Source organism: Salvelinus namaycush, chromosome 34 (genome assembly GCF_016432855.1).
Source record: "Salvelinus namaycush isolate Seneca chromosome 34, SaNama_1.0, whole genome shotgun sequence".
In the NCBI taxonomy this organism is placed as follows: Eukaryota; Metazoa; Chordata; class Actinopteri; order Salmoniformes; family Salmonidae; genus Salvelinus; species Salvelinus namaycush.
In genome coordinates, this window is record NC_052340.1 from 38,403,584 (window position 1) to 38,525,085 (window position 121,502).

Below are 121,502 nucleotides of genomic sequence, written 5' to 3' on the forward strand. Positions count from 1 at the left end.
AATCCCAGTTCCACAATAAATGTTTGTTTTGTTCGATAATGTCCATCATTTATGTCCAAATTCCTCCTTGTTGTTCGTGCTTTCAGTACACAATCTAAACTTTCGACGCGCGGGCAGGTCCAGGCAAAAGTTCAGACGAAAAGTCATATTACAGTCCGTAGAAACATGTCAAACAAAGTATAGAATCAATATTTAGGATGTTTTTAACATAAATCTTCAATAATGTTCCAACCGGAGAATTCATTTGTCTTCAGAAATGCAATGGAACTCAAGCTAACTCTCACATGAAAGCACATGTTCAGCGCATGGTCAGCTCATGGCAGACCTTACTCAATCCCCTCTCATTCGCCCCCACTTCACAGTAGAAGCATCAAACAAGGTTCTAAAGACTGTTGACATCTAGTGGAAGCCTTAGGAAGTGCAACATGACCCCATTTCCACTGTATCTTGGATAAGCAAAGAGTTGAAAAACTAAAAACCTCAGATTTTCCACTTCCTGGTTGGATTTTTTCTCAGGTTTTTGCCTGCCATATGAGTTATGTTATACTCACAGACATCCTTCAAACAGTTTGAGAAACTTCAGAGTGTTTTCTATCCAAATCTACTAATAATATACATATCCTAGCATCTGGGTCTGAGTAGCAGGCAGTTTACTCTGGGCATGCTTTTCATCCGGACGTGAAAATACTGCCCCCTACCCCAAAGAAGTTAAACAGTCTAAAATCACATTACATAATTTCACCAATAGTTTCATCTTTACTCATTCATTTTATACAACAATTAGATGTAAGCCTCATAACTGAGACTCTTGTATAAACAGGGTTATGGTAATGTGGCTGTATTGTCTCTCATGAGTTTCACAAAATTGTACCAAATGGACCAGTTTGTAGCTAGTTACTTCACCGATCTTTTATACATTCTCCAGAACATGAATGTTGTTCGGTTCTCCAGTTCTGTGAGCTGGAAGAAATTCCTTTGTTCTCTCTATGAACCTCACTCTCTCTCTATACTGTCTGGCCATGAGGAAGAATCTTCTCTAGGAATTTACAACTTCTCTGACCACAGCAGCCTGGGTGTAGGAGAGAGAGAGAGAGGTAGGGGGATGGTGCTCGCTGTATCCAAAGAGGGCAAAGTCATGACACTATTTATAGGCACAGTGAACTTAGTGTATGTAAACGTCTCACCCACTGGAAGTGTGAAACAGTGATTTGTAAGTGAAATAATCTGTCTGTAAACAATTGTTGGAAAATTGACTTGTAGATGTCCTAACAGACTTGCCAAAACTATAATTTGTTAACAAGAAATGTGTGGAGTTGTTAAAAAACTATTTTTAATGACTCCAACCTAAGTGTTTGTAAACTTCCGACTTCAACTGTGTATGAAAATGTTTATTATATTATTATAATACGTACTATGAATTACAATATCAATTGAACACATGCACTTCAATGTTATATCAATTCATATAAGAATAAAGCTTTTCTCCAACAACATGGAAGTGGTTCCACTCTGTAGGCTACTGCTAATCACATCATTTATCAGGTCAAATTAGATTTTAACACTCTAGATTTGAACAATCTCTCATAACATTGGAATATCTAAAGTGAACCTTTGTCATGTTAATAGTTACAATGATACCAATGATTACCTGCTAAATTGTTGGTCATCTCTGTCAGAGTAGTCCTACCTAACTGTATGATAAACCATATAACTGAACGTTACAATGTTTTTTCCCCTCAATCATATCTTAATAACCTATTTCATTGGATGTCTTCTCCATAAGGTGTTTCTTGGTGTTCTTCTCTGGCCTGAACAGAATAATGAAGCATTTAGGAACAAATAACAGAAAGAACAACCCAAAGCTAGAGGTGATGATGGCAAAGATCTCCACAGCTACAGTGAACTTCCCAGGAGAGCTGACATAAGCTGGGATAAAGGTGATCCAGACTGCACAGAATATGAGCATGCTGAAGGTGATGAATTTGGCCTCATTGAAGTTATCAGGCAGCTTCCGAGCCAGAAATGCCAGCACAAAGCACAAGAGAGCCAGGAGTCCTATATAGACCAACACAGCCCAGAAACCAATAGCTGAACCCACATCACACTCTAGAATGATCTTTTCCTTGTAGGTAGTGAGGTTTTTAATGGGGAAGGGAGGGGACAGGACCAACCACAGAGTGCATATCAAAGCCTGGACAAACGTGAAGGACACTACAGTCAATCTCTGCTGTGGAGGACCAAACCATTTCATGACATTACTGCCTGGAAGTGTAGCCCTGAAGGCCATCAACACCACTATTGTTTTCCCCAGAACACAAGAGATGCAGAGGACGAAGGTGATCCCAAACGCTGTGTGACGCAGCATACAGGACCACTCAGAGGGCCGACCAATGAAAGTAAGAGAACACAGAAAACACAGTGTCAAGGAGAAGAGCAGCAGGAAGCTCAACTCAGAGTTGTTGGCCCTGACGATGGCCGAAGTTCGGTGGCGGTAGAAGACAGCTGCCGTGGCGATGGCCAGACAAGCCCCGCCCACAGAGCAGGCGGTCAGGATGATTCCGAGGACCTCGTGGAAGGACAGGAACTCCACAGGCTTAAGGATACAGCGGTCTCTCTCAGCGTTGGGCCAGTACTCCTCGGGACAGATCAGACAGTCTGAAGAATCTGACCAGGACAATGCAACAGACTGTTAGAATGTTAGTAATAATAGATTCAGGTTTTATTTATTTACAAAGACATGTCCCACAATGCTGCACTTTGTCAGTTTACAATAACGAATGTTGAATTAATGTGCAGCTTACATGAGATAATAAGAACAGGAATATGATTGACAGACACTACCTTTGTAGTGCTGGTAATATGAATAAACCACTACTTAGTAAACCGTGATAGAAATTACTACACATGTTTGCCAACTATTCCTATAGTCCTACCTGTGTTATTACTTATTTCTCCCTCTGAACATTGGATACAGTCATAACAGCATACAGGCCTTCCTTTCTGTACAGCCTTACGAGTGCCTGGGGGACAGCTCTCACTGCACACTGACACAGGTACTTGTGTACTGTTCTTTACCCAGGTTATTTCCCTCTCGATGTGAAGCCTCTGGTCAGGAGGCAGGGACCCATCATAGAGCCCCACTGTCACAAACTCTATATTCCCACTCTCCCGTCTCTGCCAGTTGACCAGCTCATAGGTTGCCACTGGGTCCCCGTTGGCATCGAAAGACACCTGGTACCCGTTACGAGAGAAGTTCACCCTCCTCAATCTCTCCAGGACCTGGGGGTTGGAAGGTCAAGGGAGAGAGAGAGGGGACAAGAGAGAAGGAGAGAGGTGAAGAGAGATGGAGAGAAGGAAAGATAGATGGAGTGAGAGAGAGAGAAACAGAACATTAATTCAACTCATATATTTGTCAGATGCGTTACTTCAGAACAAGTTGTCAAGTATAATGAGAACCCATAGGCCTTCATACATGTAGTCTCAATAAACATATCAATCAGGACATTATCCTATTGTCTTGTCATTCACCTTTGTTGGCTTCACATTGAGATTTTTGTCACAGTTCACAGTGGAGTTTTCTCTCTCTTCACAAACAATGCTGTGGATGGCGTGTGCTATGGCGTAAACAGCTTTATACACCATGTTAGTGACACGCAGCTGTGATGTATCTGTGAAGGGTGTCTGTAGCTGCTGTATATCCTCACTGCCATCACACACCTTCTCTTCAACACCAACACCTGTAGTAGTCCCTACAGACAGACAGACAGACAGACATACAGAGAGAGAGAGAGAGAGAGAGAGAGAGAGAGAGAGACGGACGGACGGACGGACGGATAGAGATACAAATAGATTGATACATACTGTATATAAATAGATAGAAAGACAGACAGACAGACAGACAGACAGACAGACAGACAGACAGACAGACAGACAGACAGACAGACAGACAGACAGACAGACAGACAGACAGACAGACAGAGATACAAATAGATTGATACATACTGTATATAAATAGATAGAAAGATAGATAGATAAATAGACAGACAGACAGACAGACAGACAGACAGACAGACAGACAGACAGACAGACAGACAGACAGACAGACAGACAGACAGACAGACAGACAGACAGACAGACAGACAGACAGACAGACAGACAGACAGACAGACAGACAGACAGACAGACAGACAGACAGACAGACAGACAGACAGACAGAGATACAAATAGATTGATGCATACTGTATATAAATAGATAGAAAGATAGATAGATAAATAGACAGACAGACAGACAGACAGACAGACAGACAGACAGACAGATAGATAGATAGATAGATAGACAGACAGACAGACAGATAGACAGATAGATAGATAGATAGATAGATAGATAGATAGATAGATAGATAGATAGATAGATAGATAGATAGATAGATAGATAGATAGATAGATACCTATCCCCAGCCGACAGCCAAAGGCTCCCTCCCAGAACTCTGTGAGCAGGGGAGAGTTGGACACCTTCTGTGGGGAGAGGTCCAGGAGGAAATCCCTGAAACCGGGGATGACAGAGCGCTGGATGCCAAATCCGATGGCCCCGGCACACAGGCCGAAGCGCAGCATGTCTCGGTCAGTGACCCAGGACTCACTCCCGATCCACTGGCGGGGAGGAGAGGGCAGGCGTTCCATCTCCTCGAGCAGGATCCTCATTTCCACAACAGATGTGAATGCCACCACCACCCGGGCTGTGGAGCTGGGGAACATGATTATATCATAACACATGCTTATCATGTTTATCATTCATTGGAATGTCTCAGTGAAGTGAACATGAACATTAGTATTAATCAACACTTTTGACATGTTTAAGATATGCAAATCATGTTGTTCTCACAGATCAGCTTTGGGAAAAGAGAGAAATGAATATCAATAATTTTCTTTTAAATATGGTCTTGCATTTGTGTGAATGAAAAGTTCACAAGTAATCACGGATCACCTGCGGATCACGTCGGCCACCCGTTGCACTCTGCTGGGTGGGTTGGTACGGGAGAAGGCTTCAGAATATTCCACACAGATACCTTCCTCTTGTGCTGCCTGTAGGAAAGCCGCCATCCCGTTATTACCGTAGTCAGAGTCGGAACGGACCGCCCCAATCCAGGTCCAGCCGAAGTGCCTGATGAGGTGGGCCAGAGCGGCAGCCTGGAACTGATCACTGGGGATGGTTCTGAAGAAGGTTGGATACTGTTTCTTATCACTCAGACACGCACAGGTGGAAAAGTGGCTCACCTAGGTAGAAACAGACAGTCGAAAACATGAGAAAGAACATAATGTCGGCCAAACGAGTCTCAGTTATTGGCTACTTCCTGCTTTTTTTCTTTAGCTGTGTGGTATGATATTAGGGAGACATTAATAAGCCAATGTATTGTTTTTCATTAGGCCAGATTGAAAAGGATACATATTTCTACATATTTCTAACTTGGTCATTCTATTCATATTGAAAATAGTTTTATAAGGCAAACTGGTGCTGTGAAAAAAATAAGTTAAAGGTATGACAACAATCCCTGGTATCCCATAACAACCTAGCCTATGAAAGATAGTCCTCAGATCATGTTTAAATTCATCCAGACTCATAGTCCTCAGTCTATGTTCAAATGCCTATACAAGTTCTCCAGACTCATAATCCTCAGTCTTTGTTCAAATGCCTTTCTCCACATAATTTCACACAGAAATGTATATTCCTGAAAGAGAGGAGAATACAGTTGGACTACAGGAAGTTAAAAGAGGATTTCTTTCCTGAAAGAGAGGAGAATATATGATTTCTTTCCACAGGAGTTTACCTGAGGAATGCCGAAAGGGCCGATGATGCGCAACATGCTGATGGTAGGCGTGGAGCCAGACTCGCCCACGATAGCTGTCACTGTAGCCGACCCCGAGCACTGTTCTCCGGTATCAAACATTGGGTCCAGGCCGTTAGCCAGCTGGAAGGCCACATTCATGGCCATGGGGACCGAGGTGCACGAGTCATGCACTTGATAACCAAGTGTGACACCCGGTAGAAGGTCCGAACTGTTGTTTATCTCCTCAACTGCGAAGACCATGGCGCGCGAGAAGCGCAACTCACGGGAATCCAAACTGTAAATAGAAGATAGGTGAGTGAGCACCACTTGACTAAATGGTAAACTAGCATATAGAATACATGGTTATACGAGGCCAAACATCTTAAAATCTAGCCTTATTTTCCACACTGTCTACATGCCTACACTTTTGATATCGGTAGTTGAGGACATTGTAGGATAGCCTGCATTTTGAAAATGTGACACATTGTAACAGTAGGCTTTACCTACTCTCTCAGACACAAACACACTTTTTACTTAAAACACTGTTTATCTGTCTATAAACACACTGTCTCTGTAACTTTAAAACACAATTTATCTGTCTCCCCACACAGCCACAGTCCTGTCCCCCACTCCCTCTTGCGCTCACTGACCTCCCTGTGCACTGCAGGGGCTCAGGCATGCTGGTGTAGCTGTGTTCCAAAGTGTACATGTAGTTGTGGATGGAGAACACACCCCCGATGACAAAGTCCCCGTCCTGGGAGAACGCCGGAGGACGAGTGGTGCCTTGGAGCCTGCATCTGACAGACTCCAGCCCAGAAGCAGAGGAAGAGGCAGAGGCAGACGAGAGCAAGGCAAGCCCACCAGCCATCACAGCTAGATGTAGTAGAACCAGACTACCAGCCAGACTTGGATCCAGAGCAGGAGCCGGAGAGAGCCTCATTCCCCTGATGTCTAGAAGGTATGGCGTAATACAGTGCCACACAGACCCACATAGGTCAGGTTACCTCTCTACTCTGGTTTAAATACCCACTGTACCTCTGTGGGGATTCCTCTGGGGGCCACACTGTGGGTTTGGCCATGCCAAGGAGGGAGGGGTTAGAGGCTGCTCTGCTCACCCAGTCATGTCCGGATTCTTTCAGCTATAGAGAGTGTATGCACCAGCATCAGAACTACGTTGACTGTAATGATTTAGATAGACATAAACATACATTAGACACACAATAACCATAATCCTCTCTTATATTTCCCTGACTGTCTAGTCCTTTTGGCACGCTGGCTCTGCACAGTATTTCCCCTACTGTCTAGTCCATTTGGCACTTTGCCTCACTTATATTTCCTCTACAGTCTAGTCCTCTTGGCAAGCTGGCTCTACACAGTATTTACCCAGCAGTGTAGTCCTCTAGGCACGTTGGCTCTACACAGTATTTGCCCTACAGTCTAGTCCATTTGGCACTTTGCCTCATTATATTTCACCTACAGTCTATTCCTCTTGGCATGCTGGCTATTCACAGTGTTTCCTCTACAGCCTAGTCCTCTGGCATGTTGCCGCACTTATTTTTCCTCTACTGTCTAGTCCTCTTGACTACAGAGTATTTATTCCAAGTCTAGTCCTCTTGGCACGCTGCCTCACTACCAGTTGAAGTCGGAAGTTTACATTCACCTTAGCCAAATACATTTAAACTCAGTTTTTCAAATTTGCTGACATTTAATCCAACAAAAGATTCCCTGTTTTAGGTCAGTTAGGATCACCACTTTATTTTAGGAATGTGCAAAGTCAGAAAAATAGTAGAGCAAATTATTTATTTCAGCTTTTATTTCTTTCATCACGTTCCCAGTGGGTCATAAGTTTACATACACTCAATTAGTATTTGGTAGCTGATAAGGGAATTATATGCTTAATGTTAATGATTAAAATATTCCACCCTGAAACCATATAATTGTATGACATTTGTTAGAATCATAAATGTATAATCTAATGATGTGTGTAGTTTTAGTCAAAATTACAACAAGGATCTTTTGTTCCTTTTTAGTATGTAAGGGAACACCCCCCTGAAATGGAAAAAATTAATTGGACATTACCACTCAATTGGACGTTGTTTCTTTCAAAACTGATTGCAAATGCCATATGGCAAATGCCAAGTGTAACACTGCAAAAATCCAATAGATGGGAAGCGCGCTCCACCGTAAATTTTCATATTGCAAACGTAACACAAGTCTAGACCCAAGAGTAACATTTTTGAAAATTTGAAAAAAAAATCAAAAACTTATCTCCCTCTTAAAAAGGGCTTTCTGGACCGTTTTTCTAAATTTTTTCATTTTTTTTGTCAATTACACATTTATAAGAACTGTATGAATACACTTTTGTCAAATTTTCTTATCATAATTTTTTATTAAAAATGTTTACTTGTCCATAAGGCATTTCTTTTGTCCATTTGCAATATGATTTCATAGGAAGTTAACTTCTTATGGCTGCAAGGCAAAGTGTTGAGTAGCCAGTGAAATCGTGCCCATTTCAAACGGCCTCCTACTCAAATCTTGCTCGTACAATATGAATATTATTATTCTTTTTGGATAGAAAACATTTTCTAGTTTCTAAAACAGTTGGAATTATTTCTCTGAGTGAAACAGAAGTCCTTCTGCAGCACTTTTCCTGACCAGGAAGTGAAATGTCAGAAATCGATGCTCTTTTCAACTTGATGCCTATACATGGTCTTGACACTTAGGAGTCTACTTAGACTCTATACGCCTTCCTATTGGTGTAAAGAGGATGTCAGAGAAGAAATGTTTGTGCTCATCTTGTTCTGTGGTGGAAAAAAACCTATTTCTTTGACGTGACCGTCCACTTCCGGTACTCTGAAGGAAGTGGGATTGACTTCTGTTTTGCCTTCGTAACGAACGGCTAACATCTCCGGCTCGAATTTTTTTTGATACATGTGACCATATCATCGTAATGTATGTTTTTTCAATATAGTTTAATCAGATTATTGAAACTTTATTCGGGAGTTTTGCCGTGTTCCGTCCTCTGACTGTGTTTACGTTGGAGAAATTTATGCCACTCGGCTAGTGCCAATGCTAATTGAAGAGGGAAATTTGCCATTCTGAATCGAAACAACGACTCATCTGGACAGAGGACACCTTCTTCAACATTCTGATGAAAGATCAGCAAAAGTAAGACCCATTTTATGATGTTATTTCATATATCTGTCGTGCATGTGAACTGGCCGTGGGAGCCCAATTGTGTCTGTCTATTGTAGCTACGCTAATATAGCGATACATTTTGTTTTCGCTGTAAAACATTTAATAAATCGGAAATATTGTTTGGAATCACAAGATGCCTGTCTTTCAATTGCTGCAGACTATGTATTTTTCAGAAATGTTTTATGATGAGTAATTAGTTATTTGACGTTGGTGTCTGTAAATATTATGGCTGCTTTCGGTGCAATTTCGGATTGTAGCTGAAATGTAAATTATGGTTTATACATGAAATATGCAAATTTTTCGAACAAAACATATGCTATACAATAAATATGTTATCAGACTGTCATCTGATGAATTTGTTTCTTGGTTAGTGGCTATTTATATCTTTATTTGGTCGAATTTGTGATAGCACCTGATGGAGTAAGAATCTGATGGAGTTAGGAAAGTTGTGTCTTTTGCTAACGTGGTTAGCTAATAGATTTACATATTTTGTCTTCCCTGTAAAACATTTTAAAAATCGGACATGTTGGCTTGATTCACAAGATGTGCACCTTTCATCTGGTGTCTTGGACTTGTTAAGTCACTGACATGATCTTCCTGTCTGGGTTGGCGCCCCCCCTTGGGTTGTGCTGTGGCGGAGATCTTTGTGGGCTATACTCGGCCTTGTCTCAGGATGGTAAGTTGGTGGTTGAAAAAATCCCTCTAGTTGTGTGGGGGCTGTGCTATGGCAAAGTGGGTGGGGTTATATCCTTCCTGTTTGGCCCTGTCCGGGGGTATCATCGGATGGGGCCACAGTGTCTCCTGACCCCTCCTGTCTCAGCCTCCAGTATTTATGCTGCAGTAGTTTATGTGTCGGGGGCTAGGGTCAGTTTGTTATATCTGGAGGACTTCTCCTGTCTTATCCGGTGTCCTGTGTGAATTTAAGTGTGCTCTCTCTCTTTCTCTCTTTCTCCCTTTCTTTCTCTCTCTCGGAGGACCTGAGCCCTAGGACCATGCCTCAGGACGACCTGGCATGATGACTCCTTGCTGTCCCCAGTCCACCTGGCCGTGCTGCTGCTCCAGTTTCAACTGTTCTGCCTGCAGCTATGGAACCCTGACCTGTTCACCGGACGTGCTACCTGTCCCAGACCTGCTGTTTTCAACTCTCTAGAGACCGCAGGAGCGGTAGAGATTCTCTTAATGATCGGCTATGAAAAGACAACTGACATTTACTCCTGAGGTGCTGACTTGCTGCACCCTCAACAACTACTGTGATTATTATTATTTTACCATGCTGGTCATTTATGAACATTTGAACATCTTGGCCATGTTCTGTTATAATTTCCACCCGGCACAGCCAGAAGAGGACTGGCCACCCCTCATAGCCTGGTTCCTCTCTAGGTTTCTTCCTAGGTTTTGGCCTTTCTAGGGAGTTTTTCCTAGCCACCGTGCTTCTACACCTGCATTGCTTGCTGTTTGGGGTTTTAGGCTGGGTTTCTGTACAGCACTTTGAGATATCAGCTGATGTACGAAGGGCTATATAAATACATTTGACTTGATTTGATTTGGAGAGGAACCACTATCACTGCCCAGCCATCCTGAGTTCATCGGGCCATTCACTTTTGCGTTTCTGCAGTATTTTTGAGCATGTCAAATTCGTGATGGTAAATGCCCATTAAAACATATTGCAAATGGACAGCTGTGCACCTGGTGATTGGAATGTGTTACCAGAAGCACATTTTTAAAAGGGTTTTTAATGCCTTTAGGGGGGAGCAAGGGGTCTACGGTTGGGTAGGGAGCACCCCCCCACCCGTGCCCATCCAATAGGGGGAGCCCCTTGTCATTTTGGACGTTTTTTTTTTTAATCGTTATTTTTGAGATTTGACTTCCTATGAAATCAAATGGACAAAACATATGCCTTATGGACAAGTAAAAAAAATAATAATAATAATATGATAATCAAATATGACAAAAGTATGTTCGTACAGTTCTTATACATGTGTAATTGACAATTTTTTAAAAAAGAATTTCAAAAAATGGTCCAGAAAGCACGTTTTAAAGCGAGTGATAAGTATTTACTTATTTTTCAAATTTTCGACTTTTGACTTCCTATAAAATCATATTGCAAATGGGCAAGACATATGCCTTATTTATTTATTTATTTTATTTCACCTTTATTTAACCAGGTAGGCAAATTGAGAACACGTTCTCATTTACAATTGCGACCTGGCCAAGATAAAGCAAAGCAGTTCGACACATACAACAACACATAGTTACACATGGAGTAAAACAAACATACAGTCAATAATACAGTGAAAAATAAGTCTATATACAATATGAGCAAGTGAGGTGAGATAAGGGAGGTGAAGGCAAACAAAATATATATATAAATAAATAAAAATATAAAAAGGCCATGGTGGCGAAGTAAATACAATATAGCAAGTAAAAAAAGAAAAAAGTAGAGATAGTAGAGATAGAAAAAAGTAGAGATAGAAATAATGGGGTGCAAAGGAGCAAAATAAATAAATAAATAAATACAGTAGGTAAAGAGGTAGTTGTTTGGGCTAAATTATAGATGGGCTATGTACAGGTGCAGTAATCTATGAGCTGCTCTGACAGCTGGTGCTTAAAGTTAGTGAGGGAGATAAGTGTTTCCAGTTTCAGAGATTTTTGTAGTTCGTTCCAGTCATTGGCAGCAGAGAACTGGAAGGAGAGGCGGCCAAAGGAAGAATTGGTTTTGGGGGTGACCAGAGAGATATACCTGCTGGAGCGCGTGCTACAGGTAGGTGCTGCTATGGTGACCAGCGAGCTGAGATAAGGGGGGACTTTACCTAGCAGGGTCTTGTAGATGACCTGGAGCCAGTGGGTTTGGCGACGAGTATGAAGCGAGGGCCAGCCAACGAGAGTGTACAGGTCGCAGTGGTGGGTAGTATATGGGGCTTTGGTGACAAAACGGATGGCACTGTGATAGACTGCATCCAATTTATTGAGTAGGGTTTTGGAGGCTATTTTGTAAATGACATCACCGAAGTCGAGGATTGGTAGGATGGTCAGTTTTACAAGGGTATGTTTGGCAGCATGAGTGAAGGATGCTTTGTTGCGGAATAGGAAGCCAATTCTAGATTTAACTTTGGATTGGAGATGTTTGATGTGAGTCTGGAAGGAGAGTTTACAGTCTAACCAGACACCTAGGTATTTGTAGTTGTCCACATATTCTAAGTCAGAGCCGTCCAGAGTAGTGATGTTGGACAGGCGGGCAGGTGCAGGCAGCGATCGGTTGAAGAGCATGCATTTAGTTTTACTTGTATTTAAGAGCAAATGGAGGCCACGGAAGGAGAGTTGTATGGCATTGAAGCTCGCCTGGAGGGTTGTTAACACAGTGTCAAAAGAAGGGCCAGAAGTATACAGAATAGTGTCGTCTGCGTAGAGATGGACCAGAGAATCACCAGCAGCAAGAGCGACATCATTGATGTATACAGAGAAGAGAGTCGGTCCAAGAATTGAACCCTCTGGCACCCCCATAGAGACTGCCAGAGGCCCGGACAACAGACCCTCCGATTTGACACACTGAACTCGATCAGAGAAGTAGTTGGTGAACCAGGCGAGGCAATCATTAGAGAAACCAAGGCTGTCGAGTCTGCCGATGAGGATGTGGTGATTGACAGAGTCAAAAGCCTTGGCCAGGTCAATGAATACGGCTGCACAGTATTGTTTCCTATCGATGGCGGTTAAGATATCGTTTATGACCTTGAGCGTGGCTGAGGTGCACCCATGACCAGCTCTGAAACCAGATTGCATAGCGGAGAAGGTATGGTGGGATTCGAAATGGTCGGTAATCTGTTTGTTGACTTGGCTTTCGAAGACCTTAGAAAGGCAGGGTAGGATAGATATAGGTCTGTAGCTGTTAGGGTCAAGAGTGTCCCCCCCTTTGAAGAGGGGGATAACCGCAGCTGCTTTCCAATCTTTGGGAATCTCAGACGACACGAAAGAGAGGTTGAAAAGGCTAGTAATAGTGGTGGCAACAATTTCAGCAGATAGTTTTAGAAAGAAAGGGTCCAGATTATCTAGCCCGGCTGATTTGTAAGGGTCCAGAATTTGCAGCTCTTTCAGAACATCAGCTGACTGTATTTGGGAGAAAGAGAAATGGGGAAGGCTTGGGCGAGTAGCAGAGGGGAGGGCAGTGCTGTTGACCGGGGTAGGGGTAGCCAGGTGGAAAGCATGGCCAGCCGTAGAAAAATGCTTATTGAAATTCTCAATTATAGTGGATTTGTCGGTGGTGACAGTGTTTCCTATCTTCAGTGCAGTTGGAAGCTGGGAGGAGGTGTTCTTATTCTCCATGGACTTTACAGTGTCCCAGAACTTTTTTGAATTTGTGTTGCAGGAAGCAAATTTCTGCTTGAAAAAGCTAGCCTTGGCTTTTCTAACTGCCTGTGTATATTGGTTTCTAGCTTCCCTGAAAAGTTGCATATCACGGGGGCTGTTCGATGCTAATGCAGAACGCCATAGGATGTTTTTCTGTTGGTTAAGGGCAGTCAGGTCAGGAGAGAATTAAGGGCTATATCTGTTCCTGGTTCTAAATTTCTTGAATGGGGCATGCTTATTCAAGATGGTGAGGAAGGCATTTTTAAAAAATATCCAGGCATCCTCTACTGACGGGATGAGATCAATATCCTTCCAGGATACCTCGGCCAGGTCGATCAGAAAGGCCTGCTCGCTGAAGTGTTTCAGGGAGCGTTTGACAGTGATGAGTGGAGGTCGTTTGACCGCTGACCCATTACGGATGCAGGCAATGAGGCAGTGATCGCTGAGATCTTGGTTGAAAACAGCAGAGGTGTATTTGGAGGGCAAGTTGGTTAGGAGGACAATGGACAAGTAAAAAAAATAAAATGATGATAATAAATTATGACAAAAGTATGTTCATACAGTTCTTATACATGTGTAATTGACTAAAAAAATGAAAGAATATCGAAAAACTGGTCCAGGAAACACTTTTTTAACCTCTCTGGGATCGCGGGACGCTAGCGTCCCAACAGCCTGTTAAAATGTAGAGCGCCAGATTAAAAAAATATATATAAAATTAAACTTGATTAAATCACACATATAAGATACCAAATTAAAGCTACACTCGTTGTGAATCCAGCCAACATGTCAGATTTCAAAAAGGCTTTTCGGCGAAAGCATAAGATGCTATTATCTGATGATAGCCCAATGTAAACAAGAGAGTGTAGCCTATTTCAACCATGCTGGAGCTACTCAAAACGCAGAAATAAAATATAAAACATGCATTACCTTTGACGAGATTCTTTTGTTGGCACTCCAATATGACCCATAAACAACACAAATGGTCCTTTTGTTCGATTAATTCCGTCCATATATATCCAAATTGTCCATTTATTTGGCGCCGTTGTACCAGAAAAAGCATCGTCCAATTTGCACAGTCACGACAAAATATCTAAAAAAATTACCTCTAAACTTTGCCAAAACATTTCAAAGTACTTTTGTAATACAACTGTAGGTATTTGTAAACGTTAATAATCGATCAAATTGAAGACAGGTCAATCTGTTTTCAATACAGGATATCAACAAACTCACGGTACTTTTCAAGTCTTGCTCAACTCTCAAACATAAATACAAGACGTCACTCCACTTCCGGGTCAATATCTTTCTCGGTTCTCTAATGAAAAACCTTAACCTTTTTCCATACAATGGCGACATCCAGTGGAAGCAGTAGAACCTGCGTGGATAGTGATTAGAATTCTGGTTTGCCCATGAGAACCCATTGAACACACAATGACTTAAAAAAGAAAAAGGTTGGTCCTCAGGGTTTTGACTGCTATATAAGTTCTGTTATACTTACAGATATGATTCCAACACTTTTAGAAACTTCAGAGTGTTTTCTATCCAAATATACTAATTATATGCATATCTTATATTCTGGGGATAAGTAGAACGAAGTTGAAATTGTGCACGCTATTTTTCCATATGTGAAAACTCTGCACCCTATCCCCAAGAAGTTTTAATAAATCGGAAATATTGTTTGGAATCACAAGATGCCTGTCTTTCAATTGCTGCAGACTATGTATTTTTCAGAAATGTTTTATGATGAGTAATTAGCTATTTGACGTTGGTGTCTGTAAATATTATGGCTGCTTTCGGTGCAATTTCGGATTGTAGCTGAAATGTAAACTATGGTTTATACATGAAATATGCAAATTTTTCGAACAAAACATATGCTATACAATAAATATGTTATCAGACTGTCATCTGATGAATTTGTTTCTTGGTTAGTGGCTATTTATATCTTTATTTGGTCGAATTTGTGATAGCACCTGATGGAGTAAGAAACTGATGGAGTTAGAAAAGTTGTGTCTTTTGCTAACGTGGTTAGCTAATAGATTTACATATTTTGTCTTCCCTGTAAAACATTTTAAAAATCGGACATGTTGGCTTGATTCACAAGATGTGCACCTTTCATCTGGTGTCTTGGACTTGTTAATGTGTGAAAGTTAAATATTAAAAAAAAATAGATTTTGAATTTCGCGCCCTGCACTTTGAGCTGGATGTTGTCATAAGTGTACCGGTGTCGGCCTGCCCCCGTAAAAGGTTAAGAACTAGTGTATCTATCATTTCCTATACAACATGTATTTTTTTGTAATGTTTATGAATAGCTATTTGGTCAGAATAGGTGAGAGTCTAATAGAAATATCCGCACATTCTGGGAAAAAGAAGCTACGTTAGCATAATGGATAACCACTGATTTCAGCTCTAAATATGCACATTTTCGAACAAAACATAAGTGTATGTATAACCTGATGTTATAGGAGTGTCATCTGATGAAGCTTATCAAGGTCATTCAAAAATTATATATCTTTTGCTGGTTTGTTACGATCGCTAACCTTTGCTACTGGGGAATGGCTTGTGTTTCTGGCTATTGTGGTAAGCTAATATAATGCTATATTGTGTTTTTGCTGTAAAACACTTAATAAATTGGAAATATTGGCTGGAATCACAAGATGCCTGTCTTTCATTTGCTGTACACTATGTATTTTTCAGAAATGTTTTATGATGAGTATTTAGGTATTTGACGTTGGTGTCTGTAATTATTATGGCTGCTTTCGGTGCAATTTCTGATTGTAGCTGCAATATAAACTATGATTTAAACCTGAATTTATACCTGAAATATGCAAATTTTTCGAACTAAACATAGATTTATTGAATAACATGTCATAAGACTGTCATCTGATAGTAGTAATAATAGTATGTATAGTAATAATAGTAATAATAATATGCATATTGTACAATCTAAAATAGAGTACGAGGCCATTTAAATTGGGCACGATTTTATCCCAAAGTGAAAATAGCGCCCCCTATCCCAAAGAAGTTGGGATAGGGAATCCACTTTTTCTGGGCATTGCTACGGGGTCCTTGAATGAGCTATCAAACAGAAACGTTGGGGTCCGTCTCTATGGGCGTCTCTATGGGCCGAGGCGGTTTCAATGCACCTAGTCTTGTGACTCTGGGACTTTTCTAAATGTCGTCATTTTCGTCATTTTCGTAATGGTCAAAATTAATTGAAGTTATTGCAAATGTACAAGGCTGTTTCTCGGGCTGAGAAGCTTCTAGAGCCACATAACTCACCGTGCACTGTCGACTTGAGCTCTATAGCATGTTTCTAAAGTTTCAGAGCTCTAGGTCAAACAGTTCTTTGATAGTTCGAACAAAGGTAATTATTGCATTCGCTGTCTGTCTCTAAGCCCCACACGGAGTCACTCCATCCTTGCTGTGTGTGTGTTTGAGTTTTTCTTGGAAATCTGATGAATGGGATGAATGACTGATTTACAGTTCATGAGGGTTGCCTAATCACACATTTGAAGTTTTGGAAAGATCTGACTTTTTTAACCTGTTGAGGCTAGGGGGTGCTGTTGTCACTATTTATGTAAATCGTGTAATTTTTGAAACGGCTTCCTACTAAATTCTTGATCGTACAATATGCATATTATTATTATTATTGGATAGAAAACAGTCTCTAGTTTCTATAGCCGTTGAAATTTTGTCTCTGAGTGGAACAGAACTCATTCTACAGCAATTTCCCTGACATGGAGTCAGATTTCACACATTTTGGCCCCTGATCTGGAGTCAGTTTAAAGGCCACTGTTATTGCTATGAGCATACAGACACTGCTTACGTCTTCCCCTGGATGCCTTTACGTGATGACGATTTGAATGGTATCGATTGCGCAATCACAGCCCCTATAAAACAAAAACACGTGTAGGTAGGAATTCCTTTCCTGCTGCGTCAGGCGCGCGGAGGACACCGACCTGCACTTTTTCCAAGCACTAGTGAAGCCAGTTATATTTCTCCGGTCATGTTTCTACTCGTTATAGGAGTTAAAAACATCATAAGGTAGTTAATTTAAACCGTTTTATAGCAATTTATTTCCGTTTAGTGCGATTTTGGGACATTTATTTCTGAGACACTGTGAATCTCTGGGCACGGTTCCAGTTCATGCCGAACGCAATGGGCATTTCTACATGGCAAGAGGACAGCTTTCGACCAAAAGACGATTAGACCCAAGAAAGGATTCTTTGCCCAAGATTCTGATGGAAGAACAGCTCAAAGTAGGAACAATTTATTATGATAAATCGTGTTTCTGTCGAGAAATGTTAATCGCTTAGGACGCCATCTTGTTTGACGTAGCTTTGCTTGGCGCAAACTGTATTGAAAAGTAAGGATAATTTAAAAAATGTAAATCAGCGATTGTATTAAGAATTAAATTGTCTATCAATCGCTGTCCACCCTATATTTTTTAGTCACATTTATGAGTATTTATGTATACGGCTAGATCACTGTCTAATATGGCGCACGACATTGTCTGACCAGCTGGGCAACTTTTGTCATTGTCTAACCATGATTTTGGTGGCTAAATATGCACATTTTCGAACAAACTGTATATGGATTGTGTAATATGATGTTACAGGAGTGTCATCGGAAGAATTCTGAGAAGGTTAGTGAAAAAATTAATATATTTTGGCGATGTTTACGTTATCGCTCTCTTTGGCTAGAATCAATGCTCTGGTAACGTTTGCATATGTGGTATGCTAATATAACGATTTATTGTGTTTTCGCTGTAAGACACTTAGAAAATCTGAAATATTGTCTGTATTCACAGGATCTGTGTCTTTCGATTAGTGTATGCTGTGTATTTTTACGAAATGTTTGATGATTAGTAATTAGGTAAACACGTTGCTCTATATATTTATTCTAGTCCATTTGTGACGGTGGGTGCAATTGTAAACTATGACATCTACCTGAAATATGCACATTTTTCTAACAAAACCTATCCTATACCATAAATATGTTATCAGACTGTCATCTGATGAGTTTTTTTCTTGGTTAGTGGCTATCAATATCTTAGTTTAGCCGAATTGGTGATAGCTACTGGTGTTGGTGGACAAATAAAAGATGGTGTCTTATGCTAATGAGTTTAGCTAATAGATTTATATCTTTACATATTGTGTCTTCCCTGTAAAACATTTTAAAAATCGGACATGTTGGCTGGATTCACACGATCTGTGTCTTTCATTAGCTGTATTGGACTTTAATGTGTGAAAGTTAAATATTTAAAAAAAATATTTTTTTTGAATTTCGCGCTCTGCCTTTTCAGTGGAATGTGGGGGGGGTGTGCCGCTAGCGGCACCCCAGTCCTAGACAGGTTAACCTGTTGAGGCTAGGGGGTGCTGTTGTCACTATTTATGTAAATCGTGTAATTTTTTAAACGGTTTCCTACTAAATTCTTGATCGTACAATATGCATATTATTACTATTATTGGATAGAAAACAGTCTATAGTTTCTATAGGCGTTGGAATTTTGTCTCTGAGTGGAACAGAACTCATTCTACAGCAATTTCCCTGACATGGAGTCAGATTTCACACATTTTGGCCCCTGATCTGGAGTCAGTTAAAAGGCCACTGTTATAGCTATGAGCATACAGACACTGCTTACGTCTTCCCCTGGATGCCTTTACGTGATGACGATTTGAATGGTGTCGATTGCCCAATCACAGCCACTATAAATCAAAAAAACCTGTAGGTAGGAACTCTTTTCCAGCTGCGTCAGGCGCGCGGTGGCCACCGACCCGCACTTGTTCCAAGCATTAGTGTAGGGAGTAATATTTCTCCGGTCATGTTTCTTCTCGTTATAGGAGTTAAAAACATCATAAGGTAGTTAATTTAAACCGTTTTATAGCAATTTATACCCGTTTAGTGCGATTTTGGGACATTTATTTCTGAGACACTTTGAAGCGCCGGGCAGGTTTCCAGTTCATGCCGAACGCAGTGGGCATTTCCACATGGCAAGAGGACAGCTTTCGACCAAAAGACGATTAGACCCAAGAAAGGATTCTTTGACCAAGATTCTGATGGAAGAACAGCTCAAAGTAGGAACAATTTATTATGATAAATCGTGTTTCTGTCGAAAAATGTTAATGGCTTAGGACGCCATCTTGTTTGACGTAGCTTCGCTTGGCGCAAACTGTATTGAAAAGTAAGGATAATTTAAAAAATGTAATTCCGCGATTGTATTAAGAATTAAATTGTCTATCAATCGCTGTCCACCCTGTATTTTTTAGTCAAGTTTATGAGTATTTATGTATAAGACTAGATCACTGTCTAATATGGTGCAGGACATTTTCTGACCAGCTGAGCTACTTTTGTCATTGTCTAACCATGATTTTGGTGGCTAAATATGCACATTTTCGAACAAACTGTATATGGATTGTGTAATATGATGTTACAGGAGTGTCATCGGAAGAATTCTGAGAAGGTTAGTGAAAAAATTAATATATTTTGGCGATGTTTACGTTATCGCTCTCTTTGGCTAGAATCAATGCTCTGGTAACGTTTGCATATGTGGTATGCTAATATAACGATTTATTGTGTTTTCGCTGTAAGACACTTAGAAAATCTGAAATATTGTCTGTATTCACAGGATCTGTGTCTTTCGATTAGTGTATGCTGTGTATTTTTACGAAATGTTTGATGATTAGTAATTAGGTAAACACGTTGCTCTATGTAATTATTCTAGTCCATTTGTGACGGTGGGTGCAATTGTAAACTATGACATCTACCTGAAATATGCACATTTTTCTAACAAAACCTATCCTATACCATAAATATGTTATCAGACTGTCATCTGATGAGTTTTTTTCTTGGTTAGTGGCTATCAATATCTTAGTTTAGCCGAATTGGTGATAGCTACTGGTGTTGGTGGACAAAGAAAAGATGGTGGATTATGCTAATGTGTTTAGCTAATAGATTTACATCTTTACATATTGTGTCTTCCCTGTAAAACATTTTAAAAATCGGACATGTTGGCTGGATTCACAAGATCTGTGTCTTTCATTAGCTGTATTGGACTTTAATGTGTGAAAGTTAACTTCTTATGGCTGCAGGGTGAATATTGAAAAAACTGGAAAATATGTGCACATTTTCAAACGGCCTCTTAAGAAATTTTTGATCTTACAATATGCATATATTTACTACTATTGGATAGAAAACAGTCTCTCGTTTCTAAAAACGTTTGAATTATTTCTCTAAGTGGAACAGAACTATTTTTACAGCCGATTTCCTATCCGGAATTGAGATTTCCAAATGCGATGTCTCTCTTTAAGACCTTGTCTATAAAAGGTCATGTCACTTAGGACCGTAGAAACACGTCATACGCCTTCATCTGGGTGTAATGCGGAAGTGAGAGAAGAAAGCAGTTGAATATCTCTTCCAGGGGCTGAACACAACATCTTGTAGTGAGACCTGCGCACTTCAAAAAAATTTCTGGGCACGATTTAGAAAATGGACTCGGCTCATGGAAGACGCTCGGTAAAGGTGAATATGATCTCTGGCTACGATATTATTTGATACATGTCACAAAATCATCCTAAAGTATGTTTTTTCAATATACTTTAATTATATTATTGAAATTTATTCTGGACTTTAGACGTGATGTGACGCAAGAATTTTTTGAAGAAAGAGAGATTAGCGCCGCACGGCCATTGTGCTTGCTAATTCAAGATGGAAATATTTCGTTCTGGAACCCAACTAAAGACTGTACTGGACAATGGACCCCTTTACAACATTCTGATGGAATATCAACAAAGATAAGGACCCAATTTGGGATGCTTTTTCATATATCTGTCGAACTGTGCTATGCTAGCGTTTGACTAGAATCAATGCTGCCGTATGCTAGCTAATGTTGTAAGCTAATATAACGATATATTGTGTTTTCGCTGTAAAACACTTCAAAAATCGGAAATATTGGCTCTATTCACACGATCTTTGTCTTTCATTAGCTATCCACCATATGTTTTTCTGAAATGTTTTATGAGGTGTAATTAGTAGTTGACGTTGGTGTCTGTATTTTCTCTGGCTACTCCCGTGCGATTTCAGACTGTAGCTATGATGTAGCTATGATGGGAGCAGTAATGTAAAACTGATTTATAGCTAAAATATGCACATTTTATGAACAAAACATAGATTTATTGTGTAACATGTTATAGGACTGTCATCTGAGGTAGTTTTTTCTAGGTTGTTTAGGTTGGTTCTAGGTTAGTTAGGTTGGCTTGTGCATGCTACTTGAATCATACTTGTGCTGCTGCTACATGTCTGTCCACTTTTTTATTTGGTGGTGAGCTAACATAAATATATGTGGTGTTTTCTCTGTAAAACATTTAAAAAATCGGACATGTTGGCTGGATTGACAAGATGTTTATCTTTCAAATGCTGTATTGGACTTGTTAATGTGTGAAAGTTAAATATTTTTAAAAAATAGATTTTGAATTTCGCGCCCTGCAATAGAGCTGGATGTTGTCATAAGTGTACCGACATCGGGACAGCCCGCCTAACAGGTTAAATATTTAAAAAATATTTTTTTTTTGAATTTCGCGGCTCTGCCTTTTCAGTGGGGGTGGGGGGGGGGGTGCCGCTAGCGGCACCCCAGTCCTAGACAGGTTAACAGTTTTGGAAACTTTAGAGTGTTTTCTATCCAAATCTACCAGTTATATGCATATCACATCTTCTGGGCCCGAGAAACAGGCCGTTTAATTTGGGCATGCATTTCATCCAATATTCCTAGAGAAGTTAACGTAAAAAAATACCTAAAGTTGTATTACAAAAGTAGTTTTTGACAAAGTTTACAGGTAACGTTTGAGATATTTTGTCGTCACGTTTGAGCAAGTTGGAACCTGTGTTTTTCTGGATCAAACGCACCATATAAATGGACATTTTGGATATATATCGACGGAATTAATCAAACAAAAGGACCATTTTTGATGTTTATGGGACATATTGGAGTGCCATCAACAGAAACTCGTCAAAGGTAATTCATGAATTATACACTGCTCAAAAAAATAAAGGGAACACTTAACTTCTTGCGACTACAGGGGGTGCTGTTTTCTCATTAGCATAATTGCATTACAGATTAAACGGCTTCCTACTAAATTCTTGCTCGTACAATATGCATATTATTACTATTATTGGATAGAAAACACTCTCTAGTTTCTATAGGCGTTGGAATTTTGTCTCTGAGTGGAACAGAACTCATTCTACAGCAATTTCCCTGACATGGAGTCAGATTTCACACATTTTGGCCCCTGATCTGGAGTCAGTTTAAAGGCCACTGTGAACGCTATCAGGATACGGACACTGCTTACGTCTTCCCCTGGATGCCTTTACGTGATGACGATTTGAATGGTATCGATTGCGCAATCACAGCCCCTATAAAACAAAAACACGTGTAGGTAGGAACTCTTTTCCAGATGCGTCGGGCGCGCGGTGGACACCGACCTGCTCTTTTTCCAAGCATTAGTGTAGCCAGTTATATTTCTCCGGTCATGTTTCTACTCGTTATAGGAGTTAAAAACATCATAAGGTAGTTAATTTAAACCGTTTTATAGCAATTTATATCCGTTTAGTGCGATTTTGGGACATTTATTTCTGAGACACTGTGAATCTCTGGGCACGGTTCCAGTTCATGCCGAACGCAATGGGCATTTCTACATGGCAAGAGGACAGCTTTCGACCAAAAGACGATTAGACCCAAGAAAGGATTCTTTGCCCAAGATTCTGATGGAAGAACAGCTCAAAGTAGGAACAATTTATTATGATAAATCGTGTTTCTGTCGAAAAATGTTAATCGCTTATGACGCCATTTTGTTTGACGTAGCTTCGCTTGGCGCAAACTGTATTGAAAAGTAAGGATAATTTAAAAAATGTAAATCAGCGATTGTATTAAGAATTAAATTGTCTATCAATCGCTGTCCACCCTATATTTTTTAGTCACGTTTATGAGTATTTATGTATACGACTAGATCACTGTCTAATATGGCGCACGACATTGTCTGACCAGCTGGGCAACTTTTGTCATTGTCTAACCATGATTTTGGTGGCTAAATATGCACATTTTCGAACAAACTGTATATGTATGTTGTAATGTGATGTTACAGGAGTGTCATCTGAAGAATTCTGAGAAGGTTAGTGAAAAAATTAATATATTTTGGCGATGTTTACGTTATCGCTCTCTTTGGCTAGAATCAATAGTCTGGTAACGTTTGCATATGTGGTATGCTAATATAACGATTTATTGTGTTTTCGCTGTAAGACACTTAGAAAATCTGAAATATTGTCTGTATTCACAGGATCTGTGTCTTTCGATTAGTGTATGCTGTGTATTTTTACGAAATGTTTGATGATTAGTAATTAGGTAAACACGTTGCTCTATGTATTTATTCTAGTCCATTTGTGACGGTGGGTGCAATTGTAAACTATGATATCTACCTGAAATATGCACATTTTTCTAACAAAACCTATCCTATACCATAAATATGTTATCAGACTGTCATCTGATGAGTTTTTTTCTTGGTTAGTGGCTATCAATATCTTAGTTTAGCCGAATTGGTGATAGCACCTGATGGAGTAAGAAACTGATGGAGTTAGAAAAGTGGTGTCTTTTGCTAACGTGGTTAGCTAATAGATTTACATATTTTGTCTTCCCTGTAAAACATTTTAAAAATCTGAAATGGTGGCTTTATTCACAAGATCTGTATCTTTCATTAGGTGTCTTGGACTTGTGATTTAATGATATTTAGATGCTACTATTTAATTGTGACGCTATGCTAGGCTATGCTACTCAGTGTGGGGGGGGGTGGGGGGTGCTCCCGGACCCGGGGTAGATACTCGTGAAAGGTTAAACAACACAATGTAACTCCAAGTCAATCTCACTTCTGTGAAATCAAACTGTCCACTTAGGAAGCAACACTGATTGACAATAAATTTCAAATGCTGTTGTGCAAATGGAATAGACAAAAGGTGGAAATTATAGGCAATTAGCAAGACACCCCCAATAAAGGAATGGTTCTGCAGGTGGTGACCACAGACCACTTCTCAGTTCCTATGCTTCCTGGCTGATGTTTTGGTCACTTTTGAATGCTGGCGGTGCTTTCACTCTAGTGGTAGCATGAGACGGAGTCTACAACCCACACAAGTGGCTCAGGTAGTGCAGTTCATCCAGGATGGCACATCAATGCGAGCTCTGGCAAAAAGATTTGCTGTGTCTGTCAGCGTAGTGTCCAGAGCATGGCGGCGCTACCAGGAGACAGGCCAGTACATCAGGAGACGTGGAGGAGGCCGTAGGAGGGCAACAACCCAGCCGCAGGACCGCTACCTCCGCCTTTGTGCAAGGAGGTGCACTGCCAGAGCCCTGCAAAATGACCTCCAGCAGGCCACAAATGTGCATGTGTCAGCATATGGTCTCACAAGGGGTCTGAGGATCTCATCTCGGCACAGACTAGAGATTATGGTAATGCCATTGCAGGCTCTGAGTGTCTTTAAGCACCGCACTTTGTCACTCCATCCTTGCTGTGTGTGTGTGTGTGTGTGTGTGTGTGTGTGTGTGTGTGTGTGTGTGTGTGTGTGTGTGTGTGTGTGTGTGTGTGTGTGTGTGTGTGTGTGTGTGTGTGTGAGTGAGAGATATTTTCTTTGATATCTGTTGGGAGAAATGACTGATTTACAGTTCATGAGGGTTGCCTAATCACACATATGAAGTTTTGAAAAGATCTGACCTTTTTAACCCTTCGAAACAGTCCCTATGACACCATTTTAAGGCACTTCCGGTTGGCACAGGAAGCTATAAGTAAACACATATCCTGATTGGGGTATGCTTTTACAGAATCCTGAGTTTTAAGTCTTTACGTTAAGAACTGACTACTTTACACAGGGTTGAATGCACTATTCTTCACAAACTGCTGGTTGGGTATGGAAAAACACTTTTAGGGTGATTTTAACCACTTCCGGTTGCTCCAGGAAGCTTAGAATCAACACATGGTTGAATTTAGGGGAGCACACAATGTATTCCTATGGGGAGAGAAGTCATTGAAATCTGTTTGATGTAAACCCCTTCTTTTCACTGTTAAGGGTTAATGCCACATGGTCAAGATTAGGCTTGCACAGATCGGGAGGACCTCAGGAATGTTCCTGAGGTCGAATTGTGCCTCTAACCCTAACTGTTCTCCCGCTGTCACCCAAAAGCACCTGCAATTCAGGGCCAGGCTTCATTATGGGCCTACTTTTTTCATGGTCACTGAGCTCAGAGCAGGCTACGGTCAAGCGGGGCATCTCGTTGAACTCGGCACAGCCTAGAGATTATGGTAACGCCATTGCAGGCTCTGTGTGTCTTCATGCCCCGCACTGTGTCACTCCATCCTTGCTCTGTGTGTGTGTGTGTGTGTGTGTGTGTGTGTGTGTGTGTGTGTGTGTGTGTGTGTGTGTGTGTGTGTGTGTGTGTGTGTGTGTGTGTGTGTGTGTGTGTGAGAGAGAGCTTTTCTTTTACATCTGCTGGGAGAAATGACTGATTTACAGTTCATGAGGGTTGCCTAATGACACATGAAGTTTTGAAAAGATCGGATCTTTTTAACCCTTCAAAACAGCCACTTGACACCATTTTAAGGTACTTCCGGTTGACACAGGAAGCTGAAAGTGAACACATATCCTATGTTAAGAACTGACTTATTTATACACACACAAGGTTTTACTGTTAACCTATAAAGCGTTACATGGGCTTGCTCCTACCTATCTTTCCGAGTTGGTCCTGCCGTACATACCAATACGTACGCTACGGTCACAAGACGCAGTCCTCCTAATTGTCCCTAGAATTTCTAAGCAAACAGCGGGAGGCAGGGCTTTCTCCTATAGATCTCCATTTTTATGGAACAGTCTGCCTACCCATGTGAGAGACGCAGACTCGGTCTCAACCTTTAAGTCTTTACTGAAGACTTATCTCTTCAGTAGGTCATATGATTGAGTGTAGTCTGGCCCAGGAGTGTGAAGGTGAACGGAAAGGCTCTGGAGCAACGAACCGCCCTTGCTGTCTCTGCCAGGCCGGTTCCACTCTCTCCACTGGGATTCTCTGCCTCTAACCCTGTTACAGGGGCTGAGTCACTGGCTTGCTGGTGCTCTTTCATGCCGTCCCTAGGAGGGGTGCGTCACTTGAGTGGGTTGAGTTACTGACGTGATCTTCCTGTCTGGGTTGGCGCCCCCCCTTGGTTTGTGCTGTGGTGGAGACCTTTGTGGGCTATACTCGGCCTTGTCTCAGGATTGTAAGTTGGTGGTTGAGGATATCCCTCTAGTGGTGCGGGGGCTGTGCTTTGGCAAAGTGGGTGGGGTTATATCCTTCCTGTTTGGCCCTGTCCGGGGGTTTCTTCGGATGGGGCCACAGTGTCTCCTGACCGCCCCTGTCTCAGCCTCCAGTATTTATGCTGCAGTAGTTTATGTGTCGGGGGGCTAGGGTCAGTTTGTTATACCTGGAGTACTTCTCCTGTCTTATCCAGTGTCCTGTGTGAATTTAAGTATGCTCTCTCTAATTCTCTCGTTCTCTCTTTCTCTCTGAGAACCTGAGCCCTAGGACCATACGTCAGGACTACCGGGCATGCTGACACCTTGCTGTCCCCAGTCCGCCTGGCCTCGCTGCTATTCCAGTTTCAACTGTTCTGCCTGCGGTTACGAAACCCCTACCTGTCCCAGACCTGCTGTTTTCAACTCTTAATGATCGGCTTTGAAAAGCCAACTGAGATTTATTCCTGATTATTATTTGACCATGCTTGTCATTTATGAACATTTTGAAAATCTTGGCTCTCTCTAATTTTCTCCTTCTCTCTTTCTTTCTCTCGGAGGACCTGAGCCCTAGGACCATACGTCGGGACTACCGGCCGTGGTGACTCCTTGCTGTCCCCAGTCCGCCTGGCCTTGCTGCTATTCCAGTTTCAACTGTTCTGCCTGCGGTTATGGAACCCCTACCTGTCCCAGACCTGCTGTTTTCAACTCTTAATGATCGGCTATGAAAAGCCAACTGAGATTTATTCCTGATTATTATTTGACCATGCTTGTCATTTATGAACATTTTGAAAATCTTGGCTCTCTCTAATTTTCTCCTTCTCTCTTTCTTTCTCTCGGAGGACCTGGGCCCTAGGACCATGCGTCGGGACTGCCGCCCGTGGTGACTCCTTGCTGTCCCCAGTCCGCCTGGCCTTGCTGCTATTCCAGTTTCAGCTGTTCTGCCTGCGGTTATGGAACCGCCACCTGTCCCAGACCTGTTGTTTTTCAACTCTTAATGATCAGCTATGAAAAGCCAACTGAAAATTATTCATGATTATTATTTGACCATGCTTGTCACTTATGAACATTTTTGAACATCTTGGCATAGTTCTGTTATAATCTCCACCCGGCACAGCCAGAAGAGGACTGGCCACCCCTCATAGCCTGGTTCCTCTCTAGGTTTCTTCCTAGGTTTTGGCCTTTCTAGGGAGTTTTTCCTAGCCACTGTGCTTCTACACCTGCATTACTAGCTGTTTGGGGTTTTAGGCTGGGTTTCTGTACAGCACTTCGAGATATTAGCTGATGTACGAAGGGCTATATAAAATAAAATTGATTGATTGATTATTTACATAGGGTTGAATGAGTGTGTGCTATTTCAGAAAATCACAGAATTCTCGCAGAGCTCCGAAACCAACTTAAAAAATATTTGTCTTTTTTTTTAAAAACATCACCAATTGTACATTGTACGATTTCTCTTAAATTACGATAGATAAATGGCTGTTTCTTTTTTTCCCGACACCATAGGTTCATGTACTTTGACGTGAAGCGGTCAAATTAGCACTCTTATTTTGTTTTGACCTTTAATCCCAGAAAAATGGCCATAACTCAAAAAGACGTTGAGGCCTGGACGCCATATTGTTCAGGGCCAACTGCCCATTATGCCAAACCTATGCTCACCAAGTTTCGTCTTTGAAGTCTTTTCCATTTAGGAGAAAAGGCCACGTCGTGATTGGTGATGTTTTGTACATATGCAATATGATTCCATTCGCCCTCTGGTGGGACTTACCGGGACAGCGGAAAAATGAAAAAAATAAATAAATAAAAACGAAACCGAATGTCCGAGAGTGTAACGTCCTGACCAGGGTTCTTATGTGTTTTGCTTGTTTAGTGTTGGTCAGGACGTGAGCTGGGTGGGAATTCTATGTTGTGTGTCTAGTTCGTCTGTTTCTGTGTTCAGCCTAATATGGTTCTCAATCAGAGACAGCTGTCAATCGTTGTCCCTGATTGAGAATCATATATAGGTGGCTTGTTTTGTGTTGGGGATTGTGGGTGGTTGTTTCCTGTCTTTGTGTTTTGTCTGCACCAGCTAGGACTGTGACGGTTAGTTTGTTTTGTCATTTTGTATAGTATCTTGTTTTGTGTTAATTAAATCATGGAAAATTACCACGCTGCACAATGGTCCTCAGATCCTTCTCGCCTCTCCTCGTCCGAGGAGGAGGAATATGAAAGCCGTAACAGAAACACCCACCACCAAAGGACCAAGCGGAGTGGAGAAGGGCGGCAACAGCAGCGGAAAAAAACCCAGGACTTCTGGACTTGGGAAGAGATTCTGGACGGCAAAGGACCCTGGGCTCAGCCAGGGGAATATCGCCGTCCCAAGGCGGAGTTGGAGGCAGCGAAGGCAGAGAGGCGCTGGTATGAGGAGGCAGCGCGGCGACGCGGTTGGGAGCCCAAGAGTCAGACCCAAACATTTCTTGGGGGGGGGAACGCGGAGTGTGGCAAAGCCAGGTAGGAAACCTGCACCCTCTTCCCATGCTTACCGTGGAGAGCGGGAGTACGGGCAGACACCGTGTTATGCGGAAGAGCGCACGGTGTCTCCTGTACGTGTGCATAGCCCGGTGCGGGTTATTCCACCTCCCCGCACTGGCCGGGCTAGATTGAGCATTGAGCATTGAGCCAAGTGCCATGAAGCCGGCTCTATATATCTGGCTTTCAGTACGTCTCCTCGGGCCGGTGTACATGAAACCAACCTTACGCATGGTGTCCCCGGTTCGCCAACACAGCCCAGTGCGGGTTATTCCACCTCCCCGCACTGGACGGGCTACGGGGAGCATTCAACCAGGTAAGGTTGGGCAGGCTCGGTGCTCAAGTGAGCCAGTACGCCTGCACGGTCCGGTATCTCCGGCGCCACCTTCCCGCCCCAGCCCATTTCCTCCAGTTCCAGCACCCCGTACTCGCCTTATGGTGTGTGGCCCCAGCCCAGTACCACCAGTGCCTACACCACGCACCAGGCTTCCAGTGCGTCTCCAGAGGCCTGTTCCTCCTCCACGCACTCTCCCTATGGTGCGTTTCTCCAGCCCAGTACCTCCAGTTCCGGCACCACGCACCAAGCCTCCTGTGCGTCTTTAGAGCCCTGTACGCACTGTTCCTTCTCCCCGCACTCGCCCTGAGGTGCGTGCCCTCAGCCCGGTACCTCCAGTTCTGGTACCACGCACCAGGCCTATAGTGCGCCTCGAGAGTCCAGTGTGCCCTGTTCCTGTTCCCCGCACTAGCCTTGAGGTGCGTGTCTCCAGTCCGGTACCACCAGTTCCGGGCACCACGCACCAGGCCTACTGTGCGCCTCAGCAGGTCAGAGTCGGCCGTCTGCCCAACACCGCCTGCACTGCTCGTCTGCCCAGCGCCATCTGAGCCATCCGTCTGCCCAGCGCCATCTGAGTCATCGGTCTGCCCAGCGCCATCTGAGCCATCCGTCTGCCCAGCGCCATCTGAGCCATCCGTCTGCCCAGCGCCATCTGAGCCATCCGTCTGCCCAGCGCCATCTGAGCCAACCGTCTGCCCAGCGCCATCTGAGCCAGCCGTCTGCCACGAGCCTTCAGAGCCGCCCGTCTGTCCCGAGCCATTAGAGCCGTCCGCCAGTCAGGAGCCGCTAGAGCCGCCAGCCAGTCAGGAGCTGCCAGAGCCGCCAGCCAGTCAGGAGTGGCCAGAGCCGCCAGCCAGTCAGGAGCTGCCCTCCAGTCATGAGCTGCCTTCCAGTCATGAGCTGCCTTCCAGTCTTGAGCTGCCCTACAGTCATGAGCTGCCCTACAGTCATGAGCTGCCCTACAGTCATGAGCTGCCCTACAGTCATGAGCTGCCCTACAGCCAGTCAGGAGCTGCCAGAGCCGCCAGCCAGTCATGAGCTGCCAGAGCCGCCAGCCAGTCAGGAGCTACCAGAGCCGCCAGCCAGTCAGGAGCTGCCAGAGCCGCCAGCCAGTCAGGAGCTGCCAGAGCCGCCCTCCAGTCATGAGCTGCCCTCCAGTCATGAGCGGCCCTCCAGTCATGAGCTGCCCTACAGTCATGAGCTGCCCTACAGTCATGAGCTGCCCTACAGTCATGAGCTGCCTTCCAGTCATGAGCTGCCCTACAGTCATGAGCTGCCCTACAGTCACGAGCTGCCCTATAGTCATGAGCTGCCCTACAGTCATGAGCGGCCCTACAGTCATGAGCGGCCCTACAGTCATGAGCGGCCCTACAGTCATGAGCTGCCCTACAGTCATGAGCTGCCACTCTGTCCGGAGCTGCCATTTAGTCCGGAGCTGCCATTCAGTCCGGAGCTGCCATTCAGTCCGGAGCTGCCTCTCTGTCCGGAGTTGCCATTCAGTCTGGAGCTGCCATTCAGTCCGGAGCTGCCTCTCTGTCCGGAGTTGCCATTCAGTCCGGAGCTGCCTCTCTGTCCGGAGCTGCCATTAGTTCAGAGCTGCCTCTCTGTCCGGAGTTGCCCCTCTGTCTTGAGCTACCTCTCTGTCCTGAGCTACCTTTCTGTCCTGAGCTACCTCTCTGTCCTGAGCTACCTCTCTGTCCTGAGCTACCTCCTAAATCATGTGGGGGCCATGGGGAGGATTCTTAGGCCGTTGTCATGGGCGAGGGTCGCCACTCAAAGGACGCTAAGGAGGGGGACAAAGACAGTGGTGGAGTGGTGTCCTCGTCCTGCGCCGGAGCCGCCACCGTGGACAGATGCCAACCCAGGCCCTCCTCTTGAGTTTTAGGGGTGCGTTCGGAGTCCGCACCTCAGGAGGGGGGTACTGTAACGTCCTGACCAGAGTTCTTATGTGTTTTGCTTGTTTAGTGTTGGTCAGGACGTGAGCTGGGTGGGAATTCTATGTTGTGTGTCTAGTTCGTCTGTTTCTGTGTTCAGCCTAATATGGTTCTCAATCAGAGACAGCTGTCAATCGTTGTCCCTGATTGAGAATCATATATAGGTGGCTTGTTTTGTGTTGGGGATTGAGGGTGGTTGTTTCCTGTCTTTGTGTTTTGTCTGCACCAGCTAGGACTGTGACGGTTAGTTTGTTTTGTCATTTTGTATAGTGTCTTGTTTTGTGTTAATTAAATCATGGAAAATTACCACGCTGCACATTGGTCCTCAGATCCTTCTCGCCTCTCCTCGTCTGAGAAGGAGGACGACTTAGACTGCCGTTACAGAGAGACTTCATTCGATGACTTCCCGGAAGATCTGGCCCCCGTGCACGGCCCGCCGCCGAGTTTTACAAACATTCGCGGACATCTAGTAAGGGACCGTACATTTGCAATATGGAGTTACTCATCAACCATACAGCAACTGTCAAAATGTTCCCTTCAGGTATGTAAGCAGGGTGCAAGTGTGAAACAAATGATAAGAGGAGATATCGACAGACAAGTTGTACTACTGTGTTCCTCACAGGACATTCTGTCTCCACCCGTGGAGGGAAGAAACTGTTAGGCTTGCAGAAAATTATTAAACATGTTGCAGATTAAGCTACGCCTTGCTCAGACAGTCAGTGTTTTTCCACAACACAGATACATTGTTTCTTTAACCTGTTTGGGCTGCAGGGGCAGTATTGAGTAGCCAGATAAAAGGTGCCCATTTCAAACGGCCTCGTACTCAATTCTTGCTCGTACAATATGCATATTATTATTACTATTGGATAGAAAACACTCTCTAGTTTCTAAAACCGTTTGAATTATATCTGTGAGTCAAACAGAACTCATTTGGCACAAACTTCCTGACCAGGAAGTGGAAAGTCTGAAATCGAGGCTCTGTTCTACTTCCTGCCTATAAATGGGCATGATACGTATTAGTATACGTGCACTTCATAGACCTTCCCCTGGATGTCAAGAGGCGGTGAGAGAAGAAATTTAGTGTTTATCTTGGTCTGAAGTGGAATACAAGCTCTTTGTATGACGTGTCCCCCATTTCTTGTTTTCTGGAGAGCGCGAAGGGGGACCTGGATTTGCCTTCTGTTTAGCTGCCGTTATAGGCGACTAATATCTCCGGCTTTGATTTTATTTGATACATGTGACCATATCATCGTAAAGTATGTTTTTTTCAATATAGTTTCATCAGATTATTGAAAATTTTTCGGGAGTTTTGCCCTGTTCCGTTCTCTTCCGTTTGTTGACATGGAGAGATTCGCGCCACTTGGCCAGTGTGCTTGCTAATTCAAGAGGGAAAATGTACGTTCTAAGTCCAAGCAACGATTGTTCTTGACAAAGGACACCTTCTACAACATTCTGATGGAAGATATGCAAAAGTAGGAAACATTTTATGATGCTATTTCATGTATCTGTCGTGCATGTGAACTAGTCGTCGGCGCCCAACTTTGGGGTACTCTAGCTATACCGAAGCTGGATGTCGTAATAAAGTTATTTTTTAGAATTCTAACACTGCGATTTCACTAAGAACTAATGGATCTATCATTTCCTATACAACATGTATTTTTTAGTTATGTTTATGAATAGCTATTTGGTCAGAATATGTGTGTCAGAAAAAGTGTCAGAAAAATATCGTTGCTGTTTAAACGTTGTGGAAAAAGTAGCTACGATAGCAACATGTATAACCACTGATTTCAGCTCTAAATATGCCCATTTTCGAACAAAACATAAGTGTATGTATGACCTGATGTTATAGGACTGTCATCTGATGAAGAATATCAAGGTTAGTCAAAAATTATATATCTTTTACTGGTTTGTTACGATCGCTAACTTTTACTGCTGGGAAATGGCTTGTCTTTCTGGCTATTGTGGTAAGCTAATATAACGCTATATTGTGTTTTCGCTGTAAAACACTTAATAAATCGGAAATATTGGCTGGAATCACAAGATGCCTGTCTTTCATTTGCTGTACACTATGTATTTTTCAGAAATGTTTTATGATGAGTAATTAGGTATTTGACGTTGGTGTCTGTAATTATTATGGCTGCTTTCGGTGCAATATCTGATTGTAGCTGCAATGTAAACTATGATTTATACCTGAAATATGCACATTTTTCGAACAAAACATAGATTTATTGTTTAACATGTTACAAGACTGTCATCTGATGAAGTTGTTTGTTGGTTAGTTTGGTTGGTTCTTGGTTAGTTAGGTTGGCTTTGTGCATGCTACCTGTGCTGTGAAAAATTTCTGTCCTTTTTTTGTATTTGGTGGTGAGCTAACATAAATATACGTGCTATACGTTTTCGCTGTAAAACATTTAAAAAATCGGACATGTTGGCTGGATTCACAAGATGTGTACCTTTCATTTGCTGTATTGGACTTGTTAATGTGTGAAAGTTAATTATTTAAAAAAATATATATTTTGAATTTCGCGCCCTGCACTTGAGCTGGCTGTTGTCATATTGTGGGCGGCCTCGGGCTTGCAGCCAGAAGAAGTTAACTTCTTATGGCTGCAAGGCAAAGTGTTGAGTAGCCAGTGAAATCGTGCCCATTTCAAACGGCCTCCTACTCAAATCTTGCTCGTACAATAAGAATATTATTATTCCTTTTGGATAGAAAACACTTTCTAGTTTCTAAAAGAGTTGGAATTATTTCTCTGAGTGAAACAGAAGTCCTTCTGCAGCACTTTTCCTGACCAGGAAGTGAAATGTCAGAAATCGATGCTATTTTCAACATGATGCCTATACATGGTCTTAACACTTAGGAGTCTGCTGACACTCTATACGCCTTCCTATTGGTGTAAAGAGGATGTCAGAGAAGAATTTTTTTTGCTCCTCTTGGTCTGTGGTGGAAAAAAAACTATTTCTTTGACGTGACCGTCCACTTCCGGTACTCTGAAGGAAGTGGGATTGACTTCTGTTTTGCCTTGGTAACGAACGGCTAACGTCTCCGGCTCGAATTTTTTTTGATACATGTGACCATATCATCGTAATGTATGTTTTTTCAATATAGTTTATTCAGATTATTGAAACTTTATTCGGGAGTTTTGCCGTGTTCCGTCCTCTGACTGTGTTTACGTTGGAGAAATTTATGCCACTCGGCTAGTGCCAATGCTAATTGAAGAGGGACATTTGCCATTCTGAATCGAAACAACGACTCATCTGGACAGAGGACACGTTCTTCAACATTCTGATGAAAGATCAGCAAAAGTAAGACCCATTTTATGATGTTATTTCATATATCTGTCGTGCATGTGAACTGGCCGTGGGCGCCCAATTATTTCTGTCTATTGTAGCTACGCTAATATAGCGATACATTTTGTTTGCGCTGTAAAACATTTAATAAATCGGAAATATTGTTTGGAATCACAAGATGCCTGTCTTTCAATTGCTGCAGACTATGTATTTTTCAGAAATGTTTTATGATGAGTAATTAGCTATTTGACGTTGGTGTCTGTAAATATTATGGCTGCTTTCGGTGCAATTTCGGATTGTAGCTGAAATGTAAACTATGGTTTATACGTGAAATATGCAAATTTTTCGAACAAAACATATGCTATACAATAAATATGTTATCAGACTGTCATCTGATGAATTTGTTTCTTGGTTAGTGGCTATTTATATCTTTATTTGGTCGAATTTGTGATAGCACCTGATGGAGTAAGAAACTGATGGAGTTAGAAAAGTGGTGTCTTTTGCTAACGTGGTTAGCTAATAGATTTACATATTTTGTCTTCCCTGTAAAACATTTTAAAAATCGGACATGTTGGCTTGATTCACAAGATGTGCACCTTTCATCTGGTGTCTTGGACTTGTTAATGTGTGAAAGTTAAATATTTAAAAAAAATAGATTTTGAATTTCGCGCCCTGCACTTTGAGCTGAATGTTGTCATAAGTGTACCGGTGTCGGGCTGCCCCCGTAAAAGGTTAATAATAATTAGGCAAAGACTCAGTTTATGCAAAATGTTAGTACAGTTTATTCATGAGAACTTTCTAAAGTCAAGAATGAAAACAGTCTTTATAACACACACAAACAAGTTCAAATCTTAAACCCATGGTCTAACAAACATCAGGGATTGGTCAAAGCTATTGATTGTTAGTTATTATCATTGTGATTGAAAATTCTCATGACAGTAGCATTGCCTTTAACCTCTCTGGGGCAGGTGGGATGCAATCGTCCCACCGGCCAATAGCCAGGGAAAATACAGAGCGCCATATTCAAATAAAATGATATAAAAATCAAACTTTCATTCAATCACACATGTAAGATACCAAATTAAAGCTACACTCGTTGTGAATCCAGCCAACATGTCAGATTTCAAAAAGGCTTTTCGGCGAAAGCATAAGATGCTATTATCTGACAATAGCACAACAGTAAACAAAGAGAGTAGCATATTTCTACCATGCAAGCACGACACAAAACGCAGAAATAAAATATAAATCATGCCTTACCTTTGACAAAATTCTTTTGTTGGCACTCCAATATGTCCCATAAACATCACAATGGTCCTTTTGTTTGATTAATTCCGTCGATATATATCCAAAATGTCAATTTATTTGGACCGTTTCATCCAGAAAAACACAGCTTCCCACTTTTGCCACGTCACTACAAAATATATCAAAAGTTACATGTAAACTTTACCAAAACATTTCAAACTACTTTTGTAATACAACGTTAGGTATTTTTAAATGTTAATAATCGATCAATTTGAAGACGGGATGATCTGTGTTCAATACAAAAAGAAAACAAACTGACGCAACTTTTTTCGTAACGTGCCTCTCTCAAAAAATGTACTTCATGTGACCTTCATTTACGAAAGCCCTATTTCTTCATTACACAAAGGAATAACCTCAACCGATTTCCAAGGACTGGTGACATCCAGTGGAAGCGGTAGGAGCTGCAAGCTAGTCCATTAGAAATCTGGTGTCTCTAAGAAATATAATTGAAAACACAGTGACATCAAAAAAATAAAAATTCTGAATGGTTTGTCCTCAGCGTTTTGCCTGCTACATAAGTTCTGTTATTCTCAGAGACATGATTCAAACAGTTTTAGAAACTTCAGAGTGTTTTCTATCCAAATCTACTAATAATATGCATATCTTATATTCTGGGGATGAGTAGCAGGCAGTTGAATTTTGGCATGCTATTTATCCGAAAGTGAAATGCTGCTCCCTGCCCTCAAGAAGTTAAATTGTTTACCTTGGGTAAAACGTTTTGGGTAGGCTTCCACAATCTTCCCACAATAAGTTGGGTGAATTTTGGCCCATTCCTCCTGACAGAGCTGGTGTAACTGGGTCAGGTTTGTCAGCCTCCTCGTTCGCACACGCTTTTTCACTTCTGCCCACAAAATTTCTATTGCATTGAGGTTAAGGCTTTGTGATGGCCACTCCAATAACTTGACTTTGTTGTCCTTAGGCCATTTTTGCCACAACTTTGGAAGTATGCTTGGGGTCACTGTCAATTTGGAAGACACATTTGCAACCAAGCTTTAGCTTCCTGACTGATTTCTTGAGATGTTGCCTCAATATATCCACATCATTTTCTCCCCTCATGATGCCATCTTATTTGTGAAGTGCACCAGTCCCTCCTGCAGCAAAGCAACCCCACAACATGATGCTGCCAACCCGTGCTGCACGGTTGGGATGGTGTTCTTTTCGCTTGCAAGCCTCCTCCCTTTTCCTCCAAACCTAACGATGTTCACTTTGTCCCCATGTGCAGTTGCAGACCGTAGTCTGGCATTTTTATGGCGGTTTTGGAGCAGTGGCTTCTTCCTTGCTGAGAGGCCTTTCAGGTTATGTCGATATAGGACTCGTTTTACTGTGGATATAAATAATTTTGTACCTGTTTCCTTCCTGCATCTTCACAAGGTCCTTTGCTGTTGTTCTGGGATTGATTTGCACTTTTCGCACACCAAAGTACGTTAATCTCGAGGAGACAGAACGCATCTTCTTCCTGAGTGGTATGACGCCTGCGTGGTCCCACGGTGTTTATACTTGCGTACTATTGTTTGTACAGATGAACGTGGTACCTTCAGGTGTTTGGAAATTGCTCCCCAGGATGAACTAGACTGTGGAGGTCTATAATTCTTTTTATGAGGTCTTGGCTGATTTAATTTGATTTTACCATGATGTCAAGCAAAGAGGCACTGAGTTTGAAGGTAGGCCTTGAAATACATCCACAGGTCAGATCAGAAGCTTCTAAAGCCATGATATATATTTCTGGAATTTTCCGAGCTATTTAAAGGCACAGTCAACTTAGTGTATGTAAAGTCTCACCCACTGGAAGTGTGAAACAGTGAATTATAAGTGAAATAATCTGTCTGTAAACAATTGTTGGAAAAAATGACTTTTGTCATGCACAAAGTAGATGTCCTAACAGACTTTCCAAAAGTGTAATTTGTTAACAAGAAATGTGTGGAGTTGTTGAAAAACTAGTTTTAATGACTCCAACCTAAGTGTATGTACACTTCCGACTTCAACTGTCTATGAAAATGTTTATTATATTATTATAATACATAATATGATGAATTACAATATCAATTGAACACATGCACTTCAATGTTATATCAATTTATAAAAGAATTAAGCTTTTCTCCAACAACATGGAAGTGGTTCCACTCTGTAGGCTACTGCTAATCACATCATTTAGCAGGTCAAATTAGATTTTAACACTCTAGCTTTGAACAATCTCTCATAACATTGGAATATCTAAAGTGAACCTGTTGCATGTTACTAGTTACAATGTTACCAATGATTACCTGCAACATTGTTGGTCATCTCTGTCAGAGTAGTCCTACCTAACTGTAAGATAAACCATATAACTGAACGTTACAATGTTTTTTCCCCTCAATCATTTCTTAATAACGTATATCATTGGATGTCTTCTCCATAAGGTGTTTCTTGGTGTTCTTCTCCGGCCTGAACAGAATAATGAAGCATTTAGGAACAAATAACATAAAGAACAACCCAAAGCTAGAGGTGATGATGGCAAAGATCTCCACAGCTACAGTCAACTTCCCAGGAGAGCTGACATAAGCTGGGATAAAGGTGATCCAGACTGCACAGAATATGAGCATGCTGAAGGTGATGAATTTGGCCTCATTGAAGTTATCAGGCAGCTTCCGAGCCAGAAAAGCCAGCACAAAGCACAAGAGAGACAGGAGTCCTATATAGCCCAACACAGCCCAGAAACCAATAGCTGAACCCACATCACACTCTAGAATGATCTTTTCCTTGTAGGTAGTGAAGTTTTTAATGGGGAAGGGAGGGGACAGGACCAACCACAGAGTGCATATCAAAGCCTGGACAAACGTGAAGGACACTACAGTCAATCTCTGCTGTGGAGGTCCAAACCATTTCATGACATTACTGGCTGGAAGTGTAGCCCTGAAGGCCATCAACACCACTATTGTTTTCCCCAGAACACAAGAGATGCAGAGGACGAAGGTGATCCCAAACGCTGTGTGGCGCAGCATACAGGACCACTCAGAGGGCCGGCCAATGAAGGTAAGAGAACACAGAAAACACATAGCCAAGGAGAAGAGAAGCAGGAAGCTCAGCTCAGAGTTGTTGGCCCTGACGATGGCCGACGTTCGGTGGTGGTAGAAGATGGTTGCCGTGGCGATGGCCAGACAAGCCCCGCCCACAGAGCAGGCGGTCAGGATGATTCCGAGGACCTCGTGGAAGGACAGGAACTCCACAGGCTTAAGGATACAGCGGTCTCTCTCAGCGTTGGGCCAGTACTCCTCGGGACAGATCAGACAGTCTGAAGAATCTGACCAGGACAAAGCAACAGACATCAACTGTTAGTAATAATAGATTCAGGTTTTATTTATTTACAAATACATGTCCCACAATGCTGCACTTTGTCAGTTTACAATAAATAATGTTGAATTAATGTGCAGTTTACATGAGATAATAAGAACAGGAACATGATTGACAGACACTACCTTTGTTGTGCTGGTAATATGAATAAACCACTACTTAGTAAACCGTGATAGAAATTACTACACATTTTTGCCAACTGTTCCTGTAGTCCTACCTGTGTTATCACTTATTTCTCCCTCTGCACATTGGATACAGTCATAACAGCATACATGCTTTCCTTTCTGTATAGCCTTACGAGTGCCTGGGGGACAGCTCTCACTGCACACTGACACAGGTACTTGTGTACTGTTCTTTACCCAGGTGATTTCCCTCTCGATGTCAAGCCTCTGGTCAGGAGGCATGGACGCATCATAGCGCCCCACTGTCACAAACTCCATCTTCCCACTCTTCCGTATCTGCCAGTTGACCAGCTCATAGGTGGCCACTGTGTCCCCGTTGGCATCGAAAGACACCTGGTACCCGTTACGAGAGAAGTTCACCCTCCTCAATCTCTCCAGGACCTGGGGGTTGGAAGGGCAAGGTAGAGAGAGGGGACAAGAGAGAAGGAGAGAGGTGAAGAGAGATGGAGATAAGGGTAGAGAGATGAGTGAGGGGATGAGAGATGGAGAGATAGATGGAGAGAGGTGAAGAGAGAGATAAGAGATGGAGAAAGGGGAAGAAAGATGGAAAGAAAGAAATGGAGAGAAGGGAAGAGAGATGGAGAGAGAGAAACATAACATTAATTCAACTCATATTTATCAGATGTGTTACTTCAGAAGAAGTTGTAAAGTATAATGAGAACTCATAGGCCTTCATACATGTAGTCTAAATAAACATATTTATCAGGAAATTATACTATGGACTTGTCATTCACCTGTGTTGACTTCACATTAAGGTTTTTGTCACAGTTCACAGTGGAGTTTTCTCTCTCTTCACAAACGATGCTGTGGATGGCGTGTGCTATGGCGTAGACAGCTTTATACACCATGTTAGTGACACGCAGCTGGGATGTATCTGTGTAGGGGGCCTGTAGCTGCTGTATATCCTCACTGCCATCACACACCTTCTCTTTAACCCCAACACCTGTAGAGGTCCCTACAGACAGACCGACACACAGACAGACAGACAGACAGACAGACAGACAGACAGACAGACAGACAGACAGACAGACAGACAGACAGACAGACAGACAGACAGACAGACAGACAGACAGACAGACAGACAGACAGACAGACAGACTTGTAAATAGATAGATAGATAGATAGATAGATAGATAGATAGATAGATAGATAGATAGATAGATAGATAGATAGATAGATAGATAGATAGATAGATAGATAGATAGATAGATAGATAGATAGATAGATAGATAGATAGACAGACAGACAAATGGATGGATGGATGGATGATGGATGGATAGATAGATAGATAGATAGATAGATAGATAGATAGATAGATAGATAGATAGATAGATAGATAGATAGATAGATAGATAGATAGATAGATAGATACCTATCCCCAGCCGACAGCCAAAGGCTCCCTCCCAGAACTCTGTGAGCGTGGGAGAGTTGGACACCTTCTGTGGGGAGAGGTCCAGGAGGAAGTCCCTGAGGCCGGGGATGACAGAGCGTTGGATGCCAAATCCGATGGCCCCGGCACACAGGCCGAAGCGCAGTATATCTGGGTCAGTGACCCAGGACTCACTCCCGATCCACTGGCGGGGAGGAGAGGGCAGGCGTTCCATCTCCCTCAGCAGGATTCTCATGTCCCAAGCGGATACGAATGCAACCACTACCCGGGCTGTGGAGCTGGGGAACATGATTATATCATATGCTTAATATGCTTGTCATGTTTGTCATTCATTGGAATGTCTCAGTGAAGTGAATATGAACATTAGTATTAATCAACACTTTTGACATGTTTAAGATATGCAAATCATGTTGGTCTCACAGATCAGCTTTTGGAAAAGAGAGAAATTAATAACAATAGTATTTTTTATAAATACGGTCTTGCATTTGTATGAATGAAAAGTTCACAAGTAATCACGGATCACCTGCGGATCACGTCGGCCACCCGTTGCACTCTGCTGAGTGGGTTTGTAAGGGAGAAGGCTTCAGAATACTCCACACAGATGCCTTCCTCTTGTGCTGCCTGTAGGAAAGCCGCCATCCCGTTATTACCGTAGTCAGAGTCGGAACGGACCGCCCCAATCCAGGTCCAGCCGAAGTGCTTGATGAGGTGGGCCAGAGCGGCAGCCTGGAACTGATCACTGGGGATGGTTCTGAAGAAGGTTGGATACTGTTTCTTATCACTCAGACACGCACAGGTGGAAAAGTGGCTCACCTAGGTAGAAACAGACAGTCGAAAACATGAGAAAGAACATAATGTCGGCCTAACAACTCTAATGTATTGGCTACTTCCTGCTTTTTTTATTTAGCTATGTAGTTTGATGTTAGGGAGACATTAATAATAATAAGCCAACTCATTGTTTTTCCTTAGGCCAGAAAGAAAAGGATACACACAAGTGTGACACCAATCCCTGGTCTCCCATGACAGCCTAGCCTATGAAAGATAGTCCTCAGTCTAAGTTCAAATGCCTTTCTCCACATCATTTCACACAGAAATGTATATTCCTGAAAGAGAGGAGTTTACAGTTGGAATACAATGGATTAAAAGTTTGACTCATTCCTGAAAGAGAGGAGAATATACATTAGGAATAAAGTAAATTAAAAGTAGAACTCATTCCTGAAAGAGAGGAGAATATAAACTAGGAATAGAGTAAATTAAAAGAAGCTGAAAGATTTCTTTCCACTGGAGTTTACCTGAGGAATGCCAAAAGGGCCGATGATGCGCAACATGCTGATGGTAGGCGTGGAGGCAGACTCGCCCACGATAGCTGTCACTGTAGACGACCCCGAGCACTGTTCTCCGGTATCAAACATGGGGTCCAAGCCATTAGCCAGCTGGAAGGCCACTTTCACAGCCATAGGGACCGAGTTGCAGGAGTCGTGCACTTGATAACCAAGCGTGACACCCGGTAGAAGGTACGAACTGTTGTTTATCTCCTCAACTGCGAAGACCATGGCGCGCGAGAAGCGCAACTCACGGGAATCCATGCTGTAAATAGGAGATGGGTCAGTGAGCACCTCCGGACAATCATAAACTAGCCTATAGAATGTCACCTTGGCAAACAGCCTAATATCTAGTATTATGTTCCATACAGTCTATATGCCTACACTTCTGTTGTCTGTAATTGAGGACATTGTAGGATAGCCTGCAATTGAAAATGTGATCCTTTGTAACAGTAACAGTAACAATTACCTTCTCTCTCAGACACAAACACGCGTTTTATCTGTCTTTCAACGAACTGTTTATCTGTCTTTAAAACACTGTTTGCCTCTCTTTAAAACACTGTTTGCCTGTCTTTAAAACACTGTTTGTCTCAACACACTGTTTGTCTCATTAACACACTGTTAATCTGTCTTAAAACACATTCTTTATCTGTCTTCAAACACATTGTTTCTCTGTCTTTAAACACACTGTTTCTCTGTCTTCAAACACATTGTTTCTCTGTCTTTAAACACACTGTTTCTCTGTCTTTAAACACACTGTTTCTCTGTCTTTAAACACACTGTTTCTCTGTCTTTAAACACACTGTCTCTGTATCTTTAAAACACAATTCATCTGTCTCCCCACACAGCCACAGTCCTGTCCCCTGTTCCCTCTTGCGCTCACTGACCTCCCAGTGCACTGCAGGGGTTCAGGCATGCTGGTGTAGCTGTGATCCACAGTGTGCATATAGTAATGAATGGAGAAAACACCCCCGATGACAAAGTCCCCGTCCTGGGAGAACACCGGAGGACGAGGGGTGCCTTGGAGCCTGCATCTGACAGACTCCAGCCCCGAGGCAGAGGTAGAGGTAGAGGCAGACGCAAGCAAGGTACGCCCACCAGCCACCACAGCTAGATGTAGTAGAACCAGACTACCAGCCAGACTTGGATCCAGAGCAGGAGCCGGAGAGAGCCTCATTCCCCTGATGTGTAGAAGGTATGGCGTAATACAGCGCCACACAGACCCACATAGGTCAGGTTATCTCTCTACTCTGGTTTAAATACCCACCGTACCTCTGTGGGGATTCCTCTGGGGGCCACACTGTGGGTTTGGCAATGCAAAGGAGGGAGGGGCTAGAGGCTTTTCTGCTCACCCAGTCAGGTCCTGATTCTTTCAGATATAGAGAGTGTATGCACCAGCATCAGAACTACGTTGACTGTTATGGTTTAGATAGACATAAACATACATTAGACACACAATAACCATGAGCCTCTCTTATATTTCCCTTACTGTCTAGTCCTCTTGGCACGCTGGCTCTGCACAGTATTTCCCCTACTGTCTAGTCCATTTGGCACTTTGCCTCACTTATATTTCCTCTACAGTCTAGTCCTCTTGGCAAGCTGGCTCTATACGATATTTCCCCTACAGTCTAGTCCATTTGGCACACTGCCTCTCAAAATATTTCCTCTACAGTTTGTCCTTTTGGCACGCTGGCTCTACACAGTATTTACCCAACAGTCTAGGCCATTTGGCACTTTGCCTCACTTATATTTCCAATGCAGTCCAGTCCTTTTACCACGCTGGCTCTACACAGTATTTCCCCTACAGTCTAGTCCATCTGGCACTTTGTCTCACTTATATTTATTCTAAAGTCTAGTCCTCTTGGTACACTTCCTCTCTTATTTTTCCCCTACAGTATAGTCCTCTTGGCGCATTGCCTCACAGTTGACGTCGGAAGATTACATTCACCTTAGCCAAATACATTTAAACTCAGTTTTTCAAAATTCCTGACATTTAAAACTTCTTATGGCTGCAAGGGGCAGTATTGAGTAGCCAGATAAAAGATGCCCATTTCAAACGGCCTCGTACTCAATTCTTGCTCGTACAATATGCATATTATTATTACTATTGGATAGAAAACACTCTCTAGTTTCTAAAACCGTTTGAATTATTTCTCTGAGTGAAACAGAACTCATTCTGCAGCACATTTCCTGACCAGGAAGTGGAATGTCTGAAATCGATGCTCTGTTCAACTTCCTGCCTATACATGGGCATAAAACGTAAGAGTCTACGTACACTTCATAGACCTTCCCCTGGTTGTCAAGAGGCTGTGAGAGAAGAAATTTTGTGTTCATCTTGTTCTGAATTGGAATACAAGCTCTTTGTATGACGTGTCCCTCATTTCCGGAACTCTTGGCAGCGCCAGTTGGACAGTGGGATTGCCTTCTGTTTAGCTGCCGTTATGGACGACTACCATCTCCGGTTCGGATTTTATTTGATACATGTGACCATATCATCGTAATGTATGTTTTTTCAATATAGTTTAATCAGATTATTGAAATTTTTTCGGGAGTTTCGCCGTGTTCCGTTCTCTGACTTTGTTGACGTTGGAGAGATCCGTGCCACTTGGCAAGTGCCCATGCTAAATGAAGAGGGACATTTGCCGTTCCAGATCCAAACAACGACTGTTCTGGACAAAGGACACCTTGTCCAACATTCTGACGGAAGATCACCAAAAGTAAGAAACATTTTATGATGCTATTTCTAATATCTGTCGTGCATGTGAACTGGTCGTCGGCGCCCAAGTGTTTCTGGCTATTGTGGCTACGCTAATATAACGCTACATTTTGTTTTCGCTGTAAAACATTTAATAAATCGGAAATATTGTCTGTAATCACAAGATGCCTGTCTTTCAATTGCTGTACACTATGTATTTTTCAGGAATGTTTTATGATGAGTAATTAGGTATTTGACGTTGGTGTCTGTAAATATTATGGCTGCTTTCGGTGCAATTTCTGATTGTAGCTGAAATGTAAACTATGATTTATACCTGAAATATGCACATTTTTCTAACAAAACATATCCTATACAATAAATATGTTATCAGACTGTCATCTGATTAAGTTGTTTCTTGGTTAGTGGCTATTATATCTTTATTTGGTCGAAATTGTGATAGCTACCTATGCAGGAAAAAAATGGTGGGAAAAAAAAGTTGTGTCTTTTGCTATCGTGGTTAGCTAATAGATTTACATATTGTGTCTTCCCTGTAAAACATTTTAAAAATCAGAAATGATGGCTGGATTCACAAGATGTGTCTCTTTCATCTGGTGTCTTGGACTTGTGATTTAATGATATTTAGATGCTAGTATTTACTTGTGACGCTATGCTAGGCTATGCTAGTCAGCTTTTTTACTGATGGGGGTGCTCCCGGATCCGGGATTGTGATGAAGTAGAAGTTAATCACTAACCTTTGATGATCTTCATCAGATGACACTCATAGGACTTCATGTTACACAATACATGTATGTTTTGTTCGGTAAAGCTCATATTTATATCCAAAAATCTGAGTTTACATTGGCGCGTTATGTTCAGTAGTTCCAAAACATCCGGTGATTTTGCAGAGAGCCACATCAATTTACAGAAATAGTCATCATAAATGTTGATGAAAATACAAGTGTTATACATGGAATTTTAGATCCACTTCTCCTTAATGCAACCACTGTGTGTCAGAGCTGCTAGGAGTACTGGGTGGAGGAATCAAGCGCAGAGAGCAGGGTTTCCAGAAAGTGGATAATTCTTTCCAATGGTAAGGGAAGTCCCCCTCCAATTGTACCAAATAACATGGCAAGTTATTGGCACCGAGCGGAGCATATACACGATGGACAAGTACACTACTTCTGGCGGTGTTTCATCCAAAGTTGATGGCAAATGCCATGCTGCAAATGAGCTGTGTAACACTCCAAAATTCCTATAGTGGGCGAGTGCGGTCTATGCTAATTTTTCATAGGCCTTTTGTAACGCAAGTCAAGACCCAAGAGTAAAATTTTGAGATTTTGAAAGTTTTGGCAAAAACTTATCACCCCCTTAAAACCTCTTCTGGCTGCAGGGTGAATATTGAAAAAACTGGAAAATATGCGCACATTTTCAAACGGCCTCTTAAGAAATTTTTGATCTTACAATATGCATATATTTACTACTATTGGATAGAAAACAGTCTATAGTTTCTAAAAACGTTTGAATTATTTCTCTAAGTTGAACAGAACTATTTTTACAGCCCATTTCCTATCCAGAATTGAGATTTCCAAAATGTGATGTCTCTCTTTAAGACCTTGTCTATAAAAGGTCTTGTCACTTAGGACCGTAGAAACACGTCACACGCCTTCATCTGGGTGTAATGCGGAAGTGAGAGAAAAAAGCAGTCGAATATCTCTTCCAGGGGATGAACACAACATCTTCTAGTGAGACCTGCGCAGTTTAATTTTTTTTCTGGGCGCGAGGTAGAACCTGGACTCGGCTCCTGGAATACGCTCGTTAAAGGTGAATATGACCTCTGGCTACGATATTATTTGATACATGTCACAAAATCATCCTAAAGTATGTTTTTTCAATATACTTTAATTATATTATTGCAATTTATTCTGGACTTTAGACGTGATGCGACGGAAGAATTTTTTGAAGAAAGAGAGATTAGCGCCGCACGGCCATTGTGCTTGCTAACCCAAGAGGGAAATAGTTTGTTCTGGAACCCAACTAAAGACTGTACTGGACAATGGACCCCGTTACAACATTCTGATGGAATATCAACAAAGATAAGGACCCAATTTGGGATGCTTTTTCATATATCTGTCGAACTGTGCTATGCTAGCGCTTGACTAGAATCAATGCTGCCGTATGCTAGCTAATGTTGTAAGCTAATATAACGATATATTGTGTTTTCGCTGTAAAACACTTCAAAAATCGGAAATATTGGCTCTATTCACACGATCTTTGTCTTTCATTAGCTATCCACCATATGTTTTTCTGAAATGTTTTATGAGGTGTAATTAGTAGTTGACGTTGGTGTCTGTATTTTCTCTGGCTACTCCCGTGCGATTTCAGACTGTAGCTATGATGTAGCTATGATGGGAGCAGTAATGTAAAACTGATTTATAGCTAAAATATGCACATTTTATGAACAAAACATAGATTTATTGTGTAACATGTTATAGGACTGTCATCTGAGGTAGTTTTTTCTAGGTTGTTTAGGTTGGTTCTAGGTTAGTTAGGTTGGCTTGTGCATGCTACTTGAATCATACTTGTGCTGCTGCTACATGTCTGTCCACTTTTTTATTTGGTGGTGAGCTAACATAAATATATGTGGTGTTTTCTCTGTAAAACATTTAAAAAATCGGACATGTTGGCTGGATTGACAAGATGTTTATCTTTCAAATGCTGTATTGGACTTGTTAATGTGTGAAAGTTAAATATTTTTAAAAAATAGATTTTGAATTTCGCGCCCTGCAATAGAGCTGGATGTTGTCATAAGTGTACCGATATCGGGACAGCCCGCCTAACAGGTTAAAAAAGTGCTTTCTGGACCGTTTTTCGAAATTCTTTCGAGTTTTATGTCAATTACACATGTGTAAGAACTATATGAAAATAATTTTTTCAAATTTTATTAACATAATTTTTTTTGAAATTTTATTTGAACTTAAGGTATATGTTTTGTGCATTTGGAATGTGATTTCATAGGAAGTCAAAAGTCAAAAGTCAAAAATGTCAAAAATTTGGAAAAAACGTATCACCCCCTTTAAAAAAGTGCTTTCTGGACCGTTTTTCGGAATTATTTCGATTTTTAGGTCAATTACACATGTATAAGAACTGTATGAAAATACATTAGTCACATTTTATTATCATAATTTTTTGTAAATGTTTATTTGAACTTAAGGAATATGTTTTGTGCATTTGGAATGTGATTTCATAGGAAGTCAAAAGTCAAAAGTAAAAAATGTCAAAAATTTGGAAAAAACGTATAACCTTCTTTAAAAAAGTGCTTTCTGGACCGTTTTTTGAAATTCTTTCGATTTTTAGGTCAATTACACATGTATAAGAACTGTATGAAGATACTTTAGTCACATTTTATTATCATAATTTTTTTTGAAATGTTTACTTGTACCTGTTGAGGCTAGGGGGTGCTGTTGTCACTATTTATGGAAATCGTGTAATTTTTGAAACGGCTTCCTACAAAATTCTTGATCGTACAATATGCATATTATTATTATTATTGGATAGAAAACAGTCTCTAGTTTCTATAGGCGTTGGAATTTTGTTTCTGAGTGGAACAGAACTCATTCTACAGCAATTTCCCTGACATGGAGTCAGATTTCACACATTTTGGCCCCTGTTCTGGAGTCAGTTTAAAGGCCACTGTTATTGCTATGAGTATACGGACACTGCTTACGTCTTCCCCTGGATGCCTTTACGTGATGACGATTTGAATGGTGTGGATTGCGCAATCACAGCCACTATAAATGAAAAACACGTGTAGGTAGGCACTCCTTTCCTGCTGCGTCGGACGCACGGTGGGCACCGACCCGTTCTTTTTCCAAGCATTAGTGGAGCCAGTAATATTTCTCAGGTCATGTTTCTACTCGTTATAGGAGTTAAAAACATCATAAGGTAGTTAATTTAAACCGTTTTATAGCAATTTATACCCGTTTAGTGCGATTTTGGGACATTTATTTCTGAGACACTGTGAATCTCTGGGCACGCTTCCAGTTCATGCCGAACGCAATGGGCATTTCTACATGGCAAGAGGACAGCTTTCGACCAAAAGACGATTAGACCCAAGAAAGGATTCTTTGTCCAAGATTCTGATGGAAGAACAGCTCAAAGTAGGAACAATTTATTATGATAAATCGTGTTTCTGTCGAAAAATGTTAATGGCTTAGGACGCCATCTTGTTTGACGTAGCTTCGCTTGGCGCAAACTGTATTGAAAAGTAAGGATAATTTAAAAAATGTAATTCCGCGATTGTATTAAGAATTAAATAGTCTATCAATCGCTGTCCACCCTATATTTTTTAGTCACGTTTATGAGTATTTATGTATACGACTAGATCACTGTCTAATATGGCGCAGGATATTTTCTGACCAGCTGGGCTACTTTTCTCATTGTCTAACCATGATTTTGGTGGCTAAATATGCACATTTTCGAACAAACTGTATATGTATGTTGTAATGTGATGTTACAGGAGTGTCATCTGAAGAATTCTGAGAAGGTTAGTGAAAAAATTAATATATTTTGGCGATGTTTACGTTATCGCTCTATCGCTCTCTCTTTGGCTAGAATCAATGCTCTGGTAACGTTTGCATATGTGGTATGCTAATATAACGATTTATTGTGTTTTCGCTGTAAGACACTTAGAAAATCTGAAATATTGTCTGTATTCACAGGATCTGTGTCTTTCGATTAGTGTATGCTGTGTATTTTTACGAAATGTTTGATGATTAGTAATTAGGTAAACACGTTGCTCTATGTAATTATTCTAGTCCATTTGTGACGGTGGGTGCAATTGTAAACTATGACATCTACCTGAAATATGCACATTTTTCTAACAAAACCTATCCTATACCATAAATATGTTATCAGACTGTCATCTGATGAGTTTTTTTCTTGGTTAGTGGCTATCAATATCTTAGTTTAGCCGAATTGGTGATAGCTACTGGTGTTGGTGGACAAAGAAAAGATGGTGGATTATGCTAATGTGTTTAGCTAATAGATTTACATCTTTACATATTGTGTCTTCCCTGTAAAACATTTTAAAAATCGGACATGTTGGCTGGATTCACAAGATCTGTGTCTTTCATTAGCTGTATTGGACTTTAATGTGTGAAAGTTAAATATTTAAAAAAAATATTTTTTTTGAATTTCGCGGCTCTGCCTTTTCAGTGGGGGTGGGGGGGGTGTGCCGCACCCCAGTCCTAGACAGGTTAAGGAATATGTTTTGTGCATTTGCAATCTGATTTAATATGAAGTCAAAAATGTGAATAAATTAGAAAAAACTTATCAACCCCTTTAAAAAAGTGCTTTTTGGATTTCATAGTCGAAAATAACATTTTGTTTTTAAAAGGCCAAAATGAAGCATTTAAAACCGTTTTGAAAAATGACGCCTGGTAACCCAAAACATGAAACATAGAATATTTTTTGACCTTTTTTGGAAACCTCCTTAAATCACTCAGGCCGGACCCCCATTGACACGAGAAGAAAAAACAAATCAAAAATTCCAGAAGAAAAAACATAGAATATTTTCTGACTTTTTTTGAAAACCTCCATAAATCACTCAGGCCAGCACACATAGATTTTTGGCCGTAGAATAGTGCTCCCAGAGCGGGTATGGAATTCTGGATGCCCCCTAAAAGCAATTTCAATCATGGCACCTGGTAACCCAAAACAAATACCAGGTGCACGAAAAGTTTGGACTTTTCTTTGACATCTGTTTAGAGAAATGACTGATTTACACTTCATGAGGGTTGCCTAATCACACACTTAAAGTTTTGGAAAGATCTGACTTTTTTAACCCTTTGAAACAGCACCTATGACCCCATTTTAAGGCACTTCCGCTTGGCACAGGAAGCTATAAGTAAACACCTATCCTGATCGGGGTATGCTTTTACAGAATCCTGAGTTTTAAGTCTATACGTTAAGAACTGACTGATTTACATAGGGTTGAATGCACTATATATCACAAACTGCTGGTTGGCTATGGCAAAACACTTTTAGGGTGATTTTATCACTTCCGGTTGCTCCAGGAAGCTTAGAATCAACACAGGTAGACCTCATAGTGGCCTGATGGACTGACATCAAAGACAGGTTCATAAGACATTCATAACCCACATAGGCTTCAGGTTGAATTTAGAGGTGCAGTCAATGTATTCCAATGGGGAGACATGTCATTGTAAACTGTTTGATGTAAACACCTTCTTTTAACTGTCAAGGGTTAATGCCACAAGGTCAAGGTTAGGCTTGCACAGATCGGGAGGACCTTAAGAACATTCCTGAGGTCAAATTGTGTTTCTAACCTTAACGGTTCTCTCTCTGTGTCCCAAAAGCAAATAAAATTGACATTGAGGTCAAAGGGTCATTTGGGTCCGTTCTCTTGTAACGGTCGCTGCTCTCAGACCGAGCGAGCTACGGTCAAGCGGGGCATCTCGTTGAACTCGGCACGGCCTGGAGATAATAGTAATGCCATTGCAGGCTTTGTGTGTTGTTAAGCACCGTACTTTTTCACTCCATCATTGCTTTGTGTGTGTGTTTGTGTGTGAGAGAGAGCTTTCCTTTGACATCTGCTTGGAGAAATGACTGATTTACAGTTAATGAGGGTTGTCTAATCACACAAATGAAGTTTTGAAAAGTTCTGACCTTTTTAACCCTTCGAAACAGCACCATGACACCATTTTAAGGCACTTCCGGTTGGCACAGGAAGCTATAGGTAAATACATATCTTGACTGGGGTATACTGTTACAGAATCCTGAGTTTTAAGTCTATACGTTAAGAATTGACTGATCTACATAGGGTTGAATGCAGTGATTTTCAAAATTGCAAGTCATGTATATCTGGACACTTTTTAGGGTGATTTTAACCACTTCCGGTTGCTCCAGGTAGCTTAAAATCAACACAGGTAGACCTCATAGTAGCCTGATGGATTTTCATCAAAGACAGGTTCATAAGACATTCATAACCTACATAGGCTACAGGTTGAATTTAGAGGTGCACTCAATGCATTCCAATGGGGAGACATGTCATTGTAAACTGTTTGATGTAAACGCCTACTTTTAACTGTGAAGGGTTAATGCCACAAGGTCAAGGTTAGGCTTGCACAGATCGGGAGGACCTTAGGATTGTTCCTGAGGTGAAATTGTGCTTCTAACCTTAACGGTTCTCTCTCTGTGTCCCAAAAGCAAATGATTCAACATCACATCATATTGCAAATGTAACATGCATTTGCAATATGAAAAGCATCACATCATATTGCAAATGTAACGTGCATTCTCTTAAATACTTTAGAAATGCAAAAGTCAACGTCCTGATGACCTCAGGATGGCCGGGCAGTGATAGTGGTTCCTCTCCATCGCTCGTTGCTTGAAATTTCATCATGTCGATTTTGGTGATGGTACCCCCGCGTTGAAACATATTGCAATTGTACAAAAGTCAACTAGCAAGTCGGTGTCCATCAGTCAATTGGATATTGTCAGACACCAAACTGATACCATCTGACACCAAACTCACTTTTTCCAACTCCTTTAGAAGCCAACTATAACATATTTCAGAGCAGGCCCAAAATTCACTGCGCCTTCTCTTTAAACCATAATAAAACAAATAATACGTAGTTATGTTCTAGCTGCGGATCCAATTTTCACATTATGTTTAGCTCTATGTGAGGCGACCTCGAATCCCAAGTTTCGGATCGATAGGTCATTCGGTGCCCGAGCAAAACCCTAATTGGTGCTGAAATTCCACTTTTTTCATTGCCTTGCTACGGGGTCCTTGAATGAGCAATCAAACAGGCTCGTTGGGGTCTGTTTCTATGGGCCGAGCCGGTTTCAATGCACCTAGTCTTGAGACTCTGGGACTTTTCTAAATGTCGTCAGTTTCGTTGAGCTGAAAATGAATTGAAAACATAGCAAATACACGAGGCTGTTTATCGGCCCGAGAACCTTCTAGAGCCACATAACTCACCGTGCACAATCGACCTGAGGTCTAGAACAGGTTTGTAAAGTTTCAGAACTCTAGGTCTGACGGTTCTTTAAAAGTTCAAACAAAAGTAACTACTACATGCACTGTCTGCCTCTTAGCCCCTCAGTGTGTCCCTCCATCATTTCTGTGTGGGTGTGTATTTTTTTTTTTTTAATCTGATGGGATGAATGACTGATTTACAGTTCAGGAGGGTTGTCTATTCACATATATGAAGTTTTGGAAAGATTTGACAGTTTTAACCCTTCGAAACAGCCCATTTGACACCAATTATGGCACTTCCGGTTGGCACAGGAAGCTGAAAATAAACACATATCATCACTGGAGTAGGCTTTTACAGAATACTGAGTTTTAAGTCTGTATGTTAAAAATTGACTGATTTACATAGGGTTGAATGCACTATTTCTCTCAAACTGCAGGTTGGGTATGGCAAAAACTTTTAGGGTGATTTAACCACTTCCGGTTGCTCCAGGAAGCTTAGAATCGACACAGATAGACCTCATGGTGGCCTGATGGACTGACATCAAAGACAGGTTCATAAGACAATCATAACCCACATAGGCTTTAGGTTGAATTTAGAGGTGCAGTCAATGTATTCCAATGGGGAGACATTTCATTGTAAACTATTTGATGTAAACACCTTCTTTTAACTGTGAAGGGTTAATGCCACAAGGTCAATGTTAGGCTTGCACAGATCGGGAGGACCTTAGGATTGTTCCTGAGGTGAAATTGTGCTTCTAACCTTAACGGTTCTCTCTCTGTCTCCCAAAAGCAAAGAAAATTGACATTGAGGTCAAAAGGTCATTCGTGTCCGTCTTCTTGTAACGGTCGCTGCGCTCAGACCGAGCGAGCTACGGTCAAGCGGGGCATCTCGTTGAACTCGGCACGGCCTGGAGATAATAGTAATGCCATTGCAGGCTTTGTGTGTCTTTAAGCACCGTACTTTTTCACTCCATCCTTCCTTTTTGTGTGTGTGTTTTTGTGTGAGAGAGCTTTTCTTTGACATCTGTTGGGAAAAATGACTGATTAGGGTTCATGAGGGTTGTCTACTCACACAAGTTAAGTTTTGAAAAGATCTGACCTTTATTACCCTTCAAACCTGACCCTGTGGCACCATTTTAAGGTACTTCCAGTTGACATAGGAAGCTGAAATTGAACACATACCCTCCTTGGCGTAGGCTCTTATATAATATTGAGTTTTAAGTCTTTATGTTAAGAACTGACTTATTTAAAGAGGGTTAAATGAGTGTGTGTTATTTCATAAAATCATATAAAATCACAGGATTCTCGCAGAGCTTCGAGACCCACTTTAAAAATGTACGTCTGAACACACTGCAACTGGATCTGTGATTTTTTTTTATTTTTAAATCCTCTTTGTGAACATCACCAAACGGTCAATGTACGATTTCTCTTAAATTACGATAGATAAATGGCTGGTTCTTTTTTTCCTGACACCGTATGCTTATGTACTTTGACATGAAGCGGTCAAATTAGCACCCTACTTGCGTTTTAACCCTTTAATCCCAGAAAAATGTCCATAACTCAAAAAGCGCCGAGGTCTCGACGCCATCTCGTTCGGGGCCAACTGCCCATTACTCCAAACCTACGCTCGCCGAGTTTCGTCTTCGAAATATTTTCAGTTTAGGAGAAAAGGCCGCGCTCGTTTGCCACGTGCTCGTGCGCTTGCAATATGATTTATTTTCCCTCTTGTGGGAATTTTCGAGAATGCAGAAAAAAGTAAAAAATTTGTCATTTTTATAAAACGGAAACCGAAAGTCCGAGACGTTTTTTTGGGTGACTTCCTGAAAGAGCTCTCCGCCGCCCACGGCCCGACGCCGTCCGCGATTTTCTGCGACGTCACAAGACGTCAGGTAAGGGAACGTACATTTGCAATGGGACTTTCTTCACTAACCATACGGCTCCCGTCTCACACTTCCCTTAAGGTATGACAGGGGAAACGATCCTGCCCTAAACACACGGGCGCATGAAAAGACGAGTCCAAAAACACCGGACTAAACTGTCCCGAGAAAATAATAAAATCCACATCACAATCCAACACCAAATAACAGATAAACAAGCCCGCACAAAAGCCAGTGGGCTACCTGCCCTTAAATAGCCTACCCACCAAACTAAACTCAAAACAGGTGCACCCAATCAGCCCAAACTAACAGAAACAAAAAGAAAAGAATCGATGGCAGCTAGTAGGCCGGTGACGACGACCGCCGAGCGCCGCCCGAACAGGAAGAGGCACCATCCTCGGCGGGATTCGTGACAGTATCCCCCCTCTGACGCGCGGTTCCCGCAGCGCGCCGACCCCGGCCTCGAGGACGACCCGGAGGGCGAGGCGCAGGACAATCCGGGTGGCGACGGTGGAAATCAACCAAGAAGGAAGGATCTAAAATGTCTCTCCCCGGTACCCAGCACCTCTCCTCCGGACCGTACCCCTCCCTGTCAACGAGGTACTGCAGGCCCCTCACCCGGCGCCTCGAGTCCAGAATAGCTCGTACAGTGTACGCCGGGGACCCCTCGATATTCAGAGGGGGCGGAGGGACCTCCGGCACCTCACCTTCCTGAAGGGGACCAGCTACCACCGGCCTGAGGAGAGACACATGAAACGAGGGGTTATTGCGATAGTAAGAAGGGAGTTGCAATCTATAACACACCTCGTTTATCCTCCTCAGGACTTTAAATGGCCCCACACACTGCGGCCCCAGCTTCCGGCAGGGCAGGCGGAGGGGCAGGTTTCGGGTCGAGAGCCAGACCCTGTCCCCTGGTGCGAACACAGGGGCCTCACTGCGGTGGCGGTCAGCGCTCCTCTTCTGCCGTTCACTGGCCTGCCTGAGAGAGTCCTGGACTGCCCGCCAGGTCTCTCTAGAGCGCTGTACCCACTCCTCCACCGCAGGAACTTCGGTCTGGCTCTGATGCCACGGAGCCAGGACCGGCTGGTACCCCAATACGCATTCAAATGGCGACATGTTAGTTGAGGAGTGGCGGAGTGAGTTCTGGGCCAACTCTGCCCACGGGACGTACCTCGCCCATTCTCCTGGCCGGTCCTGGCAATACGACCTCAGAAACCTACCCACTTCCTGGTTCACTCTTTCCACCTGCCCATTACTTTCGGGGTGATACCCAGAGGTAAGGCTGACCGAGACCCCCAGACGCTCCATAAACGCCCTCCACACCCGGAACGTGAACTGGGGACCTCGATCAGATACGATGTCCTCCGGCACCCCGTAGTGCCGGAAGACGTGGGTAAATAGAGCCTCCGCAGTCTGTAGGGCCGTAGGGAGACCAGGCAATGGAACGAGACGACAGGACTTAGAAAACCGATCCACAACGACCAGAACGGTAGTGTTCCCCTGAGACGGGGGAAGATCAGTCAGGAAATCTACCGATAAATGAGACCATGGCCGTTGTGGAACCGGGAGGGGTTGTAACTTCCCTCTCGGCAGGTGCCTAGGAGCCTTACTCTGTGCGCATACCGAGCAGGAAAAGACATAGAGTCTCACGTCCTTAGCCAAGGTGGGCCATCAGTATTTCCCCCTAAGACCCAGCACTGTCCTCTCAATCCCCGGATGACCGAAGAAGGTAGTGTATGAGCCCACCGAATCAATCGATCACGAACACCAAGCGGTACGTACCTAAGGCCAGTCGGACACTGGGACAGCACAGGTTCTACCCTCAGCGCCCGCTCGATGTCCGCGTCCACCTCCCATACCACCGGGGCCACCAGACAAGAGGCTGGAAGGATGGGAGTCGGATCGATGGGCCGGTCATCCGTGTCATAGAGACGAGACAGTGCGTCGGCCTTAGTGTTTAGGGAACCTGGTCGGTAAGAGATCGTAAATCTAAAACGAGTAAAGAACATGGTCCACCTAGCTTGACGCGGATTCAGTCTATTCGCCTCTCGGATATACTCCAGATTGCGGTGGTCAGTCCAGATGAGAAAAGGGTATTTAGCCCCCTCAAGCCAGTGTCTCCACACCTTCAGGGATTTTACCATAGCTAGTAACTCCCGGTCCCCCACATCATAGTTCCACTCCGCCGGCTCCAGCTTCTTAGAAAAGAAAGCACAGGGACGGAGCTTCGGTGGCGTGCCCGAGCGCTGTGATAGCACGGCTCCAACACTAGCCTCGGACGCATCCACCTCCACTATGAACGCTAACGAAGGGTCCGGATGCGCCAACACGGGAGCCTCAGTAAACCTTGCCTTCAACTGGTTGAAGGCTCCATCTGCCTCGGCCGACCACCGTAAACGCACCGGCCCCCCCTTCAGCAGTGAGGTAATGGGCGCCGCCAATTGGCCAAAACCCCGGATAAACCTCCGGTAGTAATTGGCAAACCCTAAAAACCGCTGCACCTCCTTTACCGTGGTCGGAGTCGGCCAATTACGCACGGCGTTTTCGCGGTCACACTCCATCATCACCCCCGAGGTGGAAATGCGATAACCCAGGAAGGAAACGGCTGGTTTGGAGAACACACATTTCTCAGCCTTGACGTACAGGTCATGCTCCAGCAGTCGCCTAAGCACCCTGCGTACCAGGGAGACATGCGCGGCGCGTGTGGCAGAATAGATCAAGATGTCATCAATATATACTACCACACCCTGCCCCTGCAAGTCCCTGAGAATCTCATCTACAAAGGATTGGAAGACGGCTGGAGCATTCTTCAACCCATACGGCATGACGAGGTACTCATAGTGGCCTGATGTGGTACTAAACGCTGTTTTCCACTCGTCTCCTCCCCGAATGCGCACCAGATTATACTCGCTCCTGAGGTCCAGTTTTGTGAAAAAACGCGCTCCGTGGAATGATTCCATCGCCGTAGCGATGAGAGGTAGTGGATAACTAAATCCCACTGTAATTGAATTTAGACCTCGATAATCAATGCACGGACGCAGTCCTCCCTCCTTTTTTCTCACAAAAAAGAAACTCGAGGAGGCGGGTGACATGGAGGGCAGAATGAACCCTTGTCCCAGAGCTTCCGTGACATATGTCTCCATGGCCAACGTCTCCTCCTGTGACAATGGGTACACGTGACTCCTGGGAAGTGCAGCGTTCTCCTGGAGGTTTATCACGCAATCCCACCGTCGATGAGGTGGTAATTTGGTCGCTTCTTTCTTACTAAAAGCGATAGCCAAATCGGCATATTCTGGGGGAATGCGCGCAGTGGAAACCTGGTCTGGACTCTCCACCGACGTGGCACCGATGGAAACTCCCACACACCTACCTGAACACTCATCTGACCACCCCTGAAGAGCTCCCTGTCGCCAGGAAATGAGGGGATTGTGAATGGCTAGCCAGGGAACCCCAACACCACTGGAAACCCAGGTGAATCAATAAGGTAAAAACTGATCTGCTCCCTATGATCCCCCTGGGTTACCATGTCCAGCGGAATCGTGGCCTCCCTGACCAGCCCTGACCCTAACGGTCGGCTATCTAGAGAGTGCACGGGAAAAGGTAGGTCTATCTGCACCAGCGGAATACCCAACTTACGGGCGAGTCCGCGATCCATAAAACTCCCAGCTGCGCCTGAGTCGACTAGCGCCTTATGCTGAAGAGAGGGGTAAAACGCAGGGAAAAAAATAACCAAAAACATGTGACCAACAGGGAGCTCTGGGTGAGTCTTGTGCCCACTCACCTGGGGTGGCCGAGGAGTATTCCGCCTGCCATCCCGACTCCCAGATGGACTCCTCCAGCACCGGTCCGAAGTGTGGCCTCTCCGGCCACAGTAGGTGCAAGAGGAGCCACCTCCTCCGGTCCCCCTAGATGCAGCTCCTCCCAACTCCATCGGAGTTGGAGCGGGAGGGCTGGGAGGTGGAATGGACAGGACCCCCTCTGAACGCCCGCGGGCAGCTAGCAGGTTATCTAGTCGGATCGACATGTCTATCAGTTCATCGAGGGAGAGTGTGGTGTCCCGACAAGCTAGCTCCCGGCGGACGTCCTCCCGGAGGCTGCAACGGTAATGGTCTATTAAGGCCCTGTCATTCCACCCCGCACTAGCAGCCAAGGTCCGGAACTCTAAAGCGAAATCCTGGGCGCTCCTCGTCTCCTGTCTGAGGTGGAACAGACGCTCACCCACCACTCGGCCCTCTGGTGGGTGGTCGAACACCGCTCGAAACCGACGGGTGAACTCCGCGTAATGGTCCCGAGCCGAGTCTGGGCTGTTCCAGACTGCGTTGGCCCAGTCCAGGGCCCTCCCCGACAAACAGGAGACAAGGAGGCTTACACTCTCCTCACCCGAGGGAGTCGGACGCACGGTAGCCAGGTAAAGCTCAAGCTGGAGCAGAAATCCCTGGCAACCCGCCGCTGCTCCATCGTACACCCTCGGGGGGGTGAGACGCAATATGCTGGTCCCAGCCGATGACACTGTAGGAGTGGGTTGTGTCGTCTGCAGGGGAGCTGAAGGGTGCGTCGGGAGACCACTCCTCTCCCATCGTTCCATCCTCTCCATCATCTGGTCCATCGCTGACCCAATACGATGAAGGACAGCTGTATGATGATGGACACCCTCCTCCATAGTTGGGAGAGGGGTGGTCGCTGCTTCTGCTGACTCCATAGGAGGTGCGGGCTTCTGTCAGAGCTGCTAGGAGTACTGGGTGGAGGAGTCAAGCGCAGAGAGCAGGGTTTCCAGAAAGTGGATTTATTTTCCAATTGACAGGGGAAACGATCCTGCCCTAAACACACGGGCGCATGAAAAGACGAGTCCAAAAACACCGGACTAAACTGTCCCGAGAAAATAATAAAATCCACATCACAATCCAACACCAAATAACAGATAAACAAGCCCGCACAAAAGCCAGCTGGCTACCTGCCCTTAAATAGCCTACCCACCAAACTAAACTCAAAACAGGTGCACCCAATCAGCCCAAACTAACAGAAACAAAAAGAAAAGAATCGATGGCAGCTAGTAGGCCGGTGACGACGACCGCCGAGCGCCGCCCGAACAGGAAGAGGCACCATCCTCGGCGGGATTCGTGACACTGTGTCAGATTTCAAAATAACTTTACGGAAAAAGCAAAATACGATAATCTGAGTACAGCGCTCAGATGACAAATCCACCCAAAGAAATATCCGCCATGTTGGAGTCAACAGAAGTCAGAAATAGCATTATAAATATTCACTTACCTTTGATAATCTTCATGAGAATGCACTCCCAGGAATCCCAGTTCCACAATAAGTGTTTGTTTTGTTCGATAATGTCCATAATTTATGTCCAAGTTCCTCCTTGTTGTTCGTGATTTGAGTACACAATCTAAACTTACGATGCGCGGGCAGGTCCAGGCAAAAGTTCAGACGAAAAGTCATATTACAGTATGTAGAAACATGTCAAACGAAGTATAGAATCAATCTTTAGGATGTTTTTAACATAAATCTTCAATAATGTTCCAACCGGAGAATTCATTTGTCTTCAGAAATGCAATGGAACTCAAGCTAACTCTCACATGAAAGTGCATGTTCAGCGCATGGTCAGCTCATGGCAGACCTTACTCAATCCCCTCTCATTCGCCCCCACTTCACAGTAGAAGCATCAAACAAGGTTCTAAAGAGTGTTGACATCTAGTGGAAGCCTTAGGAAGTGCAACATGACCCCATTTCCACTGTATCTTGGATAAGCAAAGAGTTGAAAAACTAAAAACCTCAGATTTTCCACTTCCTGGTTGGATTTTTTCTCAGGTTTTAGCCTGCCATATGAGTTATGTTATACTCACAGACATCCTTCAAACAGTTTGAGAAACTTCGGAGTGTTTTCTATCCAAATCTACTAATTATATACATATCCTAGTATCTGGGTCTGAGTAGCAGGCAGTTTACTCTGGGCATGCTTTTCATCCGGACATGAAAATACTGCCCCCTACCCCAAAGAAGTTAACCTGTTATGGCTGCAGCCCGGTGTCGGTACACTTATGAGAACAGCCCGTCCAAGTGCAGGGTGCGAAATTCAAAAGATATTTTTTTGAAATATTTAACTTTCACACATTAACAAGTCCAATACAGCAAATGAAAGATACACATCTTGTGAATCCAGCCAACATGTCCGATTTTTAAAATGTTTTACAGCGAAAACACCACGTATATTTATGTTAGCTCACCACCAAATACAAAAAAGCACAGACATTTTTCACAGCACAGGTAGCTTGCACAAAACTAACCTAACTATCCAAGAACCAACCAAACTAACCAAGAAACAACTTCATCAGATGACAGTCTTATAACAAGTTATACAATAAATCTATGTTTTGTTCGGAAAATGTGCATATTTGAGGTATAAATCATAGTTTTACATTGCAGCTACAATAAGAAATAGCACGGAAGCAGCTAGAACAATTACAGAGACCAAATTGAAATACCTAAATACTCATCATAAAACATTTATGAAAAATACATGGTGTACAGCAAATTAAAGACAAACATCTTGTGAATCCAGCCAATATTTCCGATTCTTTAAGTGTTTTTCAGCGAAAACACAATATAGCATTATATTAGCTTACCACAATAGCCAAAAACACAACAGCATTGACTCAATCCAACAGTTACGATAACGAATAAACCAGCAAAAGATATTAATTTTTTCACTAACCTTCTCAAAATTCATCAGATGACAGTCCTATAACATCATATTACACAATACATATATTGTTTGTTCAAAAATGTGCATATTTAGGAGCACAAATCGTGGTTATACAATGTGAATACTAGGCAAAATGCAATAACAATGTCCGGAGAAATCTTGTAGAGGCACCTAATCTAATCAAATAACTATTCATAAACGTTACTAAAAAATACGTGTTGGACAGCAAATTAAAGATAGCTTAGTTCTTAACCTCTACTTCCTCAGAAACCCGGGTCCGGGAGCACCCCCACGAGTAAAAAAGCTGACTAGCATAGCCTAGCATAGCGTCACAAGTAAATAGTAGCATCTAAATATCATTAAATCACAAGTCCAAGACACCAGATGAAAGATACACATCTTGGTAATCAAGCCATCATTTCTGATTTTTAAAATGTTTACAGGGAAGACACAATATGTAAATCTATTAGCTAACCATGTTAGCAAAAGACACTTATTTTTTTACTCCACCAGTTTTTGACTCCATCAGTAGCTATCACCAATTCGACCAAATAAAGATATAAATAGCCACTAACCAAGAAAAAACTTCATCAGATGACAGTCTGATAACATATTTATTGTATAGCATATGTTTTGTTAGAAAAATGTGCATATTTCAGGTATAAATCATAGTTTACCATTGCAGCCACCATCACAAATCGACTAGAATAACGACAGAGAGCAACGTGTATTACCTAATTACTCATCATAAAACATTTCTTAAAAATACACAGCGTACAGCAATTGAAAGACACAGATCTTGTGAATCCAGACCATATTTCAGATTTTCATAGTGTTTTACAGCGAAAACACAATATATCGTTATATTAGCTTAGCACATGTGCAAACATTACCCCAGCATTGATTCAAGGCAAAAAGAGCGATAACGTTATCACCACCAAAATATATACATTTTTTCACTAACCTTCTCAGAATTCTTCAGATGACAGTCCTGTAACATCATATTACACAACGCATATAGAGTTTGTTCGAAAATGTGCATATTTAGCGGCACAAATCGTGCTTATACAATGAGAAAAGTGTCCAACTACTCAAGCAATCTGTCCGGCGCCATCTTGGAAAGACACCTATTTTTATCGAAAACTATTCATAAACTTGACTAAAAAAATACAGGTTGGACAGCAATTGAAAGACAAATTAGTTCTTAATGCAATCGCTGAATTACATTTTTAAAATTAACCTTACTGCGCAATACAGGGTGCGCTAAAGCGAAGCTACCCAAAAAATAATGGCGGCTTATGCATTTAACATTTTTCAACAGAACAACGATTTATCAGCATAAATAGTTCTTACTTTTAGATGAACCCCCATCAGAATCTTGGGAAAGGTGTCCTTTGTCCAGAACAATTGTCTTTTGGTCGAAAGATGTCCTCTTGTCCTGTCGAAATGGCCACTAACGTTCGGCATGTACCGGAAAAGTGTCCAACTCTTGAAAGTGCGTCACAAAGAAATGCCAGAAAATCGCAATAAACTGATATAAATTGCTATAAGTCGGTTATAAATTAACTACCTTATGATGTCTTTAACAACTATAACGAATAAAAACATGACCGGAGATATATAACTGGCTAAACCAAAGCTTGGAAGGAGGCCAGTCCGACGTCCATTCTGCATCAGGCGCACGGTTGAAAAGAAAGGTACTTCCGCTCCAGGGTCTTATATAAGGTCCCAGATTGCGCAATCGACTCCATTCAAATTGTCACCACTTACTGACATCTAGAGGAAGACGTATGCAGTGTTTGTAGCCCCACAGCCTTCACAGGGACTTATAAACTGACCTGGGAACAGGGAACTCGATTTCAGAAATCTCACTCCCTGGCAGGAAATGTGCTGCAGAATGAGTTCTGTTTCACTCAGAGACATAATTCAAACGGTTTAAGAAACTAGAGAGGGTTTTCTATCCAATAGTAATAATAATATGCATATTGTACGAGCAAGAATTGAGTACGAGGCAGTTTAATTTGGGAAGACCAAGAAAGAAATAGTGCTAACAGCTCCCCCTATTGACAAGATTAATGCAATCGCCGTTTTATAATTCTAAAAATAACTTCAGTACGACATCCAGCTTACGTTATTGCGAGAGAGCGCCCAAAATCAAAGCGGAAAACACAACGACACATTTTCCACAGAAATAGGAAATAACATCATAAATGGGTCCTACTTTTGCTGATCTTCCATCAGAATGTTGTACAAGTGGTCCTTTGTCCAGAACAATCGTTGTTTGGATTTAGAATGTCATTTTTCCCTCTCGAATTAGCAAGCAAAACTTGCCAAGTGGCGCGAAGCTGACCATCGTGAACAAACGCAAAGAACGGAACGCGCCAAAACTCCCGAAAAAAATTCAATAATCTGATTAAACTATATTGAAAAAACATATTTTACGGTGATATTGTCACATTTATCAAATAAAATCAAAGCCGGAGATAGTAGCCGTCTATAACGACAGCTGTTCAGAAGGCAATCCCCGGGTTCCTTAGCGCGCCTTCCTGAAAACAGGAAATTGGTGTCACGTCATGCCAAGAGCTCTTATTCGACCTCAGATCAAGCTATACACTCCATTTCTTCTCTCACTGCCTATTGACATCTAGTGGAAGGCGTATGAAGTGCATGTATACTAATAGATTTCAAGCAAAAGATTAGGTAGGCCCTGGAACAGAGCCTCGATTTGAGATTTTTCACTTTCTGACAGGAAGTTTGCTGCAAAATGAGTTCTGTTTTACTCACAGATATAATTCAAACGTTTTTAGAAACTAGAGAGTGTTTTCTATCCAATAGTAATAATAATATGCATATTGTACGAGCAAGAATTGAGTACGAGGCTGTTTGAAATGGGCACCTTTCATCCAAGTTACTCAATACTGCCCCCTGCAGCCCAAATAAGTTAAACAGTCTAAAATAACATTACATAATTTCACCAATAGTTTCATCTTTACTCATTCATTTTATACAACAATTAGATGTAAGCCTCATAACTGAGACTCTTGTATAAACAGGGTTATGGTAATGTGGCTGTATTGTCTCTCATGAGTTTCACAAAATTGTACCAAATGGACCAGTTTGTAGCTAGTTACTTCACCGATCTTTTATACATTCTCCAGAACATGAATGTTGTTCGGGTTCTCCAGTTCTGTGAGCTGGAAGAAATTCCTTGGTTCTCTCTATGAAACTCACTCTCTCGCTATACTGTCTGGCCATGAGGAAGAATCTCCTCTAGGAATTTACAACCTCTCTGACCACAGCAGCCCGGGTGTAGGAGAGAGAGAGAGAGAGGTAGGGGGATGGTGCTCGCTGTATCCAAAGAGGGCAACGTCATGACACTATTTATAGGCACAGTGAATTTAGTGTATGTAAACGTCTCACCCACTGGAAGTGTGAAACAGTGAGTTGTAAGTGAAATAAAATGTCTGTAAACAATTGTTGGAAAATTGACTTGTAGATGTCCTAACAGACTTTATTTTATTTATTTATTTTTTTTTTTTCTGGGGGTGGATCAGCTTAATATTGCGGAAAGAATGTTGCTTCCAATGTAATTGTCTACATCATTTCCAATCCCCCATATTTTTTGGGGTAAATATATATATCCATTCACGTATGCATACATATACACATATATACATACACATACCTACATAGACATACATACTTTTTTAAAGAGTATACCTTTATTATTATTCCCCGCAAACCCTACCACCGATCCCCCAATTGGAGTAAACTGATAAACATTTCTGTTTTTACCTTCAATTTATACATCTTATACACATTTTACAGACACAGTCTACTTTATAATAGTTCTCTCTTGTTTGTTCTTAGTCCTTCCTCTATTTCTGTTGTCCATCCAGTTTGATTTCCACTTGTAACTGTGCTATTTCACAATAGCTCCGCACCTATACACATTTCACAGATCCCGTATGCCCTACATTGTTTATCTTGTTATTAGTCCCACCCTTCAGCTCCACTCAACCTTTCCCATCTATCTTCCAACATCATCCATTTCGGATTTTTATTTGCCATATATTTTTCAACTGTGCTGTGATGCTTCACAAAAGATTTGAATCTTCCTATTCTCATAGCTTCCACGGATTGTAAATTAAAGATAAACATTTTTGCTAAAATAATTATTATATTATTGATTTATTGACTATGGCTTTTCAAATCCCCCAGTATTGCTATCTGTAGCGTTAGTTCTACGCAAATGTTGCAATTCTTCAACCATTCCTGGACCTGTGACCAAAAACGAGCTACATGCGGACAATACCAAAATAAATGGTCTAATGACTCTGCCTCCTCACAGCAGAATCTGCAGAGCTGGGAAGATTGTATCACCCATATATATAACATTCTATTAGTTGCAAGAATTTTGTACAATAATTTAACTTCTTGCGAATATAGGGGGTGCTGTTTCGACTTAGCATAAATCGGTCTCCAGATTAAACTGCCTAGTACTCAATTCTTGCTCGTACAATATGCATATCATTATTATTATTGGATAGAAAACACTCTCTAGTTTCTATAGCCGTTGGAATTATGTCTCTGAGTGAAACAGAACTCCTTCTACAGCACTTTTCATGACAGGGAGTGAGATTTCAGAAATCTTGGCCCCTGTTCCCAGGTCAGTTGTAAGGTCCCTGTAAATGCTATGGAGAAACAAACACTGCCTACGTCTTCCTCTAGATGTCAGTACGTGGTGACGCTTTGAATGGAGTCGATTGCGCAATCAGGGCCTGTATAAAACACCAATGACCGGAAGTACATTTCTTTTCGTCTCTGCGCCTGACGCACGATGGACATCGGACTTGCCTCCTTCCAAGCTGTTGTTTAGCCAGTAATATTTCTCCGGTCATGTTTTTACTCGTTATAGGTGTTAAAAACATCATAAGGTAGTTAATTTGAACCGTTTTATAGCAATTTATATCCGTTTAGGGCGATTTTATGGCATTTCTGTGTGACGCACTTCGAGGAACTGGGCACTTTTCGAGTGCATGGTGAACGTTAGTGGCCATTTCGACGGGACAAGAGGACATCTTTCGACCAAAAGACGATTAGACCGGAGAAAGGATTCATTGCCCAAGATTCTGATGGAAGAACAGCTCATAGTAAGAACTATTTATGATGATAAATCGTGTTTCTGTCGAAAAATGTTAAAGGCTTATGCCGCCATTTTCTTTGGGGTAGCTTCGCTTTGGCGCAACCTGTATTGAAAAGTAAGGATAATTTAAAAAATGTAATTCAGCGATTGCATTAATAATTAAATTGTCTATCAATCGCTGTCCACCCTGTATTTTTTAGTCAAGTTTATGAGTATTTATGTATAAGACTAGATCACTGTCCAATATGGCGCCCGACATTTTCTGACCAGCTTGGCTACTTTTCTCATTGTCTAACCACGATTTTGGTGGCTAAATATCCACATTTTCGAACAAACTCTATATGTATGTTGTAATGTGATGTTACAGGAGTGTCATCTGAAGAATTCTGAGAAGGTTAGTGAAAAAATTAATACATTTTGGTGGTGATAATGCTATCGCTCTTTTTGCCGTGAATCAATGCTGGGGTAATGTTTGCACATGTGCTATGCTAATATAACGATTTATTGTGTTTTCGCTGTAAGACACTTAGAAAATCTGAAATATTGTCTGGATTCACAGGATCTGTGTCTTTCAATTAGTGTACGCTGTATATTTTTAAGAAATGTTTTATGATTAGTAATTAGGTAATACACGTTGCTCTCTGTATTTATTCTAGTCGAGTTGTGATGGTGGGTGCAATTGTAAACTATGATTTATACCTGAAATATGCACATTTTTCTAACAAAACCTATCCTATACAATAAATATGTTATCAGACTGTCATCTGATGAGGTTTTTTCTTTTTTAGTGGCTATCAATATCTTTATTTGGCCGAATTGGTGATAGCTACTGATGCAGTAAGAAAATGGTGGAGTAAGAAAATTGTTGTCTTTTGCTAACGTGGTTAGCTAATAGATTTACATATTGTGTCTTCCCTGTAAAACATTTTACAAATCAGAGATGATGGCTTGAATCACAAGATCTGTATCTTTCATTTGGTGTCTTGGACTTGTGATTTCATGAACATTTTATTTTATGATATCCCTGTAACTTTAGGCTAGGCTATGCTAGTCAGCTTTTGTGTTGGGGGTGCTCCCGGATCCGGGTTTGTGAGGCGTTAGAGGTTAAATTGAAAAATTTGAAGTTTTGAATCCGGCGTTGTTTTGCGTATCAATTCATAAACCATGTGCCATGGAATGGGTACATCGAAAATCTCTTCCCAACTATTTTGCAATTTATATGGCACAGCTGTCAGTTTTTTGGTCCTTAAATTAAATTGGTATATGTTTTTATTTATTACACTTTTCTTTAACCATTTATGTTCTTTAATATAAGGCCGACATACAAGTTCCTTACTTTTATCCCCTTCTACCTGCCTCTTCCATTTTTGTGGTAATGCTGCAATTAATTGGTTGTAATTTTGGGTAGAGCAGACATTTCCATATGTCTGTATTAGCTGCATGTGTGACATTACTCCACCAGTCCTATTTAGGATATCATTCACAAAATTATACCTTTTTTAAACATTTCTTCGATAAATACAGTTTTTTTATCAATTACTATATTTGAATTTAACCACAAGATTTGTTGTACTATTTGTTCCGTCCTTTCAGGTGGATTAAACTGAAATTGCAACCAACTTTCTAAGGCTTGTTTAAAAAATAAAGATATTTTGGAGATTATTTCCTTTTCAAGCAACCGAAAGTGAGCAGGTGTAATCTGAATAAAGGGAAAAAGGCCCTTCTTGAACATAGGATGAGACATTCGTACCAATCTACTAGAGAACCAGTTTGGATTTAAGTATAACTTTTGTATGACTGATGCCTTTAGTGAGAGGTCTAATGCTTTAATATTTAATAATTTATGCCCTCCGAATTCATATTCGTTATATAAATAGGCCCTTTTAATTTGATCTGGCTTGCCGTTCCAAATAAAATTGAATATTTTTTGTTCATATAATTTAAAAAGCAGGTCACTAGGTGTAGGCAAAACCATAAGCAAATAGGTAAACTGTGATATGATTAAAGAGTTAATCAGGGTGATTTTCCCACAAATAGACAGGTATTTTCCTTTCCATGGTAGCAAGATCTTATCTATTTTTGCTAACTTTCTATAAAAATTTATTGGAGTGAGATCATTTCTTTCTTTTGGGATTTGTATACCGAGTATGTCCACATCTCCGTCAGACCATTTAATTGGTAAACTACATGGCAATGTAAAATGTGTATTTTTTAGTGATCCAATACGTAATATGGTACATTTATCATAATTTGGTTTTAATCCAGAGAGGATAGCAAATGTATCTAGATCCTCTAAGAGGCCGTGGAGAGATTCTAGTTGTGGTTTTAAAAGAAAACATGAATCATCAGCGTACAATGACACCTTAGTTTTTAGGCCCTGGATTTCTAATCCCTTAATATTAATGTTTGATCTAATTTTAACAGCTAACATTTCGATGGCAATAATAAATAGATATGCCGATAGTGGACAACCTTGTTTTACTCCTCGAGATAGTTTAAAACTTTCTGAGATGTAGCCATTATTTACTATTTTACACCTAGGGTTACTATACATAATTTTAACCCATTTTATAAGAGATTCCCCAAAATTGAAATATTCTAGGCATTTATATATAAACTCCAGTCGTACTTTATCAAAAGCCTTTTCAAAATCAGCTATGAAAACCAGGCCTGGTGTCCCCGGTATTTCATAGTGTTCTATTGTTTCCAGTACTTGCCTTATATTATCTCCAATGTATCATCCATGTAAAAAACCTGTCTAATTAGGATAAATAATATCTGACAAAACTTTTTTTATTCTATGCGCCAAGCATTTTGCTAGGATTTTTGCATCACAACACTGAAGTGTAAGAGGTCTCCAATTTTTTAAATGGACTGGATCTTTATATATACCACTTGGGTCCTGTTTCAGTAATAATGATATCACACCTTCTTGTTGCGTGTCTGATAATCTATCATTTATATAGGAGTGGTTAAAACAAGCTAATAATGGTCCTTTGAGTATATCAAAAAAATGTTTGTATACTTCCACTGGTATGCCATCCAGTCCTGGAGTTTTCCCATCCTTAAAGGCCCCAATTGCATCAAGTAGTTCCTCCTCTGTAATTAGGCCTTCACATGAGTCTTTCTGTACAGATGTTAATTTTACATTATTATTAGGGAAAAAATCCATACAATTAGTTTCAGTTAGTGGAGATGGAGGAGCCTGAAACGAAAACATATTCTTAAAGTACTTTACTTCCTCTTTCAAAATATAATTTGGTGAATCATGCGTGACTCCATCATTTGTAACAAGTTTTAATACGTATTTTTTGGTAGCATTTCTATATTGAAGATTGAAAAAGAATTTGGTGCATTTTTCCCCATATTCCATCCAGTTCGCTTTATTTTTATAATATATTACACTGGATCTTTCTTGAATAAGTTCCTCCATTTCTTTTTGTTTTTCCTCTAACTTATTCTGTGCCTCTATGGTACCGTTTTTATTGTTATCTAACTGTACTGTTAGTCCTTCAATTTCCTTTGTTAATATGGACTCTTTTGATCGAAATTGCTTTTGTTTTATAGATGAGTACTGAATTGCATGGCCTCTAAAGGCACACTTAAAAGTGTCCCATACAATATGGGGATCTGCTGTACCTATGTTATGTCTAAAAAAGTCAGTTATAAATTCTTCTGTCCTAGTTCTAAACAATTTATCATCTAGTAGGCTTTGATTAAATTTCCAATATCCTCGCCCACGTGGAAATTCTGTAAGAGTAATATATATGCCAATTATGTGATGGTCCGACCGCATTCTGTCCCCTATCAAACACTTTTTAACTTTTGGTGCCAGAGAGAATGATATAAGAAAGTAGTCAAGGCGACTAGCTTGATTAAGCCTCCGCCATGTATATCTCACTAGGTCAGGGTATTTAAGTCTCCATATATCCACTAATTCCAATATATCCATGACATTCCTGATTTCCTTAAGTGCCTGAGGGTGATAGTTTGTAGTGTGATTTCCTTTCCGGTCCATAGAGGTATTTAAGACCGTATTAAAATCTCCCACTATAATAATAGAGTCTAGTGTTGCTTGTAGAGTTGATACATTCTTATATATATTGTCAAAGAAGCTTGGATCATCATTATTCGGACCGTATAGGTTAACTTCTTATGGCTGCAAGGGGCAGCATTGAGTAACCTGGAAAGAGGTGGCCATTTCAAACGGCCTCCTACTCAATTCTTGCTCGTACAATATGCATATTATCATTACTATTGGATAGAAAACACTCTCTAGTTTCTTAAACCGTTTGAATTATTTCTCTACGTGAACCAGAACTCTTTCTGCAGCCCATTTCCTATCCGGAAGTGAGATTTCCAAAAGCGAGGTCTTTTTTTAAGAGCTTGTCTATAAAAGGGCATGTCACTTGGGACTATAGAAACACGTCATACACCTTCCCTTGGGTGTCATGCGGAAGTGAGAGCAGAAATGACTTGATTATCTCGTTCTGGGATTGAATACATCCTCTTGGAGTGAGAGGTCCGCCATTATTTTTTTTTTCGAAGGCGCGAAGTTGGACCTGGAATTGCCTCCTGGAAAACCGTCGTTATAGGTGAATATGATCTCCGGCTTCGATTTTATTTGATACATGTCACAATATCATCCTAAAGTATGTTTTTTCAATATAGTTTAATTATATTATTGAAATTTATTCGGGACTTTAGACGTGATGCGTTGGAAGAATTTGTTCAAGAAGGAGAGGTTAGCGCCGCACGGCCAGTGTGCTTGCCAATTCAAGAGGGAAATAGTTCGTTCTGGATCCAAACAAAGACGGTTCTGGACAATGGACCCCTTTACAACATTCTGATGTAAGATCAACAAAGATAAGGACCCAATTTGGGATGCTATTTCATATATCTGTCGAACTGTGCTATCGCTACCGATTACTTGGAATCAATGCTGTTGTGTGTTAGCTATTGCAGTAAGCTAATATAACGATATATTGTGTTTTCGCTGTAAAACACTTAAAAAATCGGAAATATTGGCTCTATTCACAAGATCTTTGTCTTTCATTTTGATATACACCATATATTTTTCTGAAATGTTTTATGATGAGTAATTAGGTAGTTGACGTTGGTGTCTGTATTTACTCTGGCTACTCCCGTGCTATTTCTGACTGTAGCTATGATGGTAGCATCAATGTAAAACTGATTTATAGCTCAAATATGCACATTTTTCGAACAAAACATAGATTTATTGTGTAACATGTTATAGGACTGTCATCTGAGGAAGTTGTTTCTAGGTTTGTTTGGTTGGATCTTGGTTAGTTAGGTTGGCTTTGTGCATGCTACCTGTGCTGTGAAAAATGTCTGTCCTCTTTTGTATTTGGTGGTGAACTAACATAAATATACGTGGTGTTTTTGCTGTAAAACATTTTAAAAATCGGACACGTTGGCTGGATTCACAAGATGTTTATCTTTCAAATGCTGTATTGGACTTGTTAATGTGTGAAAGTTAAATATTTAAAAAAAATAGATTTTGAATTTTGCGCCCTGCAATTGAGCTGGATGTTGTCATAAGTGTACCGACCTCGGGCTTGCAGCCGAAACAGGTTAACTTCTTGTGAATTCAACCACGGTATCAGATTTAAAAAATGCTTTACGGCAAAAGCATACATTACGATTATGAGAACATAGCCCACAAGGCAAATCATTACAAACAGTAGCCAGCCAGATAGAACAGTTACACAGTTTAGAAATAGAGATAAAATGAATCCCTTACCTTTGATGATATTCATATGGTTGCACTCAGCAGACATTAATTTACTCAATAAATGTTCCTCTTGTTCGATAAAGTCTCTTTATACCCAAAAACCTCAGTTTTGTTTGCGCGTTTTCTTCAGTAATCCACAGGCTGAAACGCAGTCAAAACAGGAAGACAAAAAAATCCAAATTGTATCCGTAAAGTTCATAGAAACATGTCAAATTATGTTTATATTCAAACAACAGGTTGTTTTTAGCCTAAATAATCAATACTATTTCAACCAGACAATAACGTTGTCAATATAAAATGTAAACAAGAAACACACTCTCTCGGTCTTGCGCAGGAAAAAGGTCAGTGAAACTTTAGGGTCCACTCATTCAGACTGCTCTTACTTCCTAATTTTTCGGAATACAAGACTGAAACACATTCTAAAGACTGTTGACATCTAGTGGAAGGCATAGAAACTGCAAGTCGAGTCCTAAGTCAAGGGATACTGTAATGGCATTGAATAGAAAACTACAAACCAAAAAACAAACTACTTCCTGAATGGATTTTTCTCAGGTTTTTGCCTGCCAAATCAGTTCTGTTAACCTGTTTGGGCTGCAGGGGCAGTATTGAGTAGCCGGATAAAAGGTGCCCATTTCAAACGGCCTCGTACTCAACTCTTGCTCGTACAATATGCATATTATTATTACTATTGGATAGAAAACACTCTCTAGTTTCTAAAACCGTTTGAATTATATCTGTGAGTAAAACAGAACTCATTTTGCAGCAAACTTCCTGACAGGAAGTGGAAAATCTGAAATCGATGCTCTCTTCTAGGGCCTGCCTAATAAGGTCCTTGATATTTATTAGAATACATGCACTTCATACGTCTTCCACTAGATGTCGACAGGCAGTGAGAGAAGAAATTGAGTGTATAACTTGATCTGGGCTCGAAAAAAATGCTCTTTGTATGACGTGTCACCAGTTTCCTGTTTTCTGGAGAGCGCGTGAAGGGACCTGGATTTGCCTTCTGATAAGCTGTTGTTATGGACGACTAATATCTCCGGCTTTGATTTTATTTGATACATGTGACTATATCATCGTAAAGTATGTTTTTTCAATATAGTTTTATTAGATTATTGAAATTTTTTCGGGACGTTAGGCGTGTTGCGTTGTCTGCGTTTGTTCACGAAGGAGAGCTTAGCGCCACTTTGCTAGCTTTCCGTGCTAATTGACTGGAGAAGAGGACATTCTAAATCCAAACAACGATCGTTCCCGACAAAGGACCCCTTGTACAACATTCTGATGAAAGATCATCAAAAGTAGGACCCATTTTATGATGTTATTTCATATATCTGTCGAACATGTTGTACAAGTAGGTTGCGGCCAGGTTTTGGGCACGCTCTCGCCATAACGTAAACTGCATATCGTAATGAAGTTATTTTTAGAATTCTAACACGGCGATTGCATTAAGAACTAGTGTATCTATCATTTCCTATACAACATGTATTTTTTAGTTATGTTTATTAATAGTTATTTGGTCAGAATATGTGAGTGCCAGAAAATTATCCGGACGTTGTGGGAAAAAGATGCTACGTTAGCACAATGTATAACCACTGATTTCAGCTCTAAATATGCACATTTTCGAACAAAACATAAGTGTATGTATAACCTGATGTTATAGGACTGTCATCTGATGAAGCTTATCAAGGTTAGTCAAAAATTATATATCTTTTGCTGGTTTGTTACGATCGCTAACTTTTGCTGCTGGGGAATGGCTTGTGTTTCTGGCTATTGTGGTAAGCTAATATAATGCTATATTGTGTTTTCGCTGTAAAACACTTAACTTCTTGCGACTATAGGGGGTGCTGTTTCAAATTAGCATAATTGTCTCTACAGATGAAACGGCTTCCTACTCAATTCTTGATCGTACAATATGCATATTATTACTATTATTGGATAGAAAACAGTCTCTAGTTTCTATAGGCGTTGGAATTTTGTCTCTGAGTGGAACAGAACTCATTCTACAGCAATTTCCCTGACATGGAGTCAGATTTCACACATTTTGGCCCCTGATCTGGAGTCAGTTTAAAGGCCACTGTTATTGCTATGAGGATACGGACACTGCTTACGTCTTCCCCTGGATGCCTTTACGTGATGACGCTTTGAACGGTATCGATTGCGCAATCACAGCCACTATAAATGGAAAAAACCTGTAGGTAGGAACTCTTTTCCAGATGCACCGGGCGCGCGGTGGACACCGACCTGCACTTTTTCCAAGCATTAGTGTAGGCAGTAATATTTCTCCGGTCATGTTTCTACTCGTTATAGGAGTTAAAAACATCATAAGGTAGTTAATTTGAACCGTTGTATAGCAATTTATATCCTTTTAGTGCGATTTTGAGGCATTGCTTTGTTGTGCACTTTGAAGCGCTGGGCACGTTTGGGGGTCCCGGTCGTACGTTAGTGGGCATTTCGACGGACAAGTGGACATCTTTCGACCAAAAGAAGATTAGACCCAAGAAAGGATTCTTTGCCCAAGATTCTGATGGAAGAACAGCTCACAGTAAGAACAATTTATGATGATAAATCGTGTTTCTGTCGAAAAATGTTACACGCTTACGCCGCCATTTTGTTTTGTATAGCTTCGCTCGGCGCAACCTGTATTGAAAAGTAAGGATAATTTAAAAAATGTAAATCAGCGATTGCATTAAGAACTAGTTTGTCTTTCGATTCCTGTCAACCCTGTATTTTTTAGTCAAGTATATGATTAGCTTTTGATTAAACTAGATCACTCAAAGATGGCGACCGACATTTCCAGGCTTGTTTTGCTACTATTTTCATTGTATAACCACGGTTTTTTATGGCTAAATATGCACATTTTCGAACAAACTGTATATGTATGTTGTAATATGATGTTACAGGAGTGTCATCTGAAGAATTCTGAGAAGGTTAGTGAAAAAATTAATATATTTTGGCGATGATACGATATCGCTCTCTTTGGCTAGAATCAGTGCTCGGGTAACGTTTGCGTATGTGGAATGCTAATATAACGATTTATTGTGTTTTCGCCGTAAAACACTTAGAAAATCTGAAATGTTGTCTGAATTCACAAGATCTGTGTCTTTCCATTGCTATGTGCTGTGTATTTTTAAGAAATGTTTTATGATGAGTAAATTGGTAATACACGTTGCTGTCTGTAGTAATTCTAGGAGCTTTGGTGAGATTTGTGATGCTGGCTGCAATGGCAAACTATGATTTATACCTGAAATATGCACATTTTTCTAACAAAACCTATCCTATACCATAAATATGTTATCAGACTGTCATCTGGTGAGGTTTTTTCTTGGTTAGTGGCTATCAATATCTTAGTTTAGCCGAATTGGTGATAGCTACTGGTGTTGAGAGAAAATGGTGGACAAAGAAAAATGGTGATTTTTGCTAACGTGTTTAGCTAATAGATTTACATATTGTGTCTTCCCTGTAAAACATTTTAAAAATCTGAAATGGTGGCTTTATTCACAAGATCTGTATCTTTCATTAGGTGTCTTGGACTTATGATTTAATGATATTTAGATGCTACTATTTAATTGTGACGCTATGCTAGCGATGCTAATCAGTGTGGGGGGGGGTGGGGGGTGATCCCGGATCCGGGGTTGAGGCTCGTTAGAGGTTAAGAAATCGGAAATATTGGCTGGAATCACAAGATGCCTGTCTTTCATTTGCTGTACACCATGTATTTTTCAGAAATGTTTTATGATGAGTATTTAGGTATTTGACGTTGGTGTCTGTAATTACTCTGGCTGCTTCGGTGCTATTTCTGATTGTAGCTGTGATGGTAGCTGCAATGTAAAACTGATTTATAGCTCAAATATGCACATTTTTCGAACAAAACATAGATTTATTGAATAACATGTTATAAGACTGTCATCTGATGAAGTTGTTTCTTGGTTAGTTTGGTTTGTTCTTGTTTAGTTAGGTTGGTTTTGTGCATGCTACCTGTGCTGTGAAAAATGTCTGCCCTTTTTTGTATTTGGTGGTGAGCTAACATAAATATACGTGCTGTTTTCGCTGTAAAACATTTTAAAAATCGGACATGTTGGCTGGATTCACAAGATGTTTATCTTTCAAATGCTGTATTGGACTTGTTAATGTGTGAAAGTTAAATATTTCTAAAAAATATCTTTTGAATTTCGCGCCCTGCACTTGAGCTGGCTGTTGTCATAAGTGTACCGACCTCGGGCTTGCAGCCAGAAGAAGTTAAGATTTGAACTTGTTTGTGTGTGTTATAAAGACTGTGTTTTCATTCTTGACTTTAGAAAGTTCTCGTGAATAAACTGTACTAACCTTTTGCATAAACTGAGTCTTTGCCTAATTATTATTAAACCCATGGGCTAACAAACCTCGGGGATTGGTCAAAGCTATTGATTGTTAGTTATTATCATTGTGATTGAAAATTCTCATGACAGTAGCATTGCCTTTAACCTCTCTGGGGCAGGTGGGATGCAATCGTCCCACCGGCCAAGAGCCAGGGAAAATACAGAGCGCCATATTCAAATAAAATGATATAAAAATCTAACTTTCATTAAATCACACATGTAAGATACCAAATTAAAGCTACACTCGTTGTGAATCCAGCCAACATGTCAGATTTCAAAAATGCTTTTCCGCGAAAGCATAAGATGCTATTATCTGACGATAGCACAACAGTAAACAAAGAGAGTAGCATATTTCTACACTGCAAGCACGACACAAAACGCAGAAATAAAATATAATTCATGCCTTACCTTTGACAAAATTATTTTGTTGGCACTCCAATATGTCCCATAAACATCAAAATGGTCCTTTTGTTTGATTAATTCCGTCGATATATATCCAAAATGTCAATTTATTTGGACCGTTTCATCCAGAAAAACACAGCTTCCAACTTTTGCCACGTCACTACAAAATATATCAACAGTTACATGTAAACTTTACCAAAACATTTCAAACTACTTTTGTAATACAACGTTAGGTATTTTTAAATGTTAATAATCGATCAATTTGAAGACGGGATGATCTGTGTTCAATACAAAAAGAAAACAAACTGACGCAACTTTTTTCGTAACGTGCCTCTCAAAAAATGTACTTCATGTGACCTTCATTTACGATAGCCCTATTTCTTCATTACACAAAGGAATAACCTCAACCGATTTCCCAGGACTGGTGACATCCAGTGGAAGCGGTAGGAGCTGCAAGCTAGTCCATTAGAAATCTGGTGTCTCTAAGAAATTTAATTGAAAACACAGTGACATCAAAAAAAATAAAAATTCTGAATGGTTTGTCCTCAGCGTTTTGCCTGCTACATAAGTTCTGTTATTCTCAGAGACATGATTCAAACAGTTTTAGAAACTTCAGAGTGTTTTCTATCTTATATCTTCTATCTTATATTCTGGGGATGAGTAGCAGGCAGTTGAATTTTGGCATGCTATTTATCCGAAAGTGAAAATGCTGCCCCCTGCCCTCAAGAAGTTAAATTGTTTACCTTGGGTAAAACGTTTTGGGTAGCCTTCCACAATCTTCCCACAATAAGTTGGGTGAATTTTGGCCCATTCCTCCTGACAGAGCTGGTGTAACTGGGTCAGGTTTGTCAGCCTCCTCGCTCGCACATGCTTTTTCAGTTCTGCCCACAAAATTTCTATTGCATTGAGGTCAAGGCTTTGTGATGGCCACTCCAATAACTTGACTTTGTTGTCCTTAGGCCATTTTTGCCACAACTTTGGAAGTATGCTTGGGGTCACTGTCAATTTGGAAGACCCATTTGCGACCAAGCTTTAGCTTCCTGACTGATTTCTTGAGATGTTGCCTCAATATATCCACATCATTTTCTCCCCTCATGATGCCATCTTATTTGTGAAGTGCACCAGTCCCTCCTGCAGCAAAGCAACCCCACAACATGATGCTGCCACCCCCGTGCTGCACGGTTGGGATGGTGTTCTTTTCGCTTGCAAGCCTCCTCCTTTTTCCTCCAAACCTAACGATGTTCACTTTGTCCCCATGTGCAGTTGCAGACCATAGTCTGGCATTTTTATGGCGGTTTTGGAGCAGTGGCTTCTTCCTTGCTGAGAGGCCTTTCAGGTTATGTCGATATAGGACTCGTTTTACTGTGGATATAAATACTTTCGTACCTGTTTCCTTCCTGCATCTTCACAAGGTCCTTTGCTGTTGTTCTGGGATTGATTTGCACTTTTCGCACACCAAAGTACGTTAATCTCTAGGAGACAGAACGCATCTTCTTCCTGAGTGGTATGACGCCTGCGTGGTCCCATGGTGTTTATACTTGCGTACTATTGTTTGTACAGATGAACGTGGTACCTTCAGGCGTTTGGAAATTGCTCCCAAGGATGAACTAGAGTGTGGAGGTTTACAATTCTTTTTATGAGGTCTTGGCTGATTTAATTTGATTTTACCATGATGTCAAGCAAAGAGGCACTGAGTTTGAAGGTAGGCCTTGAAATACATCCACAGGTACACCTGCAATTGACTCAAATTATGTCAATCAGCCTATCAGAAGCTTCTAAAGCCATGATATATATTCCTGGAATTTTCCAAGCTATTTAAAGGCACAGTCAACTTAGTGTATGTAAAGTCTCACCCACTGGAAGTGTGAAACAGTGAATTATAAGTGAAATAATCTGTCTGTAAACAATTGTTGGAAAAATGACTTTTGTCATGCACAAAGTAGATGTCCTAACAGACTTGCCAAAAGTGTAATTTGTTAACAAGAAATGTGTGGAGTTGTTGAAAAACTAGTTTTAATGACTCCAACCTAAGTGTATGTAAACTTCCGACTTCAACTGTCTATGAAAATGTTTATTATATTATTATAATACATAATATGATGAATTACAATATCAATTGAACACATGCACTTCAATGTTATATCAATTCATATAAGAATAAAGCTTTTCTCCAACAACATGGAAGTGGTTGCACTCTGTAGGCTACTGCTAATCACATCATTTAGCAGGTCAAATTAGATTTTAACACTCTAGATTTGAACAATCTCTCATAACATTGGAATATCTAAACTGAACCTGTTGCATGTTACTAGTTACAATGTTACCAATGATTACCTGCAACATTGTTGGTCATCTCTGTCAGAGTAGTCCTACCTAAATGTATGATAAACCATATAACTGAACGTTACAATGTTTTTTCCCCTCAATAATTTCTTAATAACGTATATCATTGGATGTCTTCTCCATAAGGTGTTTCTTGGTGTTCTTCTCCGGCCTGAACAGAATAATGAAGCATTTAGGAACAAATAATAGAAAGAACAACCCAAAGCTAGAGGTGATGATGGCAAAGATCTCCACAGCTACAGTCAACTTCCCAGGAGAGCTGACATAAGCTGGGATAAAGGTGATCCAGACTGCACAGAATATGAGCATGCTGAAGGTGATGAATTTGGCCTCATTGAAGTTATCAGGCAGCTTCCGAGCCAGAAAAGCCAGCACAAAGCACAAGAGAGACAGGAGTCCTATATAGCCCAACACAGCCCAGAAACCAATAGCTGAACCCACATCACACTCTAGAATGATCTTTTCCTTGTAGGTAGTGAAGTTTTTAATGGGGAAGGGAGGGGACAGGACCAACCACAGAGTGCATATCAAAGCCTGGACAAACGTGAAGGACACTACAGTCAACCTCTGCTGTGGAGGACCAAACCACTTCATTATATTACTGGCTGGAAGCGTAGCCCTGAAGGCCATCAACACCACTATTGTTTTCCCCAAAACACAAGAGATGCAGAGGACGAAGGTGATCCCAAACGCTGTGTGGCGCAGCATACAGGACCATTCAGAGGGCCGGCCAATGAAGGTAAGAGAACACAGAAAACACAGAGCCAAGGAGAAGAGAAGCAGGAAGCTCAGCTCAGAGTTGTTGGCCCTGACGATGGCCGACGTTCGGTGGTGGTAGAAGATGGTTGCCGTGGCGATGGCCAGACAAGCCCCGCCCACAGAGCAGGCGGTCAGGATGATTCCGAGGACCTCGTGGAAGGACAGGAACTCCACAGGCTTAAGGATACAGCGGTCTCTCTCAGCGTTGGGCCAGTACTCCTTGGGACAGATCAGACAGTCTGAGGAATCTGACCAGGACAATGCAACAGACATCAACTGTTAATAATAATAGATTCAGGTTTTATTTATTTACAAATACATGTCCCACAATGCTGCACTTTGTCAGTTTACAATAAAGAATGTTGAATTAATGTGCAGCTTACATGAGATAATAAGAACAGGAACATGATTGACAGACACTACCTTTGTTGTGCTGGTAATATGAATAAACCACTACTTAGTAAACCGTGATAGAAATTACTACACATTTTTGCCAACTGTTCCTGTAGTCCTACCTGTGTTATCACTTATTTCTCCCTCTGCACATTGGATACAGTCATAACAGCATACAGGCTTTCCTTTCTGTATAGCCTTACGAGTGCCTGGTGGACAGCTGTCACTGCACACTGACACAGGTACTTGTGTACTGTTCTTTACCCAGGTGATTTCCCTCTCGATGTCAAGCCTCTGGTCAGGAGGCATGGACGCATCATAGCGCCCCACTGTCACAAACTCCATCTTCCCACTCTTCCGTTTCTGCCAGTTGACCAGCTCATAGGTGGCCACTGGGTCCCCGTTGGCATCGAAAGACACCTGGTACCCGTTACGAGAGAAGTTCACCCTCCTCAATCTCTCCAGGACCTGGGGGTTAGAAGGTCAAGGGAGAGAGAGAGAGAGGGGACGAGAGAGAAGGAGAGAGGTGAAGAGAGATGGAGATAAGGGTAGAGAGATGAGTGAGGGGATGAGAGATGGAGAGATAGATGGAGAGAGGTGAAGAGAGAGATAAGAGATGGAGAAAGGGGAAGAAAGATGGAAAGAAAGAAATGGAGAGAAGGGAAGAGAGATGGAGAGAGAGAAACATAACATTAATTCAACTCATATTTATCAGATGTGTTACTTCAGAAGAATTTGTAAAGTATAATGAGAACTCATAGGCCCTCATACATGTAGTCTAAATAAACATATTTATCAGGAAATTATACTATGGACTTGTCATTCACCTGTGTTGACTTCACATTAAGGTTTTTGTCACAGTTCACAGTGGAGTTTTCTCTCTCTTCACAAACGATGCTGTGGATGGCGTGTGCTATGGCGTAAACAGCTTTGTACACCATGTTAGTGACACGCAGCTGGGATGTATCTGTGTAGGGGGCCTGTAGCTGCTGTATATCCTCACTGCCATCACACACCTTCTCTTTAACCCCAACACCTGTAGAGATCCCTACAGACAGACCGACACACAGACCGACAGTTGGACAGTCGGACAGACAGACAGACAGACAGACAGACAGACAGACAGACAGACAGACAGACAGACAGACAGACAGACAGACAGACAGACAGACAGACAGACAGACAGACAGACAGACAGACAGACAGAGACAGACAGACTTGTAAATAGATAGATAGATAGATAGACAGACAAATGGATGGATGATGGATGGATAGATAGATAAATAGATACCTATCCCCAGCCTACAGCCAAAGGCTCCCTCCCAGAACTCAGTGAGCGTGGGAGAGTTGGACACCTTCTGTGGGGAGAGGTCCAGGAGGAAGTCCCTGAGGCCGGGGATGACAGAGCGTTGGATGCCAAATCCAATGGTCCCGGCACACAGGCCGAAGCGCAGCATATCTGGTTCAGAGACCCAGGACTCACTCCCGATCCACTGGCGGGGAGGAGAGGGCAGGCGTTCCATCTCCCTCAGCAGGATTCTCATGTCCCAAGAGGATACGAATGCAACCACCACCCGGGCTGTGGAGCTGGGGAACATGATTATATCATATGCTTAATATGCTTGTCATGTTTGTCATTCATTGGAATGTCTCAGTGAAGTGAACATGAACATTAGTATTAATCAACACTTTTGACATGTTTAAGATATGCAAATCATGTTGGTCTCACAGATCAGCTTTTGGAAAAGAGAGAAATTAATAACAATAGTATTTTTTATAAATACGGTCTTGCATTTGTATGAATGAAAAGTTCACAAGTAATCACGGATCACCTGCGGATCACGTCGGCCACCCGTTGCACTCTGCTGAGTGGGTTTGTAAGGGAGAAGGCTTCAGAATACTCCACACAGATGCCTTCCTCTTGTGCTGCCTGTAGGAAAGCCGCCATCCCGTTATTACCGTAGTCAGAGTCGGAACGGACCGCCCCAATCCAGGTCCAGCCGAAGTGCTTGATGAGGTGGGCCAGAGCGGCAGCCTGGAACTGATCACTGGGGATGGTTCTGAAGAAGGTTGGATACTGTTTCTTATCACTCAGACACGCACAGGTGGAAGAGTGGCTCACCTAGGTAGAAACAGACAGTCGAAAACATGAGAAAGAACATCATGTCAGTCTAACAACTCTAATGTATTGGCTACTTCCTGCTTTTTTTATTTAGCTATGTAGTTTGATGTTAGGGAGACATTAATAATAATAAGCCAACTCATTGTTTTTCATTAGGCCAGATTGAAAAGGATACACAAATTAAAACTAATCCCTGGTCTCCCATAACAACCTAGCCTATGAAAGATAGTCCTCAGTCTATGTTCAAATGCCTATAGAAGTTCTCCAGACTCATAGTCCTCAGTCTATGTTCAAATGCCTTTCTCCACATCATTTCACACAGAAATGTATATTCCTGAAAGAGAGGAGTTTACAGTTGGAATACAATGGATTAAAAGTTTGACTCATTCCTGAAAGAGAGGAGAATATACATTAGGAATACAGTAAATTAAAAGTAGAACTCATTCCTGAAAGAGAGGAGAATATAAACTAGGAATAGAGTAAATTAAAAGAAGCTGAATGATTTCTTTCCACTGGAGTTTACCTGAGGAATGCCGAAAGGGCCGATGATGCGCAACATGCTGATGGTAGGCGTGGAGGCAGACTCGCCAATGATAGCTGTCACTGTAGCCGACCCCGAGCACTGTTCTCCGGTATCAAACATGGGGTCCAGGCCGTTAGCCAGCTGGAAGGCCACTTTCACGGCCATAGGGACCGAGTTGCAGGAGTCGTGCACTTGATAACCAAGCGTGACACCCGGTAGAAGGTACGAACTGTTGTTTATCTCCTCAACTGCGAAGACCATGGCGCGTGAGAAGCGTAACTCACGGGAATCCATGCTGTAAATAGGAGATGGGTCAGTGAGCACCTCCTGACGAATTATAAACTAGCCTATAGAATGTTACCATGGCAAACAGCCTAATATCTAGTATTATTTTCCATACTGTCTATATGCCTACACTTCTGTTGTCTGTAATTGAGGACATTGTAGGACAGCCTGGAATTGAAAATGTGATCCTTTGTAACAGTAAAAGTAACAATTACCTTCTCTCTCAGACACAAACACGCTTTTTATCTGTCTTTCAATGAACTGTTTATCTGTCTTTAAAACACTGTTTACCTGTCTTTAAAACACTGTTTGTCTCATTAACACACTGTTTGTCTCATTAACACACTGTCTCATTAACACACTGTTAATCTGTCTTAAAACACATTCTTTATCTGTCTTCAAACACATTGTTTCTCTGTCTTTAAACACACTGTTTACCGGTCTTTAAACACACTGTTTATCTGTCTTTAAAACACTGTTTCTCTGTCTTTAAACACACTGTTTCTCTGTCTTTAAACACACTGTTTATCTGTCTTTAAACACACTGTTTCTCTGTCTTTAAAACACTATTTATCTGTCTTTAAACACACTGTTTCTCTGTCATTAAACACACTGTTTATCTGTCTTTAAACACACTGTCTCTGTATCTTTAAAACACAATGTATCTGTCTCCCCACACAGCCACAGTCCTGTCCCCTGCTCCCTCTTGCGCTCACTGACCTCCCAGTGCACTGCAGGGGTTCAGGCATGCTGGTGTAGCTGTGATCCACAGTGTGCATATAGTAATGAATGGAGAAAACACCCCCGATGACAAAGTCCCCGTCCTGGGAGAACACCGGAGGACGAGGGGTGCCTTGGAGCCTGCATCTGACAGACTCCAGCCCCGAGGCAGAGGAAGAGGCAGACGCAAGCAAGGTACGCCCACCAGCCACCACAGCTAGATGTAGTAGAACCAGACTACCAGCCAGACTTGGATCCAGAGCAGGAGCCGGAGAGAGCCTCATTCCCCTGATGTGTAGAAGGTATGGCGTAATACAGCGCCACAAAGACCCACATAGGTCAGGTTACCTCTCTACTTTGGCTTAAATACCCACCGTACCTCTGTGGAGATTCCTCTGGGGGCCACACTGTGGGTTTGGCAATGCCAAGGAGGGAGGGGCTAGAGGCTGCTCTGCTCACCCAGTCAGGTCCTGATTCTTTCAGATATAGAGAGTGTATGCACCAGCATCAGAACTACGTTGACTGTAATGGTTTAGATAGACATAAACATACATTAGACACACAATAACCATGAGCCTCTCTTATATTTCCCTTACTGTCTAGTCCTCTTGGCACGCTGGCTCTGCACAGTATTTCCCCTACTGTCTAGTCCATTTGGCACTTTGCCTCACTTATATTTCCTCTACAGTCAAGTCCTCTTGGCAAGCTGACTCTACACAGTATTTACCCAACAGTCTTGTCTTCTTGGTATGCTGGCTCTATACAGTAATTCCTCTACAGTCTAGTCCTCTTGGCAAGCTGGCTCTATACGGTATTTCCCCTACAGTCTATTCCATTTGGCACACTGCCTCTCAAAATATTTCCTCTACAGTTAGTCCTTTTGGCACGCTGGCTCTACACAGTATTTACCCTACAGTCTAGTCCTCTTGGCAAGCTGGCTCTACACAGTATTTACCCAACAGTCTAGGCCATTTGGCACTTTGCCTCACTTATATTTCCAATGCAGTCCAGTCCTTTTACCACGCTGGCTCTACACAGTATTTCCCCTACAGTCTAGTCCATTTGGCACTTTGTCTCACTTATATTTTTTCTAAAGTCTAGTCCTCTTGGTACGCTTCCTCTCTTATTTTTCCCCTACAGTATAGTCCTCTTGGCACGTTGCCTCACAGTTGAAGTCGGACGTTTACATTCACCTTAGCCAAATACATTTAAACTCAGTTTTTCAAAATTCTTGACATTTAATCCAAGTAAAAATATCCTGTCTTAGGTCAGTTAGGATCACCACTTTATTTTAAGAATGTGAAAATTATTTATTTCAGCTTTTATTTCTTTCATCACATTCCCAGTGGGTAAGAAGTTACATACACTCAATTCAAATTCATACATACACTCAATTCAAATTTGTTAGCATTGTCTTTAAATTGTTTAACTTGGGTCAAACGTTTTGGGTAGCCTTCCACAAGCTTCCCACAATAAGTTGGGTGAATTTTGGCCCATTCCTCCTGACAGAGCTGGTGTAACTGAGTCAGGTTTGTTGGCCTCCTCACTCGCACACGCTTTTTCAGTTCTGCCCACAAATTTTCTATTGCATTGAGGTCAGGGCTTTGTGATGGCCACTCAAATACCTTGACTTTGTTGTCCTTAATGCCAATTTAGCCACAACTTTTGAAGTATGCTAGGTGTCACTTTCCATTTGGAAGACCCATTTGCGACCATGCTTTATTTTCCTGACTGGTCTTGAGATGTTGCCTCAATATATCCACATAATTTTCTCCGCTCATGATGCAATCTATTTTGTGTAGTGCACCAGTCCCTCCTGCAGCAAAGCAACCCCATAACATGATGCTGCGACCCCCGTACTTCAGGGTTGGGATGGTGTTCTTTGGCTTGCAAGCCTCCTCCTTTTTCCTCCAAACATAACGATGGTCACGATCTTTGTCCCCATGTGCAGTTGCAAACCGTAGTCTGACATTTTTATGGCAGTTTTGGAGCAGTGGCTTCTTCCTTGATGAGCGGCCTTTCAGGTTATGTTGATCTAGGACTCGTTTTACTGTGGATACAGACACTTTCGTATCTGTTTCCTCCAGCATCTTCAGAAGGTCCTTTGCTGTTGTTCTGGGATTGATTTGCACTTTTCGCACCAAAACACTCTAATCTCTAGGAGACAGAACGCGTCTTCTTCCTGAGCGCTATGACGCCTGCGTGGTCCCATGGTGTTTATACTTGCGTACTATTGTTTGTACAGATGAACGTGATACCTTTAGGCGTTTGGAAATTGCTCCCAAGGATGAACCAGACTTGTGGAGGTCTACAAGTTTTTTTTCTGAGGTCTTGGCTGATTTCATTTGATTTTCCCATGATGTCAAGCAAAGAGGCACAGAGTATGAAGGTAGGCCTTGAAATACATCCATAGGTACACCTCCAATTGACTCAAATGATGTCAATCAGCCTATCAGAAGCTTCTAAAGCCATGACATATTTTTCTGGAATTTTCTAAGCTATTGTCGTGTCTTTTGCATCATTAATACTGAAGATTAATTTTTATCAAATAACTCTCGGTACTTATTAATACACGATTAAACAAATTAATCATGTATCTGTAATTAACTAGGAAGTCGGGGCACCAAGGAAAACATCAGATTACAAAGTTATTATACGTGATCTTCCTGTCTGGGTTGCCCCCCCCCCCCCCCTCCTCCCCCCTTGGGTTGTGCCGTGGCGGAGATCTTTGTGGGCTATGCTCGGCCTTGTCTCAGGATGGTAAGTTGGTGGTTGAAGATATCGCTCTAGTGGTGTGGGGGCTGTGCTTTGGCAAAGTGGGTGGGGTTATATCCTTCCTGTTTGGCCCTGTCCGGGGGTATCATCGGATGGGGCCACAGTGTCTCCTGGCCCCTCCTGTCTCAGCCTCCAGTATTTATGCTGCAGTAGTTTATGTGTCGGGTGGCTAGGGTCAGTTTGTTATATCTGGAGTACTTCTCCTGTCTTATCCGGTGTCCTGTGTGAATTTAAGTATGCTCTCTCTAATTCTCTCTTTCTCTCTTTCTTTCTCTCTCTTGGAGGACCTGAGCCCTAGGACCATGCCTCAGGATTACCTGGCATGATGACTCCTTGCTGTCCCCAGTCCACCTGGCCGTGCTGCTGCTCCAATTTCAACTGTTCTGCCTGCGGCTATGGAACCCTGACCTGTTCACTGGACGTGCTACCTGTACCAGACCTGCTGTTTTCAACTCGCTAGAGACAGCAGGAGCGGTAGAGATACTCTTAATGATCGGCTATGAAAAGCCAACTGACATTTAATCCTGAGGTGCTGACTTGCTGCACCCTCAACAACTACTGTGATTATTATTATTTGACCATGCTGGTCATTTATGAACATTTGAACATCTTGGCCATGTTCTGTTATAATCTCCACCCGGCACAGCCAGAAGAAGACTGGCCATCCCTCATAGCCTGGTTCCTCTCTAGGTTTCTTCCTAGGTTTTGGCCTTTCTAGGGAGTTTTTCCTAGCCACCGTACTTCTACACCTGCATTGCTTGCTGTTTGGGGTTTTAGGCTGGGTTTCTGTACAGCACTTTGAGATATCAGCTGATGTAAGAAGGGCTATATAAATACATTTAATTTGATTTTGATTTGATTTGATTATTATTTTCCTAATATAACTTTCAGATATTTTAATATCTGATCCATTAGTCTTCAAATTAATGAATTATTCTTTACCTCACGTTAGTCTCATTCCAAACGTCGTAAATTGTTGGTTATCTGCACGAACCCAGTCTTCAGTATGAGTCATCCATACATCAATTGTCTTAAAATCCTTTATTTACTAAGTACTCACAGAAATACATAAACAAACAGTAGATACTTACAAGGAAATGATAGCGGAGTTTCCCTAGTGAGATAAACCAGTAGTGCGGCTTGGTGGACAAAAGGGAAGTGGGGGTCGACTGAGATAAACGTTGATAATTATAACAATTGAAATGTTAATCCTTTGCACATGAACGCTCACTCATTCGGGAATAATTTCAATCAATACATATATTTACGCTCAGTGTGTCGTCGGGATCTCTGTTGAAATGTTTGTTTCTGTTGGAGAGTTTGTCCGCCCTCTCTCTCTCTCTCTGCCGTGTTTGGAATTGATAGTTCAGAGTAAGGTTCAGCAATGTCGTTATAGAATAGATGTTTCGGCAGTTGTTGGTCTTCGCGTTCAATGATACCGAATTCCTAGCTGCAGACTAGTAATTAGTATCAAAGATTTGTTCTTATTCTGTCGGTATCGATAGTCTAAGAGTTTAACCACGTGGTCTGGTTAACATCTTTGGGAAAGTGGGGCAGTATTGAGTAACTTGGATGAATAAGGTGCCCAGAGTAAACTGCTTGTTACCCAGGGCCAGAAGCTATGATATGCATATAAGTAGTAGATTTGGATGGAAAATACTCTAAAGTTTCCAAAACTGTTAAAATAATGTCTGTGTATAACAGAACTCATATGGCAGGCGAAAACCTGAGACAAATCCAACCAGGAAGTGGGAAATCTGAGGTTTGTAGATTCATTTAAGTGATTGCCTATCCAATATGCTGTGTCTATGGGGCCAGATTGCACTTCCCAAGGCTTCTAGCAGATGTCAACAGTCTTTAGAAAGTTGTTTGAGGCTTCTATTGAGGAAGGGGGTCGAATAAGAGCTGTTTCAACAAGTGGACTAGGCTGAGGCCAATGAGTTGTTTACACCGCGGTCACGCAGGCGTGCCGTTTCTTCTTTTTCCTCTGTAATGAATACGCTATTGTCCCGTTGGAATATTATTGAAGGATTATTATTAAAAGACCCTAAGGATTGATTGTAAACATCGTTTGACATGTTTCTACAAACTGTAATGGAACTCTTTTGACTTTTCGTCTGGAATTTGCTCTCGCGCATTATTGGAATAGTGAACTAAACGCGCAAACAAAACAGAGGTATGTGGACATAAATATGGACGTAATCGAACAAAATGAATATTTCTTGTGGAAGTGGGAGTCCTGGGAGTGCATTCCGATGAAGATCAGCAAAAGTAAGTGAAGATTTATAATGCTATTTCTGACTTTTGTTGACTCCACAATTTGGCGGGTAACTGTATGCCTTGCTTTGGTGGCTGAACGCTGCACTCAGATTATTGAATTTTGTGCTTTTGCCATAAAGCTTTTTTGAAATCTGACACAGCGGTTGCATTAAGAACAAGTTTATCTTTAATTCTATGTAAAACATGTATCTCTCATCAAAGTTTATGATGAGTGTTTCTGTTATTTGATGTGGCTCTCTGCAATTTCTCCGGATGTTTTTGGATATAAATATGAACTTTATCGAACAAAACATACATGTATTGTGTAACATTGAGTCCTGGGAGTGTCATCTGATGAAGATCGTCAAAGGTTAGTGATTCATTTTATCTATATTTCTGCTTTTTGTGACACCTCTCTTTGGTTGGAAAATGGCTGAATGCTTTCTGTGACTAGTTGGTGACCTAACATGACCTAATATGTTCTGCTTTCGCCAAAAAGCCTTTTTGAAATCGGACAATGTGGTTGGATTAACGAGAATTTTATCTTTAAAATGGTGTAAAAAACGTGTATGTTTGAGGAATTTTAATTATGGGATTTCTGTTGTTTTGAATTTGGCGCCCTGCAATTTCACTGGCTGTTGGCGAGGTGGGACGCTAGCATCCCGAACAATCCCAGAGAGGTTAAAAGATTCAGCCAACTACTCAAACCTTAACTCCCTCTGTGATGAGGTACTGGTCTACAACCTTAGCCCTCTCGTGGTTCTCGAGGTAAGCTGGTCAGAAGTGGGAAAACCCAGGTGGGGTTTTTATTCGGAACATAGAAAGGGGCGGTCCCATGACGCTTTGTCTGAACTCATGGGCAGGCCTCTGATTTAGTTAATCTCCAAAGATAATTGGAGTTTCCTTCATCTACCTCTCTAGGGTATGTGGGACGGTAGCGTCTCACCTCGTCAACAGCCAGTAAAACTGCAGGGCGCCAAATTCAAAACAACAGAAATCCCATAATTAAAATTCCTCAAACATACATGCATTTTACACCATTTTAAAGATTCACGTGTTGTAAATCCAGCCACAGTGTCCGATTTCAAAAAGGCTTTACGACGAAAGCAAACCAAACGATTATCTTAGGTCAGAGCCAAGTCACAGAAAAACACAGCCATTTATCCAGCCAAAGAGAGGAGTCACAAAAAGCAGAAATATAGATAACATTAATCACTAACCTTTGATGATCTTCATCAGATGACACTCATAGGACTTCATGTTACACAATACATGTATGTTTTGTTCGGTAAAGTTCATATTTATATCCAAAAATCTGAGTTTTCAGTACACAATCTAAACTTACGATGCGCGGGCAGGTCCAGGCAAAAGTTCAGACGAAAAGTCATATTACAGTCCGTAGAAACATGTCAAACGAAGTATAGAATCAATCTTTAGGATGTTTTTAACATAAATCTTCAATAATGTTCCAACCGGAGAATTCATTTGTCTTCAGAAATGCAATGGAACTCAAGCTAACTCTCACATGAAAACACATGTTCAGCGCATGGTCAGCTCATGGCAGACCTTACTCAATCCCCTCTCATTCGCCCCCACTTCACAGTAGAAGCATCAAACAAGGTTCTAAAGACTGTTGACATCTAGTGGAAGCCTTAGGAAGTGCAACATGACCCCATTTCCACTGTATCTTGGATAAGCAAAGAGTTGAAAAACTAAAAACCTCAGATTTTCCACTTCCTGGTTGGATTTTTTCTCAGGTTTTTGCCTGCCATATGAGTTATGTTATACTCACAGACATCCTTCAAACAGTTTGAGAAACTTCAGAGTGTTTTCTATCCAAATCTACTAATAATATACATATCCTAGCATCTGGGTCTGAGTAGCAGGCAGTTTACTCTGGGCATGCTTTTCATCCGGACGTGAAAATACTGCCCCCTACCCCAAAGAAGTTAAACAGTCTAAAATCACATTACATAATTTCACCAATAGTTTCATCTTTACTCATTCATTTTATACAACAATTAGATGTAAGCCTCATAACTGAGACTCTTGTATAAACAGGGTTATGGTAATGTGGCTGTATTGTCTCTCATGAGTTTCACAAAATTGTACCAAATGGACCAGTTTGTAGCTAGTTACTTCACCGATCTTTTATACATTCGCCAGAACATGAATGTTGTTCGGGTTCTCCAGTTCTGTGAGCTGGAAGAAATTCCTTGGTTCTCTCTATGAAACTCACTCTCTCTCTATACTGTCTGGCCATGAGGAAGAATCTCCTCTAGGAATTTACAACCTCTCTGACCACAGCAGCCTGGGTGTAGGAGAGAGAGAGAGAGAGGTAGGGGGATGGTGCTCGCTGTATCCAAAGAGGGCAACGTCATGACACTATTTATAGGCACAGTGAACTTAGTGTATGTAAACGTCTCACCCACTGGAAGTGTGAAACAGTGAGTTGTAAGTGAAATAATCTGTCTGTAAACAATTGTTGGAAAATTGACTTGTAGATGTCCTAACAGACTTGCCAAAACTATAATTTGTTAACAAGAAATGTGTGGAGTTGTTGAAAAACGAGTTTTAATGACTCCAACCTAAGTGTATGTAAACTTCAGACTTCAACTGTGTATGAAAATGTTTATTATATTATTATAATACGTACTATGATGAATTACAATAGCAATTGAACACATGCACTTCAATGTTATATCAATTCATATAAGAATAAAGCTTTTCTCCAACAACATGGAAGTGGTTCCACTCTGTAGGCTACTGCTAATCACATCATTTAGCAGGTCAAATTAGATTTTAACACTCTAGCTTTGAACAATCTCTCATAACATTGGAATATCTAAAGTGAACCTGTGTCATGTTACTAGTTAGAATGATACCAATGATGACCTGCTAAATTGTTGGTCATCTCTGTCAGAGTAATCCTACCTAACTGTATGATAAACCATATAACTGAACGTTACAATGTTTTTTCCCCTCAATCATTTCTTAATAACGTGTATCATTGGATATCTTCTCCATAAGGTGTTTCTTGGTGTTCTTCTCCGGCCTGAACAGAATAATGAAGCATTTAGGAACAAATAATAGAAAGAACAACCCAAAGCTAGAGGTGATGATGGCAAAGATCTCCACAGCTACAGTGAACTTCCCAGGAGAGCTGACATAAGCTGGGATAAAGGTGATCCAGACTGCACAGAATATGAGCATGCTGAAGGTGATGAATTTGGCCTCATTAAAGTTATCAGGCAGCTTCCGAGCCAGAAAAGCCAGCACAAAGCACAAAAGAGACAGGAGTCCTATATAGCCCAACACAGCCCAGAAACCAATAGCTGAACCCACATCACACTCTAGAATGATCTTTTCCTTGTAGGTAGTGAGGTTTTTAATGGGGAAGGGAGGGGACAGGACCAACCACAGAGTGCATATCAAAGCCTGGACAAAAGTGAAGGACACTACAGTCAATCTCTGCTGTGGAGGACCAAACCATTTCATGACATTACTGCCTGGAAGTGTAGCCCTGAAGGCCATCAACACCACTATTGTTTTCCCCAAAACACAAGAGATGCAGAGGACGAAGGTGATCCCAAACGCTGTGTGGCGCAGCATACAGGACCACTCAGAGGGCCGACCAATGAAAGTAAGAGAACACAGAAAACACAGTGTCAAGGAAAAGAGCAGCAGGAAGCTCAGCTCAGAGTTGTTGGCCCTGACGATGGCCGAAGTTCTGTGGCGGTAGAAGACAGTTGCCGTGGCGATGGCCAGACAAGCCCCGCCCACAGAGCAGGCGGTCAGGATGATTCCGAGGACCTCGTGGAAGGACAGGAACTCCACAGGCTTAAGGATACAGCGGTCTCTCTCAGCGTTGGGCCAGTACTCCTCGGGACAGATCAGACAGTCTGAAGAATCTGACCAGGACAAAGCAACAGATATCAAATGTTAACCTCTAACGAGCCTCAACCCCGGATCCGGGATCACCCCCCACCCCCCCCACACTGATTAGCATCGCTAGCATAGCGTCACAATTAAATAGTAGCATCTAAATATCATTAAATCACAAGTCCAAGCCACCTAATGAAAGATACAGATCTTGTGAATAAAGCCACCATTTCAGATTTTTAAAATGTTTTACAGGGAAGACACAATATGTAAATCTATTAGCTAACCACGTTAGCAAAGGACACGATTTTTTTACTCCCAACAGCTTTTTCCTGCGTCAGTAGCTATCACTAATTCGACTAGATAAAAATATATATAGCCACTAACCAAGAAACAACTTCATAATATGACAGTCTGATAACATATTTATGGTATAGCATAGTTTTTTTGGGGAAAAATGTGCATTTTTCAGGTATAAATCACAGTTCTACATTGCAGCTGCAATCTGAAATAGTGCTGACCCAGCCAGAACAATTACAGAGACCAACGTCATATAACGAATTACTCATCTTAAAACATTTCAGAAAAATACACAGCGTACAGATATTGAAAGCCCAACATCTGGTGAATCCAAACAATATTTCAGATTTATTAAATGTTTTATAACGAAAACAAAATGTAGCGCTAAATTAGCATAGCTATACAAGGCAGATTCGGCTAGGCGCCCACGGTCAGTTCACATGCACAACAGATATGATATAACATCGTAAATTGGGTCTTACTATGGCTGATCTTTCATCAGAATGTTGATCAAAGTGTCCTTTGTCAAGATGAGTCGTTGGTTCCGTTCAGAAATCTTCCTTTCCCACTCCATTTAGCACAGGTACCGGTCGAGTGGCACAGATCTCTCAAATGTAAATAAATTGTGACAACGGAACACCGCAAAACTCCCAAAAAAATTCAAATAATCTGATTAAACTATATTGAAAAAACATACATTACGATGATATGGTCACATGTATCAAACAAAATTCGACACGGAGATAGTTTTCATCCATAACGCCAGCAAAACAGTACACAATCGCAGCTCCAACTCGTGCGAATCAGCAAACCGGAAGTTGTCGGTCACGCCAAAGAAATAGGTCTTATTTCACGTCAGTACCAGATAAACAAAGAATTTCTCCTCTGACGTCTTCTTGACACCCAGAGGAAGGCGAATGAGGTGTGTTTCGGGTCATAGGGGGCACGACCATATATAGGCAGAGCTTTGAAGCCAGCATAACACATCTTGATTTTATGTTCTTGGTCATGGAAAGTGCTGTGAAATGACTTCTGTATCACTCAGAGACAAAATTGAAACGGTTTTAGAAACTAGAGATTGTTTTCTTTCCAATGGTATTATTTATATGCATGTAGTAAGAGCAATAATTGAATAAGAGGCAGTTTAATCTGTTGAGCAAATTATGCTAATGGGAAAATAGCACCCCCTGTATTCTCAAGAAGTTAATAATAATAGATTCAGATTTTATTTATTTACAAATACATGTCCCACAATGCTGCACTTTGTCAGTTTACAATAAAGAATGTTGAATTAATGTGCAGCTTACATGAGATAATAAGAACAGGAACATGATTGACAGACACTACCTTTGTAGTGCTGGTAATATGAATGAACCACTACTTAGTAAACCGTGATAGAAATTACTACACATGTTTGCCAACTGTTCCTATAGTCCTACCTGTGTTATTACTTATTTCTCCATCTGCACATTGGATACAGTCATAACAGCATACAGGCTTTCCTTTCTGTACAGCCTTACGAGTGCCTGGGGGACAGCTCTCACTGCACACTGACACAGGTACTTGTGTACTGTTCTTTACCCAGGTTATTTCCCTCTCGATGTGAAGCCTCTGGTCAGGAGGCAGGGACCCATCATAGAGCCCCACTGTCACAAAATCTATATTCCCACTCTCCCGTCTCTGCCAGTTGACCAGCTCATAGGTGGCCACTGGATCCCCGTTGGCATCGAAAGACACCTGGTACCCGTTACGAGAGAAGTTCACCCTCCTCAATCTCTCCAGGACCTGGGGGTTAGAAGGTCAAGGTAGAGAGAGAGAGGGGACAAGAGAGAAGGAGAGAGGTGAAGAGAGATGGAGAGAAGGAAAGATAGATGGAGTGAGAGAGAGAGAAACAGAACATTAATTCAACTCATATATTTGTCAGATGCGTTACTTCAGAACAAGTTGTCAAGTATAATGAGAACCCATAGGCCTTCATACATGTAGTCTCAATAAACATGTCAATCAGGACATTATCCTATCGTCTTGTCATTCACCTTTGTTGGCTTCACATTGAGATTTTTGTCACAGTTCACAGTGGAGTTTTCTCTCTCTTCACAAACAATGCTGTGGATGGCGTGTGCTATGGCGTAAACAGCTTTATACACCATGTTAGTGACACGCAGCTGGGATGTATCTGTGAAGGGTGTCTGTAGCTGCTGTATATCCTCACTGCCATCACACACCTTCTCTTCAACACCAACACCTGTAGTAGTCCCTACAGACAGACAGACAGACAGACAGACAGACAGACAGACAGACAGACAGACAGACAGACAGACAGACAGACAGACAGACAGACAGACAGACACAGACAGACAGACAGACAGACAGACAGACAGACAGACAGACAGACAGACAGACAGACAGACAGACAGACAGACAGACAGACAGACAGACAGAGAGAGAGAGAGAGAGAGAGAGAGAGAGAGAGAGAGAGAGAGAGAGAGACAGAGAGAGAGAGAGAGAGAGAGGGACGGACGGACGGACGGACGGACAGACAGAAAGATAGAGATACAAATAGATTGATACATACTGTATATAAATAGATAGAAAGATAGATAAATAGACAGACAGACAGACAGACAGACAGACAGACAGACAGACAGACAGACAGACAGACAGACAGACAGACAGACAGACAGACAGACAGACAGACAGACAGACAGACAGACAGACAGACAGACAGACAGACAGACAGACAGACAGATAGATAGATAGATAGATAGATAGATAGATAGATAGATAGATAGATAGATAGATAGATAGATAGATAGATAGATAGATAGATAGATAGATAGATAGATAGATAGATAGATAGATAGATAGATAGATAGATAGATAGATAGATAGATAGATAGATAGACAGATAGATAGACAGATAGATGGACAGATACCTATCACCAGCCGACAGCCAAAGGCTCCCTCCCAGAACTCTGTGAGCAGGGGAGAGTTGGACACCTTCTGTGGGGAGAGGTCCAGGAGGAAATCCCTGAAGCCGGGGATGACAGAGCGTTGGATGCCAAAGCCGATGGCCCCGGCACACAGGCCGAAGCGCAGCATGTCTCGGTCAGTGACCCAGGACTCACTCCCGATCCACTGGCGGGGAGGAGAGGGCAGGCGTTCCATCTCCTCCAGCAGGATCCTCATTTCCACAATAGATGTGAATGCAACCACCACCCGGGCTGTGGAGCTGGGGAACATGATTATATCATAACACATCCTTGTCATGTTTATAATTCATTGGAATGTCTCAGTGAAGTGAACATGAACGTTAGTATTAATCAACACTTTTGACATGTTTAAGATAAGCAAATCATGTTGTTCTCACAGATCAGCTTTGGGAAAAGAGAGAAATTAATATCAATAGTTTTTTTATAAATATGGTCTTGCATTTGTGTGAATGAAAAGTTCAAATGTAATCACGGATCACCTGCGGATCACGTCGGCCACCCGTTGCACTCTGCTGAGTGGGTTGGTACGGGAGAAGGCTTCAGAATATTCCACACAGATACCTTCCTCTTGTGCTGCCTGTAGGAAAGCCGCCATCCCGTTATTACCGTAGTCAGAGTCGGAACGGACCGCCCCAATCCAGGTCCAGCCGAAGTGCCTGATGAGGTGGGCCAGAGCGGCAGCCTGGAACTGATCACTGGGGATGGTTCTGAAGAAGGTTGGATACTGTTTCTTATCACTCAGACACGCACAGGTGGAAAAGTGGCTCACCTAGGTAGAAACAGACAACGGTGGTCGAAAACATGAGAAAGAACATAATGTCGGCCAAACGAGTCTCAGTTATTGGCTACTTCCTGCTTTTTTTCTTTAGCTGTGTGGTATGATATTAGAGAGACATTAATAATAATAAGCCAATTTATTGTTTTTCATTAGGCCAGATTGAAAAGGATACATATTTCTACATATTTCTAACTTGGTCATTCTATTCATATTGAAAATAGTTTTATAAGACAAACTGGTGCTGTGAAAAAAATAAGTTAAAAGTATGACAACAATCCCTGGTATCCCATAACAACCTAGCCTATGAAAGAAAGTCCTCAGATCATGTTTAAATTCATCCAGACTCATAGTCCTCAGTCTATGTTCAAATGCCTATGGAAGTTCTCCAGACTCATAGTCCTCAGTCTATGTTCAAATGCCTTTCTCCACATAATTTCACACAGAAATGTATATTCCTGAAAGAGAGGAGAATACAGTTGGACTACAGGAAGTTAAAAGAGGATTTCCTGAAAGAGATGAGAATATATGATTTCTTTCCACAGGAGTTTACCTGAGGAATGCCGAAAGGGCCGATGATGCGCAACATGCTGATGGTAGGCGTGGAGCCAGACTCGCCCACGATAGCTGTCACTGTAGCCGACCCCGAGCACTGTTCTCCGGTATCAAACATTGGGTCCAGGCCGTTAGCCAGCTGGAAGGCCACATTCATGGCCATGGGGACCGAGGTGCACGAGTCGTGCACTTGATAACCAAGTGTGACACCCGGTAGAAGGTCCGAACTGTTGTTTATCTCCTCAACTGCGAAGACCATGGCGCGCGAGAAGCGCAACTCACGGGATTCCAAACTGTAAATAGAAGATAGGTGAGTGAGCACCACTTGACTAAATGGTAAACTAGCATATAGAATACATGGTTATACGAGGCCAAACATCTTAAAATCTAGCCTTATTTTCCACACTGTCTACATGCCTACACTTTTGATATCGGTAGTTGAGGACATTGTAGGATAGCCTGCATTTTGAAAATGTGACACATTGTAACAGTAGGCTTTACCTACTCTCTCAGACACAAACACACTTTTGACTTAAAACACTGTTTATCTGTCTATAAACACACTGTCTCTGTAACTTTAAAACACAATTTATCTGTCTCCCCACACAACCACAGTCCTGTCCCCCACTCCCTCTTGCGCTCACTGACCTCCCTGTGCACTGCAGGGGCTCAGGCATGCTGGTGTAGCTGTGCTCCAAAGTGTACATGTAGTTGTGGATGGAGAACACACCCCCGATGACAAAGTCCCCGTCCTGGGAGAACGCCGGAGGACGAGGGGTGCCTTGGAGCCTGCATCTGACAGACTCCAGCCCAGAAGCAGAGGAAGAGGCAGAGGCAGACGAGAGCAAGGCAAGCCCACCAGCCATCACAGCTAGATGTAGTAGAACCAGACTACCAGCCAGACTTGGATCCAGAGCAGGAGCCGGAGAGAGCCTCATTCCCCTGATGTGTAGAAGGTATGGCGTAATACAGTGCCACACAGACCCACATAGGTCAGGATACCTCTGTACTCTGGTTTAAATACCCACCGTACCTCTGTGGGGATTCCTCTGGGGACAACACTGTGGGTTTGGTCATGCCAAGGAGGGAGGGGTTAGAGGCTGCTCTGCTCACCCAGTCATGTCCTGCTTCTTTCAGCTATAGCGAGTGATTTAGATAGACATAAACATACATTAGACACACAATAACCATAATCCTCTCTTATATTTCCCTGGCTGTCTAGTCCTCTTGGCACGCTGGCTCTACACAGTATTTCCCCTTCTGTCTAGTCCAATTGACACTTTGCCTCACTTATATTTTCTCTACAGTCTAGTCCTCTTGGCAAGCTGGCTCTACACAGTATTTACCCAACAGTCTAGTCCATTTGGCACTTTGCCTCATTATATTTAACCTACAGTCTATTCCTCTTGGCACGCTGACTTTTCACAGTGTTTCCCCTACAGCCTAGTCCTCTTGGCATGTTGCCGCACTTATTTTTCCTCTACTGTCTAGTATTCTTGACACGCTGGTTCTACAGAGTATTTATTCAAAGTCTTGTCCTCTTGGTACGCTTTCTCTCTAATATTTCCCCTTCAGTATAGTCCTCTTGGCACGTTGCCTCACTACCAGTTGAAGTCGGAAGTTTACATTCACCTTAGCCAAATACATTTAAACTCAGTTTTTCAAATTTCCTGACATTTAATCCAACAAAAAATTCCCTGTTTTAGGTCAAGTAGGGTCACCACTTTATTTTAAGAATGTGCAGTCAGAAAAATAGCAGAGCAAATTATTTATTTCAGCTTTTATTTCTTTCATCACGTTCCCAGTGGGTCAGAAGTTTACATACACTCAATTAGTATTTGGTAGCTGATAAGGGAATTATATGCTTAATAGTAATGATTAAAATATTCCACCCTGAAACCATATAATTGTATGAAATTTGTTAGAATCATAAATGTATAATCTAATGATGTGTGTATTTTTAGTCAAAATTAGAACAAGGATCTTTTGTTCCTTTTTAGTATGTAAGGGAACACCCCCCTGAAATGGACAAAAATTAATTGGACAATACCACTCAATTGGACGTCGTTTCATTCAAAACTGATTGCAAATGCCATATGGCAAATGCCAAGTGTAACACTGCAAAAATCCAAAAGATGGGGAGCACGCTCCACCGTAAATTTTCATATTGAAAACGTAACACAAGTCTAGACCAAGAGTAAAATTTTTGAAAATTTGAAAAAAAAATCAAAAACGTATTACCCTCTTAAAAAGTGCTTTCTGGACCGTTTTCGAAATTTTTAGTAAATTACACGTGTATAAGAACTGTATGAACATACTTTTGTCATATTTTATTATCATCATTTTTTTTTTAACTTGTCCATAAGGCATATGTCTTGCCCATTTGCAATATGATTTCATAGGAAGTCAAAAGTCGAAAATTTGAATATTTTTTCAAAACGTATCACCGCCTTAAAAACGTGCTTTCTGGACCATTTTTCGAAATTCTTTAGATTTTTTTTGTGAATTACACATGTATAAGAACTGTATGAACATACTTTTGTCATATTTGATTATCATATTATTATTCTTTTTTTTAACTTGTCCATAAGGCATATGTTTTGTCCATATGATTTCATAGGAAGTCAAAAGTCGAAAATAACGATTTTTTGAAAAATTTCCAAAATGACAAGGGGCTCCCCCTATTGGATGGGCACAGGTGGGGGGTGCTCCCTACCCAACCGTAGACCACTTGCTCCCCCCTAAAGGCATTAAAAACCCTTTTAAAAATGTGCTTCTGGTAACACATTCCAATCACCAGGTGCACGGCTGTCCATTTGCAATATGTTTTAATGGGCATTTACCATCACGAATTTGACATGCTCAAAAATACTGCAGGAATGTAAAAGTGACTGGCCCGATGAACTCAGGATGACTGGCCAGATGAACCCAAATCATAACAAATAAAATGTATTTATATAGCCCTTCGTACATCAGCTGATATCTCAAAGTGCTGTACAGAAACCCAGCCTGAAACCCCAAACAGCAAGCAATGCAGGTGTAGAAGCATGGTGGCTAGTAAAAACTCCCTAGAAAGGCCAAAACCTAGGAAGAAACCTAGAGAGGAACCAGGCTATGAGGGGTGGCCAGTCCTCTTCTGGCTGTGCCGGGTAGAGATTATAACAAAACATGGCCAAGATGTTCAAATGTTCATAAATGACCAGCATGGCCAAATAATAATAATCACAGTAGTTGTTGAGGGTGCAGCAAGTCAGCACCTCAGGAGTAAATGTCAGTTGGCTTTTCATAGCAGATCATTAAGAGTATCTCTACCGCTCCTGCGGTCTCTAGAGACTTGAAAACAGCAGGTGTGGGACAGGTAGCACGTCCGGTGAACAGGTCAGGGTTCCATAGCCGCAGGCAGAACAGTTGAAACTGGAGCAGCAGTACGGCCAGGTGGACTGGGGACAGCAAGGAGTCATCATGCCAGGTCGTCCTGAGGCATGGTCCTAGGGCTCAGGTCCTCCGAGAGAGAGAAAGAAAGGGAGAAAGAGAGAATTAGAGAGAGCATACTTAAATTCACACAGGACACCGGATAAGACAGGAGAAGTACTCCAGATATAACAAACTGACCCTAGCCCCCCGACACATAAACTACTGCAGCATAAATACTGGAGGTTGAGACAGGAGGTGTCAGGAGACACTGTGGACCCATCCGATGATACCCCCGGACAGGGCCAAACAGGAAGGATATAACCCCACCCACTTTGCCAAAGCACAGCCCCCACACCACTAGAGGGATTTTTTCAACCACCAACTTACCATCCTGAGACAAGGCCGAGTATAGCCCACAAAGATCTCCGCCACGGCAAAACCCAAGGGGGGGCGCCAACCCAGACAGGAAGATCACGTCAGTGACTCAACTCACTCAACTCACCCCTCCTAGGGACGGCATGAAAGAGCACCAGTAAGCCAGTGACTCAGCCCCTATAATAGGGTTAGAGTCAGAGAATCCCAGTGGAGAGAGGGGAACCGGCCAGGCAGAGACAGCAAGGGCGGTTCGTTGCTCCAGAGCCTTTCCGTTCACCTTCACACTCCTGGGCAAGACTACACTCAATCATATGACCCACTGAAGAGATGAGTCTTCAGTAAAGACTTAAAAGTTGAGACCGAGTCTGCGTCTCTCACATGGGTAGGCAGACCATTCCATAAAAATTGAGATATATAGGAGAAAGCCCTGCCTCCAGCTGTTTGCTTAAAAATTCTAGGGACAATTAGGAGTCCTGCGTCTTGTGACCGTAGCGTACGTGTAGGTATGTACGGCAGGACCAACTCGGAAAGATAGGTAGGAGCAAGCCCATGTAACGCTTTGTAGGTTAACAGTAAAACCTTGAAATCAGCCCTTGCCTTAACAGAAAGCCAGTGTAGGGAGGCTAGCACTTGAGTAATATGATCAAATTTTTGGCTTCTAGTCAGGATTCTAGCAGCCGTATTTATCACTAACTGAAGTTTATTTAGTGCTTTATCCGGGTAGCCGGAAAGTAGAGCATTGCAGTAGTCCAACCTAGAAGTAACAAAAGCATGGACCAATTTCTCTGCATCATTTTTGGACAGAAAATATCTGATTTTTGCAATGTTACGTAGATGGAAAAAAGCTGTCCTTGAAACAGTCTTGATATGTTCGTCAAAAGAGAGATCAGGGTCCAGAGTAACGCCGAGGTCCTTCACAGTTTTATTTGAGACGACTTTACAACCATCAAGATTAATTGTCAGATTCAACAGAATATCACTTTGTTTCTTGGGACCTAGAACAAGCATCTCTGTTTTGTCCGAGTTTAAAAGTAGAAAGTTTTCAGCCATCCACTTCCTTATGTCTGAAACACAGGCTTCTAGCGAGGGCAATTTTGGAGCTTCACCATGTTTCACTGAAATGTACAGCTGTGTGTCATCCGCATAGCAGTGAAAGTTAACGTTATGTTTTCTAATGACATTCCCAAGAGGTAAAAATATATAGTGAAAACAATAGTGGTCCTAAAACAGAACCTTGAGGAACACCAAAATGTACAGTTGATTTGTCAGAGGACACACCATTCACAGAGACAAACTGATATCTTTCCGACAGATAAGATCTAAACCAGGCCAGAACTTGTCCGTGTAGACCAATTTGGGTTTCCAATCTCTCCAAAAGAATGTGGTGATCGATGGTATCAAAGGCAGCACTAAGGTCTAGGAGCATGAGGACAGATGCAGAGCCTCGGTCTGACGCCATTAAAAGTTCATTTACCACCGTCACAAGTGCAGTCTCAGTGCTATGATGGGGTCTAAAACCATACTGAAGCATTTCGTATACATTGTTTGTCTTCAGGAAGGTAGTGAGTTGCTGCGCAACAGCTTTTTCAATTTTTTTGAGAGGAATGGAAGATTCGATATAGGCCGATAGTTTCTTATATTTTCTGGGTCAAGGTTTGGCTTTTTCAAGAGAGGCTTTATTACTACCACTTTTAGTGAGTTTGGTACACATCCGGTGGATAGAGAGCCGTTTATTATGTTCAACATAGGAGGGCCAAGCACACGAAGCAGCTCTTTAAGTAGTTTAGTTGGAATAGGGTCCAGTATGCAGCTTGAAGGTTTAGAGGCCATGATTATTTTCATCATTGTGTCAAGAGATATAGTACTAAAACACTTAACTTCTTATGGCTGCAGTCCCGTTAACGGGATCGATATGACAACAGCCAGTCGAAGTGAGGGCGCCAAATTCAAAAAACAGAAATCTCATAATTAAAATTCCTCAGACATTCATGTGTCTTATATAATTTTAAAGGTAATCTTGTTGTTAATCACACCAAAGTGTCCGAATTCAAATAGACTTTTCAGCGAAAGCACTACAAACGATTATGTTAGGTCACCACAAAACGACAATAACCACAGCCATTTTTTCCAGCTAAAGATAGCTTCACAAAAACCAGAATAGAGATTAAATTAATCACTAACCTTAGATTATTTTCATCAGATGACACTCATAGGACTTCATGTTACACAATACATGCATGTTTTGTTTGATTAAGTTCATATTTATATAAAAAATTCTGAGTTTACATTGAGGCGTTAGATTCACTAGTTGCAAAAACATCAAGTGACTTTGCATAGACACATCGTTTCAACAGAAATACTCAACATAAATATAAATGATAATACAAGTAATACACATAGAATTCTAGATATACCTCTCCTTAAACAGCCACCACTAACATTTAGTGGCCGCTGCCAACATACTGACTCAACTCCAGCCACTTTAATAATGGGATTGATGGAAATTATGTAAAAATGTATCACTAGGCACTTTAAACAATGCCACTTAATATAATGTTTACATACCCTACATTACTCATCTCATATGTATATGTATATACTGTACTGTATATCATCCACTGCATCTTGCCATCTTTATGTAATACATGTATCACTAGCCACTTTAAACTATGCCACTTTATGTTTACATACCCTACATTACTCATCTCATATGTATAGACTGTACACTATACTATCTACTGCATCTTGCCTATGCCGTTCTATACCATCACTCATTCATATATCTTTATGTACATATTCTTTATCCCTTTACACTTGTGTGTATAAGATTTAAAGAGGAGTCCGTAATTTGCTTTCTAATGATCATGATCTTTTCCTCAAAGAAGTTCATGAATTTATTACTGCTGAAGTGAAAGCCATCCTCACTTGAGGAATGCTGTTTTTTAGTTAGCTTTGCGACAGTATCAAAAATATATTTTGGAATGTTCTTATTTTCCTCAAATAAGTTGGAAAAATAAGATGATCGAGCAGCGGTAAGGGCTCTTCGATACTGCACGGTACTGTCTTTCCAAGCTAGTCGGAAGACTTCCAGTTTGGCGTGGCGCCATTTCCGTTCCAATTTTCTGGAAGCTTGCTTCAGAGCTCGGGTATTTTCTGTATACCAGGGAGCTAGTTTCTTATGACAAATGTTTTTCGTTTTTAGGGGTGCAACTGCATCTAGGGTATTGCGCAAGGTTAAATTGAGTTCCTCAGTTAGGTGGTTAACTTATTTTTGTCCTCTGACATCCTTGGGTAGGCAGAAGGAGTCTGAAAGGGCATCAAGGAATCTTTGTGTTGTCTGAGAATTTATAGCATGACTTTTGATGCTCCTTGGTTGGGGTCTGAGCAGATTATTTGTTGCGATTGCAAACGTAGTAAAATGGTGGTCCGATAGTCCAGGATTATGAGGAAAAACATTAAGATCTACAACATTTATTCCATGGGACAAAACTAGGTCCAGAGTATGACTGTGGCAGTGAGTAGGTCCAGAGACATGTTGGACAAAACCAACTGAGTCGATGATGGCTCCGAAAGCCTTTTGGAGTGGGTCTTTGGACTTTTCCATGTGAATATTAAAATCACCAAAAATTAGAATATTATCTGCTATGACTACAAGGTCCGATAGGAATTCAGGGAACTCAGTGAGGAACGCTGTATATGGCCCAGGAAGCCTGTAAACAGTAGCTATACAAAGTGATTGAGTAGGCTGCATAGATTTCATGATTAGAAGCTCAAAAGACGAAAACGTCATTTTTTGTTTTGTAAATTGAAATTTGCTATCGTAAATGTTAGCAACACCTCCGCCTTTGCGGGATGCACGGGGGATATGGTCACTAATGTAACCAGGAGGGGAGGCCTCATTTAACACAGTAAATTCCTCAGGCTTAAGCCATGTTTCAGTCAGGCCAATCACATCAAGATTATGATCAGTGATTAGTTCATTGACTATAACTGCCTTTGAAGTGAGGGATCTAACATTAAGTAGCCCTATTTTGAGATGTGAGGTATCACGATCTCTTTCAAAAATGGCAGGAATGAAGGAGGTCTTTATCCTAGTGAGATTGCTAAGGCAAACACCGCCATGTTGAGTTTTGCCCAACCTAGGTCGAGGCACAGACACAGTCTCAATGGGGATAGCTGAGCTGACTACACTGACTATGCTAGTGGCAGACTCCACTAAGCTGGCAGGCTGGCTAACAGCCTGCTGCCTGGCCTGCACCCTATTTCATTGTGGAGCTAGAGGTGTTAGAGCCCTGTCTATGTTGGTAGATAAGATGAGAGCACCCCTCCAGCTAGGATGGAGTCCGTCACTCCTCAGCAGGCCGGGCTTGGTCCTGTTTGTGGGTGAGTCCCAGAGAGAGGGCCAATTATCTACAAATTCTATCTTTTGGGATGGGCAGAAAACAGTTTTCAACCAGCGATTGAGTTGTGAGACTCTGCTGTAGAGCTCGTCACTCCCCCTAACTGGGAGGGGGCCAGAGACAATTACTTGATGCCGACACATCTTTCTAGCTGATTTACATGCTGAAGCTATGTTGCGCTTGGTGACCTCTGACTGTTTCATCCTAACATTGTTGGTGCCGACGTGGATAACAATATCTCTATACTCTCTACACTCGCCAGTTTTAGCTTTAGCCAGCACCATCTTCAGATAATCGCTCATCCTGGCCTGATGAACTCAGGATGGCCGGGCAGTGATAGTGGTTCCTCTCCATCGCTCGTTGTGTTGATTACATCATTTCCATTTGGTGATGTTTTTCACTGTTGAATCATAATGCAAATGTACTGTGCATTTGCAATATGTTTCAATGGTCATTTACCATCACGAATTTGACATGCTCAAAAATACTGCAGAAATGCAAAATTGACTGGCCCGATGAACTCGGGATGGCCGGGCAGTGCTAGTGGTTCCTCTCCATCGCTCGATGGTGACATGAGAGAAGTGGGACTCTGTCATCTTTTTACAGTTTTTGAAAAATGTCCAAAATGACTAGGGGCACACCCTATTGGATGGGCACGGATGGGGGGGTGCTCCCTACCCAACCGTGGACCCCTTGCACACCCCTAAAGGTATTTAAAACCATTTTGAAAATGTTATCCTGGTAACCCATTCCAATCACCAGGCGCACGGCTGTCCATTTGCAATATGTTTCAATGGGCATTTACCATCACGAATTTGACATGCTCAAAAAAACTGCAGGAATGCAAAATTGACTGGCCCGATGAACTCGGGATTGCCGGGTAGTGATTCTGGTTCCTCTCCATCGCTCGTTGGTGTTGATTCAGAATGTCATTTTGGTGATGGTACCTCACTGTTTAAACATATTGCAAATGGACAAAAGTCAACCAGCAACTCACCGTCCATCAGTCAATTAGATATTATTCTGACACCAAACTGATACAAACTGACACCACACCCACTTTTTCCAACTCATTTAGAAGCCAACTATCACATATTTCAGAGCAGGCCCAAAATTCACAGCGCCTTCTGTTCAAACCATAATAAAAACATAAAACACGTAGTTACGTTCTAGCTGCGGGTCCAGTTCTGACATTATGTGTAGGCCTAGCTGAGGTGACCTCGAATCCCAAGTTTCGGCTCGATAGGTCATTTAGAGCCCGAGCAGCGACCTTAATTGGTGCTGAAAATGCACTTTTTCCGGACATTGCTACGGGGTCCTTGAATGAGCTATCGAACAGAAACGTTGGGGTCCGTCTCTATGGGCCGAGGCGGTTTCAATGCACCTAGTCTTGTGACTCTGGGACTTTTCTAAACGTCGTCATTTTCGTAATGGTCAAAATTAATTGAAGTTATTGCAAATGTACAAGGTTGTTTCTCGGGCTGAGAACCTTGTAGAGCCACATAACTCGCCGTGCACTATCAACTTGAGCTCTATAACAGGTTTCTAAAGTTTCAGAGCTCTAGGTCAAACAGTTCTTTGATAGTTGGAACAAAGGTAATTATTGCAGGCTCTGTCTGTCTCTAAGCCCCACACTAGGTAACTCCATCCTTGCTGTGTGTGTGTTTGAATTTTTCTTGGAAATCTGATGGGATGAATGACTGATTTACAGTTCATGAGGGTTGCCTAATCACACATTTGAAGTTTTGGAAAGATCTGACTTTTTTAACCCTTCAAAACAGCCCCTTTGACCCCAATTATGGCACTTCCGGTTGGCACAGGAAGCTAAAAGTAAACACAAATCCTCATTAGGGTAGGCTTTTACAGAATCCTGACTTTTAAGTCTTTACGTTAAGAACTGACTAATTTACACAGGATTGAATGCAGTATTTCTCTCAAACTACAGGTTGGGTATGGCAAAACACTTTTAGGGTGATTTTAACCACTTCCGGTTGCTCCAGGAAGCTTAAAATCGACACAGGTAGACCTCATAGTGGCCTAATGGATTGTCACCGAAGACAGGTTCATAAAGCATTCATAACCCACATAGGCTTCAGGTTGAATTTAGAGGAGAAGGCAATGTATTCCTATGGGGAGAGATGTCATTGTAATCTGTGAGATGAAATAAAACAGTTTTTACTGTTAGGGTTAATTCCACACGGTCAAGGTTAGGCTTGCACAGATCGGGAGGACCTCAGGAACATTCCTGTGGTTGAATTGTCCTTCTAACCCTAACGTTTCCGCCGCTGTCCCCCAAAATAACCTGCAATTTAGGGCCAGGCTTCATTTTGGGGCTTCTTCTTTTCACTGTCGTTTTCATCTCGTTGAACTCGGCACAGCCTAGCGTTGAGATTATGGTAATGCCATTGCAGGCTCTGAGTGTCTTTAACCTGTTTGGGCTGCAGGGGCAGTATTGAGTAGCCAGATAAAAGGTGCCCATTTCAAACGGCCTCGTACTAAATTCTTGCTCGTACAATGTGCATATTATTATTACTATTGGATAGAAAACACTCTCTAGTTTCTAAAACCGTTTGAATTATATCTGTGAGTCAAACAGAACTCATTTGGCACAAACTTCCTGACCAGGAAGTGGAAAGTCTGAAATCGAGGCTCTGTTCTACTTCCTGCCTATAAATGGGCATGATACGTATTAGTATACATGCACTTCATAGACCTTCCCCTGGATGTCAAGAGGCGGTGAGAGAAGAAATGTAGTGTTTATCTTGGTCTGAAGTGGAATACAAGCTCTTTGTATGACGTGTCCCCCATTTCCGGTTTTCTGGAGAGCGCGAGGTGGTACCTGGATTTGCCTTCTGTTTAGCTGCCGTTATAGGCGACTACTATCTCCGGCTTTGATTTTATTTGATACATGTGACCATATCATCGTAAAGTATGTTTTTTCAATATAGTTTAATCAGATTATTGACATTTTTTCGGGAGTTTTGCCGTGTTCCGTTCTCTGACTTTGTTGACGATGGAGAGATTCGTGCCACTTGGCTAGTGTGCTTGCTAAATCGAGAGGGAAAGTGGCCGTTCTAAATCCAAACAACGACTGTTCTGGACAAAGGACCCCTTGTCCAACATTCTGATGAAAGATCAGCAAAAGTAAGAAACATTTTATGATGCTATTTCATATATCTGTCGTACATGTGAACTAGTCGTCGGCGCCCAACGTTTGGGTACTCTAGCTATACCGAAGCTGGATGTCGTAATGAAGTAATTTTTTAGAATTCTAACACTGCGATTTCATTAAGAACTAATGGATCTATCATTTCCTATACAACATGTATTTTTTAGTTATGTTTATGAATAGCTATTTGGTCAGAATATGTGTGTCAGAAAAAGTGTCAGAAAAATATCCGGACGTTGTGGGAAATAGTAGCTACGTTAGCACAATGTGTAACCACTGATTTCAGCTCTAAATATGTACATTTTCGAACTAAACATAAGTGTATGTATAACCTGATGTTATAGGACTGTCATCTGATGAAGAATATCAAGGTTAGTCAAAAATTATATATCTTTTACTGGTTTGTCACGATCGCTAACTTTTACTGCTGGGGAAGGGCTTGTGTTTCTGGCTATTGTGGTAAGCTAATATAACGCTATATTGTGTTTTCGCTGTAAAACACTTAATAAATCGGAAATATTGGCTGGAATCACAAGATGCCTGTCTTTCATTTGCTGTACACTATGTATTTTTCAGAAATGTTTTATGATGAGTAATTAGGTATTTGACGTTGGTGTCTGTAATTATTCTGGCTGCTTTCGGTGCAATTTCTGATTGTAGCTGCAATGTAAACTACGATTTATACCTGAAATATGCACATTTTTCGAACAAAACATAGATTTATTGAATAACATGTTATACGACTGTCATCTGATGAAGTTGTTTGTTGGTTAGTTTGGTTGCTTCTTGGTTAGTTAGGTTGGCTTTGTGCATGCTACCTGTGCTGTGAAAAATGTCTGTCCTTTTTTGTATTTGGTGGTGAGCTAACATAAATATACGTGCTGTTTTCGCTGTAAAACATTTTAAAAATCGGACATGTTGGCTGGATTCACAAGATGTGTACCTTTCATATGCTGTATTGGACTTGTTAATGTGTGAAAGTTAAATATTAAAAAAATATATATTTTGAATTTCGCGCCCTGCACTTGAGCTGGCTGTTGTCATAAGTGTACCGACGCCGGGCTGCAGCCATAAGAAGTTTAAGCCCCGCACTGTGTCACTCCATCCTTTATGTGTGTGTGTGAGAGTTTTTTCTTTGACATCTGTTGGGAGAAATGACTGATTTACAGTCCATGAGGGTTGCCTAATCACACATTTGATGTTTTGGAAAGAACTGACTTTTTTAACCCTTCGAAACAGCCCATGTGACCCATATTTAAGGCACTTCCGGTTGACACAGGAAGCTATAAGTAAACAGATATCCTCATTAGGGTAGACTTTCACAGAGTCCAGACTTTTAAGTCTTTACGTTAAGAACTGACTGATTTACACAGGGTTGAATGCAGTATTTCTCTCAAACTGCAGGTTGGGTATGGCAAAACTTTTTTAGGGTGATTTTAACCACTTCCGGTTGCTCAAGGGAGCTTAGAATCGACACATGTTGACCTCATAGTGGCCTGATGGATTGTCATCAAAGACAGGTTCATAAGGAATTCATAACCCACATAGTCTTCGGGTTGAATTTAGGGGAGCAGGCAATGTATTCCTATGGGGAGAGATGTCATTGTAATCTGTGAGATGAAAAAAAAATGTTTTTACTTACTTCTTGACTCTAGGGGTCAGATTATTATTTATTTTTTTAAATAACGTTCCCAAGGTAAACAGACTATTTCTCAGGTCCAGATCGTAGAATATGCATATAATTTACAGATTAGGATGGAAAACACTCCAAAGTTTCCAAAGTATTGTCTGTGAGGAAAAAAAAAAAAAAAAAATCTGTGTTTCCTGGCCAGTCTTTCTTCCATTTAAAGGGGTATCAACCAGATTCATTTTCCAATGGCTTCCTCAGGCTGTGACCAGGCTTTAGACATAGTTTCAGGCTTTTATTTTGAAAAATGAACGAGATTTTTCAAAAGTAGTCAGGTGTACTCTGAATAGTGCCAGAGGGGAGCTCTCCATTTTCATTTTCGCTCTTATTGAATAGGTTACGGTCCGGTTACGATTATGTTTGTTAAAAACAACCTGAGGATTGATTATAAAAAACATTTGACATGTTTCTACGACCATTACGGATACTTTTTGGAATTTTCGTCGAACAGAACGAGGCTGTAGTTTTCTCAACATAACGCGCAAACCAAATGGAGTTTTTGTGTTATAAAAGTAATATTTATCGAACAAAAATAACATTTATTGTGTAACTGGGAGTCTCGTGAGTGCAAACATCCGAAGATTATCAAAGGTAAGCGATTAATTTTATTGCTTTTCTGACTTTCGTGACCATGCTAATTTGGGGCTAGCTGTTCTAGCATTGATTGATATACTCACAAAAGCTTGGATTGCTTTCGCTGTTAACTTCTTATGGCTGCAGCCCGGTGTCGGTACACTTATGACAACAGCCAGCTCAAGTGCAGGGCGCGAAATTCAAAAGATATTTTTTTTAAATATTTAACTTTCACACATTAACAAGTCCAATACAGCATATGAAAGGTACACATCTTGTGAATCCAGCCAACATGTCCGATTTTTAAAATGTTTTACAGCGAAAACAGCACGTATATTTATGTTAGCTCACCACCAAATACAAAAAAGGACAGACATTTTTCACAGCACAGGTAGCATGCACAAAGCCAACCTAACTAACCAAGAAGCAACCAAACTAACCAACAAACAACTTCATCAGATGACAGTCGTATAACATGTTATTCAATAAATCTATGTTTTGTTCGAAAAATGTGCATATTTCAGGTATAAATCATAGTTTACATTGCAGCTACAATCAGAAATTGCACCGAAAGCAGACAGAATAATTACAGACACCAACACCAAATACCTAAATACTCATCATAAAACATTTCTGAAAAAGACATAGTGTACAGCAAATGAAAGACAGGCATCTTGTGATTCCAGACAATATTTCCGATTTATTAAGTGTTTTACAGCGAAAACACAATATAGCGTTATATTAGCTTACCACAATAGCCAAAAACACAAGCCATTTCCCAGCAGTAAAAGTTAGCGATCGTAACAAACCAGTAAAAGATATATAATTTTTGACTAACCTTGATATTCTTCATCAGATGACAGTCCTATAACATCAGGTTATACATACACTTATGTTTTGTTCGAAAATGTGCATATTTAGAGCTGAAATCAGTGGTTATACATTGTGCTAACGTAGCTACTTTTTCCCACAACGTCCGGATTTTTTTCTGACACTTTTTCTGACACACATATTCTGACCAAATAGCTATTCATAAACATAACTAAAAAATACATGTTGTATAGGAAATGATAGATCCACTAGTTCTTAATGCAATCGCCGTGTTAGAATTGTAAAAATAACTTCATTTCGACATACAGCTTCGGTATAGCTAGAGAGTACCCAAAAGCTGGGCGCCAACGACTAGTTCACATGTACGACAGATATATGAAATAGCATCATAAAATGTTTCCTACTTTTGCTGATCTTTCATCAGAATGTTGGACAAGGGGTTCTTTGTCAAGAACAATCGTTGTTTGGATTTAGAACGGTCTCTTTCCCTCTCGATTTAGCAAGCGCACTAGCCAAGTGGCACGAATCTCTCCATGTCAACAAACGGAAGAGAACGGAACACGGCAAAACTCCCGAAAAAATTTCAATAATCTGATTAAACTATATTGAAAAAACATACTTTACGATGATATGGTCACATGTATCAAATAAAATCAAAGCCGGAGATATTAGTCGTCCGTAACGACAGCTTATCAGAAGGCAAATCCAGGTCCCATGACGCGCTCTCCAGAAAACAGGAAACTGGTGACACGTCATACAAAGAGCAATTATACGAGCCCAGATCAAGTTACACAGTTCATTTCTTCTCTCACTCCTTGTCGACATCTAGTGGAAGACGTATGAAGTGCATCTAAACGAATAAATCTCAAGGACTTTAATAGGCAGCCCCTAGAAGAGTGCATCGATTTCAGATTTTCCACTTCCTGTCAGGAAGTTTGCTGCAAAAGGAGTTATGTTTTACTCACAGATATAATTCAAATGGTTTTAGAAACTAGAGAGTGTTTTCTATCCAATAGTAATAATAATATGCATATTGTACGAGCAAGAATTGAGTACGAGGCCGTTTGAAATGGGCACCTTTTATCCGGCTACTCAATACTGCCCCTGCAGCCCAAACAGGTTAACAAGTCCAATACAGCAAATGAAAGGTACACATCTTGTGAATCCAGCCAACATGTCCGATTTTTTAAATGTTTTACAGCGAAAACAGCATGTATATTTATGTTAGCTCACCACCAAATACAAAAAAGGACAGACATTTTTCACAGCACAGGTAGCATGCACAAAGCCAACCTAACTAACCAAGAACCAACCAAACTAACCAACAAACAACTTCATCAGATGACAGTCTTATAACATGTTATTCAATAAATCTATGTTTTGTTCGAAAAATGTGCATATTTCAGGTATAAATCATAGTTTACATTGCAGCTACAATCAGAAATTGCACCGAAAGCAGCCATAATAATTACAGACACCAACGTCAAATACCTAAATACTCATCATAAAACATTTCTGAAAAATACATAGTGTACAGCAAATGAAAAACAGGCATCTTGTGATTCCAGCCAATATTTCCGATTTATTAAGTGTTTTACAGCGAAAACACAATATAGCGTTATATTAGCTTACCACAATAGCCAGAAACACAAGCCATTCCCCAGTAGCAAAGGTTAGCGATCGTAACAAACCAGCAAAAGATATATAATTTTTGACTAACCTTGATAAGCTTCATCAGATGACAGGCCTATAACATCAGGTTATACATACACTTATGTTTTGTTCGAAAATGTGCATATTTAGAGCTGAAATCAGTGGTTATACATTGTGCTAAAGTAGCATATTTTTCCCACAACGTCCGGATATTTTTCGGACACTTTTTCTGACACACATATTCTGACCAAATGACTATTCATAAACATAACAAAAAAATACATGTTGTATAGGAAATGATAGATACACTAGTTCTTAATGCAATCGCTGTGTTAGAATTCTAAAAATAACTTCATTACGACATAAGGCTTACGTTATGGCGAGCGAGTGCCCAAAACCTGGGCGCAAAACTAATAGTACACAGTTCGACAGATATATGAAATAGCATCATAAAATGGGTCCTACTTTTGATGAGCTTCCATCAGAATGTTGTACAAGAGGTCCTTTGTCAAGTACAATCGTTGTTTGGATTTAGAACGTGCTTTTTCCCTCTTGAATTAGCAAGCGCACTAGCCAAGTGGCGCGAAGCTCTCCTTCCTGAACAAAGGCACACAACGCAACACACCTAACGTCCCGAATAAATTTCAATAATCTAATAAAACTATATTGAAAAAACATACTTTACGATGATATTGTCACATGTATCAAATAAAATCAAAGCCGGAGATAGTAGTCGCCTATAACGACAGCTTTTCAGAAGGCAATCCCCGGTTCCTTCTCACGCCTTCCTGAAAACAGGAAATGGGTGACACGTCATTCCAAGAGGATTTATTCCAACTCAGACCAAGATAAACACTCCATTTCTTCTCTCACTGCCTCTTGACATCTAGGGGAAGGTGTATGACGTGCATGTATACTAATACGTATCATGCCCATTTATAGGCAGGACCTGGAACAGAGCATAGTTTTCAGACTTTCCACTTCCTGGTCAGGAAGTTTGTGCCAAATGAGTTCTGTTTTACTCACAGATATAATTCAAACGGTTTTAGAAACTAGAGAGTGTTTTCTATCCAATAGTAATAATAATATGCATATTGTACGAGCAAGAATTGAGTACGAGGCCGTTTGAAATGGGCACCTTTTATCTGGCTACTCAATACTGCCCCTGCAGCCCAAACAGGTTAACAACAAGCTAAACAGTGTTTTGGTATATTTCACTTGTGATTCCATGATTATAAATATTTGTAGGATTATTTTTGAATTTGGCGCTCCGCAATTCAGTGGTTGTTTAGGAAAATGATCCAGGTAACGGGATCCGTTGCGTCAAGAAGTTAAAAAGTGCTTTCTGGACCGTTTTTCGAAATTCTTTAGATTTTTTTTGTCAATTACACACGTATAAGAACTGTATGAACATACTTTTGTCATATTTGATTATCATATTTTAAAAATAATAATAATTAAACCTGTCGATAACACATATGTTTTGTCCATTTGACATCCAAAATGACAAGGGGCTCCCCCTATTGGATGGGCACGGGTGGGGGGTGCTCCCTACCCAACCGTAGAGCCCTTGCTCCCCCCTAAAGGCATTAAAAAACATTTTAAAATGTGCTTCTGGTAACACATTCCAATCACCAGGTGCACAGCTGTCCATTTGCAATATGTTTTAATGGGCATTTACCATCACGAATTTGACATGCTCAAAAATACTGCAGAAATGCAAAATCGACTGGCCCGATGAACTCGGGATGGCCGGGCAGTGCTAGTGTTTCCTCTCCATCGCTCGATGATGACATGAGAGAAGTGGGACTCTGTCGTCTTTTTACAGTTTTTGAAAAATGTCCAAAATGACTAGGGGCACACCCTATTGGATGGGCATGGATGGGGGGTGCTCCCTACCCAACCGTGGACCCCTTGCACACCCCTAAAGGTATTTAAAACCATTTTGAAAATGTTATCCTGGTAACCCATTCCAATCACCAGGCGCACGGCTGTCCATTTGCAATATGTTTCAATGGGCATTTACCATCACGAATTTGACATGCTCAAAAAAACTGCAGGAATGCAAAATTGACTGGCCCGATGAACTCGGGATGGCCGGGTAGTGATTCTGGTTCCTCTCCATCGCTCGTTGGTGTTGATTTCAGAATGTCATTTTGGTGATGGTACCTCACTGTTTAAACATATTGCAAATGGACAAAAGTCAGCAAGCAACTCACCGTCCATCAGTCAATTAGATATCATTCTGACACCAAACTGATACAAACTGACACCACACCAACTTTTTCCAACTCGTTTAGAAGCCAACTATCACATATTTCAGAGCAGGCCCAAAATTCATAGCGCCTTCTGTTCAAACCATAATAAAAACATAAAACACGTAGTTACGTTCTAGCTGCGGGTCCAGTTCTGACATTATGTGTAGGCCTAGCTGAGGCGACCTCGAATCCCAAGTTTCGGCTCGATAGGTCTTTTAAAGCCCGAGCAGCGACCTTAATTGGTGCTGAAAATCCACTTTTCCGGGCGTTGCTACGGGGTCCTTGAATGAGCTATCGAACAGAAACGTTGGGGTCCGTCTCTATGGGCCGAGGCGGTGTCAATGCACCTAGTCTTGCGACTCTGGGACTTTTCTAAATGTCGTCATTTTCGTAATGGTCAAAATTAATTGAAGTTATTGCAAATGTACAAGGTTGTTTCTCGGGCTGAGAACCTTCTAGAGCCACATAACTCACCGTGCACTGTCGACTTGGTAGCATTGCCTTTAAATTGTTTAACTTGGGTCAAACGTTTTGTGTAGCCTTCCACAAGCTTCCCACAATTAGTTGGGTGAATTGTGGCCCATTCCTCCTGACAGAGCTGGTGTAACAGAGTCAGTTTTGTCAGCCTCCTCGCTCGCACACACCTTTTTCAGATCTCCCCACAAATGTTCTATTGCATTGAGGTCAGGGCTTTGTGCTGGCCACTCGAATACCTTGACTTTGTTGTCTTTAGGCCATTTTTGTCACAACTTTGGAAGTATGGTTGGGGTCACTGTCCATTTGGAAGAGTCATTTGCGACCAAGCTTTAACTTCCTGACTGATGTCTTGAGAAGTTGCTTCAATATATCCACATAATTTTCTCCCCTCATGAAGCCATCTATTTTGTGAAGTGCACCAGTCCCTCCTGCAGCAAAGAAACCCCACAACATGATGCTGCCACCCCCGTGCTTCATGTTTGGGATGGTGTTCTTATTTCTTGCAAGCCTCCTCCTTTTTCCTCCAAACATGACGATGGTCACTTTGTCCCCATGTGCAGTTGCAAACCGTAGTCTGGCATTATTTGTGGTGGTTTTGGTGCAGTGGCTTCTTCATTGCTGAGCGGCCTTTCAGGTTATGTCGATATAGTACTCGGCACGTGCGTACTTGGCACGGTTGTCGTAAGAACTTCTTCCCCAAGGCACAGCGGATATTGAGTTCCACATATTTATTCCAAAGTGAATCTTAAGCCAAAAACAAGAAATCAAATAAACGAACAAAGGAACGTGGTTCACATGCACAAACACAAAATAATATCCAACAGACACAAGTGGGAAAAATATCTACTTAAATATGATCCCCAATTAGAGACAACGATTACCAGCTGCCTCTAATTGGGAATCATACAAAACACCAACACAGAAAATATAGTCTCGAACACAATATAGAAATGATAAACTATAATAACCCCTAGTCACGCCCTGACCTACTACACCATATAGAAACAAGGGCTCTCTATGGTCAGTGCGTGACAGTACCCCCCCCCCCCCAAAGTGCGGACTCCGGCCGCAAAACCTGAAACCAAATGGGGGGGTTAGGGGGGTGACTAGTGGCGGTGGCGGCTCCGGTGCAGATCGTAGCCCCCCCCAGACCCCGGATCCGACCATGGAGCCGGGCTGAACGCCGTGCCTGGACTGGGCACCGACGCAGAGGAGGGCTCCTGCACTGGAGCTGGGTTGGACGCCATGCCTGGACCGGGCATCGGCGCAGAAGACGGCTCCGGCCATGGATCAAGGCTGGCCGCCGTGTCTGGACTAGGCACCGGCGCTGAGGAAGGCTCCGGCCCTTGAGCTGGGCTGGACACCGTGCTTGGACTGGGCACCGGCGCAGAGGAAGGCTCCTACCCTGGAGCAGGATTGGACGCCTTGCCTGAAAGTTGACCGTCGCGGGAGGATCCGGACTGTGGACCGTCGCGGGAGGATCCGGACTGTGGACCGTCATGGGAGGTTCCGGACTGTGGACTGTTGTCGGAGGTTCCGGACTGTGAACCGTCGCCGGAAGCTCTGGACTGTGAACCGTCGGTGGAGGCCTAGTGCGTGGAGCCGGTACAGGTGGCACAGGACTGGTGACACGCACTTCAGGGAGAGTGTGAGGAGGAGGCACCGGACTGGTGTCACGCTCTTCAGCACGCCTGTGCTGCAGCATTCTCATTGCTACCAGCTCTCTCCGGAATCTTTATCGAATTCCTCCTCCGACTCCCACACAGGCTCTGGCACTCTCCGCTGCTCGACCGCCAGCTCCATGTGGCCCCCCCCCAAAAAAAATTCTTGGAGTTTCTTTAGCAGCGGACTGACGACGCGCTCCTCATGGCGAGTGCGAGGAACCGGCACAGGACAAACCGGGCAGAGGAGGCGCACTGGAGCTCTGGTACGTGGAGCCGTCACATATGGCACCGGACTGATGACCCTCTCTTCAGCATGCTTGCGCTGCTGCATACTCCTAGTCAACTCTGTTCTCCGGTATCCTTCCTCACACTGTTCCATCGACTCCCATGAAGGCTCTGGCACTCTCCTTGGGTCGACTGATCACTTCTCTATCGCCTGCTCCATGTGCTCTGGCTCTTCACGCGGCTCAGCCGGCCACCCCTTGTGCCTCCCCCCCAAAAAATCTTGGGGTTGTCCTTGGGCTTTCTGTGGACGCGAACCCTGGCGTCGTCGCTGTCCTCCATTATTACCTTCCGTCTGACGCCAAGGAAGGGTCTCGCATCCACCCATCACTTCTTCCCATGTCCAAAACTCCTCTACCTCATGGATACGCTGCAGCGGATATTGAGTTCCACATATTTATTCCAATGTGAAACTTCAGCCAAAAACAAGAAATCAAATAAACGAACAACGGAACGTGGCTACGTGGTTCACATGCACAAACACAAAATAATATCCCACGAACACAGGTGGGAAAAATATCTACTTAAATATGATCCCCAATTAGAGACAAAGATTACCAGCTGCTTCTAATTGGGAATCATACAAAACACCAACATAGAAAATATAAACTAGAACACAACATAGAAATTATAAACTTGAATAACCCCTAGTCACGCCCTGACCTACTACACCATATAGAAACAAGGGCTCTCTATGGTCAGGGCGTGACAGTACTATTGTTGGTACAGATGAACGTGGTACCTTCAGGCGTTTGGAAATTGCTCCCAAGGATGAACCAGACTGTGGAGGTCTACAATTTATTTTCTGGAGTCTTGGCTGATTTCATTTGATTTTACCATGATGTCAAACAAAGAGGCACTGAGTTTGAAGGTAGGCCTTGAAATACATCCACAGGTACACCTCCAATTGACTCAAATGATGTCAATCAGCCTATCAGAAGCTTCTAAAGCCATGACATAATTTTCTGGAATTTTCCAAGCTATTTAAAGGCACAGTCAACTTAGTGTATGTAAACATCTCACCCACTGGAAGTGTGAAACAGTGAATTAAAAGTGAAATAATCAGTCTGTAAACAATTGTTGGAAAAATGACTTGTGTCATGCACAAAGTAGATTATAATTTGTTAACAAGAAATGTGTGGAGTTGTTAAAAAACTAGTTTTAACCTCTAACGAGCCTCAACCCCGGATCCGGGATCACCCCCCACCCCCCCCCCACACTGATTAGCATCGCTAGCATAGCGTCACAATTAAATAGTAGCATCTAAATATCATTAAATCACAAGTCCAAGACACCTAATGAAAGATACAGATCTTGTGAATAAAGCCACCATTTCAGATTTTTAAAATGTTTTACAGGGAAGACACAATATGTAAATCTATTAGCTAAACACGTTAGCAAAAGACACCATTTTTCTTTGTCCACCATTTTTTCTCTCCACCAGTAGCTATCACCAATTCGGCTAAACTAAGATATTGATAGCCACTAACCAAGAAAAAACCTCATCAGATGACAGTCTGATAACATATTTATGGTATAGGATAGGTTTTGTTAGAAAAATGTGCATATTTCAGGTATAAATCATAGTTTGCCATTGCAGCCACCATCACAAATCTCACCAAAGCGACTAGAATTACTACAGAGAGCAACTTGTATTACCAATTTACTCATCATAAAACATTTCTTAAAAATACACAGCACATAGCAATGGAAAGACACAGATCTTGTGAATTCAGACAACATTTCAGATTTTCTAAGTGTTTTACGGCGAAAACACAATAAATCGTTATATTAGCATACCACATATGCAAACGTTACCCCAGCATGAATTCAAGCCAAAGAGAGCGATATCGTTATCATCGCCAAAATATATTAATTTTTTCACTAACCTTCTCAGAATTCTTCCGATGACACTCCTGTAACATCATATTACAACATACATATAGAGTTTGTTCGAAAATGTGCATATTTAGCCATAAAAAACCGTGGTTATACAATGAAAATAGTAGCAAAACAAGCCTGAAAATGTCGGTCGCCATCTTTGAGTGATCTAGTTTAATCAATAGCTAATCATATACTTGACTAAAAAATACAGGGTTGACAGGAATCGAAAGACAAATTAGTTCTTAATGCAATCGCTGATTTACATTTTTTAAATTATCCTTACTTTTCAATACAGGTTGCGCCAAGCGAAGCTATACAAAACAAAATGGCGGCATAAGCGTTTAACATTTTTCGACAGAAACACGATTTATCATCATAAATTGTTCTTACTGTGAGCTGTTCTTCCATCAGAATCTTGGGCAAAGAATCCTTTCTTGGGTCTAATCGTCTTTTGGTCGAAAGCTGTCCTCTTGCCATGTGGAAATGCCCACTAACGTTCGGCATGAACTGGAAACGTGCCCAGCGGTTCAAAGTGTCTCAGAAATAAATGCCTCAAAATCGCACTAAACGGATATAAATTGCTATAAAACGGTTTAAATTAACTACCTTATGATGTTTTTAACACCTCTAACGAGTAAAAACATGACCAGAGAAATATTACTGGCTAAACAAAAGCTTGGAAGGAGGCGAGTCCGACGTCCTTCGTGCGCCAGGCGCAGGCAGCAAAGGGAAGCTACTTCCGGTATTTGCTGTTTTATACAGCCCCTGATTGCGCAATCGACTCCATTCAAAGCGTCATCACGTACTGACATCCAGGGGAAGACGTAAGAAGTGTCTGTTTCTCCATAGCATTTACAGGGACCTTTAAACTGACTCCAGATCAGGGGCCAAGATGTCTGAAATCTGACTCCCTATCATGAAAAGTGCTGTAGATTGAGTTCTGTTTCACTCAGAGACAAAATTCCA

At 41.7% G+C, this 121,502-nt stretch overlaps 4 protein-coding genes across 4 annotated transcripts; all 4 read right to left on the reverse strand.

The window, feature by feature from the left end:
* Positions 1-1,747: 1,747 nt before the first annotated feature.
* Positions 1,748-6,693, reverse strand: LOC120028787 (extracellular calcium-sensing receptor-like). Its single transcript, XM_038974029.1, has 7 exons — positions 6,476-6,693; positions 5,826-6,120; positions 4,985-5,274; positions 4,449-4,744; positions 3,529-3,749; positions 2,934-3,279; positions 1,748-2,664 (listed from the first exon to the last, which is right to left on the reverse strand). Exons 1-7 carry the CDS (start codon positions 6,691-6,693, stop codon positions 1,748-1,750), a joined length of 2,583 nt encoding a protein of 860 aa, XP_038829957.1.
* Positions 6,694-38,383: 31,690 nt separating this feature from the next.
* Positions 38,384-78,575, reverse strand: LOC120028793 (extracellular calcium-sensing receptor-like). The gene is made up of 8 exons (XM_038974034.1): positions 78,231-78,575; positions 43,132-43,235; positions 42,215-42,509; positions 41,446-41,735; positions 40,920-41,200; positions 40,267-40,475; positions 39,568-39,913; positions 38,384-39,300 (listed from the first exon to the last, which is right to left on the reverse strand). Exons 1-8 carry the CDS (start codon positions 78,279-78,281, stop codon positions 38,384-38,386), a joined length of 2,493 nt encoding a protein of 830 aa, XP_038829962.1. The 5' UTR covers positions 78,282-78,575.
* Positions 78,576-79,618: 1,043 nt separating this feature from the next.
* On the reverse strand, positions 79,619-84,536 carry LOC120028798 (extracellular calcium-sensing receptor-like). The gene is made up of 7 exons (XM_038974038.1): positions 84,331-84,536; positions 83,326-83,620; positions 82,513-82,802; positions 81,972-82,267; positions 81,508-81,728; positions 80,803-81,148; positions 79,619-80,535 (listed from the first exon to the last, which is right to left on the reverse strand). Exons 1-7 carry the CDS (start codon positions 84,387-84,389, stop codon positions 79,619-79,621), a joined length of 2,424 nt encoding a protein of 807 aa, XP_038829966.1. The 5' UTR covers positions 84,390-84,536.
* A 7,822-nt stretch (positions 84,537-92,358) lies between these two features.
* LOC120028800 (extracellular calcium-sensing receptor-like) lies at positions 92,359-105,310 on the reverse strand. Its single transcript, XM_038974040.1, has 8 exons — positions 105,209-105,310; positions 98,518-98,621; positions 97,868-98,162; positions 97,019-97,308; positions 96,483-96,778; positions 95,583-95,803; positions 94,986-95,331; positions 92,359-93,275 (listed from the first exon to the last, which is right to left on the reverse strand). Exons 1-8 carry the CDS (start codon positions 105,260-105,262, stop codon positions 92,359-92,361), a joined length of 2,523 nt encoding a protein of 840 aa, XP_038829968.1. The 5' UTR covers positions 105,263-105,310.
* Between the last annotated feature and the right edge of the window lie 16,192 nt (positions 105,311-121,502).

Coding starts and splice junctions, on each gene's coding strand:
- LOC120028787 (XM_038974029.1), bottom strand. CDS start 6,693: ATGGCTGGTGGGCTTGCCTTGCTCTCGTCTGCCTCTGCCTCTTCCTCT. Junction 3,750..4,448: donor TGGCTGTCGGCTGGGGATAG/GTATCTATCTAT, acceptor GTCTGTCTGTAG/GGACTACTACAGGTGTTGGT. Junction 2,665..2,933: donor AGAAATAAGTAATAACACAG/GTAGGACTATAG, acceptor TGTCCTGGTCAG/ATTCTTCAGACTGTCTGATC.
- LOC120028793 (XM_038974034.1), bottom strand. CDS start 78,281: ATGAGGGGAGAAAATGATGTGGATATATTGAGGCAACATCTCAAGAAA. Junction 43,236..78,230: donor GGCAACATCTCAAGAAATCA/GTCAGGAAGCTA, acceptor GTGTTCTCCCAG/GACGGGGACTTTGTCATCGG. Junction 39,914..40,266: donor TTAATGTGAAGTCAACACAG/GTGAATGACAAG, acceptor TCCAACCCCCAG/GTCCTGGAGAGATTGAGGAG.
- LOC120028798 (XM_038974038.1), bottom strand. CDS start 84,389: ATGCACACTGTGGATCACAGCTACACCAGCATGCCTGAACCCCTGCAG. Junction 82,803..83,325: donor GCCCTTTCGGCATTCCTCAG/GTAAACTCCAGT, acceptor GTTTCTACCTAG/GTGAGCCACTCTTCCACCTG. Junction 80,536..80,802: donor AGAAATAAGTGATAACACAG/GTAGGACTACAG, acceptor TGTCCTGGTCAG/ATTCCTCAGACTGTCTGATC.
- LOC120028800 (XM_038974040.1), bottom strand. CDS start 105,262: ATGGAAAAGTCCAAAGACCCACTCCAAAAGGCTTTCGGAGCCATCATC. Junction 98,163..98,517: donor CCCCTGCAGTGCACAGGGAG/GTCAGTGAGCGC, acceptor TTCTATTTACAG/TTTGGAATCCCGTGAGTTGC. Junction 95,332..95,582: donor TCAATGTGAAGCCAACAAAG/GTGAATGACAAG, acceptor TCTAACCCCCAG/GTCCTGGAGAGATTGAGGAG.